This window comes from Lissotriton helveticus, unplaced genomic scaffold, assembly GCF_964261635.1.
Source record: "Lissotriton helveticus unplaced genomic scaffold, aLisHel1.1 SCAFFOLD_461, whole genome shotgun sequence".
Classification (NCBI taxonomy): Eukaryota; Metazoa; Chordata; class Amphibia; order Caudata; family Salamandridae; genus Lissotriton; species Lissotriton helveticus.
In genome coordinates this window covers 13,262-157,440 of record NW_027612057.1, presented here as the reverse complement: position 1 = coordinate 157,440, position 144,179 = coordinate 13,262, and the positions used below count along the sequence as shown (strand labels likewise).

General features: G+C 47.0%; 1 protein-coding gene across 2 annotated transcripts; it reads right to left on the bottom strand.

The window, feature by feature from the left end:
• Positions 1-46,212: 46,212 nt before the first annotated feature.
• On the bottom strand, positions 46,213-139,590 carry LOC144807621 (uncharacterized). Of its 2 annotated transcripts, XM_078673246.1 has the most exons (4): positions 139,461-139,590; positions 111,041-111,090; positions 108,203-108,321; positions 46,213-55,041 (listed from the first exon to the last, which is right to left on the bottom strand). In XM_078673246.1, the coding sequence occupies exon 4, from the start codon at positions 53,806-53,808 to the stop codon at positions 52,951-52,953; it is 858 nt and encodes a 285-aa protein (XP_078529372.1). In that variant the 5' UTR covers positions 53,809-55,041; positions 108,203-108,321; positions 111,041-111,090; positions 139,461-139,590; the 3' UTR covers positions 46,213-52,950. The 2 variants fall into 2 exon arrangements, with proteins under 2 accessions (XP_078529372.1, XP_078529373.1); XM_078673247.1 differs by lacking the exon at positions 111,041-111,090 and having other exon boundaries at positions 139,461-139,546.
• Positions 139,591-144,179: the final 4,589 nt, after the last annotated feature.

Here is a 144,179-nt window from a genome sequence, read left to right as displayed (position 1 = left end):
TGTAATCTTATTTCTTCCCCTAACTTTGGTTTTTTGATTAGCTTGACGTTTATTGTGGCGGTGATCCCGTCGTACGCCTGTATTATTAACTCGGGGTTAGTGCTCGGTTCTAAGCAGATGGCAAACTGTTTCGTTTCTTTCTGTACCAGGTCCTTCAGGAAATTTATGGGATCAATTTTTGCCCATTTAATGGCGTAGCCGTTTTTTCTGGCCAGCGCCACCGAGCGACCATGAAGTGTGCTCATTGTACTTGATTTTTGGATCCCCGGCTTCCCTAGACTAAAGGAAGTACTGATAGGAAAATGGTCGCTTATTGCTAGATCTTCCGTATCAAAACCCCCCACCCAGCCTTGATTCCTGTTGGAAACTAAAATAAAGTCGATTACAGTGCCTGCCCAACGGCCAAAGAAAGTTGTCTGAAAAGCTACAGGTGGCTCACAAAGTTCGTTGGCGAAGGCCAGGTCCCAGTCATGCATAAGTTGATTTAGCAAGTTGCCCCATATGGAATGTTCGAAGTGCGTGGTGGGATCCCCTCTTAAGTCGAGGATGCCACAGTTTTTTGTTTGACTATAGGGGCATAAGTGACAATTAAAGTCTCCTGCTATAAGGAAGCAGTCTGCCTCCTGCCCACCTCTCTTGAGCAATGCGTCCAACTCCGCTATTAAGGCTTTAACCTCAACTTTTGGCGCATTATTATAAATGTTAATCAGGAAAAAAGAGCGCCCGTTTAATTTAATGAACAGACCTTGTAATGAGCTCCCTACACCTGCCTTCGGTCCGCTCGCCTCAAATGTACTCTTTTCTATATTACAAAGATTAGAGGTGAAAATACACAGTCCCCCAGAGCCTCTGCCTCGGTTGCCCTGAATGGAGGGGATATAAAAAGTACTAAAACCCTCAATATGGGTCTCATCTAGGTCCCAGCACTCCTGAAGGCAGATTATGTCCTGCCTTCCCATAAAAGTTAGGAATAACTGGTCCCGCGCTTTTTTGGCCAGCCCTGCAATATTCCAGGATGTTATTTTTAACGAACTTTTTCCCTCGTTTCGTGGGCGGGATTCTTCCTGGCTAATTGATGGAACAATACCCACGGGCATGATTCCGATCTCATTTTGAATTTGAATCTTATCTGCTGTACTTAGGTGTGTATACATGCAGATAGTTTCAACTGGGGTCCCAAGTCCTCTCCCTTTTGAAAGCATGCTAGGTTGTTCTGCTAAATGCTGGCCTGACAATTCTACTTCTCCCGTAGCATAATCTAGTGTACTCTCTATAGACACGGGATTAGTGCTTTCTACCTGGGGAAGGACGTCATAGATCTTATTTGGGGGGACTAAGGTTACTGGTACCCCTGTAGTGACCTTTATTGGTCAATCGACCATATCTAAGCAATCGTATCTATTCCTTGTGGGAGCCCCCCTCCAATAGTCAGGGTTTGGGTTTTCTCTTCTATGGTACCAGGGGCGAGGGTCCCAACCTCTGGGCCAATAGTTATTGCTATTCCTGTTTCTACTTCTATTGGAGTGCCCCACCTGCGTCCAAGGCCAGTCTTGAGCTTCGTCCCAGCTAGTTACATCGCCATAGTTGGGGATGTTTAGTGGTGGATAGAAGAAGGAGAGACGCTGTACGTCAATCCCCCCCCTTTTTTCGAGCACTGGCCAAGAAGAAATATAGTCAACCATGGCAGGGTCGTCGCAGTTGACTATAACGCAGTCACCCTGTAGGCTTTTTTTCGTATCCCCAATCCAGAACACTCTTCTCACAGAATTTATTCTACTGTGGTGTGATGACTGTAGAGGTCTGTTTTGACTCAACCATTGCAAAACTTTGTTCCTCAGTGACCAGGGGGGCTCGTCCGAACCATCTGTCAATTCGGGCACCCCTGTAAGAATGACAGTGTAAGGGGTAGCCTCAGGTGGCAGATGAATCGGGCGCCTAAACCTAGTGCCCTTCCTCTCTTTTCCCTGGGATTGGGAAGACTGGGTTTTATGTGATGTATGTAAAGTCTCCTTCAGATTAGCTAGCTGGGTATTTAGGGCCACGAGGGCCGGGGTATGTTGCGCATTACCACTAGTGACATCTGGTTGGCCCATACCCTCTACAGTGGAGGGTTTAGGAGTATTTTGTGTGTTTAATCTGGCACTCTTATTGGTCTGGGGGTTTGCTGCTTTATCTTGTACGAGGGGCTTTGGGCACGCAGCTGGTAGAGAGAGCGGTTGTGCCGGTTTACTTGGCTCTTTGGATTTCCCCTCCCCCGTGTCTAGGGTGCCCAGTGACTTCTGTGTAAATACAGGAGTATTTAATTTCGCAAGTTGTTTTTCAATAATCCTTAGGCTTTTTTCCATGGGTTGCAGATGGTATTTTAACAATTCCCCCATGCTGTTTGTAAGAAAATCATGTAATGTCACACAGGTGGTACATGGTTTGTGTATACCACCCACAGCACCCATTGCTTCTAGATTCTCTGGTGGCTCAGTATTCTGTGGAGGCATGTTAAGAACCACTCTATTGGTGGTGGGGGGGGTTTGCTCTGCTACAATGATGTTACTATTCGTATTAGGGTTGCAAGGATTCACGGTGTTAGGTGCAGCAGATGTAATCTCCTGTATGATCAACCCTTTACTTGGCCTCTTAGGTATAGCACCCTCCCTTTCACCCGTGGAGTTAGGTTCTAATGCAGTATCTTGGTTGTGTAGGAGTTGTAAGTCCGGTGTTTTTTCCAAGTCCTCCGTAGAATCGGACCCTAATGACAATTCTGTTGCTGACAAATCCACAGTATTTGGAACTGTGTGAACTAGTACGCTTGCTTGATTCAACAAGGGAATGATCGGGCCCTTGTGAGTTGGAGTTTGTGCCGAGGCAAGGGGGCCCATCGAAGATCTTCTTCTAGCAACCTCCAATTCATGTGACACCCTTCGTTCTATCAAGTGTATGGTATTCTCGATAACTTCATTGGTCTTATTGAGAAATAAGTCAATGGGTCCAGTTATATCAGTAGCTTTAGCTGTCTTTTTCTTTCTAGTGGCTCTGTTCATGATCGCACGCTGGGCGGCTCAGGCTAAACAGTAATGGTGGAGCAGAAGATTAGACACACTATAAGACGTGAATATAGGTGTGAATCCCCGCAGATCTTAACAAGGAATAACAGATTAAAGCACTAAAGAAAAATAATAAAAAGCAAATACCGTGGCCCAGTCCAGTCTCGCACAGTCTTGAACGGGCTTAAACGGGCCCGCCCTTGGCCCGGGCTTCGCCCGGCGTCCCGCGAGACGGGGGTGACGCGCTATTTCTGCGCCTCCTGGCGCGCAGATGACGCGGCGTGCGCCGCTTGGACTGCTGGGGATTGTAGTTCAAGTTCCCCCCTCACACCGCTCTCCACTCAGCTGCGTGCTGCGTGACTCTAGGACTCAGAAGAGTCGGGCAGCGGGAGGCGGGAGGACAGACAGTCGAGGCGAGGCTTGAAGGGCTCTGGAAAAGATGGTCGGCAAAACGCTGGTAGTCCGCAGGGTCTTCCACTCAATCTGGAATGATTCCCCCCCTCGACCGGGGTGACGCGCTATTTCTGCACCTCCTGGCGCGCAGATGACGCGGCGTGCGCCGCTTGGACTGCTGGGGATTGTAGTTCAAGTTCCCCCCTCACACCGCGCTCCACTCAGCTGCGTGCTGCGTGACTCTAGGACTCAGAAGAGTCGGGCAGCGGGAGGCGGGAGGACAGACAGTCGAGGCGAGGCTTGAAGGGCTCTGGAAAAGATGGTCGGCAAAACGCTGGTAGTCCGCAGGGTCTTCCACTCAATCTGGAATGATTCCCCAAAACAGTTTTCTTTTTTTACCGTAGGGTTTTTCAGTTGTTCCTGGCATAAACTATCCGATTTATATCACAAGATTTCAGGTTGCTCTTTGGAATATAGTTCAGGTTCAGTGACTGGTGACATTTAGGTCCATGTCTACCCTTTACTTTAAAGACAGTGCAGAGGATTTAACATGTTGTTCTGTATGCCATTGGAGGCAAATGCAGTTATTCAGTAGCAAGGCTCTGGTCCTCTAAATTCGGTGAGAATTCTGTACTATCTGAAGTAATTTTTTTACACATTGAAGCATTGCAGTATCCAACACACAGTTGGATCATGCTCCAGGCGGAATTGTGTAAAGAAAAGAGATTATAATCCAATCAAACATCAAATCCAATTTATAGCCTTTTACCAGAAAACCAGACATCGCCATAAAGGAGAAACTTATAAACATAGATATAATTCTAGAGGTTTCAGTCATATTACCCTATAACATGCACACAAAGACGCAAGTGTTGTCATTTGGTGTTTGCTGGAGATGGAGCACCGTCGTTTTTCAGCAGTGCTCGCCTCACCAAACTAGCGGTTCTTTCACTCTGTTCAGAGTTGGAGAAATCACAGGCTGTACCTATAGGCGGAGCTTCTGCTGCACCACAGGCATAATCCTTTGACCTGCTGGTTCATGCTCAACAGGGCCATTGGGTGAAAATGGCATTCATCTTTCCCTCAGTAGGAAGTGATGACCTTCACTTTTTCTGCCTACCCAAGATCGCCTGGGGAGTTATGGTAGTCCAGTGTTGGTAAAACGCTGTGACCCCTACATCCGGGGCGAAAGCTCCTTCTGCATCAATTTGGCCATTATATATTTGTAATCGTTATGAAGGGATCTCAATTCTCGTGACTCTTTCATTCGGTATGCCCTTGCTAATTAACCCACATTTAAGTCACAGCCCAATATAGGATCTAGAATTCACATAATAATTTTTAATAATCGATTACTCTGCTCAAGCTCTGTCTTAGCACTTCCCCTAACCGAAGTAAACTCCTACGTAACTTCTGCGTGCGGCAGCATCATAACCCTTTCTAATGAACGTGGACTACATCCACATGATCCTTCACTAATGTCATGAGGCAGCACGCATGTTAAACACCAATTTGCATTGACACAATTACAGAATTACACTTGCCATCGCTGCCCGATTAAGGAATATACATTTTTATATCTGACAATTTGCCTATGTCTGCTCACCTGCTTAGACAAAGCACCTGAATCCGCACAAATTATTCCAACAAAAAAGGTATGTCACAACACGATTGTGGTAAGAGTTAGCACCAACGTATGAATTCATCATTGAAACCTCAATCTTTCATCTTCACCCAGACAGGGTATTTCTCCAGTTCCTTGAACTGGAAGATACTAGGTCCGTTTACACTTCATACATTGTCATCCTCACATTTATTCCGTCCTGTTTTTCACCTTACATATCCTCCCTATGATGACCTAGATTATTTCTTTTGAAAATACTACCCAACGGCCACAGTCCATGTCCTGAGGAGACCCATAAGGAACAGGGGTTGAAATCCACCAATAATATCTGCGAGAGGAGATGCCACCCAAGACACAACCAGTTAGGGGCATAAAAAAGGATTTTGCCACATCTATATATTGGCCTGGTTGGACTATCCGTCCAGTTCCCTTACCATACCTCTAACCTATGGGGAGCTCGCTGATTACAAAAACTACTTTGCCTTGCCTTTGGAAGTTCTATGGACTTGTGTTTCACAATATAATTGTTTCTACACATATGTCTCACATTTTAATCGCTCTGGTATTGTTTTATAGAATATGTACCGGTTTTTGTAGAATTGATATCCTTCTGTGCTTCTTACCAACATATGCCTTTAAGCAATATATTTGCACACATATATATACGTATAAATGTGTGTGTGTGTCGGTGTAAATATAAATAAATGGATAATATATTGGTTTGTTAGCAAATAGGTGCTTTTTTTGTTCTACTCTTGTAATTCAGTTTGAATTTTTTGGGAAGGTATTTTTGTATGTTTCCTTTATAAGAAATTCATTATTTGTGTGTTTGTTTTAACACATTCAGTGCTAAGGCAATTCCCCCTCTGTGCTGACTTTTAATTTACTCCATTTCTCATGACAAGCTCAGCTCGTCATGAGCACACGATCAGTGTACTGCATGACGAGCTGAGCTCGTCATGAGCATCGAAGGGGTTAAAGAAACTAAGTACTGCTCTGAGAATTTGTTACTTGCCAACCAAAAAGTTTGCAGAGCGGGTACTAAAAATGGGATGCCTACTTGGTGAAGGTCCAGTGCCTTCAGCAGAGGCGCTAGAATGGCAGCGCCACTGAAGGTACAGAGATCGCTGCTAGCCGTGGTAGAGCTCACAAAATTTGGTGAACGGTCCTAATGTAAGGGTAAAGGCCATAGCCTCTGCTGGTCCAGTGAGCTTCCCTCCATGGCCTATAAGACCCCGAAGATGTAAAAATGCCCACAGCTGCAACTGAATATAAAATATCAAACAAAACAGACACAGTTTATACGAGAACATGGACAAGCTGCCCATTGAGGTGTAAACGTGATTCGAAAGAACTGCAAACAGTCTTGGCATGTATGCCAAAGAAAATCAAACCTAGAAACGCTAATATAAAATAAATCCTTAAAAGTGCTGGAAATGCCAGAAACACTGAAGATAAAATAATCCACCTATTTCAAAAGAGAACTTTCACTCTAGAAAAACGTATCAGTGCTCAAATTCCAGAGCAGTGCCAATCGTGAAAAAGAGTTTGACTCTACATGAGAGAACCCACTTGGGGGAACAAATGGATCCAACCTAGCTCTGGTCCTATAGTTGGTCAAGGTTGTTTCAATAGTGTGCTAAAGAAATTCTCAGTAGTGAACACAGACTACCTCACTAAAGAGGAGAAGACCTGGGCAATGAGTGTGTAAGAAAGGGCACTGAGAGCGACTGATCCAAGTAAAAAAAAAAAAAAGGTGAATGAGTAGTTCTGTCCGAGGTTCCTTTTTAGGATCTCCTCAATGGGAAAGTCTGAGGTAAATGTGTTCAATTCAAAACTTGAAGTAAGAGAGCCCATGGCTGGAGCAGATGGAGTATGTTCCCTGGTATTGAAAGAGCAGCCAAAAGATGTCTTAGATCTGGTGGACAGCAAAGAAAGGTTACTGTGTGTTCGTTTACTTTAAGAAAGCCAAACTCTTCTGGCTGTGATACATTTTCGAACTATATGTATAAATTACATACAAAGCTGGTCCGTTCGCATAAAAGAGTGGACCCGCATGGTTTCGATTCACTGATAGTCTACACAATTGGCTTATATATCTAAGCAGATATGACTAACTGAACTCTTAATGTCACAAGGTTGAGTATGCAAGGTCTTACCACAATGTTGTAAGGTGAAATATATTACACTAAGGAGAGACATTTCCAATTGCCACAAAAATAAATGCAGATAAATACAGATAAAATGATAAAAAATAAATACGGATAAATACAGACTGATAAGTGAAAAAAATAAATACCATAAAACCGGGAGCCCTAACTATAAGTTCCATAGGCTGTATGCACTTGTGGTAGAATGAACAAGACCTCTGCCATGGTTGTGTCCCATCTGCCAGACTCAAAATCCGACAAATCCGGCCTCATTATACTGAATGAGTACAAAGCATATTCACCATTGCCACTTAACCCTTTCCCTGCTGATGACTAGCTGGACTCGTCATGGGACTCACCCAGAGGGAAACGCTGGTGCTCCCTCCATGGGTGTCCAATTTCGCCCCCACAAAGGGGGATGGCAGAAGAGTTTCCACGGCCACCCCTGACTCCCCATGGGAATCCCATTACGTCAGCGCGCACAGCGCATGCTGATGTCATCAGGAAGTCCCAGACGCTCGGGAAGCCATTTGCTTCCTGAGCGTCGTGGAAGGAGGTAGGATTGCACATTCCTGAGGGGGTTTAGGTAATGCATCGAGGCACCACTAGCACCAGGGGTTCTTTTTTGTGCAGTAGAAGCGACCCCTTGGGCAAGGGTCGCTTACTAGTGGGGGCATATATTTGTGATGTTTTTCTGCCCCCCCCGGGGGCAAGTTGGCCCATTCTTTTGGCTGTTTTTCCCCCAGAGGGGCAGAAAATGCCACTAGGCACCAGGGTTTCCATTTGGGGGCATTTAAATTTGGATGGGCGTGACCCTTGGGCAAGGGTCGCTTCCATAGGGAGCATTTTTTGTTAATGTTTGTCTACCCCCCCCCCGGGGGCAGATCTGCCCATTTGTTTTGGCTTTTATAGCCCACTAGGCCCTAGGGATTGTGTTTTGTAGTGTGTGGAAGCGACCCCTTGGGTAAGGTTCGGGTCCAAAGGTGGTTATATTTGTTGATTTTTTTTCTGCCCGCACCCCCTTGGTGGCAGTAGGTCTTTTTTTTTTTTTTGTCCTTACTGCCCCCGGGTGGTGGGGGGGGGGGCAAAAAACTCCAGTAAACACCAGAAATGTTCTTTTATAAGTAATGGAAGCGACCCCTAGGCCAAGGGTCGCTTCCAAGGGGGTTAAAATATGTTTGTGTTTTTTCTGCCCCTGACAGATCTGCCCCATTGTTTAGGTCTGTCTGCCCTAGGTGAGAGGGTAAGGCAGAAAATCCTAGTAGGTACCAGGGATCTATTTCTTTTTTCTCCAAGGGGCGACAAATATCTGTCTGTTTTCAGCCCCACCCGGGAGATAGAGTGGCTTGGTGTAAAACCTCACCTAATCTCCATTTTTCTCAGCCCTATTTGAAGGCCCATCTGGCTGAATGACCATTTGGGTTGCTACATTGTGTGTTATAATTTTAATTGTCATATTGTTTGTGAAATGTAATTGTAATTTTTTCTCTATTTTATACTAGTTCAAGGCTTTTGCAGTTTAGATTGCGGTATTGTTACTGCTGGTTTTGCAGCTTGTGTAGTTGCATGTGCTTGGTAAGCAAATGTATTTTGTACCGTTTACTCTAAATTAGTTTACTTTCCCTACATGAATGTGTTTTTTGCAAATAGTGTAGTAATAGCAGTATGTTTGGCTTCCGTGTTTTGCGTGTCAATATCTTTTTGCAATAGTGCTTGATGTGTGCTTTGTTGTCTTATGAGTAATTGGTTTTGTTTCTTCTTTCTAGTGGGATATTGTTGCTTTTTGCTGTGTCTCTGCAGAGTAGGTGCTAGTGAGTGTGGCTATCTTTGGTAAGAGTTATATTGTTTTTGAGTATATAGCTCTTTGTGCTAAAGCCACACTTTCTTTACTACTTACTTTGTACAGTGTTGGTTGTTGTTGGCTTGTTTGTGCAGTCTCTTTTCTTAGTAACGATAATTGCTAGCCGCAGGATTACTGCTCAGCAGGTTGTCGGTATGCTTTTTGAGTCTTCCTCTGAACTTGGTTCAGAGAGTAACTGATTCTGAGGCAAAGGTGGGAGGGGATGATTCAGGCAGTGAGTTTTCTCTTCACCTGGAATCATCGTATGATGAAGCTTCTCTCAGTGCGGATGAAGTACCTGTGTTAGAGGAGGACATTGATGTGCCTGTAGTGCGCCAAGAGGCATCTGGGCTGCAGCCAGTGGTTGACTTCACGTTGCTGTGGTGCGGCGGGAGGCATCTGGGGCTGCTAGGCTTCCCGTTGGTGTAGTGCGGCAAGAGGCTTCTGGCCTTCAGGCTGGGGCTGCACCACTTCCCGTTGATAGTGCGGACCTCTGGATTGCCCCTGTCATGGTGCAGCCGGCATGCTGCGCCAGACTTTACTGGGGTTCCAGGGTGTAGAGTAAATACTGAGAATTTTTTGCCAATACATTTTTTTATTTGTTTATGGACGATGTGTTTTTGGCAGAGATTGCTGAGCAGACAAATTTGTATGCTGAACAGCGTTTGAGGGACAACAGTGCCAGCCTAAAGCCCCATTCTAGAGCTAGCCGGTGGACTCCCACAAATCTTGAAGAGATGAAGAAGTTCTTGGGATTAACTTTTTTGATGGGCTTGCTAAGGAAGCCATCGATGACTTCATATTGGTCTACTACTACGTTTGATGGCAACGGCTATATTTCCGTCAGTCATGAGTCGTGATAGGTATTTTTCCCCAAAACGTTTTGGGTCCTTGCATGTCGCGGGTACTTGAGCCTCCCACACAAGCGAGGCACCATTTTTATCGGGAGACCTGGGGGTACGCTGGGTGGAAGGAAATTTGTGTGAGCCCGATAATGCCACAGTTTCCCAAACAAACATTTGTGAAAAGCTGATTTTCTCAGCTAAAATTGAGGTTTGCAAGGGATTCTGGGTAAGGAAACGTTGGGGGATCCATGCAAGCCATACCTCGTTGGAAGCCCCCGGGTGTCTAGTTTTCAGAAATGTGCGGGTTTTGTAGGTTTCCCTAGATGGCCGCCGAGAACGGGGCTGAAACCGCAGGTGAACCCCCTTGCAAAATCAGGTGATTTTGACATAGGCAATTTTGATGTCACCTCACTATGTTTTGGGCCCTTGCCTGTTGCGGGTACTTTGGCCTCCCACACAAGTGTGGCACCATTTTTATCGGGAGACCTGAGGAACGCTGGGTGGTAGGAAACTTGTGTGAGCCCGTTGATGCCACACTTTCCCACACAAACGTGTGAAAAAAGTGACTTTTTTCAGCTAAAATTGAGGTTTGCAAAGGATTCTGGGTCAGGAAACGTTGGTACAGCCAGCCCCTCCCAATCCCCTGCGTGTGGAAGTTCATGCAGGAAACCCAGAGGTGGCGCTGCAGAATATGTGATCTTAGTGTATATTTGTTGCAAACCCCTGCTCCAGTGGAGTCATCTAGGTTTGACCACCGTACTCGAAGGAGAACCCGAAGGAGCTCCCAGAGTGGGGGCACAAAGGCGCCGGGGGGTCATCTCTGATTACGTCTATCTGCAATTCCCTGGACCAGCCACTGTAGTTGGGCCGATATGTAATATTGCTAGAAATCAGAGTCTGCAAGGCCTCGTTTCACTGTCTGACGCTGCATGGTAGCCAGTGCCACCCTCCCATGCCCTAATACCCAAATAAACTCTGCTCAGGGTTTTCTGAACTGAGCCCCTGGTATCCACAGGAAAAGGGTAGTAAAAAAGTGGAGGAACCGGGGGAGAGCCACCGTCTTCAAAAGGGCTATCCTTCCCATCACTGAAAGCGGAAGTGCCCCCCAAAAGTTCATGAAGGACCTCGGGGATCCAATCACACATCCCACATTATCCTCAAGTAGATTAGCTCTGTTGCGGTAGATCTAGACCCCCAGGTATGTTAAGCACCGGGGTTCCCACTGCTCAATTGTAAGGTGTTCTCTCCGCGCCAGGGGGTAGAGCTTGGATTTCTGCCAGTTGACCCCCAGTCCAGACAGCCGGCCAAATTCCTCCAACAGGTCTCTTGCCCCCATCAAATTCTCTTCTGTGTCATGAAAAAAGATCAGCAAACCATCTGCATATAGTGCTACGCTGTGGCAGTTTCTCTCTATTGTGAAACCCCTAAGTGCCCTGCCAGTTCTCGCACATGGTGCCAGAGGTTCCATCGCAATAGCAAAGAGCAGTGGAGACAGGGGGCACGCCTGACTCATCGCTTTCTCCACTAAGTATCTCGCTGATATAGTTCGACCGGTACGTACTCTGGCTTTTGGTCTGGTATACTGCTATTACGTCCAGACCACAAGCTGCTCTCACAGTCCCATAAGCAGCATCGCCTCGTAGAGATAGTGCCATTCAAGGGTATCAAAATACTTTTCAATATGAACCGCAAATACCGTTGCGTTCTCCTGGTCATAGTGATCAGCCTCCATAATAGCCAGGACGCGTCGAATATATTGGTAGCTATAGTCTGCCCAGGGATAAACCCCATTTGAGCTGGGACTTTCGGCCGACAAACATGAAATTGATATGGAAGATAAGTCAGCACTCCGGCAGCACGTACCGCTGAAGAGAGGTGAAGCGTACTCCCGCTGTGTGCCTCCTCTCTCCAGCCCTCACCTGACACCACAGAGGCGGTAAGACAAACAGGGCTAAGCCCAATCAAAACTTTTGTGTGGTGCAGGCAAGCAGCGTACACCCCTGAAATTGGTTACTGCCTGGACCACCACTTCGGAGCACCAGCAAGGGGGCTGCTCACTTATATACCTTACGACGTATTGGTGCTCTCACTCTTAAAAAAGATGCAATCCCAGAGAGAACACGACTATACACCCTCATGTGCCTATGAGGAGGTTTGGCCCCTACAATGACACCTTCCTGCAGAGCTAAGTTATTTCCCCAGGCCATATCTCATAGCCATATCATAGAGCTTGCCCCTCTGCAGTAGAGTGTCGCCAAACTGTCAGCCTATGATTACAGAGGTATACATGGGGACGGGGGGGCTGGGCCTAGTGAGGTGACCTCAGTCCCCACACGCAAGGCCGGCAAGCGTAACAGGGGGTACCTGGAAGGCTTTAGCTGTTTGTTTAGCTGTTTGACTGAAGTCTTCCGCAAGAGTGCAGGAAAAAATACCAGGAGTAATGGGCGATGACGTCTCAATGGATTTCGATCCCAAAGAGGGGTTCCCCGATACGGGTGAGGGTGATGTTGAGGATGACGAAGCCTCGTACGATTAGGCACAAGACTTGGGCAGATTCTGGCACCCACATTCAACCTGTTCAGACTCTGCTGAAGGAGACAATGGGCCTAGTGACATGCCACGCTGCGCAGAAAGGGTCCCGGAGAAGAAAGTGGCGGTGTATGTGGCGAGCAAGAGCCGCCAGCTTCTCAGTAAAGAAGTTAGGGCAAGCCTAAGGGTGGAATGTCCCAGACCTTCCTTTCGTGAAATGGTGACAGCAACAGTAGAGATACATCCAAAAAGATGCACCTTTCTCGCTAAATACATGAGGGATCCTAAGAAAGGGGTAGACAGGTCATGGTGAGCCTGCCAGGACAAACTCCTGGACGTGGTGGGGCCTTTAACCAAGCTCATCAAACTAGCAGAACAGGCTAGACAGTCAGGGAATCCTCTTCCCACAGAGGACGTTGCATGTTGGGCGCAGAGAGCGATCTACCTCCTGGGCAATGCCAACTGCGCCCTCTCAGCAGAACAATGCTGCTCCCTTCTGATCAAAATCAACCCCAAGCTGGGAGAACCTCTAACCTCGGAGGCAGGCCTGATAGCACAGGTTACCGTGTTCGGCGACCCTTTTGTCAAAGAACCAGGAAAGTTCGTCACCATGTTCTCAGCCCTCGACAAAGCTCAGTCTTCAATAAAAAATATCTTCCTGGCGAGGGGTATTGGAGGGGCCAGAAGAGGCACGGGTTGCTCCTCCAGAAGCCAATCATACCAAGGCCCTAACAGTGCCCATGCGAAGAGATGGCTTGATGGCCGCCACAGAACCATCTTTCCCTCCCGTGGTGGTAGTCAAGGGAAACATAATCAACCTTGAGGGGGATCCAACAACAATGGATACACCAGTAAGCCCTGTTCTATCACCTCTCTCTTTGGGGGGGGGGGGGTATGCCTTTTCGTGCACAAATGGGCAGAGATAACGGCGGACTAGTGGGTACTGGAGACCGTCCAAGGGTACAATACAGAATTCTACGGACCTTCTGGCCAAGAGTGTGATATGCTTCTCCCAGCTTCATCCCAGTGGCTTCCTCAGCAACGTGTTTCTGGTAGAGAAGAGTGACGGGGGGTTCCGCCTGGCGATCAACCTCAGGTCTTTCAAGGAGTGGCTGGTCTATCGTCACTTCAAAATTGAGGGTATTCACCTCCTCAGGAACATGCTACTTCAAGATGCACACCTTCGCGGGATCATGCAGCCATCCATAATGGAGTAGATACAGAGAAGGGGCCGGGCACCCACACAAATTCAGACGCTCAAGTCTCCCAGCTGGTTGACTAGGCTGAGCCGAGGGCTGATAAGAACAGCAGCGGTCAGGTGCACGGCAGAGAACACACCCCCATTGGTGCGGTTCAACGTGCCATCTTCCTCCTCACGCCCACCATCTTCCACAACTACCAAACACTCTGGCAGCAGCTTCTAAAGTCCTTGCTTGCTTTAAGCTCATAATATGTAGCTACAACTTTTGTCAGAAGGAAGGAAATGTTGCATCCAACTATTTATATTCTGCTTCACAACTTTGACCTATCACTAAATGATTTAATAAACACAGGAGTCTGGTTTCCTACGTATATTGTTATTCATATGCAGAGGTTTACAGGAAAATAATTTATCAAGGCTGTCTTTGAAAGTTACATTGAAGGGAAGTCATCATGCAGTATGACCAATAGACTTTGAACACAACAAAAAAAATATTAAAATAATTCATTCGATATAGTGCCTATTTTGTTCCGTAAGTCTATGAATAACAACGGCTAGTTTTAGAGTGAATACTTTGTGTTGTGTTTTGAGTAAATACGGGGCACAACATATGTATATAGTTGAAGTTTTGACCCGTGCTAGTAGTGTTTTCTTAAAACATCAGATTGGGTTTTCCTCAGTTCTAAAAACAAGTGCAGCCTGTGCAATACAAAAGATACATATTTTAAGACCTGTGTTTGACATGATCGTAATTAAATATGTAGTGAATGAATCACAACTCATCTGTAGTCACAGGAAGCTTGCCTGTCCAATGTGAATTCTGGATCAAGGATCACAAGAAATGTGCATAGAAGTATAACAAGCATTTGCAATGCAATAGGTCTCGCATTTTTTTAGAGTTAGAGCTATTGGCGTTGAAAATGACAATGTCTTTTACCTATGTTTTTTGGTTTGGAGTGTAGCGGGTGTATTTAGAGAGACAGAGCTGCATCTCAGCCTAGAGGACTTAGAATGAGGAATTACAGACCGAACCAGACAAGCAGCTAACAGCACTGGCTAGAGAACAAAGAATGAGGAATTACCACTGTCACCAGAGAGACAGCTGCAGCACAGCCTAGAGGACTAAGAATGAGGAATTACCTGTGTGACCAAAGACACAGCTGCGCACTGTCTAGAGGACTTAGAATGGGGGAGTTACTGACAAGACCAGATAAGCAGCTGCAGCACTGCCTAGAGGATTAAGAATGAGGAATTATCTGTGTGACCAAAGACACAGCTGTAGCACTGCTTAGAGGACTTAGAATGAGGAATTACCTATGTGACTAAAGACACAGCTGCAGGACTGCATAGAGGACTAAGATTGAGGAATTACCTGTGTGACCAAAGACACAGCTGTAGCACTGCTTAGAGGACTTAGAATGAGGAATTACCCGTGTGACTAAAGACACAGCTGCAGGACTGCATAGAGGACTAAGATTGAGGAATCACCTGTTTGACCAACGACACAGCTGCAGCACTGTCTAGAGGACTTAGAATGGGGGAGTTACTGACAAGACCAGATATGCAGCTGCAGCACTGCCTTGAGGACTCCGAATGACAAATTACCTGTGTGACAAAAGACAGAGCTACAGCACTGTCTAGAGGACTTAGAATGGGGGAGTTACTGACACAGCACGCTGTAACTGTCTGTCCTGAAAATTATGGCGCTGCAAAGGATTTAACACAGAACAGATGGGTTGTGCAGAAAATATTGTGCAAGCACAGTCCTGTACACAGTTGCACGCCGGAGTAAATATTGCTGAGTCCTGCAGGATGGTAGGCTGATGCAACACACCAGACTGAGTGGCTTGAACAATAACTTATAGTCTGAAAGGCTACTTTGTGCTGTGATGTGCCAGGCTTTAAGTGTTGCCCAATCCCCCCTCCCCGCAGCATTCACATTGCAAGTTGTTGGACACTAGCCTTTAGATGACTGTTTTTAGTAACAGAAGATGGTTGCCACAGAAGCATCCCTTGCCCCTTCCCGCCTCCCACTGCTATTGGTGTGCGAGAGTTTTATAAACGTGATATTACACTCAGTGGCAGGCATGCAATATAAATGTTGTACTAGAAACACCTTAACCATATGGAATGCAAAAAAGTCCCTTTTAAAAATATGTCGTCCCTACATAAATAGTATTTTATAGGATAAGCAATCAATTCACATGTATATGCACGGTTTGTAAGGCACAGAAGAATGCACCAGATATTGTCACAGAAATTCGAAAGAAGAGGTCGGTCAGAACATAAGGAGGAACGCATGGAGTCCAAAGACAATCAACACGTTCAGAAAAACAAGAAACCTCAATTCACCAAAAAGAAGGTAGCATGCCGAGGATCTTTAGGACACAACTCATGAACGGGGAATGGGCTCAGACAATGTTGGACAGTGCAGCAGAAGTCACCAGAGCTCACAAGAACTTGAAGGATCATCTGGAGACAGTGGACTTGAATGAGTTCATCCAAGTTGAAACTGCAGATCTCAGGGTTAGTTCTCCACATAAGTTATATGAAGTAACACTCCACATGGAGGGAGACATACCAAGAAAAGTGAGAGCACTCTTTGGGGAGCGACTTTTTAAGGGTTATGACATTCTTCTTGCTGAACAAGACTGGCCACCAGAATTTGTCAGGAAGTGCCCACATGGCGAAGACATCATTATGCCAGCCTTCTCCAACCACATTTCAATTCACTTAAAATATACTTATGCCAGGAAATGAGCAGTTGCCCAAGCTCCTGCATTATACAAAAATCATGTAGGATGGGATGAGGATTCTCCTCACCATAAGATCCAGTTACAAAATCAACCAACTGCACAAAGGCAGTACCCAGTTAAGCAAGAAGCTACAAAACAGGTCAGGGAGATCTTAGATCAACTTGAATATCAGGGGGTGATTGAAACATGCACCTCGTCAATGAACAATCCTTTGTTTCCTGTCTCCAAACCAGACAATACATATCGTCTAGTTTTGGATTACAGACATCTAAACTCTTGTTGCAAAACATTTGCAGTACAAAAAGCACACAGTGCAGCATTATTGAATAACATTGTGCGTAAAAAATATAAAACCACATTATATATTTCTAACGGTTTCTTCTGTCAAAACATTGCACCAGAAAGTACGTATTTGACCGCTTTCTCAATCATGGGGACACAGGGTCACTTCTGTCGTCTCCCTCATGGATTCAAGAATAGTCCTGGGTTATTCTAAGCGAGGGTAACAGAGTTACTACAAACTTATGATGATGAAGCATTGTCATATGTCGATGACATCTATCTGACAGATGATGACTTGGATAGGCACTTGAACAGGGTGAACACCATTATATTGGGCTTCGCCTCTGAAGGGTATAAATTCAATTTTAAGAAATCAAATATTGCCCACCTTAATGTCCATTTTTTAGGATACGAACTTTCAAGTGAAGGCAAAAGACTGGCAGCAAACTTTCTAGAGAAATGAGCGCTGCTCCAACCTCCAAAAACGCTGAAAAACTTACAATCGATTAATCAAACCTGATTTTAAAACAGTTAATTGGACACAAAAACACACTGAAATTTTGCGTTCATGGCAAACAGAGATGTTAGTGACAAAACATTTGCAAACACTTGTAAACATACGCAACTTAGAGATCCGAATCATTCCAGGACAATGCGGATTCACGTACTTAACTTTTAACAAAGGTGAAAAAGTACCAATAGCTTACAAATCACATTTGTACACACAAGCAGAAATGAAATTCACTTCTACAGAAAAAATTCTGACAGCTGTTCAAACTGCTGTAACGAAAGAGAGAGCCCTCGCACAGGGTAAGCGCATTATGGTCGTTACACCTGTACCTGCCTTAGAGGTAGTGACAAAAGCGAGCATTCCTAATGCTAAAGCTTTACATCTGAGATGGATACAATGGGTTAATTCTCTTGCTGCAACAGACGTTGACTATATTTTTGAGCCTTATTTGAAAACACAAGCATTTTTACAATACGAACAAGAATGTCCTCTGCCTACTGAAATTCTGCCTCTAGAACAGTATGAATGTATCTTTTATAGTGACGGATCAGCTCAACCCGCTACGGAGGGTAAACAAGCCTGTAGTGCGGCCTGAGTGATCGTTAAAGGTTGTTGCCACGATGGTAAATTCCGACCAATGGTTACTAACACTCAATCTCTAGGAGATTGTACAGCTCAGCGAGCTGAACTACAAGCATTCAAGATGGCGCTTGAGAATACGGACCGCGAATTCCCCACACTCATAGTGTGCGATTCGCATTATTGTGTTCAATCTTACAATGAATACTTCCAAAACTGGATTCAAAACGGTTACAAAGATGCAAAGAGTGGCACAATTAAGCATAAGTTGCTTTGGGAACAAGTAGTTCAGTTACGACAAGAACTACAAAACACTCATGTGATACATAGGCTGAGTCATCAATCAATCAATCAGGTCATTTGTAGAGCGCACTACTCACCCGTAGGGTCTCAAGGCGCTGGGAGGGGGGGGGGGTGCCGCTACTGCTCGAACAGCCAGGTCTTGAGCTTCTTCCTGAAGGAGAGGTGGTCTTGGGTCAGGCGCAGATTGGTCGGAAGTGAGTTCCAGGTCTTGGCGGCCAGGTAGGAGAAGGATCTTCCTCCTGTTGTCGCTCTTCGGATGCGGGGGACGGCGGCGAGGGCGTGGTTGGTTGATCTGAGGAGGCGCTTGGGAGTGTAGAAGTTGATCCGGTTGTTGAGGTAGCTTGGGCCTTGGTCGTGTAGGGCTTTGTGCGCGTGGGTGAGGAGCCGGAAGGTGATTCTCTTGTTGACCGGGAGCCAGTGCAGATCTCTCAGGTGTCCGGAGATGTGGCTGCGACGGGGGATGTCGAGGATGAGTCTCGCCGAGGCGTTCTGGATCCGCTGGAGTCTCTTCTGGAGTTTGGCGGTGGTTCCGGCGTAGAGGGCGTTGCCGTAGTCCAGTCGGCTGGTGACGAGGGCCTGGGTGACCGTCTTCCTCGTCTCGGTGGGGATCCACCGGAAGATCTTACGTAGCATGCGCAGGATGTTGAAGCATGATGAGGAGACGGCGTTGACTTGTCTGGTCATGGAGAGGGAGGAGTCCAGTATGAAGCCCAGGTTGCGTGCGTGGTCCGTCGGTTTGGGTGCGGTGCCCAGGGCGGGGGGCCACCAGGAGTCGTCCCAGGCGGAGGGCGTGGAGCCCAGGATGAGGACCTCCGTCTTGTCTGAGTTCAGTTTCAGGCGGCTGGTCGTCATCCATTCGGCTACGTCTCTCATCCCTTCGTGCAGGTTGGCTCTGGCGGTGTCGGGGTCGTTGGTCAGGGAGAGGATCAGCTGGGTGTCGTCGGCGTAGGAGATGATGTTCAGGTTGTGTTTGCGTACGATGGCCGCGAGGGGGCTCATGTAGACGTTGAAGAGGGTGGGGCTCAGTGAGGATCCTTGAGGGACGCCGCAGATGACTTTGGTGGCCTCTGACTTGTACGGTGGTAGGCGGACTCTTTGTGTTCTTCCGTCGAGGAAGGAGGTGATCCATTCCAGTGCCTTCTCCTGGATTCCGATGTTGCTGAGGCGCTGTACTAGGGTGCGGTGGCAGACCGTGTCGAAAGCCGCGGAGAGGTCCAGGAGGATGAGGGCCGCTGTTTCTCCGTTGTCCATCAGAGTTCGAAGGTCGTCGGTGGCGGCGATGAGGGCGGTCTCGGTGCTGTGGTTCGCTCGGAAGCCGGACTGTGAGGGGTCGAGGGATCCATTCGTCTCGAGGAAGGCGGCCAGCTGTTTGTTGACGGTCTTCTCGATGACTTTGGCCGGGAACGGGAGGAGCGAGATGGGACGGTAGTTCTTGAGGTCGGTGGGGTTTGCTGTAGGTTTCTTGAGAAGAGCGCTGAGTTCGGCGTGCTTCCAGCTCTCAGGGAAGGTGGCGGAGTCGAAGGAGGTGTTGATGATGTCCCGCAGGTGGGGTGCGAGGACAGCGTCGGCCTTGTTGAAGATGTGGTGAGGGCAGGGGTCAGTCGGAGATCCGGAATGGATGGAGTTCATGGTGCGGATGGTGTCTTCGGTGCTGATCGGGGTCCAGGTGCGGAGGGTGGCGGTGGGTGGCGTCGTTGCGGTTGTGGCTTGCGTTGGTTGGTTGTTGAAGCTGTTGTGTATGTCCGTGATCTTGTTGTGGAAGTAGGACGCGAGGGAGTTGCAGAGGTCTTGCGATGGGGTGATGTCGTTGTTTCCGGCGCTGGGGTTGGAGAGCTCTTTCACGATGTTGAAGAGTTCCTTGCAGTTGTGTGCGTTGTTGTCCAGCCGGTCCTTGTATGCATTTTTCTTGGTGGCGCGGATCAGTTGGTGGTGTTTCCGGGTGGCGAGCTTGAGGGTGGTCATGTTGTCCGTGGTTGGCTCCCTTCTCCAGGCTTTCTCGAGGGCTCGACAGTTCTTCTTGGAGCTCTTGAGTTCGTCGGTGAACCATGGTGTTTTTCTGCTGCAGGATCTGCTGGGTGGGGTTCTCAGAGGGGCGAGTTCGTCCGCGCAGTCGTTGATCCATTTCGTGAGGTTGTCGGCGGCCTGGCTGGGGTTCGCTGAGTTGGCGGGAGGGTGCTGGCTCAGGGAGGCGGTGAGCTGGTCGGCTGTGATCTTGTTCCAGCTTCTTCGAGCAACCTGTTGCTGGAGGTGGTGGATCGTCGTTCTTCTGAAGGTGAAGTGGACGCAGCTGTGGTCCGTCCAGTGGAGTCCTGTTGCGTGGCTGAAGGTGACGTCTTTGCTGGATGAGAAGACGGCGTCGAGAGTGTGTCCGGCGAGGTGGGTGGGGGTGGTCACCAGTTGCTTGAGTCCGAGGTTGTCGAGGTTGTCGAGCAGGCTGATGGTGTTGCGGTCGTTGTTGTTCTCCAGGTGGAAGTTGAGGTCCCCCAGGAGGATGTAGTCGGCGGAGGGGAGAGCGTGCGGGCTGACGAAGTCGGCGATGTCCTCGCTGAATCGTGTGCGTGGTCCCGGCGGTCGGTAGATCAGGGTGCCTCTGAGGGTGGTCTTCGGGTTGGTGTGGATCTGGAAGTGCAGGTGTTCGGCGGTGGTGAGGGTGTCATCGGTGTTGGTAGTGATGCGGATGGTGTCTCTGTGGATGATGGCGATGCCTCCTCCGGTCTGGTTGTCTCGGTCCCTCCGGACGATCTTGTAGCCTTCTGGGATGGCGATGGCGATGTCTGGGGCTGAGGAGGCGTTCATCCAGGTCTCGGTGATGAAGGCAACGTCGGGGGCGGTGGTGTCGAGCAGGTTCCAGAGTTCTACGGCGTGTCTGTGGACGGAGCGGGTGTTGAGCAGGATACACTTGAGGTGGGTGCTGCTGGAGTTCGGCTTGGCGGGTGCAGGGAAGGTCCGGATGCAGGTGAACTTGCAGGCGTTGCAGCTGAAAGGTCCGTGGGTGTGCTTCGGGGCGGCTTGGTGACATCCTGGGATGTGGCCGGTGTTGAGTGCGATGAGGTCGGCGGCGCCGTAGGTTCGTCGGGTCGGCTTCCGTCGGTGGGGGCCAGGGGTCCTGGCGCTGGGCGCGGTCCAGGCGCGGACGGGCGCAGACGGGCTTACCTTTGGCGCGCCTTCGGCGCACAATCGGCGCTCCCGCTGCGCGTCAACGCTGCGCGTTCGCACGGTCGCCATTTAAGGCGAAGTGCGCGGGTGGGCGGAGCAGCTGGGAGGCGGGAGCGGGGAGGGAAACAGAAGAGAAAAGGGGCGGGGCTCAAGGCGGTGGCGGGAAGCGGGGGCAAAGCGCGACGATAAGCGGCAATTAACAAGCACAAATCTGAGTGAAGACAAGGAAAAAAGACAGCGACACACGATCTGGGGAAAACAAGCACAAATTCAGGCAAAAAGCGGGTGAAAACTACAGTGACACACGATCTGGGGAAAACAAGCACAAATTCAGGCAAAAAGCGGGTGAAAAATCCAGTGATACACGATATGGGGAAGAAATAAAAACAAGCACAAATTCAGGACAAAACAAGCACAATTACTGGCAAAAACGGGGGAAACACCACGGAGATCGCTCAGGGCGGCAGCGAGGCCGGCGCTGAGACAGAGGCAGGCACTGGGGGCACACGCAGCAGCTGGTGGCCGTGCGGCGCGGGGGTGTCCCACAAGTGGGTCACACTCACCTGTGTCGCACGGTCGCCATTTAAGGCCAAGTGCGCGGGTGGGCGGAGCAGCTGGGAGGCGGGAGCGGGGAGGGAAACAGAAGAGAAAAGGGGCGGGGCTCAAGGCGGTGGCGGGAAGCGGGGGCAAAGCGCGACGATAAGCGGCAATTAACAAGCACAAATCTGAGTGAAGACAAGGAAAAAAGACAGCGACACACGATCTGGGGAAAACAAGCACAAATTCAGGCAAAAAGCGGGTGAAAACTACAGTGACACACGATCTGGGGAAAACAAGCACAAATTCAGGCAAAAAGCGGGTGAAAAATCCAGTGATACACGATATGGGGAAGAAATAAAAACAAGCACAAATTCAGGACAAAACAAGCACAATTACTGGCAAAAACGGGGGAAACACCACGGAGATCGCTCAGGGCGGCAGCGAGGCCGGCGCTGAGACAGAGGCAGGCACTGGGGGCACACGCAGCAGCTGGTGGCCGTGCGGCGCGGGGGTGTCCCACAAGTGGGTCACACTCACCTGTGTCGCACGGTCGCCATTTAAGGCCAAGTGCGCGGGTGGGCGGAGCAGCTGGGAGGCGGGAGCGGGGAGGGAAACAGAAGAGAAAAGGGGCGGGGCTCAAGGCGGTGGCGGGAAGCGGGGGCAAAGCGCGACGATAAGCGGCAATTAACAAGCACAAATCTGAGTGAAGACAAGGAAAAAAGACAGCGACACACGATCTGGGGAAAACAAGCACAAATTCAGGCAAAAAGCGGGTGAAAACTACAGTGACACACGATCTGGGGAAAACAAGCACAAATTCAGGCAAAAAGCGGGTGAAAAATCCAGTGATACACGATATGGGGAAGAAATAAAAACAAGCACAAATTCAGGACAAAACAAGCACAATTACTGGCAAAAACGGGGGAAACACCACGGAGATCGCTCAGGGCGGCAGCGAGGCCGGCGCTGAGACAGAGGCAGGCACTGGGGGCACACGCAGCAGCTGGTGGCCGTGCGGCGCGGGGGTGTCCCACAAGTCATCAACATGAATGCGTTCACGTTGCAGGGAATTAATTGGCTGATGAAGCCACAAACGCAGCTGTACAAACGGCTTCCGTAGCTGCAATCACTCGTTCAAAAACTAAAATAAACGGCAAAATAATGTTGGCTGTCAATGCTTCAAGCAAAGACAGTGGTAAACATTACCAAAAGGGTTTCCACTCAAATATTCCTACATAACTGATGCGAACAATGTTCCGTTTGCTCAAATCCCTGGAGTGGGGGATAGAGTAATTTCAAACATGAAACATAGATTAGGACTAATCTTTAGCAGCACATGAAGGGCTCGCCTCTGCACATGCATGTGTTTCCGCCACAGTGTCATTATTAAAGCAGAGATACTGGTGGCCACGCATGAGGAAACAAACCAGAAGGAAAATGCTACTTACCAGTATGCATCTGTTCTTGGCATGTAGAGCTGCAGATTACTACACTATGCATTAGATCGCCACCTGGTGTTGGGCTCGGATGATTGCATGTTGTTGTCGTCTTGGAAGACAAGATAGGTGACTCCTCCCTTGGACGATAGTGCGCATGGGCATCGGCTCCATCCTTAGATTGTTTTTCGCCATGATGGGAAATTATGGAGTTAGTAGAAGTAAATAGAAAGATGTCCATGCATGTGCATCTAAGTAAGATGAAAACTGGAACAGATACAGTTCCCGGGGAGGCGGGAGGGCGTGTAGTAATCTGCATCTCTACATGCCAAGAACAGATGCATACTGGTAAGTAGCATTTTCCGTTCGAGGCATATGAGCTGCAGATACTACACTGTGCATCAATTGTGGTGCAGCACTGTGTCCCTAGCGGTGGTCGCCTGTATCTGTTGCAGTAGTTTGTCATTTTAATCCTTCCATAAATGCTTTAATAGCGGGTACTCTAAAAAGAGACTTATGTTGTCTGTTTTGTAAATATGCTGCAATTGCTGCAAGGTGCAGGCGTATGGATGAATATGCCAAGTTACATCTTTTTAAATGTAAAAGGTAGCAAATGATATTCTGGATAGAAGCATCCAGGGGATCTATTTGGTTATTGTTGCAATAAATGGCAAATCACTTCCATTTAGCAGCATAACAAGCTCTTATAGTAGGTCTCCTGGCCTCTTTAATAATGTTCATACAGTCTGGAGGTAGGTTAAGATAACCAAACTCTAAGACTTCAGGAGCCATATCGCCAGATTCAGTTGATTTGGGTCTGGATGTCTGATGTCTCTATGGTTCTGCGTTAGCAGAGATGGTGTTAGGCGTAACCTTTGGTGTGGAGCTAGAGAGAGTTCTAACAGTGAGGTGGAACCACGGTTGGCGTGCCCATGTGGGAGCCACCAGGATTAAGTTGAGAGACTGTTGTGTGAGCTTGCGTACTACTAGTGGTATTAGTGGTATTGGGGGAAAAGCGTATGCAAATCTGCCAGACCAGTTCATCCATATCGCATTGCCCTTGGACAGCGGGTGTGGAAACCTGGCGGCGAAGGTTGGGCATTTTGCGTTTTCATGTGTGGCGAACAGATCTATGTCTGGATGCCCTGACTTATGAAAGAATAGTTGAAGAAGTTGCGGATGTAGTTCCCATTCGTGAATTTGTTGTGTCTGACGACTCAACAGATCGGCTATCTGATTGTGAACTCCTGGAAGGTGCTCTGCAAAAAGATATATGTTTTGTGGAATGGTCCATCCCCAAATGTTCTGTGCGAGCTGGGACAGTTGTAGAGAGTGTGTCCCCCCCTGTTTTTGTATATAATACATGACTGTCATGTTGTCCGTCCGGATTAAGACAGCACTGTTTTGTACTTGAAGTTGGAATGTTTTGAGTGCTAGGAATATTGCTAACTGCTCTAGATGGTTGACATGGAGCAGTCTTTGTTGAGTGGTCCATTGCCCTTGAATTGTATGATGTAGGAGATGGGCTCCCCATCCTGTGAGAGATGCGTCTGCTGTGAGTACTATTTGTGGAGCTGGTTCGAGGAACGGTCGCCCCCTTGTCAAGTTTTTGGTGTTCTACCACTGCAGAGAGTGATGTGTGTGGCTGTCTACCAACACCAGGTCTGTTAGTTGCCCTTGAGCCTGGTTCCATTGTTGTGCTAGACATTCCTGTAACGGACGCATCTGCAGTCTTGCATATGGTACTATGAAAATGCAAGATGCCTTCATGCCTATCAGTCTCATGAACACTCTGGCTTGCAGAGATTGTTGATGTTGGAAGACTGTGACTAAGGACTGAATGCTCTGTATCGTTGCTGGACTGGGATACGCTAGAGCTGTTGACGTGTTTATTGTAGCCCCTAGATACTGATGTATATGAGAGGGTTTCAGGTGTGACTTGGTGTAGTTGATTGTGAACCCTAAGTCATGCAATGTTTGAATTGTTTGATGTGTATGTTGAACACACTGATTGAATGACTTGGGTTTTATGAGCCAATCGTCTAGATAAGGGAAGACATGTATTTGTTGTCTTCTTAGGTGTGCTGCTACCACTGCTAGGCATTTTGTAAATGCTCTTGGTGCTGATGTAACTCCGAATGGAAGGACTTTGAATTGATAATGTTGTCCTTCTAGTACAAACCTTAGATACTTCCTGTGAGCAGGATGCATAGGAATATGAAAGTAGGCCCCGTTTAGATCTAGTGTTGTAAGGAAATCGCCTTGTTGCAGCAGTGGGAGCACTTGTTGTAAAGTGATCATGTGAAAATGATCTGATTTTATGTAATGATTGAGGGGCCTCATGTCTAGAATTGGTCTTAGTGTCCCATCTTTCTTGGGTATTAGAAAATACAGCGAGTAAACCCCTGTTCCTTGGTGTTGTAAAGGAACTATTTCTATTGCGTCCTTTTGAAGAAGTGACAGGACTTCTTGTTTGAGCAGAGTAAAGTGTTCTGCCGACATTGGACACTGTCTGGGTGGTATGTGTGGAGGGGTTGCAGTAAGTTCCAGGCAGTAGCCAGACTGGATAATTTGTCTTACCCACTTGTCGGTTGTGATGGAATTCCAGACAGGTAGGAACTGTGTTAATCTGCCCCCCATAGGAGTGGAATGCTGTTGGGGGAGCAGAGGAAAGTCACTGTTTTGTGTTTGAGGAGGTTCAATTATTGTTGTTACCCCGACCTCTTCCTTTGTTGTTGTTTCCTCTAAAATATCCTTTGTTAGAGGATGTTTGTGTGTTTGATTTGAAGGATGTTGTATTGTCTGCTCCAGACTGTTTGGATAACGTAAGTGAAAAGAGAGGGGTCCCAGTAGCAATGGAACATATAAACACACGAATGAAAAATAATCAAAGAGACATGACTTGAGTCCACACTGTTTACTTCACAATGGGAATGCGTATTTAAATATGCTGTATTGGTATACACAATAATAAATCAGTAATTTACATGGTGCCCCAAAGACAGGAACAGTAGGGGGTTTAAGGTTGTGGTGGTTGTGGGGAGTTGGTGAGGGAAAAAGTGAAAATTCGAAAGAGACAGTAAAATCAGCAGTTGTCGATCATTTAACAATGTTACAGACTATGTACAGTGAATTGAGACCAAAATGTTCATTAGATTATTCAAAGACCGCCATACTCCAAGCAGTTCAATTAATGAAGATAGTAGGGAGTAGAGTTGACGATGGAAAGTAAACGTATGTCGACGTTTCGACCCTTAGAAGTGCAGATATCAGTGGTTATCTTGCTGTAGGGTCTTCATCAGGACTGGAGGGGCACACACCCTATTTGGTATATAAAAATATTTTGTGAGTACGGGAAACAAGTCCCTGTAGATAGTTGTACATAGACAATAAAGCACATCACCCCATAATGGGTAGGATTCAAGGCACTAGTTAAAGTCCCATACAGTATATTGGGACAGTGACATCTGTAAGAATATATTGAATTAGACTTGGGTCAAATAAATTGGAGGTTGACTAGTCATTGGCGCGTGGAGATAGGCCACAACGAACAAGGTGGGCGGTTGCACGCGACTGCTCAATATTGAGACCGCGTTAGCGAGAGGCCCAGGCAACATTGGGGCTAAGGATTATAAAGCGCCTACATATAGCACATTCTGAGAGTCGTTGTATGACTTACCACAAATGTGGTAGAAGCAGGACCGAGTCTGGTATGTACAACGTGTCCCGGGTGGATCTGTGGAGTAAGTATATCCCAAATATGAAGCGCTCAATGGCTACTGAGTAATAAGTGATCGAGGATAATGGTAAAGGCTAAACTCACCGTCGTTTGCAACAATAGTTGTAAGTACGTTGCTGGTATGGATCCGGGTTGCAATTACCCTCGAAGGTCGACTCTACAATATTAAAGCAGAGGTGCATTGTAGTAAACTAGAAAGAGTGGGAATTACACGGGCAAACCGGATGGACAGGAACTCACCCGGTTGCCGTCGTGTGGACACGTCCGGCTTGGAGATTGGTCCGTGTCAGTGTGGATCAGGGTAGAAAATACCCTCAATTGTAGATTCTGGAAAATTAAAGCGGAAGCAAAATCAAATAAACTAGAGGGACTGGTGGATTCAGACTGCGGCAGGCATGCAGGGTGGAAGGAAACTCACCCGAAAGCCGTCGTGTGAACACGTCCGGCTTGGAAATGGGTCCGTGTTGATCAGGCAAACCTTGCTCGTTCTGTGATCTGAGGAGCATAGAGTACTAGGATTACTCGTGAGCCAAAAACCAAGTGGATTGCATACAGATGTAGGGATTAAAAGAACGCCAAATGGCGGCTTACCGGTCTCGGACTGAATCCGTGATAGATCGCGGCAGGCTGTCACAGTGGCGGCGCCCGGTTCCGGGTATGATAATATCGCCGTGGTAACCAAGTCACGTGACAGTGTTGGGCGGGGATCAGGAAAGGCATGAGGTCGCTTAGCAACATGGAAGTAGTCAACATACTGCGTTAGAGATAGGATAGCTGCTGTCACAGTGGCGGCGCCCGGTTCCGGGTATGATAATATCGCCGTGGTAACCAAGTCACGTGACAGTGTAAGAAAAGGCATGAGGTCGCTTAGCAACATGGAAGCTATGGAAATAGTCAACATACTGCGTTAGAGATAGGATAGCTGCAGGCGGATGGAGACTAGAGTGGTTAAACATGGTCCCAGTGAATGAAAGGAATCAGCATTCACAAGAGAAAAAAATCTGTTTGGAGCCTCCTCTGTAGAAGGAGCGACGAAAGGAACTTTTAGCTTGTGTGGACTGTAAAGCTCCCATAGATTTGGCAGTATATGTTTCCTTCTTCATCTTTTCAAGTGCTGTGTCTACCTCTGGTCCGAACAATTGTTTTTGATTAAATGGTTGATTTAAAATGGTAGTTGGAACTTCCTGTTTAAATCTTGAAATGCGTAGCCACGCATGTCTTCTAAGTATGACACTAGTGTTGACAGCTCTGGATGCAGTGTCTGCCACATTAAGTGCACACTTGATTGAGGCATTGGAAATTAGCTTGCCTTCTTGTATAAGGTCGTTTGCCTGCGCCTTATATTGGTCAGGTAGATGTTCCAGTAGTTTCTCTAACTGATCATAATGAGTCCTATCATATCTTGAAAGGAGGGCTTGTGTGTTAGCTATATGCCATATGTTACAAGCTTGTGCAGCTATTCTTTTACCTGAAGCATCTATTACTTTAGATTCTTTGTCAGGCGGTGGTGTCTCACCTGACGTTTGTGAATTTGCCCTTTTCCTAGTATTTGATACAACTAGTGAATCTAATGGTAGTTGTCCTTTAATGTAGGCTGGATCTGCAGGTGCAGGCCTATACTTTTTCTCAATTCTAAGGTTTAGGATCCTAGTACGTACAGGGTCTTTAAATATCTTTGGAGCGTGTTTGATGACCCCTTTAATCATAGGATGAATTTGAACAGACCTTTGCGATTGTTCAAATGTGTCTAAACGAAAATCTTCCTCTGCCTCATCAGAGTGCATAGTGACTCCATGGTAAATGGCAGCTCTGTTCAGCAGGTGTCCAAAACTAATATTATATTCTGGGGAGAGAAGGTTTTGATGGGTATGACTGTGGGTCAGGAATATCTGGTGCATCCTGTGGGTTCGGGTACTCCCAGTCTGTATCATCTATAGGGTATGGGAAAGGCTTATCTGGGTCTATCCCTCTTCCTAAACTATACTCATCATCATTTTGAGGTAAGTGTGAAGACAGAAGAGGAGAATGTGGAGGGGAAATCTGTGGTGAATTGTTAAGAGGAACAGGGGATGAAGGAGAAGGAAGTATAGTAGAAGAAGGGTGCATAGGAGATGTGGCAGAGTCCTTCTTCTTGGCAGGTACTACAGTGGGTGTTGTATCTGCCTTCCTCTTCTTGTGTGGTATGGTGGATACAGCACCTTTCTTTGGGTCAATGTAGATCTTCTTTTGCAGAGGATCAGGTTGGAAAAGTTCTTCTCCTTGTGTAACCTTTGTCGGCGCCGATTTTTTCAGATCCGAACGAGTTTGCTGCTTGTCTTTAGCCTTAGGAGGCGTTACAGTGTCCTTTGGCGTAGTTTTCGGCACCGAAGGTGTTGTTTTCGGTGTGGTAGGCTGTTTCGAGCGCTTGGGTGCATCGGAATCAGGCCTTGTCAGTTTCGATACCGAAGGTGATGGCTTCAGAGTGGAAGCTGGTCTCGTCGGCTTCGAGGTGTCGGACGTTGGCTTCGCACCTTTGTCTTTAGAAGTCGACGGAGCCTCGACTTCTTTCGGTTTCGGTGCCGATGGAGCTGGTGGGATCGACACGTGCGGCTTGCTCGGTAAGGAGCTGCCAGAAGGCTTACTTATTTTCTTCGGAGCCGGGCTCGATGGCGGGGCGTTCAAAGTGATTTTTCGGTCTCGACTGGGACCAGGAGGCGGAGTGTTGACCTTTGCCTTCAGTTTGGGTGCTGTGTTTGATGCAGGGGCAGTAGTACTCACGCACTGACCCAATGGTATGGAGTCGTCTGCCTCTGATATGACGATTTGGAGATCATCGGAATCCTCATCGGGAACGAGCGGAACCTCCTCGTCGAAGATATCCACCGGTTCTGGAGCTGATCTCTGCATGTCGTGTCGACGGGCCCTCCGATCTCGGATGGTTTTCTTGGATCGAAAGGACGCGCAGGCTGTACAGCTGGATTTGTCGTGTTCTGGCGATAAGCACAGGTTACAGACCTCGTGGTGGTCACTGCATGGAAACTGTGCTCCACACAAGGGGCATTTCTTGAATGGCGTCCTTTCCATAAGGTGTAGGCCTCACGGCGTGGATAGGCCCAAAGGCCCGCGTCGATGACCGGAATCGAGCTGATGGAGTCAAAAACAATGTTAGTCGATATCGAAGGTAGTTAGGTGAAGTTTTAATACGTTTTTGCGCTTCGAAGTACTTGAAAAGTAGATGTCGAGCCGGAGCGGAAAAAGTTCATCCAAACCCAGTGGCGGAAAAAAACAATCTAAGGATGGAGCCGATGCCCTTGCGCACTATCGTCCAAGGGAGGAGTCACCTATCTCGTGACTACAAAAGACTTCTTTCAAGACGACAACAACATGCAATAATCCAAGGCCAACACCAGCTGGCGATCTAATGCAAAGTGTAGTATCTGCAGCTCATATGCCTCGAACACTATGTTTTGGAATGTGAAATAGGCCAAAGGATGAAAGTCTCTACTGTGAAACGTCCTGCGCAGACGCCCCTGTTGATTTCAGATAAACCATTAGCTTGAGTTTACCTGGACCACTGCGGTCCCATACAGAGTGCTGGCAACTATAAATATATCATGATCGCAGTGGATTCGTGATCAAGATTCATTTGGATGTGGCCTCAGCGCTCGGCTGACACTCAAACTGTTATTAAAGATTTGCGAGTCTTTATCGGCACGCTACATTCTGACCAGGGTCCTGCGTTTAGCTTTCGAGCTTACCAGGAGGCCATGGCCAATCTGGGCGTTGCATTGCGGTACTCTAGTCCATTCAATCCTGAGGGAAATTCGGTAGTGGAGAGAAAAAAATGAGACATAAAGCAATCTATAACAGCTAGGGTATTAGGTTCGGGTGACGGGTAGGTCAAACATCAAATAAGTGTCCAACGTAGTCTTAACAATCTGCCAAGAAGTTCTCTAGGGGGTATCACTCCATAGGAAGTCCTTTTTGGGACCAGAATGTTAATAGCGGACCTCGATTGGTAGACCACAAACTCTTTGATATCAAAGATCGTTTCGCTGTCTTACAGGACTTAAATGAAATAAGAACGAAACAAAGTAATGTGTTCCTGAAGCCAACCACCACTGAAGAGAAACCGACCGTCCCAGCAAGGCCTGTCTGGATCCAAAAGCTTGGTGATCTGGTCAGAGAAAAGATCGCGGACAAGAAGGAATTTGGTCCTTCTTACTCACAACCAGTACCTGTCCTAGCAATTCACGGATCAAGAACAGTATTACTGCCGCCCCTTGCTGGAAAAAAGGAGAACAGGTTTGTGTCTATCAACCTGGTCAAACCACCTCATGTGGCCGATCATAAGCAGTAGGCCAGGGGGACTCCGCCAATGTAGCAGAGGCCCAGCTCTGGCTACTATCCAAGAGGTTCAAACTGAGAGACTCATCACCTTTGAAGAATCTGCAGTGCGAAATGAAGGACTAAGCAACAAAGCTATGGAACTTGTACCTCTTGAAACCCAAATAACAGTTTGTCAAGAAACGCCTGTCTACAATGAAGTAGCATCTGACTACACAAATGTTACAATTAATCCTGAGGTTCCAGCGATTTCATCGAATCCATATGCAATCCCAACAATTGACAGTACTGCCTCTAGCTATTTCATTAACTTTGATACATTTTCCGAGGATCCAAGCGAACCTAAAACTGCGGCAGTAAAAAGAACTTTGAAATAAGTATGGGCGAAATTTGCGAATTCGCGTTCCGCGAATTAGCGCGACATTGAATTCGCAATCCGCAAAATCCGCGAATTCGTGCAAATTTGCGGATTTTTGTTTTTTTGCGTGTTTGCGGGTTTTTTGCGTGTTCGTGGGGCTTTTTGCATGTTCGCGGGCCGCTTGCATGGCGAAGTTACACATGTGGTCGAGTATGGGCACAGCACCCTCTGGTTCACCACTGCCACCCTCTGGTTCATCACTGCCACCCTCTGGTTCACCACTGCCACCCTCTGGTTCATCCCTGCCACCCTCTGGTTCATCCCTGCCACCCTCTGGTTCACCACTGCCACCCTCTGGTTCACGACTGCCACCCTCTGGTTCATCACAGCACCTCTGGTGCACCACTGCCACCCTCTGGTTAACCACTGTCACCCTCTGGTTCAGCACTGCCACCCTCTGGTTCACCACTGCCACCCTCTGGTTCACCCCTGCCACCTTCTGGTTCACCACAGCCACCCTCTGGTTCATCACAGCACCCTCTGGTTCACCCCTGCCACCTTCTGGTTCAGCACTGTCACCCTCTGGTTCACCACTGCTGCCCTCTGGTTCACGACTGCCACCCTCTGGTTCATCACAGCACCTCTGGTTCACCACTGCCACCCTCTGGTTAACCACTGTCACTCTCTGGTTCAGCACTGCCACCCTCTGGCACTCTCTGGTTCACCACTGCCACCCTCTGGTTCATCCATGCCACCCTCTGGTTCACCACTGCCACCCTCTGGTTCACCCCTGCCACCATCTGGTTCATCACTGCCACCCTCTGGTTCACCCCTGCCACCCTCTGATTCACCCCTGCCACCCTCTGGTTCAGCACTGCCACCCTCTGGTTCAGCACTGTCACCCTCTGGTTCACCCCTGCCACCCTATGGTTCATCACTGTCACCCTCTGGTTCATCACTGCCACCCTCTGGTTCACCACTGCCACCCTCTACTGAGACCTATTGTGACGCAGCGGCAGCAAAAAAGATGCGTCATGGTGCTGGGTATTAACAACGTGACGATTCTGAGAGATGCATCACGTTGTAAAGCCCTGCGCCATCAGGAGGCATTCTGGCGCAGGGGAGGGCGTTCCTGCGCAGGAACACCTCCTAAAAATGTCTGAGTGAAATCTACAAGATTTCACTCAGTCACTTTTAGGCCAATGCTGTGCCAAAACCCTGCGCCTGCTTGAAGCAGGCGCAAGGCTTGATGCAGCATTGGGGAGATAGGGCCCCCCAGAGCATTGCTGGAGATGCGTCGCAAGCGCGACGCAGCTCCAGCAATGCGCTGCTTTTACGGCACAGATGCGTGACGCATCTGTGCCATTTTTGCCACATGGTGCGCCGCGTTGTAAATGCGGCGCACCATGGATGGCGGAGCTGCGGCGCACAATAACTGCCGCATCCATGGGGATGCACCAGTTATTGTAAATCTGCCCCTATACATTTAGCCAACGAGGGACTACTTACTGATTAGACAGTAGAAAGTACTCCAGTTGAGTAGAGGTATTGCACAAAAAGGTGGCATCTTCGTGGACAAACACGCGGGCGGGATTCATTCTGCCCCCTGTTAGACTCGTTTTTTGTGCCCTTCTGCCCTCTGTTAGACTCGTTTTTCCCTTGTTTTTCTGCCCTTCTGCCCTCTGTTAGACTCGTTTTTCCCTTGTTTTTCTGCCCCTCTGCCCCCCGTTAGACTCGTTTTTTGTGCCCTTCTGCCCTCTGTTAGATTCGTTTTCCCCTTGTTTTTCTGCCCTTCTGCCCTTTGTTAGACTGCTTTTTGTGCCTTTCTGCCCTCTGCATCACCACATCATCACTCAGCGCTACCCCAGCATCACTCAGCACCACCACATTATCACTCAGCACCACCACATTATCACTCATCACCACCACAGCAACACTCAGCACCACCACAGCATCACTCAGCACCACCACAGCATCACTCAGAACCACCACAGCAGCACTACCACAGCACCACTCAGCACCACCACAGCACCACTCAGTGCAACCACAGCATCACTCAGCACCACCAGAGCATCACTCAGCACTGCCACATTATCACTCAGCACCACCACAGCACCACTTAGCACCGCCACAGCATCACTCAGCACCACCACAGCACCACTCAGCACCACCACTGCATCACTCAGCACCACCACAGCACCACTCAGCGCCACCACAGCACCACTCAGCGCCACCACAGCACCACTCAGCGCCACCACAGCATCACTCAGCGCCACCACATTATCACTCAGCACCACCACAGCACCACTCAGCACCACCACAGCATCACTCAGCACCATCCCACTATCACTCAGCACCACCACAGCACCACTCAGCGCCACCCCAGCATCAATCTGCACAACCATTCAAGAACAACTGGTTCAAATATGTTCTCTCAATGTTTCAAACTTTATTACAAATGTCACAAAAAGATGTTAATATTTCACTTCTGTTCTTGGATTTTCGTCACAATAAAATACACTGAACATAATCTTCACAAAAGTTATTTACAAAAGTTTAAGCTATTGCCATTATAAATTAAAATCACTTTTATTTAAGTATTCATTATTTAAAACAATTAAAAGCCATTGTAATTTGTAATATCAATACAGCTAAGTCACGTAAATACAAAACATGTTGCATTACAAATGCTATAGGTGTCACATTTGCGAAAGTTATAACTATTGGCATTGTAAATGACAAAGCGATTAATTTAGCTATTTTCAAAACCAACACATAAATTTAAAAAATTGTCATTTACAAGACCAATAGCTCAAACTTTCCTAATGCGAGACCTATTGCATTGCAAATGCTTGTTTTTATATCTGTCAGTGCTTCCTGTTGAGGTTTAATTTTCGTGACAGGCGCCTCATTGCCTACTTGTAACTATTCTCTGACCCTGCTTCAAGGATCAGAGCAGGGTCAGAGAATAGTTGCAAGTAGGCAACGAGGCGCCAGGAAGCACTTACAGGCTTACAGCAGCAGGTGCACAAGTTGAAGTTAATTTCTTTGTAACCCTTTTGTAAAAGGTTACAAAAAATTAGCCTCCACTTTTGCACCTGCTGCTGTAACCCTGTAAGTGTTTGGCTGAAAATTCGTCCCCGCTGATTCGCGGATTTTACCGCGATTTCACGAGATTCGCGGATCGCGAAATCGCGGAAAATCCGCACATTCCGCGAGCGGAACGAATTTTCAGCCCATGCTTACTTTGAAAGAACAGGCAACAGACCTTTTTCATCACCTGGAAAAGACCATTTTGGTTTCACCATGGATTGAACTTTGGATTGTGTTGGGTGTGCTTTTTCTTCTACTTTGGTTGAATTTGGTAATAACTTTGGGAATGCTGATAAATGGAAGATATGTCAAAATGGACACAGCAAGTAAGAACATCAACTTAATTCTCAAGCCACACAAATCATCCCATCGTGAACAAAGAGACTTGTCATCAGTGAACATCACAGCCGTTCCTATACCAGGGAGTATAGCTTGGGACAGAACTAATTATGACATTTTTGGCCCGTCAGAGCTGTTGAAGATTCCACACCAGTTCAAGATTTCCTTGAATGACTTTGTTTCATCTAGTACTAGATACTTCCCTCCGGAGGCGGAAAGCAGGCAGAGGAAGAGAACTCTTTTAAAACCTTATTGTCACAGAATATTGTTTGTTCGTAATTTGCTTTGTTTTAACTTGTAATTACCTCTCCCTGCATTTGCCGGAGAGCTGGTGCGTCTTTCGAATTGCTGGTCCCCCCTGCAGCCGATTCAGCTGCTGTGACGGGGCTCTGCTCTTACAAGAGCCGCCATACTGGGGGATTCGGAAGGGTAGCGTTACAGCTACCTGCTCCCTCCCGCCCTCGGACGCGCCTATAAGAGCGGAATCTTTTCGTGCCACAAATAGCTAGATACTTCCCTCCTGAGGCGGAAAGCCGGGAGAGGAAGAGAACTCTTTTAAAACCTTATTGTCACGGAATATTGTTTGTTCGTAATTTGCTTTGTTTTAACTTGTAATCACCTCTCCCTGCATTCGCTGGAGAGCTGGTGCGTCTTTCGAATTGCTGGCCGCCCCGCAGCCGATTCAGGTGCTGTGACGGGGCTCTGATCTCTAAGCATGGGCGGAAAATCCGTTCCGCTCGCGGATTGTGCGGATTTTCGGTAAATTCGCAATCCGCGAGATTCGTGAATTTCCCGCAAAATCCGCGAGCGGAACGGATTGGGTCAAAAGTTCAAGCTGACTTTTGTAACTCTTTTAGAATGGCGTGGGCAAGCTGCCAGAGCCATTCTAAAATAGTTACAAAAGTCAGCTTCAACAGGAAGCTCTGATAGATAAAGTAAAGCAGGTGCTGCTCAAATTCAGTTACACAATCATTAATCACCCCAAACTTGGGGTGATTAATGATTGTGTAACTGAATTTGACCTTCAACTCGAGCACCTGCTTTACTTTATCTATTAGTGCTTCCTGTTGAAGATAATTTTAGCTATTTTAGAATGGCGCTGGCATCTTGCCAGCGCCATTCTAAGTGGGGCTGAGGGCAGAAGGGCACAAAAGTGGGACAGAGGGGAGAAGGGGACAAAAAATGAGTGGGGCAGAAGGGCACAGAAACGAGTGGTACAGAGGGCAGATGGGCATAAAAAACGAGAGGGTGGCAGTGATTAACCAGACAAAAAAAACAAAAATCCGCGAAAACGCTTGCGCCTTGCGAACACCCGCGAACACGCAAAGTGCCCCACGAACAAACTCGCAAAAATAAAAAATCCGCAAATTTGCACGAATTCGTGAATTTTGCGGATTGCGAATTTGCAAATCCGCAAATTCGCGGATTGCGAATTCGCAAAATTCGCCTATGCTTACTGATCTCACAAGAGCCGCCATATTGGGGGAATCGGAAGGGTAGCGGTACAGCTGCCTGCTCCCTCCCGCCCTCGGACACGCCTATAAGAGCGTCATCTTTTCATGCCACAAATAGCTAGATACTTCCCTCTTGAGGCGGAAAGCTGGGAGAGGAAGAGAACTCTTTTAAAACCTTATTGTCACAGAATATTGTTTGTTCGTAATTTGCTTTGTTTTAACTTGTAATTACCTCTCCCTGCATTCCCCGGAGAGCTGGTGCGTCTTTCGAATTGCTGGTCCCCCCGCAGCCGATTCAGGTGCTGTGACGGGACTCTGATCTCACAAGAGCCGCCATATTGGGGGAATCGGAAGGGTAGCGGTAGCGCTGCCTGCTCCCTCCCGCCTTCGGATGCGCCTATAAGAGCATAATCTTTTCGTGCCACATATAGCTAGATACTTCCCTCCTTTCACGGTTGGGTGTTCCCTCTGGGGGAGCCGGCTGAGATTCATTTAATCGATAACTGGTACCATTTCCAAAACAGCACATTCCTCGGAGTGTGCTTAAAACAGGCATGTCAAAATATCAGGAAAACGCGATATTACATAAAATGGCACTTAATATGTTTTACATATGGTGTGCCGTTCAAACAAATATAAAATCAGAGAAATATCGCTACATACCTGCCTATGTGAGGTGCACTCCACATATAACTCAAATCATAGGTCCAAATGTTAGCTAACTCAAACAAATCCAAAAAGCCACAGTAAGTGTCAATAGACTACCTTACCAATCACAAGCTTACCAAATATTCTCAAACGTCCAGGTTCCAACTGCCAAGTTCTTTAATCGAATCAGCCAAACGGGCACTGCACGACAACCCAACCGATCAGGATCTCAGTCGAGGACCGGCGCCACCTGGAAGGTCAGATCAGAAGGAAAGGAAAAAACACCGTGGGTGCCGGGACTCGGGTCACTCAGTGGCAGTGTACTCGTCCATGGCGAGTTTCCAATCCTTCGTCACGACCACTCCTTCGGGCATCCGAGTCGCCGATGAGTCCCTTCGTGGTCGCCAATTTGTGGTATTCGATTTCAACAGATCTACATACTCTGCAAAGAAACACTCACGAACACCATAGAATAGAAGTTGGCACGGAAACTGGAAATGCAAAAAGACAAGTTTATTAGGACCCCATGGGGTGGTGGTACAATCCTACAGCACCCTTCGGTAATGCAAGAAGTATCACACCGAACATTGGTGCGTGACCTCTTTTATACGATTTAGACAGCAATAAAAAAGGTAGGCGGTATACTTTTACACAGTTTAGGTACATATAAGGACATTTTTGGAACACATACAACATGTGGGAGGAGCCTAGTACCGTTGGTCAGTTTATGGAGAACATTCCTGAGAGGTGACCGTTAACTAGTCTAAATGTTCGAGTACGCATGCGTGAGCTTGACCAGTGCTAAAAATAGCCCGTTGCTGGGCAGTTTGAGTGGTCATTGGAACAGAGAAAGGACAAAAGGGCATGCTGACCACGAGGTATCATGTTCATTGTAAATGGAAGTCAGGAAATACAAAATGGCTTCCGCGAATATGGTCAAGTTAACAGTGGAAGTTCGTGTAGCTTAGCTAAATGCTAATCTAATTGCTGCCAAATTACGACACAGGATATATTCTTTAGATAGCATAGTGTCTTCTGCCATAGACATCATGGAACAGGACTTGGTCATGTTGCAACATGGTCAGTCGCAAGTACGTTCTATCATGCTATTAGGCTGGACGTTGCAAAACCTTCATTCAGGCTATACTACGTCACTGTTTTCAGAATTTAATCTCACTGATAAACAGATCAAATTGGCACAAAGGGGAGCAGACAATACGGTGCTGAGCATTGAAAAACTGGAAAGATTGCCATTTACTGTCGCTGAAAACCCAGTTATGGAATGGATTATACATTGGAACATTCACTCAGTCTGTTACAATTTTCCATTTTCAATATTGCCTACAACTTATACCAGCAGGCACATATAAAAGGTTGGGTAAAGAATACATCAAGACATCCTGGGAATTGCTGTACAAATACAGATGTTGGAGTGGGGGTGGAGAAGTATTTTTTAGCGGGGAAAATTGTGAAAATGCAATCCAATTTTTGGACAATTCTCGAATGGGAGTTACCTTACGTTGAATGATCGCAGCTGCTGTGGCATGTTGCCAGGAATACCATATCTAGTAACTGTGTCAGCCAGGGTCACTTGCTGTATGCAAGTATTGTTTCCTAAAACCAAGACAGCCGGGAGTCGCCACTTTGGCCTTCACTGAACATCTCTTCTATACAAATTGATACTTTAAGCAGAATGAAAGCCATTCTTTTGCAAAAAACACTGCCACTGACCTCGGCCAAAGAAACCTATGATCTGCAAATCGCAAGGACTTCTGCAGAGTTACATGCCCTCTTAACTACACATTGCCCTATACATTTCTCAGACATGTTAAGTCGTATCTTAAACATGTCTGATACGAGTGGTTTGTACATGTATTTAAGACCGTATTTTCTGGACTGTTAGCACCTTTTGAAGCAGTCTTGGTAATATTTCCAAACTTTGTGCACTCTGTGTTTGGCGGATTGCCTATCATTTTGGGACTCGCTGCAGGAATACTATTTTTGCTTCTATTGCTGCGATATGGCAAGTCATTTCACAAACGACACCTAGTTCTCTATGGAGACAACTCTACTGGCGATGAAGTGTCGTGAGCGCATCGTCCAAATTTTGGGACTACCTCGTCTAAGAGAACTAAATACCACATGGTTTCTGTCATTCAGACCAATTTGGCAAGATTGCATCCTACCTGTTCTACGCTGCCTGCTATGCTGAGAAGAATGTGTGTTAGACACATGTCTCACACTCCCATCAGTCATGCCAACGGATGTTGATACTTTGCTTGAACCAGTAACAGCCCATGCACTGTGTTGTCCCCAGCGGCTACCGATTCTGATGACGGCATTCATTGAGATCTCACAGACGCAAAAAGCTACTGCTGTAATTCATGAATTTTTATCTTGTGTTCTGATTAACTTGGACATATTATATTTGTCAATCTGTAACTTGGAAGATGTTTTTCTTTTGTAAAACCGAATAAAGTTTGTTGATAATAATCACTAGGGTATTCATCTACAGGGTAGCATGGTATCCCTCACAATAACTCCAGGAGTCACAGTCCACACAATGGACATGCTTTGTTCCCCCTACTTCCAACCTTACATGTATCCCTAATCACCTGCCCAAACCTCTCCCTGCTGATGCCAATGTGGTCCTCCGTCATCCCACAGACCATATTTTTGGCCGCTTTGAAACTGCCCATACAATAAAAATGCTGCAGTTGTAAATACATATCAACTACCATTTGTTGTTTTTGAAACATTTTATTGAATAATAAAAGCTAATAAACGTAAGCTGATTATTAAAGCAAAACAAAACATCAGTTGCCATACACATAAGAGACAAAAGTAGTACATAAAAATCAACATACTGTAAAACAGCAAAGTTATGTAGAGCACAATTCCTAATTTTGGGCAATCTTTAAAGTTCCCGCAATTTGAAAGATATCTTGCTTCATACAAGACCATCGCCCACGACTTTACAAAATCAGACTAACCTGTGGAACCTTCCACCTATCACCGGACACTTTCCATGCAGATCGTGTTCAGTCTGTCAACTAACAAAACCGACCAAAGAAATACAACTCTTACCACACCTAAAATGGACCATGAGGAGCCATACAAACTGTAATACGAGCCATGTAATATACATGATTACCTGTCCGTGCAACATGAATTACATAGATTGACATGCAGGAAGACAAAACAAAGAATCTGCGAACATCGGAGTAACGTGAAATGTAAAACAAACTACGACCAAAATGGCGAGTCATTTTTTGGAGAAAGGCCATACAGTGAATGACCTTAAATGGATAATCCTGGAAACCTTAACTGTCAAGGATCACAATGCAGAACGCATCCTGTTCGAGAAAGAACAGAGGTGGGTACACAGACTGGGGACAGACCAAATGGGCCTGAACGATAATATCCCATGGGTGAGCCTGAACAGGTAGATGACCTGAAACATCTTCCACCAGAAACTAAAAGACCCACATGCCACCAGAAAAGATCCCAGTTAGAACAATCACAATACTTGCGATCTGGCATGTGAGTACCACCAAGATTCCCTGGTGTATTTATAGGTACCACTTGAAACTACTGCAACCAGACGAGTCTTTACCACATTAGCCAAGGTGCATAATATGTATCCCGACGTGTCACCCAAAAATACTGAGCTAATTACGTCACTACTGCAACCATTACCAACCTCAAATTTGGGGCACCAAGTTTTCGCAATTGGAAATTAATGTTGAAATTACTACTGTAATTATTACTATAATTATGAACCTATTCATTATTATGTGACTATTGTAATTATAGCCAATCTCCAGTTGAGAGCACTGTTCAGTCGTAAGTGCAAAACAATTCCCAGAAAAACAACACTGTCAATTCTACGTAGTGGAGAGATGCATGTAGTCTCTTTTCAGTATCTACAGATCGCGAACGTATTAGAGCAAGCCCCAGATATGAACTCATCTTCCGGGACCAGGAAAGGCAGAGTCAGCACAAGCAGTGTGGGAGGCCATGAGCGACAGGTAGCTGTGAGAGCGGGTTTGACGCCGGAATGGAGATGGATAAGTATTACAATCTTTTACTAATTGTAGAATATTTATCCTTAGAAGGCGCCCCCTCCCCGACTCCCTGGCACCTGTAGACGTGCAGCAAGGAGCGCGCAGAGGTACATGAAACCCCGAAAAGAATGGCGCTCATGGCGAATGGAGAAAACTTAAGACTTTGTGTATACCGCTAGCAAGTAATAGAATAATAATAATTGGGGACATGCACAGATGCTCTAGGGACAGAGGCGGTTGGTAAAATGAGCAATGAATACGAACGTATTAAACCATATCAGGTCGGGTTAGTCCATAACACTACATCTAGTGACCTGCCCTCTTAAACGTGATAATGGCCAAAATGTACATACAACAGGAACTACTGTGCGTTCCTGACAGCACAAAATAAGCATGAACTTCGAGAGTTCTTGAGGTTTATCAATCAGCTACACTAGCGTACTTATTAACAAACAGCTAGTCAAAAAGAGAGGCAGCACTATCGCTTCTTTATATGAGAACCAGTTCTTGTGGTTTATCAATCAGCTACACTAGCGTGCTTATTAACAAACTGCGAGTCAAAAATAGAGGCAGCACGATCGCTTCTCTATATGAGAACCACATATAACTCCACACAACACCTGTAACACATGGACAAAAATATTGTGGACCACTTGGTTGTAAATAGTTAATGAGTAGGGAAATCTTGCCAGTAAACTTACAAGACATGATAAGGACAATCACATTACTTGAGCGTGAAGACCGGTGTGTGAGTCTGTGGTGGATGACCGCAGAGCGAGTGATCGATAAAGTATTGCCATTCTTAAAGTTGCATTTACAGTTTGAAATGTTTTATTCACTATGTCCCACTACCCCTCCCTTGGTTATCTACACTTTTTTATCCACAGGCACAAATTGACCTCCATGAAGTAGAGGACTAATACGTCACTTTACTACACACATACCACATGGTCCTGATGAAAGCCCGACCGACCTACCTAGGCAACAGAGGGCTGAAACATGTCGACCTTTTAGAACACGAAAATTGATTGCGTAAGAATCCTAATCATTCTCCCTACGCATATCTACAATATTTTCACTCCTAACTCGAATCCAGGACAATAAATTGAACTATCTGGCTGTACGAGTTATTTTAAACCTCACATTCACCACTTATCACTGGTCACTACTGCTTTTAACCTAGGGCAAACACCTCCTGGTGGAGGTTGCATATCGACTAACCCCAATGATTATGCAGTCACGTGAATAAAGGAGCGGAGAACCAAGAAATACCGCTAATACGAACAACTTTACACGTGCATGAGGGTTTTTTACCATGGGACATACAATTCACCTGTATACCCAGGTTATGCAGGACAAGTGACCCCCCCAATTGATTTATGAAATCTTTAAAGTTCAACAATAGAAACATTCATAAAGAACAGGAAAGGAAACAAAGAAGGTTGGATACAGTGATTTCATTAATGTAATGCTTCCTACATATAGAAAAACAAATACTAATTATTTTGCTTAAGCAATAAAGTCCTCACATTAAAATACTAAGAGAAATATATTGAACAATGAACATTTCATATGTAATTAGAATTCAATTTGAATATTTTAACCTCCTAGGATTATTTGACTCATGATTACAACCTGAATGCTTTTTGGAAAGGAACCACCTCATGGAGTTCAAAATCACATCTTTTCCAACAATAGGATTCAAATGATAAACTTGAATTTCAATTCAATTTATTTATTTAGGCCACTTTGGAGGTCAACAATTTGAAATATATACAAAATCCATACACTTTAAAAAAAATTGTCTCCTAAACTTGAATTCCATCCACTTTTTGATTAAACACTTCCCATTCCAGCAAGCATCACAAGACCACTTGTTATTATCTTCCCAAGTAGTGATAATTTTTCGGCTGGCAATAACAATAAATATGTTTAGAATTTTACCTCCGAAAGCAAAAATATACCATTTCTGAATCATGGTGCACAATAAAATGTAAGAACAGAAGGGCATCTTTTGGTGTAGCATTCATTAAGGTTTGACCAAGCTTGAAACTAGAATTCCTGATTTTTGGGACATTTAAATGTCATATTTTTGAAAGAGTTCTAACAGACCCAGCATGAGCTCCGCGAAAAATAGAAGATGACTGGATTGTACTTAGAGAAAATGTGCTGATAAGTAATCTATTGATGTCAAATACAGTGGTCAGGCAATGCTTGAGGATCTAATCTATTCAGATTTTAACTCCATAGTTTGTTCAATAAATTGACTGAGCATAATACTTGAAGGTCCATCTCTCAGATCAGTTCTATTACAGTTTTAGTTGCGATAACACTAATACAGATCATTGATCAATAGATTTTAAAAGCCATGGGTGGAATTGATCCTTGGTCTAAATCTAGATGAAAGTCTGCAATGGAAACCAGTACAAACAGATCAAATCTAAAATCATTGAATATGTTTATTATAGTGGTTTAGAGTAAACCCAGAAGACACACATTGTTCCTGAAACTCAGAAAATGTATCTAAAGATTATGATTACATCTATTTTATATCCAGAGACTGCTTTAGCTGCTTTCCTGTTTAAGTGACAACATTTGCAAATATATTTAACAAAACATTAACGCTGGATGTCAGAAATTCTGTCTTTAAGTATTGTGTAAGAGTTATGTGTGATGGTTTTTATTTGATCTGAAGCAACACTAACACTAAATAGGTACGTGCACCGGTTATCATTCAACTAACAATATTAGCAAACTTAATTTGGAAGGAATTGAGAAAAATTGCCTCATGTTTTATTGTTAAAAAAATCTACTGGTTCAGTAATTCACAGAGTTTGCAAATGCTAAACCCCTTTTTGAAATGTACTAAGCCCATTTAACAATTCAGAATTTGGAAGGGGAATGTTAATAGTTTCCCTTCTGAATATTAATACATTGTCAAGGTATGTATTGAGCTTTGAAACCATATGTGGACTGAAAAACAGTAACTGGAGGTAGTAACCCAAGTGGACATTTGTGAATCTGAAAGTAAAATGGGGTGCATTAAAAATGCCTTTATTTAAAAGCTATCACAGACAAAGTAGTGTGCTGACTCTACAAGCAACCACTTTTTACCAAATGGATTATTAGTACATGAACCTATCGTGTAAATATTTGTTCCTGTTAGTTCAGAATTTCAATATTGTCATGAAATTTACCTATTCTTTTTGTCAAACATATTGAAATATCTTTATCACAATTTTTGGGGCATTCTAAAAAGTGTTTTCACTCTCTAATTTGAAGCTTCCTAAGAAAAATACTGACGCCAGTTCCTGGTTTCTCCTAGATCATTTAGCTTTCTCACTAAAACAAGCGCAATATATTAATTTGAGAGAGGTGATTATTGTAGTCATATGCACTGGGGTTAGTTCACAAAAGACCAATTCCTTAATCTTTCAAAATAATACTTGGAAAAGTTTATGTTCAATAATTTCAGATAACTTACTGATAAAGATATCAGATAAAGATCCCCAAATTTCTTATACCTTGTGGTATCAAAAATATGCTAGAATTAGCATTCTAGGTTATATTTGCGATGATCAACTTTCTGTTATTTTAACACATTTTGTCAGTGCACAGAGTATTTTCCCTACATAGATCACATTTCATGCAATGGTCTGTGCTTGAACGTACAATGAAGGGGTAAAAATGCATTTCTACCACAATCAAGAAACCCTTTGGTCTCTGAGGATTACTGTTGCAAATGAAGACCTAGCTAAGATGAAATATCCCTTTAAAAGGACAATTTCCCTCACCCACCATAGTTGGCATGCTTCCTTATTGGGAATCTCCTTGCACCATGAAACAACCCCCTCACTGAGAGGGAGGAGTTCAGGCATATTTTGTTATAGAGAATGGTATACTAAATACCACAATAATGAGCTCAGGGTAGTGGGGGCAGCAGAGTGAAAGTTACAACTTGCTAAAGGGTATGTGGTTTCCATTATTTGTACACCCCTCGGCCAGGATTAAAAATAGGACACTGTGGGAGAAATATATATGCACTGTTAGAGTCAATAAGAGATCAACATGTTTCAGCCTATTAACCCTCCAAATAGGTGTTTGCGGCATTCTTCAGGACTTAATCAAAAGTTCTGCCGCTCAATGTACTCAATCAATAACAATAAAGTTGTGTTTGCAGAACACTGCAAGTACATCCCCACTTGAGGCACTCCGTTATGGGTCACAAAAAATGTGATTCAATGTTCGATTGCGAATATCATTTATTGGGTTCAGTCAATTTTTCTCATGTTATTCCTTCTAGAATTTTTAAACTGATATTGACAACATATCAGAAGACAACGTTAACGTATGAACTTTAAGCTCCAATGCATTTCGGGCATGGGTGCCCTTGGTCACGGAGAGCTGAGGAGGAAGAAAACAAAAACGGATGTGAGGGACTCGATGGTGTGGACGGGTGGGGGAATATACGAGTGCTATGGGTGCATGGGTTCGGTTGACACTAATGTGAGGCTAAAGGGTGTGTGAGATAAAAGTTACCGCCAGTGAAGATTAAATCACGAAAAAGTTAAACACAAGTTACCGGTTACTTGATATAATACCGAACTCTTACTTCATAGTTACTCGTAGCGCGCAACGACGCTGTCTGCCGGTGGTCCGCTCACTGTCTCGATTGCTAGTGCAAACAACTGTTACTTATGTCAACCGAACCCATGCACCCATAGCACTCGTATATTCCCCCACCCGTCCACACCATCGAGTCCCTCACATCCGTTTTTGTTTTCTTCCTCCTCAGCTCTCCGTGACCAAGGGCACCCATGCCCGAAATGCATTGGAGCTTAAAGTTCATACGTTAACGTTGTCTTCTGATATGTTGTCAATATCAGTTTAAAAATTCTAGAAGGAATAACATGAGAAAAATTGACTGAACCCAATAAATGATATTCGCAATCGAACATTGAATCACATTTTTTGTGACCCATAACGGAGTGCCTCAAGTGGGGATGTACTTGCAGTGTTCTGCAAACACAACTTTATTGATATCTACTGGTGTTTAGACGGACAACACCACCCTTTGGGGAGCACCCAGAACTTTGTAGTTTCTTCCCTGAACTAATCTATCAAAGGCTGTGCACCCTCCCACCTTCACTGTTTCTCAATCAATAACAAGCATTGTCATAGCCAATAGGTCTCGCCTTTGGGACCTTATAAGTGTTTAGCCATGCATATTCAGTAACAATGTGAAATAATTACTATTAAAAAAAAGAAGACTGTAAAGTAACTAAGCTAGACGTGACTTAATAACTGGTTAATCAAACGTTTCTGGTAAGAGTACACAACGTCAAAAAATTCAATACTGCTTTTATATTAATATACCTTTGAAAGCTTGAAGTGAAAGACAATTCTAAGTGGCATTTGGTTATGAGTAGGCGCTAATGACTATTTCCGGATGGCAATGTAATTAGCATTTTTTGTATAAGATGTGTTAAAAGTATGGGTAGGGAAAATGGCTATTTTGGCCAAATGCTGCCCTTTCTATATGCATGCTAGTTTTAATTTGTAAATCACAATTTGTTATGTGGGACACTGTAATGTTAGATGAATCTGATTTACCCTTCTGATAAGCAAGGGATGACGATGAACCGTTTTTTCGTCCCTGGTTTTAAACGGATTCAGGTTGGAACAGAAGAGGTGTTTGTTGACTTTACCTCAGAAAATGGTTGTTTCCCGCATGCTGCTTTCATGCGACTTAATTCCCTTCAGAGGAAGAGGCGGCTGCATGCCTGCATATATGGCCAGATCAGTACTTGGCTGTTTCGGTTCTCCAGTGGTGCTAGAATAGAAGCTGTTAAGGACAGGTGCTTAGCTTCCCATTGGTGCAGCAGGTGCAGTGGCACCAGGTCCCAGATGCCTTAAAGGCCCACTGAACCCTGATAACTGCTGTTTGTCACAGTTCAAACAGAGGCCTGAGGGGCCCACAGAACAATGATTATTGCTGTTTTCCACAGTCCAAATAAACGGCAGAGGTCACATTTCCTTTCTTGCCTCGGGCCCAAGGCACACTGGCTAGGCCACTGGTTAAGGATGCAGTGGGGAGACAGGTGGATTATCTAAACAGCTCGACGATTACTTCATGCCTGGGTATTAAAGTATTCATTACAATTAAAGACTTAAGCAGGAATAGATATCATAATATAGGAAGGCCTATGTACAAATGCAGCTCGATTAGCGGCTGCCTTTAACTTCTCACTTATCACCTCTCCTAATTTACAGTTTTATATTAGTTGCAGACATAAATCGTGACCTATGAATATGTTTATCTATCTTTAGGTTCAAATGACCCATCTTTTCCATATGCAAGTATCAGACAGGTCGGGAATGCCTAATGGCTTTAAACTTGATAAAGCCACATTAATCACTGGGCTTGAAATACAAATGGCAGCATTAGGCACGCAGAGGTGTATTCTCCGTAATCTCATTATGTTCAGGGTACGGGAGAGTATTTAGGGCATAAAGCACTTTGACAAAAACATTTCTGCCACCATAGAAATTCAATCTTCCTTGTCCTACCCTTGTATACAAGTAGTACCACATTCTTTGTATACCTGAATTAAATAGGCACACAAAATAGTACCGTATTTAAAGGCCCAGTTCAGAATTACATGGAAGGGGCACTGTCCCAGACTACACAACGGTGCAGTTTTCAGTGGGTGCTATCATCCCACACAGGGGGGAGCACACCAGATTATGCTGGAAAAAACATGTGGTGCCCCAACGTACGCGCAGTTGTAAACCACCAGTCTGCTTACATAGTAAAGCATCTGGCAGCTATGGGCCCACTGCCTACCCCCGTGCCAGTTGTTCGTAACCTCGGCTTTCTAATCGACGAGAAACTCTCGATGCGTCAACAGGCAACTAAGGTCGCTGCAATCTGCTTTAATACTCTACGCTGGTTGCAGAAGATCCTATGGATGCTGCCTGAGTCTACTCGTCGAACTGTTGTCCAGGCTCTTGTAATGTCCCGTATCGACTACGGCAATGTGCTCTATCTGGGAGCTGATAGAGCTACAATGAATATTCTCCAAGTTGTGCAGAACTCAGCTGCCCGCCTTCTGTGCAATGTTCCTCGCAGAATGTCTGCAACACAAGCCCTATGTGACCTTCATTGGTTAAAAATTGCTGACCGTGTAGCTTTTAAAACTTTGTGCCTTATGTTTAAGATCCATCAGGGTTTTGCTCCTGCATATTTGCACAATCTTGTCCGACCATACCAGCCAAACCGTTCCCTTAGGTCATCAAATCAAGCAAATTTTGTAATTCCTAGAATTCGCTTGACAAAAATGGGAGGTCGCTCTTTTGCCCATTTGGGGCCGAAGATGTGGAATGCTCTTCCATTGACGCTCAAAACGGAGACCAATCTTTTGGCTTTTCGCAAAAAGCTAAAAACGTTTCTGTTTTAGTTGATCAAATGTTTTCTGCTTTTCCTGCTTCAGCAAATACCTATCTCTCTTCTCTAGGCTGTCCCTGGCGCCGGGAAACCCTTTATGGGTAGCTGAGCGCAATATAAATTCAATAAAATAAATAAATAAAAATAAGTGAGGTGGCACGTTTCCCCTGCAGGTGGTTGGGGTCTGTCACCATCCTGTCAGGTGGGGGGTATACAATCAGTGCGCCTCCTGACTGCTTGTTTGCCTTTTCGCCCGTGTCAATAATACGGTGCAGTCCTTGGAGTAGTCAGTTTGTATTCATGAAAGACACTTGTGTTTCTCGGATGTGTAATCCCCAGATGATGCCTGAACTGTTCCCCAATGGGCTATTTGTATATCGTATTGAATTGTATGTTCTTATGAGGACTGTTAATAATATTAAAAAAGATTTAGTGAGTGTTTATTGCCCTCTATGTCACTCTACTTCTAAGCACCTAATACAGCTTGTACAGTGCTTACTGTCATCTGCTCACTTACATTATGCTTATTATGCTTAATATAAATAGTGCACAATTTAGGCGTTTGTGTCTGCCTACAACGTGGACATGATACAAATAGCAGTACCTACAAGGTGGATGGTACAATTCAACAAGAGTCTAAGATACTCCAGCACAGATGACTTTGCATCAACATTACGGGGCATCAATCTTGATGGCAAGCCAACTTAAAACTTATCAGTATTGTATACATTATTATCAGAGACTATACTTGCCTCTTGGATACAACTTTACAATGGAATTTTATTAATTTGTGTACAGTTGTGTGTATACAATAAAACAGCCTCCCCACCATAATTGATCTGTCTATTCATCTTGTTGGGATCTGGAGTAGCATGCTACTCGCCGAAAAGCACTTCAACACTTCATCAGGGGTAGCAAGCGCTATATTAATGCAAAACCTTCCCTCTTCTATCCGTCCACTATCTTTTTTAACCCAACTAACAGACCAACATGTCCAGCTCTCATATACATTTTATATTTCCCTATACTAATTCACCACTAATCATTTTTGGATCCTGGAGTAGTGTGCTACTCGTCGAAAAAGCTCTTCAAAGTACGTATGGGGTAGTAAGTTTTATGTAAATCTAAATACATTACAATTACTGTTTACATCGGGCTGCACTAACACGAGGATAGAAGTAGAGTGCGGATTAGAGTTTATCTGCCCAGAACAAAGCATACTACAGAAAGTGTGTGAACAGTCTATATGTTGTGCACCTGGCAGAGAAAAACACACCAGAGGTGGGAAGAAGGTAGGTAATCTGATGGTCAGACCTATGTGGAAAGAGGCTATCACTTTGGGCAGAAAAGAGGGCTTACACTTTGTTTGGATGGACAGCAAGAAAGGGAGGTCTGGAAGATAAGCCTGAAGCTCACTCATCCTGCAAGCAGAGGTGATGGCAAGCAAAAAACTAGTCTTCTAAGGAGGCGAAGAGGACAATTATGTAGGCGCTCAAAGGGAGCACACATAAGATAAGTGAGGTCAACTCCCACTAGGGTATTACGAAAGGAGAAGGAGGAAAGAGATGAGTAATGCACTTCAGAAATCTGTTAACAATAGGATCGAAGGCCATGCTCAAGAGCTCGGGGTACCAGACTTGGGACTGATCGCGTTTGATCTTCTTCAGCAATCTTGGCAGAAGTGGTACAGGAGGCCGCAACTCCACTCGCAACGAAAAGGGTCGCCGAGCGAGAGCCGCTTTGGAAACTCTAACACGCAGAACTGCTGACATTGAGCGTTCTCTTCAGTGGCGAATAGATCTAACCAAGGCTCTCCCCACTACTGAAAGAGACCTAGCACGACCTTCGAGTGAAGATGCCATTTTGATCCATTATACACTGGCGGCTGAGTTTGTCCGTCCTTGCGTTCAGTGAACCTGTTAAGTGTTGAACTAACAGAGATATGCCCTGATGTTCCAGCCATGTCCAAAGGCGAAGAGCCTCTTGACATACGGTCCACGACCCCACCCTGCCCTGTTTGTTGCAGTACCACATGGCGGTGGTGTTGTCCGTGAACACCTGCACCACTCTTCCTTTGACAGAAAGAAGGAATGCCTTCAGTTGAAGATGAATCGCCCGGAGCTCCAGAGGGTTGATGTGGTGCCTGGACTCTGCCAGAGACCAGAGGTCTTTGATCTCCACCATTCCCATATGGCTGCCCCAACCCAGGAGTGACGCATTCGTCACTACTGTGAACTCAGGTTGGGGAAGGTAGAGGGATCTGCTGTTGACCCAATCCTGGTTCGTGAACCACCACTGCAACTGACTTGCAGTCACCTCCGAAATCTGAACGTCATCGGAAAGATTCCCCTGGTGCTGCACCCACTGAAACTTCAGGTCCCACTGCAGAGCACGTATATGCCATCTGGCATGATGCACCAGCAGGATGCAGGAGGCACGAACACCGGGATGGAGGCTGAAACATCGGTATCATAGCCCCAATATCCTGGACTTGCTGCTAGGGAGGATAGACCCAAAACTGTGCTGTGTCCAGAACCGATCCGATGAAAAGGAGCTTATCGGATGGAATCAGGTGCGACTTCAGCACGTTAACTGAGAACCCCAGCAAATGCAGGAAGCCCGTCGTAGTCTGGAGGTGGGGGCCTTCAACAGCCAGTCGTCAAGATAGGGGAAGACTGGAACCCCCTGATCTGCGCAGATGAGCTGCGACCACCACCATCACTTTCGTGAACACCCGGGGGAGGGGGGGGGCTGGTAAGGTCAAAGGGGAGCGTGGTAAACTGAAAATGCATGTGGCCTACCGTGAACCGTAGGTAATGCCGGTGGGCAGGCAAGACGGGGATGTGAAAGTAAGTGTCCTGCAAGTCCAACGCTACCATCAAATCTCCAGGTTCGAAGGCAGACAAGACCTGAGCCAAGGTTAACAACTTGAACTTCTCCTTTCGGAGAAAGCGGTTGATGTCCCTGAGGACTAAGCTAGGATGCAGGCCTTTGTCCTTCTTGGGTACCAAGAAGTAGTGGGAGTAGCAACCCCGACCTACTTCTGGCACAAGGACGCGTTTGACAAAGAGATCCATAGCTTCCTGGAAGAGAAGGGCCAAATGATCCTCCGACATGGGATGAAATCACCACAAACTGCATGACCCTTACGCACTCCGCTGCTTGCGGAACTCCGCGTTGACCGCCAGAGTTTTTTAGTCACTTTGCGGAGTTCCTCACTGAGGAACTCCGCATAGGCTGAATCTTATCATGAAAAAATAGATATCAGTCATATGTTAAGAAACAAGGGTGTGTAGAAACCTTTTGGGTGGAGTAAAATTTAAGACATTATTATTGTGATTTTTTTGGGCAATTAGTTGATTTTTGCAAGCACTAACACTTCTCTGTGTAAAGTAAAGACCTTGAGAGTTTTGTAACTTTCAGATACTCAAATTGTGGATTCTGTTGCAATTAAAAATATTTCCAGGCCTGAAATTTCTTTGGAGGTTGCATGCGGGCAGCCTAAGTTATCCTGCAAGAGTTTCTTGATGAATTCTATTGCAACTACAATATGTGCTCTCTCATGTAAAGTCAGGTTGTGAGAAGCTTTTCTGCAACTCAAGCTACGCCTTACTTTTCACCTGGTGTGGATGTATTTCTCATATTTAGTGATATCTCCTTTCTGAGTATAACGGTTCTGGCTTTCCCCTCCTGTATATGGCTTTAGTCCAGTGTGAATTCCCTCATGTGAAATGACATTGTATTCAAGACTAAACCTTATCTGACATTTGAGCATTTTTAAATATTTTTTATTTATATTTTTTTACATTCAGAACACACATAAGGCTTTTTTCCCCCGTGTGAGTTCGCTCATGTCAAGTGAGAAGTAATTTGTACCCAAAACTTTGCTTGCATTTCGAGCACTCATAAGGTTTTTCCCAGAGTGGGATCTCTCATGAAGCATAACACTGTCTTTCAGATTCAACCTTTTTTGGCATAAGGATTTTCTCTAGTGTGGAGTTTCTCATGGTGAGATAGCGTTTTTTTCTGCAGCTTTTCTGCCATTCAGAGCACTCATCAGTATGGAGTCGCTTATGGTTAGTGAGGCTGTGCCTATCAAATAGGAATTTCTGGCATTCACAGAAATTGGTAATGTTTTCCCCCTGTGTGCGTCTGCTCATGTAGAGTGAGATTGAGTTTAAAATGTATGCTTTTCTGGCATTCGGAGAACTGATTATTTTGATGGTGTGTTTTCTTATGGCACTTGTAACCATCTCTACCTCTGAATCTTTTCTGACATTTAGAGCACTGATCATTTTATTCACCAGTGTGGATTCTCATATGTTCAGTGAGATGAGATTTTTGTCTGAAACATTTTTGGCATTCGGAGCACTGATAAGGTTTTTCCCCAGTGTGGGTTCTTATATGCTTAGTGAGACGGCTTTTTACACTAAAACATACCTGGCATTCGGAGCACTGATAAGGTTTTTCCCCAGTGTGGATTCTTATATGCTCAGTGAGACTGCTTTTTTGACTGAAACATATCTGGCATTCAGGGCACTGATAAGGTTTTACCCCAGTGTGGATTCTTATATGCTGAGTGAGATGGCTTATTTGACTGAAACATATCTGGCATTCAGGGCACTGATAAGGTTTTTCCCCAGTGTGGATTCTTATATGCTGAGTGAGATGGCTTTTTTCACTGAAACATTTGTCGCATTCAGTGCACCGATAACGTTTTACCCAAGTGTGGGTCCGTGTATGTTTAGTGAGTCTCATTTTGTCACTGAAACATCTCTGGCATTCAGAGCACTGATAAGGTTTTTCCCCAGTGTGGAATCTCACATGTGCAGTTAGAAGTGATTTAAGTTTGAAATGTTTTGGGCATTCAGAGCACTGGTAAGGTTTTTCCCCAGAGTGGATTCTCATATGTTCAGCGAGATGAGATTTTTGGTTGAAATTTTTTGGGCATTCAGAGCACTGATAACGTTTTTCCCCAGAGTGGGTTAATTCATGTCGATATAGACTCAGTTTGATACTAAACCTTTTCTGACATTCAGAGCACTGATAAGGTTTTTCCCCAGTGTGGATTCTCATATGCTCAGTGAGATAAGATTTACGGCTGAAACTTTTTTGGCATACTTTGCACTGAGAGTGGTTTTCCCCTGTGTGCATTCTGACAAATTCGGTGAGATAAGATTTATGGCTGTATCTTGGTAACTTTTTTCCCTAACTTCGGTTATTTTGCCTCGATTTTAGAGTCGGGCTTGTTTAGATAATGTTCAGCACTTATCTCTAAAAGAAATTGTGTGTAATCTTCTCAACACTTGAATTGAGCAAAAAATGTCGTGAAGCAGTCCTGTAACACCTGTTGAAATTTTTCTAACAGATAATAGTCTTTAAGTAATAGCCTCTCCGGCAGCAACTTAATTTGTGACTGACGTTTTTCTCAAATCTATTTGTATAGGTTCTTAGCAATGCAGTAATAAGGTGTTAGTCTGATATTTAATGATTAAACTGATAAGTACCTTTTTGCACTGGTATAATGGCAGTAACTGAGGGCGTTAGAGCGTGCAGAGTACTATTGTGGATGATTAGTCGCAGAACATCAGTTCCTTCTATCCTTTCTATGTTTGGGGTAAGGTTAAGGTTTGTAGTTCTGAGGATGAGTATTTATTTACATTAGATATAGCGCAACGGTGCTCCTTTAATCCATTTTTATATTTAACAGTTTTACATATCATTCCTGCACAACAGATAATGTTGAGGCGATTTACATAGAATTACAGAACAGTACACAATAAAAAGGAAACAATCTGAGATGGTCATTAACACAATAAAGTGGTGAATTCTTAAGGTTTTCGCCAGAGTGAGCAGAGTGGGTCGAGGTCCAGAGGCAGATAGTCTCAAACTTGCGTAACTGGTTAAAAACGGTTGTTGAACAAAGGTGTTTTTCCAATCTTTTGGTTGTTAACGTGTCAGCTTCGGAGTCTTCTTTCAGCGTCTTTTCTTTGATGGTATCCAGAAGAAACCTTTTATTGTAACTTTCTTTTATGCAGTGTGTGCTTCCTCTCTAGAATTACAAGATGCTTTAGATGAACGTTATTCTGTCATGCTGAGGCAATTTGTCTTTCTGATAATATTTCAGATAAGGATGCTGAAGCGGTCTTTCTACATTATTTCTGATGCTGTGTTCACAGATATGACTTTGCTCTGGGTTAATGAAATGCAAAACTAGAGACTTCACTTACAGGTATAGTACTTTCCTCGCCACACTTAGATTTTTGGAAATTGTTTAAACGTAGAATGCTGGATGTCCTTCAGTTTTTCAAAATAATCCTTCTTATGCCACTGACATTCAGTTGCTTAGTGCTAAATCTTGCTTTCTTCGTCCGTAATTTCAATCACCTATAGTATTAAAATTAAATAGTTAATACATGTACATTTCCAAAAATATAATTTACAAGCCAAATCAATGCAGAATTTTGAAAATGTTGAGCTGTTTTTCAGACAGTGCAGAGTGTAGAATGGTAGCATGAGAGTACTTGGATGTTGGAGTGAGGTTTTGTAGAATTTTCAACATTTTATTAAGCTCACAAAGGATACATGTACCCTATGGAGTTGCAACATAGAATCCCAAAGGCAGATATGAAAGTCATATGGACTGGCACCAAACAGATATTAAAAACATATACACTATTAATTAATTTGTAATGCAGATTTCTGGGAAGGGAATGACTCCTCCACGGGCAACAGGCGTTTTCCCCTGCCCTGAGTTACCACCTACTTGTATCTGGTTTCCTGACTTTTGAGTTTTGGCCTCTGCCTCAAGCAAATCTATTGGGCGTTGTGAGGATTATGCCTAGACCTATCCCTCAACTATGGTCCAGAGTGTGAATCAAGGGCAATGAAATTAAGGCGTACTTTCATGTGTTCATTTTATTCCACCTGATCATTAGTTGTTAGGTTTTTCTGCACCTGGATTTACTGGGTGCAGAAAACCAGGACACAATCTTTTTCCAGACAGAAACCTTAGACTGAAAAGACGCATAAGACTCTGGGTGCAGCAGAAGCAGCCAAGACATATGCTGTTTTTTTTTCACTAACTGGGGGAAACATACAATTCTTCCCTCTGTTGGTGTTCAGAGTTGTTGTCGGCCTGTGATTCGGTGTTGAGTGCAGAGCGTATCGATTAGAGCCGAGGAGGATTTGACGAGCAAGCGGATCGGAGTCTGGGACAACTGCCAGGGTTTGTTTTGTGACCGGTTCCCGCTTCACCCGTGTCTTGTTATACGGGCGCTTTAAGTTCTACGGATCTGCAATGGAGGCAGGAACGGCCGCTGCCAGCACCGTGGTGCTAAGGCGCTGCTAGTGCTGCTCGTGCGGCGGCTGCTGCAGAGCACAGAGGAGCCTTGGCCTGCCACCTGATATATGTCAAAAATGTGTTGATTATTTGTTTTTTTTCCACAGTCCACAGGCAAAAATTACATCATCACTTGGTCCCATGCAGGGGATCAGAAAGCCTCAACAGAATTATAACAGGTGGACAAAGTGCATTGATCAATGTAAATCAGCTCCTCCTCTTATTAGATAAGCCAAATGAAAGATACAGCTTCTAAGTGCCCCGGAGCTTAGAGAGAGAGATAAAGAAAAAAAAGAAGATGATGCAACTTTGCTAAGCCAGCAGATAGGTCTAAAGAAAACTCAACGGCCTTCTGTAACGGTAATTTCTCCAGGTTGCTCCACCAAGGTGTTGTATGCGGAATAGCCAAAAAGCGTGGACAAACTCATCCTAATTTGGGATAAGTAATTATGAATCTAACAAGGAACAAAGAAAAAAAACTAATAAAAAACCACTTCCCGGCGTGGCTACCGGCCGAGAAAGATAGCCGCGTTCTAGCATAGCTCTGTGACTGCAGGGCACCTTCCCCGACAATCCGCACAATAATCCTGACTTCAGCAGGCGCTGCTACGGCTGTATAAAAACGGGAGATCTTCTGGTTCCCGGTGAAGCAATCCGCTACTCCAGACTCCTAAAACTCAAGCGGCTACGAGACAGTGCAACCAGGGCCTAACAGCACTACGGAAGCCGGGGACTAAAGTTTCACGGCGGCCCGGCATACAGATGACCCGACAAGAACTGCTCCTAGACACAGAATAAAGGCGGCGAAAACCAAAACGGACGCGGCTGCGCGCACAGGACATCCTCGGACTACAAGGTACTGGTGACTGCTGGAGGAGGCAGAGAGGGGGCTCTGAGTGAAAACCCGACGTTACCGGGCAGGGACTGTGGACTGGGGACGCCGCAGTACGGCGGCACATCAATAAATGGGGGAAATGTCTGACCACATTTGCCTGTCGTATTGGCCTAGAATAGCAAGAGAATTAGCCGCCCGGAAAGTAGTTGCCGCCATGGTGGAAAACTTCTTTCCAATGGAATCAAGGTGTCTGCCATCTTGATCAGGAGGAGCAGATAATGGAGACGAGGGATTCCTGGCATGACGTTGTGCTGCCTGGGAGATAACCAAATCTGGCTTTGGTTGACCAATAAGACAGACTGGGAATCATCCGGGGCCTTGTACTTCATATCCAGGCGTAGCAGGACTGCAGGAATGGAAGCAGGGTTTTCATGACCTTCAAACCGTCCTGCCAGATTAAGTCAATGATCGGGATAGCCCAAACCTGTTTCCGTGGCTGATCTTTGGAATCATACAAGAAACAGTCGTATTCCTTGGTGACTCTAGGAAGTTGGAATCTCTTGGACTCCCTGTCCATTAACATGAAACCCACCTATGTCAGCTGACGGAGAGTCAACAGGAATTGGAGTGGTAGGTGACTGAGTCTGAATTTGATAATTGTCCCACTCAGTAAGGAGGGCTCTATCATCCAACTCCCCATTTTATCTGTCATCATCAGTGGTGTGTGCGTCCTCCGGGTGATGAGACATTGATGCCACCGGAGAAACCAGAGGTGGCGGCTCGATGATCAATGAAGGCAGAGGAAGATGCGTCTGTAGGACAGATCAGGCCGACTCCGAGGGAGGAAATCAGCGGGAGTAGTCATCAAGCATATGTTGCAAATTAGAGATGAGAGACATGGGCATCTGCACTGTTGGATTCTCAAGTGGTGGTTGAGTATTAGGCTCAAGGTAATAATCATATCCTTGGTCATCATCAATATCTTGGCATTTGATAAGAAGCTCCAAAGGAGTACGAGCAGCACGGAACCTGTCATCCTCTTCCGAATCCTCCTTATCAACCCCATAGTCAAAAAGCTCCACAGGAAGATTTGGAGATGGTTGAATTGGCAATAGATCCAAAGAAGAATTCCTACGTTGAAGTAGGGAAACATCCGTCGTTCCTGAAGGCGGCAAAAGTGTTGCTGAAGAGTTCAAGGGGATTAGAGACATCAAAGCTGAAGGTGGAACCAAGGATGCCGCTGACAACTCAGCGGTCGACGACGAAGTAACGTAAGGGAAGGCTTCTGTGCTGTCATTGAGGCAACCGTCGACGAGGCATCTGTTGACGAAGCAGGTAGAGCCTTGAGAGCCATCGACCGTCTCGTCGGCGAGGAGGCATCCGTCGGCGACTTACTGGAGACATACCTCTTTTTCGTCGACAACGAAGTGAGGGAGGTGGCAGACGGGCGAGGCTTCACTGACACCATGACAAACATCAACTGAGAGGACGCCGACAGCATAATCATTGTAGGTTGAGGAGAAGAGAAGGTAGAAGTCGTTGTCGTAGCAGTGGCAACGGAAGTCTTCATCGACTACGAGAGACCCATTTTTTTTAGGCAAATGTGTCTCAGGAAGAGACTTAGATGCCTGAGTTCTCTTCCAGGGGTTATCTTCTAGGGGTATCCTGATCAAAGTCATAAGCAATGAATATTCCCGCCCACGTGCGGGGACCCTGGAAATAATATAAAAATATATATGTAAATCCCATATAACTAGCTCCTCATATATGTATGCACATATATCATTTTTTCTCACACCAATGCAGCCCCAAAACTGAGGCTAAACAATGTAATTACTCATACATGTACTGAATTAGCAAGGAAATAAAAAACACATTAGGTCAAATGGCCCTTGAACTCTGTGGTTTAATGAGCAAAATACTCATAAATCATGAAAATTGCTAATAAATAGACATTGTTAGCCCATAGGCTGCATTGTAAAGCAAAAGCATAGAAAATTAAACCATTTTCAACAAATAAAACTGGCACCGTGCCTTTAAGGCAGCCATGACCCCTGGCTTCCCATCATGCCTCAGGGGTGACAGTGAGGTCAGTTGTTCTTTGCATAACCCAGACGACAGGGCTCAACAATGAATTAGAAACACATAGTCATATCTCATTTGCCTGGGGAGGCGGCTGGGTTGCTTATGACTTTGATGAGGATACCCCTGGAAGAGAACTAGGATTACAGGGAAGTAACTTATCCTTCTCTTCCAGGGGATCCTCATCAATAGTCATAAGCACTGACTAGAATAGCAAGCCCAACCAACCACCAGCAGGCAAATGAGAAGAAACATGACCCAACCAAAACAATTGTAACAGCCAAGCTGGCTGTTAAACAGATTCCGCAAGGCCTACTTGGGTACCTGCTCTAGCGTCTGAATCTAGACAATAATGCCTGGTAAATGTATGGACGGACCTTCAGGTGGAGAAGTGTGGCTCAATGGTTAGAGCAGGCAGACCTCGATGCAGAGCTCTGGCCAGGGACCAGGGTTCGATTCCTGCCTCGGCGGGTCTCGGGCTCATTAATTCCCCTGACCGGATATTCTCGCCTCAGTGCCTATTCTGATCATGGGTCCCAGGGTGCAACTCTGGGCAATAGCTTGCTTAGTCTCCACAACGGCCCCCACAACGCAAGGGATGCCTGGTCTGCAACATGGGGGTGCCCAGGAGTGGACACTTCACAGGGAAAGCCAGGAAGGGTTCCCTTGCGGTATTCGTACAAGCGCCGGGAAACCCACAGCATGTAGCTGTGCACTATACAAGCACAAAAACATTTACATTTACATATACATTTCAGGTCGCTGCCTTACAAATCTCAGACATAGGCAAATTATTAAGAAAAGCCGCAGTAGCCGCTTTCCCTCTGGTAGAATGCGCCTTGGGAGAAAAACACCCAGGGTCTTCTCCGCCAACTGATAAGCCAGCTTAATACAAGAAACTATCCACCTTGAGATAGAACGTTTCGAGGCTGCATAACCTGGTCTGATCGACCCATAGTTGACAAATAACTAATCAGACTTACGTATAGTTTTGGACTTATCAAGGTCAAATTTCAGAACTCTTTTCAGGTCCAAAGAATGCAATGCCCTCTCAGCTGGTGTGGAGGGATTGGGAAAAAAGGTGGGTAGAGAGATGGTCTGGTTTACATGAAAATTTTACACCACCTTAGGTAGAAAAGAAGGATGTGTTCTCAACACTACCCTATTCAGACGGAGCACTGTGTAAGGCTCTTTGGCACAGAGACCTTGAATTTCGCTCACCCTGCGAGCCGACGTGATTGCTACAAAAAAAGCAGCCTTCCACGAAATATGCTGCAAAGTTGCTTTATAAATGGGTTCAAAAGGTGGACCCAACAATTTTGATAGCACCAGGTTCACCTCCCTGGGGGGTGACGGAGGTTGCACTGGGGGATAAACCTTTTCGAACTCCTGCAGAAAATCCTTCACAGCTTGCAACTGGAAGAAAAGAAGGTTGGGAAGGTGATCGCCTATAAGCTGTTATCGCAGCCAAATGCACTTTAATAGAATTAAACTTCAACCCAGCTTTAGCCAGATACAATAAGTCGTTCTGCATACACCACATATAGAAGCGCTTCCACTTGCATGCATAAGAATGTCTTGTGGAAGGACGCCGTGCCTCTTTTAATATGGACATGCAGTCTTGCAGAAGTCCTAGGTGGCCGTATTGTATGACCTCAGGAGCCATGCTGCCAAGCTCAGTGACGGAAGGTTGGGATGATGAATCCTCCCTTTCATCTTGGATAGCAGGTCGGGCCTGCATGGCAGCTTCCTTTGCGGGCTCACTGACAGAGGGAGAAAGTCCGTGTACCACCATTGTCTCGGCCAATCGGGGCGATGAGGCTCATCGCTGTGTACGAGTTCGTCAGCTTGCTCCCCACCTTCGGGATCAGCGGAAGGAGTGGAAAGACGTACACAAATTCACCTGATCAGTTTATCAAAAGGGCATTCCCTTTCGACCCTGGGCGGTAGAATCTTGAGGTGAAGTCTCGGCATTTGGTGTTTTCGTCGTCCGCGAAACGATCTATGGTGGGACGACCCCAAGACTGGAAGATGTCTTCGACAACCTTGTCGTTAAGAACCCAGTCTTCTCTGTCTTCGAAATGCCGGCTTAGAGCGTTCGCCGTCACATTCTGTTCTCCTGGGAGGTGGACTGCTGTGATTGATAGATTGCGAGCCAGGAGCCAATGCCAAATGTTTTGGGCCTCCAGCTAAAGAGCCCGTGAGCGTGTACCTCCCTGCTTGTTCAGGTAGTACATTGTGATGGTGGGGTCCGTCTGTACTAACACGGACGAGTCCTGAATCGAGGGAAGGAACGCTTTGAGGGCGAAGTGGACTGCCCTCAACTCCAGCATGTTGATGTGGTAAGTACGCTCTTTGAGGGACCACAGACCTTGCATTTGGAGATGACCCATGTGTGCTCCCCATCCTTGCAAAGATGCATCTGTGATTAACGTCTGGGCAGGAGGAGTTTGATGGAACAGAATTCCGACCTGCATATTTTTCTTCTTTGCCCACCAAGGAATGGATGCCCGCGCTGCGTCTGACAGTGTGATTTTGTCATCCCAGCATGCTGACTGTTGGTCCCACTTGTCCTCCAGATCCTGCTGAAGAGGACGTATTCGTAGTCTGGCATTCGGGACCAGGAAAATGCAGGATGCCATCGACCCTAGCAGGGAGGCAATCCTTCGCACCTTTAGGTCCTTGCTGCGAAGCACCAGTTGACACTTCTGAACTATGGAACACTGTCTCTTCTCCGAAGGAAACACTTTTCCTACCTCGGAGTCTAGCAGAGCTCCTAGGAAATGTATCTTCTGAGTAGGCTGTGAGATTGGCTTGTTGAAGTTCACATGCAGAGCCAACGGTGGCAGAGGTCGATGCAGCTCAGAAATTGATTTCTTACACTGTCTGGGGAAGGACCTTTCAACGGCCAGTCATCCAGGTATGGGTACACGAAGACATCCCTGCGGCGTAGAGCGGCCTCTACCACTGCGACACACTTCGTGAACACTCGAGGTGCTGACTTCAACCCGAACGGGATGACTTTGAACTGGAAGTGAGAGGTCCCCAACCGGAACCGAAGCAATCTTCTGTGATTGTGAGCGATCGGCACATGAAAATATGCATCTTGTAGGTCCAGCGAACACATCCAATCTCCTCTCGTGAGATGCGGATATATTTGATGAAGCGCCAACATGCAAAACCTCTCTTTCTTGACATACAGATTGAGTGTTCTCAAGTCTAGAATGGGTCTGTATTCTGCTTTCTGGCCCTTTTTCCTGACTAGAAAATATCAAGAATACACTCCTTTCCCCCTTTGAGAGATTGGCACCCTCTCGATATCCGACTTTTCGAGAAGGATAGCCACTTCTTTTTTCAGAAGTTTCAGCTGATGACTTGATGTTGGCATTGGAGGAACGGGTGTAGGCCGTTGTTGGAAATTAAGACAGTATCCATTCTGAAGTGTAGCTAACACCCAGCGATCTTTTGCAATGGTATGCCACTCTTCCATATGATGCGCGATGCTTCCCCTCACTGGTGGAGTTCTGGACTTTTTGGTTCCGTCCAGAGGTGTCAGGGATAACACCCGAAGACCCCGGAGTTCCACCTGTCTCGGTGCACAAACAAACAGAAACACGGGCTTCTCGATGGTGGCGTCAAAGACCAAAGGTTTATTACTGCAGGGACACAGAAGTCACAGAAACTACACATGGGCAGTATCTAGGAGCCTGTTCAATTTGTACAAAGAGGGTTGTTCCTTATATACTAAATATTGGGCTTCAGGCAAATTCTTTACATGTTACCACAGTTCTAAACATTCGTGTCTTAAACAATAAATATTTGGCGTTGCACAGGAATCGTCAACAGTATCTGATGTCAAAACATTACGAATGAGGGGTTTCCACTAGTCCATCATAATCCCATGTCAATTCTTCATTCAAGACCCGGACCGCCTCATCGTAAATTTCGTTACCTCCCCCTAATAAAGGCCCAGAAGGAAAGGAGCAGAGCCAGGTGCAGAAGATAGAACAGTAGGATAAGAAATGTTTGTGGGTCGTAAATGGGCACGGTTACCAGCTTCGGCCGCCTAATCATGATCAAGCCAACGAACACAAGAACCAGTATAGCAGGACTGGCCTCAGGCTGGGGAGGCAGTTCTTGCCGAGTCATGCTGCTACAGCGTTGCTGGCCTAAGGTGCACGTGTCACTAGCAAGGTGAATCGCCGGTTAAGGCCTACGTGTCCTTAAATAAAAAGAGATCATTGCGTGTCCATTGACTATGTGAGGGCAAGGAATACAAAATGGCTTCCGTGTTCCAAGATGGATGTCATGGGTAAATCACAAATGTGTTGGTAACAGGAGTGCTCTTGTTCGTAGCATAGCGAAAACACCAGGATATACTAAATGGATCATTTGCGGTCTACTGATACCAAAATTACGTATTTACGACAATGTTATAAACACGAGTAAAATCGTCACGGAACCTCAGACCCTCCTTTTGCCCTTACATAGGCAATTACTTAGTCTATATCAGAGTCAGAGTCTAATTCTATGCCCATTAGGTCAGTGACATGTTGTTGTATCATCATCCTGTCTCGTGCCTTTTCTCCTAATGCAGGTGGTTTTCTGAAACAGGTTGCAGCACAGAGACTACACAGAGCGGGACCACATTGGATAATAAGACAGCACGAGAACAGAAATACTAGGATGACACCAATGACCATCAGAACCTTCCATCCCCACGCTGATATCAGAGTCCAAAACCACTCCATGAAGGACCAGTTTCCCTTATCTACGTGTATAGAGTCGGAAATCTTGTGTAGCTTAGAGATTGCTTCATAGACTGTTGGAGCATTATTTGGAATAAAGACACAGCAGCTCGATTGGATCATTCTGCATACCCCACCTCGATCTGCAAGTATTACGTCTAGAACCATACGGTTCTGCAACGTCATGAGACGATCCGCCTGAAGCTCAGCTGTTAAGTTACTAAGGGCACCTGCAGTTTCTGTAATAGTAGATTCAACTACCCGTGTTAGTTGACGAAGATTTCTACTATTGGCCATAGGCCCCCAAAACGGAAGGAAACCTTTGAAAAAGTCTCCAGCTTCTTGGCCAGCGGTATCTTCCTTGCTGAAGACACCTCTTGCTACTCTGGTTTTGTGATAATCTGAAGAAGCAGTGTATGTCGGGGGTAACAATCGAGCAATATAACATGAACCTGAAAAGTCAGCAGGCAGCCATGTATATGCTCTGTCCTGACAGATGAAGTAGGTACCCCTAGCAGTCAGAAAGGCAGGGGAGGAGTTAGACGGAAATACGTAAGTCTCAACGCACTCACTCCTCCCTAGCTGAGCTCTCAGATTTCTCCCATTTCCTTGCAAACAGACCTGACCTCGGTGAGGCACGACCCAAACTGAAGTGGAGCTTTTACGCTTGCTTTCTCCCAAACTAAGGCGATACTCTGTAGAGTTCCAACTCAAATACACCCGTAATTCATCTCTAGGATAAGATGGAGTATTATCGACGTCTTTAATCATGTCAATAATTCCCTGGACTAAAGCTTTGTTGGCTGAGTTGTATTCAGCGGACCGTGGTGGACGCGGAGGATAGGTCTCAAGGGCATATGAAAAAATGGTCTGAAAGGCCTGAAATGATCCATTGTAGCTAAAAGGCAAGACTAGATAGGGAATGCCTTTATCCATAGTGTGAGGTATCAAGCCACACACCCAGCAGTCTGTAGTATTAACTATCAGTTGGTGTTGATGCAAGAGCTGTACAAATGTATTGTTAATAAATTCTGAGCGTCGAGCTTGTTCGTGTTCAGGAAATGAGTGAAAAGAATGCATAGAAGAAACCGTAGAAGTAGTAGGATCAAGGGGAGGTACTGTAGTTACTGGCATAAAAATCAAATGTACACCAAAGATGATTCCACCCACCAACGTTATCAAAACAATTAAAAATGTAACTGCACATTGCATTAGAAAGCATTTGCTGTGAAGTATTCTGTACAGTCTATTTCTGCGAACATAAATTACATTTTCTCGTTGTAGCTCAGGAAGCTCCATCTTCTACGACCGTTCGCGACCACTGATGATGTGTACGTAGATGAAAATGCCTCTATCAGCCCTGGGAGTTCCCAGAACTAACAGAAAGATCGACCTTGTGTCTGACCCCCGCAGATTCAACTAGGCACACAGCCACGACCCTACGGCTACCCAGACGGCAAGGCAATTTTAAAATAAAAAGAAACAATACAAAGTATTAGCAAACTTCCTGGCTGGAGGCAATGTATAGCAAATTCAAATCTGAAAATAGGCAGTTTCCTGCTTTATTTGTCCATATTGCGAGAACGTAAGTTGTATCTCAGTTTTGCAGGAGCTGTCTGATCTGGAAACAATGTATTTTCAGCTGACGTTGCAATGTTCACGTTCGCAGATGGCAAATGTTCTTTTGGTGCAGATGGCAAATGTTCATTGGGTGTGGATGACAAATGTTCAGGGTTCAAAAGAGCAGTTTCAGGAGGAGAGTCAGAATTTGGTGAATCCGCGATCAGTTCTGCATCGCTGAAAGGTATGAACCTGGGGATTTGTTCCGTTTCAGAGGTACCGATTCCTTTCTTTACCCAGTTGTCGTAAGGAAGTGGCAGAGGCACACGTTTAGCATGTGTCGTATGGATCCAATTTTTCCTTCCGGCCACACGAATAGCAGTTCTCGTTGCTAGCAGGACTTGGAAAGGGCCAATGAATCTGGGCTGAAGATTTTTTGTTCTTGCAAAATTTTTGATGACCACCTGATCACCCGGTTTCAGCTGATGGCCTGGACTCTCCGGTGGCTTTGGCAATGCATCGAAAACCTGTTGGTGAATAAGACTCAATTTAGCAGTCAAGTCGAAAAGGTAATCAATTAACATTGGGTATTCCAGCTGCTTAAATTCTCTCGGTCTAGGTACCCCCCAAACATTTGCCGGACGGCCAAAAACTATTTCATAAGGACTAAGCCCTACTCTAGAATGTACGGTTGCTCTTGTTGATAGCAAAGCCAAAGGCAATGCGTCTGGCCAGGACAAACCCGTGGATGCTTGTATCTTAGCAAGTTTCAGTTTGAGGGTGCCATTGTAACCCTCGACTAAACCCGCGGACTGGGGATGATTCGCACTATGAAATTTCTGTCTAATCCCCAGGCCGGCACACACACTCTGCATAACTTTCCCTACGAACTCACTTCCGTTATCTGACCATACAATCCGTGGCATTCCGTATCTGGGGAAGTATTCTTTAAGAAGAATTTTGGCAGTGGATAAGGCAGTATTGTCCTTCAGTGGGTATGCTTCGATCCATCTGGAGAAAGCACAAACTACCACTAGGACGTATTTCAGATTATTGCAACGATCCATGTGAATGAAGTCTAGCTGGATCACTTCAAAGGGGCAGGAAGGAGGAGCGAAGTGACCTGCAGGTGTGGGGATTCCCTTGCCAGGATTATGCATCAAGCATACCATACAATTTCTCACCACTCTCTCTGCACACTTACTAATCCCGTCATTCTTCCAGACCGGAGCCAACATCTTACAAATCCCTTTTGAACTGATGTGCGCTGTTCCATGTGCCATCGTTACTACTGCAAGCACATACGCATCAGGCAACATCCAACGCTGTTGTTCCGACAAATCAATCCAACACCCACTCGAGTCCAATTTACCCGTGCTCTCTCTCCATGCAAGTTTTTCCTCCTCAGTCGCCTCTTTCTGAATTTCCTTCACGCTTTCCACTGTGTCCTCACACATTCCAGACTCAGAAATCCATCTTGCAGACGTTGCAACATACATTCTACTCATCATATTTCTAGCTGTCTGTTTTGCAATCTCATCAGCAAAAGCATTCCCACGACCAACATCATCCGTGATTGCTTTATGAGCACTGCATTTCACAATCGCAACTTCAGTCGGCCAGGTTAGAGATTCCAACAAGTCATTAACTAGCTGACCATGTTGAATCTTAGTCCCATGGGACGTAATGAAACCTCTTTCTTTCCACAAACGGCCAAAACTATGGGCCACGCCGAACGCGTACTGACTATCTGTGAACACGTTCACTCTCTTTCCCTTAGCTAAAACGCACGCTCTTGTTAGCGCGATCAATTCTGCAGCCTGGGCAGAATTCTGACTCACTCTTGCAGTCTCCACAATCGTACTCAAGGTCGTTACTGCATAAGCAGCAGTCACATCACCATTCTCCAATTTGAAGCAAGACCCATCAACATACAACGTGCCATCTGGATCTGACAACGGAGTGTTTTTTAGATCAATTCATCCTTTTGTTTCTTCCTCAGTTCTGAAACAACAGTCGTGTGGTTCGGAATCACTCGACTCTTGGCTAGTCGGCAACAATGTTGCTGGATTCAATACATTGCATCTTTTGATCTGAATATGACTAGCTAACAGTGTCAGTTCATAACCTGATAATCTAGCACTGGTAAGGTGTTGCGTCTTGGTTCGGTTCATGAGTGTATCCACAGCATGAGGAACCATAACTACTAGCATGTTGTTCATTACTAAACCAGCAGATTGTCGAATGGAAGCTGCAGCTGCGGCTGTAGCTCTCAAGCAACTAGGCAACGCTCTGGCTACCGGATCTAACGTTGATGAGAAATACGCACAAGGGCGTTGTTTATCACCAAATTTCTGCGTCAAAACACTCAATGCACAACCTTCTCTCTCGTGGACATAGAGCGTGAATGGCTTACTGTAGTCGGGTGTACCCAATACAGGTGCTGAACACAGTGCATTTCGTAACTCAGAAAAACTCTGCTGACATTCAGCAGACCATGGTACCGGACTCGGAACACCTTTCCCAGTCAAGGCTACCAATGGTTTTGCTAAAAGAGAAAAATTTGGGATCCATTGCCTACAATATGAGGTAATACCTAAAAAGGCACGTACTTCTCTCTGCGTGCTAGGAACATTCATCTGTGTAATTGCTTTTATTCTCTCTGGGGTCAACTTTCTTCCCTCCTTTGACAAGAGATGACCTAGGTAGGTCACTTCTTGGCAGCAGTATTGCATTTTTGAAGGTGACACCTTGTGATTCAAATCTGACAAGTGATGCAATAAAGAAATCGTAGCTGTTTTGCAAGTTTCCTTGTCATCGGCAGCCACTAGAAGATCATCGACATACTGTACTAAAGCAGAACCACGAGGAAGTACGAAGGAATCTAACTGGCTTTTTAATGCTTGACTGTAAATGGATGGGCTTTCACAATAGCCTTGTGGAGCGCGTTTAAACCTAAAGCTTCGTCCTCCTAGAGAGAAACCGAAGATATCTCTGCTTTCCTCGGCTATCGGAATGCTGAAAAAGGCATTTTTCAAGTCGACAACCGAAAACCATGCTGCTGTAGCAGGAATCAACGTTAACAATGCAGTAATGTCTGGTACCACAGGAAACTGTGGGATCACAATTTTATTAACCTCTCTAAGATCAATTACGAACCTATATACTGGAGGCTTTGTAGGGTCAGTTCGTTTCAAAATAGGCAGTACAGGACTATTACAGACATTACCTCTAGTTTCTTCTATAACGTCTTTCTTGATCAGGTCTTGTACTATCAGTAGGAGCGCACGCTCACCTTCACTAGAGATTCTGTATTGTGGAATTCGTGGAAGTTTGACATTTGCTTTCAAAGTTACTACATAGGGTGGAATTTCCAATAGACCTACATCATTAGGACCAGTCGCCCAAAGAGTATCAGGGAGTGAACGCAGCTCTGGTGGGAGCGCATCCATCGACAAGTACATCGGAGAGATTATTCTTTTACCCAACGTAAGTTGTACTCCTGCTGGAGAACAGTACAATGTCGCGTACAGGCGTTTTAACAAGTCTAAACCAAGCAGATTTTCGTTATAACCTGTCGTCAAAATCAGGGGTGCTTTCAATTGACGGGGTCCAACAGAAATAGACAAAGGACCAGAAACAGGGTTGTGAACAGGGGCGCCCGAAAAACCTACTGAAACGTTTGTTGAGCCAGACAAAGGTGCGCCAGGGAGTTTCGCATGTATGATAGAACTTTTTGCTGCACCAGTATCCAACAGAAACGGTTCGACTATACCTGATGTTGCTACTGCGACATAAGGCCCACTCTGATCTACTGGAACTGATACTACTCCCTCTCTTTGTCCATGGCTGTCCTAGTACTCGCTTTGCTGACCTTCCTCACTAGCTTCATAATAGTCTTCCACATGATATTGTGGAGACCTATTCTGTTGGGCAGATTGTCCATTTCGCTGGTCGAAATAATTAGAGGGGCGATCACTTGTCTGTGGAGGCATAGCACCTCGTCCTCGACCTCTAGAGTTTTGCATAGAACTACCACGACCTCTCTGAGCTGCCGCAGCATTATTTTGTGCCCGAACTGGACACTCATTTTTGTAATGACCTTCCACTTTGCAATAAGCACATTGATTCCATTGGTATTGTGGTCTTTGAAAATTATATTCCGTTCTTTGATATGACCCTTGCTGCATATTTGTCTGATTCGTGCGAGGCGGATAAGCTTGCTGTAAAAGTACTTTAGTTTTTAAATCTTTCGTCTTTTTATCTGATTTTTCCTTTTCTTCTTTATCCCTATTTTCATAGTACTGGGCAGTCGCAAGTATTTGCGCAGTCGTAGAGACAGCCCACGCACTTTCAGAATTCTTTAATTTACTACTAAGTTCTGGCAACAGATTGTGCACAAATTTATCAACAAATAATCTCTGACCTCCTTCTGTGCTCATATCCTGACCACTATGATCCACGAAAGTCTCTTCGAATCTTGTGAAAAAGTCGGAGACGCTTTCGTCTTTCTTTTGTTTGCACGCGGACAATTTGTCCCAGTTAACGCGCAATGCTGGCATCAAGGTTTTCATTAAATCGATTATTCTACCAGGCAAATTAGCAATTAGGGGTTCTGGTTTGGAACCACCTATTTGTTGACCATCCGCTGCAATTATAGCTGCCCAGTCATCACCTAGGGCAACTGGATGATTCTCTTTACGAATTTTAGCCCAAATTGGTTGCAGTACTACATTACCAAATAGCAGATCTATGTCAGCAAGATTCAATACACAAGCATCAACTGTTTGAGCCAACTCTTTGTAGTACCCTGCAGGATTTTTACGCGGATCTGGCAAGGCCTGTTTTACTGCTAACACTTCAGCTCGCTTCCATGGAATATGTATCCAGACTCTCTGGAATTAGGCCGGAGCGGCTGCAATACCAAGGTTTGCGTTAGCCTGCACAGCTTCACGCCAAATTGGTGGAACCTCTCTCATTGGATATTGACGATTTTGTTTCGTACTACGTTTCTCTAATTCTCTTGGTGAACGAAGGGATGAGTCATTCCTATAACTTAAAATCAGTTCCATCGCTTCTTTTATATTTTGTCCAACTATCATACCTGCAGCAAACTCTTTCTGAACATTAATTAATTCTCCTAGATTTGATTCAGGGTCATCCTCTTCCAATTCCTCACGTAGAAGGAAACACATCTCATCGAACACATATCGTTGTGTCGGTTCGTTCCATTGCATAAATGTATCTAATACATCTTGTACATTATATCTTCCAACTTTCGAAACCCATCTAAGAGCAGTGGAATCTAATATTCCTCTTTCTTCAGTACTGGGAAGCTGACTACGCCTCTGCACAGAGTCAGAGGTAGGAGTCTTAATCAGAGTTTTATAGAAGGGAGATAGAATATTAGAGACAGAATCAGTGATTCTTCGACGAACAGAAAGCGGAGTCATAATATTAACAGAGGCAGTAAATAGAGTAGCAGTTGGAACAGATAGATTAGGAACAGTAGGAGTAGCAGGAAAAATAGCTTGTGAAGTAGCAGGTGTGAGCGACACAGGCATAGGTAAAGAAGCCGGCAACCCTAGAAGAGGGGTTGTCGAAGGAACATTAATATTGACCACAGGAGGTACAGGAACTTGATTCAGGGGAGCGGGAACAGGGACACCAGGTTGTCCAGCAACCGGTAATTGAACATTCGGTATAGGTGGAGCCGTAGCACCCTGTGCATACGGTGGGGGTGATCGTAACAAGTAAGACAACAGGGGATCCTTTTCAGGGTCCTCTACTATCTTAGCCGTACTCGATGGCAAAGCAGGATAGCACTTGTCTATCGCTAAATTACGCTCTCTATCGGCCACCTCCATCGCTTTCTCAGACTCGTTGAGTTGCAGCTGCCTAGCAGACTGTTCTAAAGTCAACTCTTGCTCTTTCTGTTCTTTCTTCAACTTTTTAATTTCTCTCTGTTTAGATTCTTTTTGCCAATAACGGAAAGAATCAAACATTGCCGGCCGGGCTTTCTTCTTAAACAACCTTCTTTCTAGATTATCGAGAACTTCAGGTTCAAAACTACCATGTAGTGGCCAACTAAGGACACCATCTTTCTCTGTGAAGCGGATCCATACCTCATTATAAGAGATAGGGCCCACACCAAATTTGCAATATAGATCATAAAGGGGAGTTCCAATCGGAGGAACCAAACACGAGTCCTCTAACTGGGAATCACTGTTGCAACTAAAACAAGACAACATACAATTTTTCCGACTTACCATTTTATAATCCGGAACATAAAACAAACAAGACACAAACAGAAAAGATGCGCACTCGAACCAAGAACTTAGGCCTACCAGAACTGACAAGTGTATCGATACCTGAACTGAACAGAATGATTATCGTAACCAGAATAACCAGTGATAATCTTACAGAACTGAACTGAACTGAGAACTAAAAGGATTATCCAAATAGGAGCAACCCTCACAAAATACTTAACTGAGGTACTGAAGACGTCACCAAGGAGAAACCCGTCACGTTTCGCCGTACTAAGGACTGCACCTCGGGTCCAAGACAGGGCGACGGTCAAGGCAACGGACCACTTCAGCCGTCTGAACGGGAACCCTCGTGGAAGAGAACGTCGGGGCCACTTTTGCGATATGCCGGGATCGATGAAGTGGGGCGCCTCCCTCTGAAATCTTCACACGAAGCTCCTCGAACTCTTCAGGCTTTTGGACCGGTACCGAATGACGTCGCCCCACGTTGGGCGCCAATTGGAGTTCTGGACTTTTTGGTTCCGTCCAGAGGTGTCAGGGATAACACCCGAAGACCCCGGAGTTCCACCTGTCTCGGTGCACAAACAAACAGAAACACGGGCTTCTCGATGGTGGCGTCAAAGACCAAAGGTTTATTACTGCAGGGACACAGAAGTCACAGAAACTACACATGGGCAGTATCTAGGAGCCTGTTCAATTTGTACAAAGAGGGTTGTTCCTTATATACTAAATATTGGGCTTCAGGCAAATTCTTTACATGTTACCACAGTTCTAAACATTCGTGTCTTAAACAATAAATATTTGGCGTTGCACAGGAATCGTCAACAGTATCTGATGTCAAAACATTACGAATGAGGGGTTCCCACTAGTCCATCATAATCCCATGTCAATTCTTCATTCAAGACCCGGACCGCCTCATCGTAAATTTCGTTACCTCCCCCTAATAAAGGCCCAGAAGGAAAGGAGCAGAGCCAGGTGCAGAAGATAGAACAGTAGGATAAGAAATGTTTGTGGGTCGTAAATGGGCACGGTTACCAGCTTCGGCCGCCTAATCATGATCAAGCCAACGAACACAAGAACCAGTATAGCAGGACTGGCCTCAGGCTGGGGAGGCAGTTCTTGCCGAGTCATGCTGCTACAGCGTTGCTGGCCTAAGGTGCACGTGTCACTAGCAAGGTGAATCGCCGGTTAAGGCCTACGTGTCCTTAAATAAAAAGAGATCATTGCGTGTCCATTGACTATGTGAGGGCAAGGAATACAAAATGGCTTCCGTGTTCCAAGATGGATGTCATGGGTAAATCACAAATGTGTTGGTAACAGGAGTGCTCTTGTTCGTAGCATAGCGAAAACACCAGGATATACTAAATGGATCATTTGCGGTCTACTGATACCAAAATTATGTATTTACGACAATGTTATAAACACGAGTAAAATCGTCACGGAACCTCACTGGAGTGGTTAACGGCGCTGGGGGAAGGAAGGACTAATGGCTTGGATTGGGCTTTGTTGGAATTGTTGCCCTGGCGCTGATTTCCACCACCTCTGGAATTACGCCTGCCTCTATATTGAGACTTCTGCTGCCCCTGTTGGTCCTGACCCTTCTGCCACTGAGGGGTTTGAACCCTCTGCTTGGAAGAGACTTTACTGTAGGGACGAAACCTCCTCTGAAACTCTTTTTTCTTTTCAATCCCCACAGCTTTAAGAGGGTCTAATTATGCTTTTATCCGCTGCATCTCTTCATCGGTACCTGCCCCAAACAACGATGTTCCTGAAAAAGGCAAGTTCAAGATCCGGGATTGAGCTTCTGGTTTCAATGCAGTAAGACGTAGCCAGGAAGACTTTCTTGCACACACTCCGAGGGCATAGCCATGCGCTGAGAGGGTCGCACCTTCCGCTGCAGCGCTGATGATTTGGTTGGAGACTTGGCTGCCCTCCAAGAGAATCTCCTCAAAGTCCTTTCGTCCTCTTGCGGAAGTTTCTCGATGAACCGCTGCAGAGAATCCCACAGGGACCTATCATAGCGGCCGAAAAGCGCTATCGCATTGGATACTTTCAGGAGTGAGGCTGAGGTGTTGCAGACTCTTCTTCCACATGAATCCTGCGACTTGCTCTCCCCTAACATTAGGTACTGTGGAGGAGGAAGCTACAGCATGAGATTTTTTCACCACTGCGATGATGACCGAGTCTGGTGGCCGAACGCCTCTGAGGAAGAGTGGATCCTCCTCTGGCAAGCGATATTTCTTGAGAATCCTCACTGGAGCGGCCTTTATTGTCGCTGGCGTGAGGAACACCACCATAACCGGTTCTATAATCCCCGGAACCAAGGGTAGCAGAGGTTTGGGCGCAGACCTATGATGCAAAGTCTCAAAAATAACTGAGGTTTTGGTCTGGTGCGTTGTCATGGGAACACACAGCTTAAGAGCCCCTCTGCCCAAGATGTCTTGAAAGGTAAAGATGTCATCCACGGGATATATTCTGGATGGAGGACTGTCCGTCAAGGTCTGAGAATAATCCCTATGAGATCGAGTAGGGGAAGAGGAAGAAGTGGGAGATCTGCGTTCCCTTCTTCTGCTCCTAGACCTGGACCTCCGTCTGCTGGAGCACACCGGGGTGCGCGATTGTTCTCTGGGCCTGGACACTGGTTTGTCTCGAGCTGCTGCCAGCCTGGCTGCTGTTTCCTTGTCTGGCGCCCTGTGATGGAGAGGCCTGTACCATCTTGGCGACAACCTGATGGAGGGCGAATTCTGAGTATCTCTCCTCACAGGCAAACTTGTTGGTGGGGGTGATCTCCTCTGTCCATGCAGCGAACCATCAGGAGAATGCCTGGACCTCTCACTGTTGGAGGAACATATCACTACATCTGGAGATCTATTCCGGTGAGAAGAGTGAGAGCCTGAAGAAGATGATGAAAGGCTCACTGGAGGCAAATTCTCTCTGGAAAGGCTTCTAGACCGGGATCTTGAGCGACTCCGTGATGCCTCATCCGCTGGACCCGTCTTCCTTTTAGCAGGAAGACTCCTGCTCCCAGGAGAATGCTCAGTAGACCTAGAGTGTCTCCCTGAGGTCGTCTCTCCCTCTGCCGCCAACGCCGACTGTGGAGATCTCTGCTGCGACGGCTGTCTGTGACCTGGCGACGGAGATGGTAAACTTGACATCGTAGCTTTCTGGGTCGACGTGGACCTGGGCAGGACCGGCCTCGACACCGATGATGGAAGCTGCTCCGAGGCTAGTTGAACCTCTCCTTGCGGAGATCTATGGCTCGACGTCGAACACCTCTGGGATTCAGATGGAGAGACTTGCCTCGACGTCAGACTTCGGTGTTGAGAAGTCGAAGACATACGACTCGACGTCGAGAGTCGATGCTTTGACGACGACGGAGGATGCTGCGACGTCGAGCGCCGGTGGTGCGGCATCGACGGAGACTGCCTCGAAGTCGAGTGCCGGTGAAGATCCGTCGACCAAGTGTGTCTCGACATTGAGCGTCGGTGGTGAGGTGACGACGGAGTGTGTCTCGATGTCAAGCACCGGTGGTGAGACGCCAGAGTGTGCCTCGACGTCGAACACTTATGACTAGGCGTCAACGGAGAAAGCTTCGCCGTCGAAGGCCTATGATGCTGCGTCGACGGTTGACGTCAGCGGAGGTACCTTGGATCTCGACGCTGAAGTCTTCATCGTTGAAGGAAGATGACTCGTCTTCGACGTCGTCTTCGTCGCCGCTGGAAGCTTCGACACTGATCCTGACGCCGAAAGTGAACAAGTCGGGACTTCTCTCGACGTTGATTGCGTCCTTCATTTTTTCCGTCTCTCAGGAGGCCTACCTCTTTCAGAGAGGCCATAGATCCTTATCCTCTCTCTATCCTTGAGGGTTCTCCTAGAAAGATTCTTGCAGTGTTCACAAGGGTCTGCAGAGTGTGTCTCACAGAGACAGAGGATACACACAGATCCTGGCCTTCTTCTTCCCACAGGAAGGGCAGGTGTCAAGAATAGAAGGCATTTTGACAAAAATATTCTTTTTTTGAAAGTCAAAAAAGGCAGCACAAACACTCTAAGCTTAAAAGACGTCAAGTGAAAGTAAAAATTGAGGAAAATCCCTAGTATTTTTTGACAGAAAGTCAAAAAAGGGAGGAGCTGTTAAACCAGGGTCCTGACTGAAGGAGCTGGAAAGAACAACTGTCCTAACTGTCACCCCTGAGGCACGATGGGAAGCCAGGGGTCATAGCTGCATTAACGGCACGGTGCCAGTTTTATTTGTTGAAAATGGTTTCATTTTCTATGCTTTTGCTTTAACAATGCAGCCTATGGGCTAACAATGTCTATTTATTAGCAATTTTCATGATTTATGAGTATTTTGCTACTTAAAACACAGAGTTCAAGGGCCATTTGACCTAATATGTTTTTATTTGCTTGATAATTTAGTACATGTATGAGTAATTACATTGTTTAACCTCAGTTTTGGGGCTGCATTGGTGTGAGAAAAAATTATATATGTGCATACATATATGTCGAGCTAGTTATATGTGATTTACATATATATTTATATAATATTTCCGGGGTCCCCGCATGTGGGCGGGAATATTCAGTGCTTATGACTATTGATGAGGATCCCCTGGAAGAGAACTTGGGTTGTATGGGTTGAACCTGGCCTCTACTCACAAGGTGACCCAAGTATGCAACCTTTCCCTGCCCTATCTTGCACTTGCATGCCTTGATAACGAGGCCTGCACCTCTCAGAGCCTCCAGTACTGTCCTAAGGTGGATCAGGTGATCCTGCCAGGTAGAGCTAAAAACAGCAATATTGTGTAGATATGCTGCACTCAAGGATTCCAATTCAGCAAGGGCTTAGTTCACCAACCTTTGAAAAGTGGCAGGTGCATTTTTCAAACCAAAGGGCATTACAGTGAACTGATAATACCCATCTAGGGTTGAAAATGCAGATATTTATTTTGCTCCTGGAGTCAGACCTATATGCCAGTACTCTGAAGTGAGATCAAACGTACTCAAATACTTGGCTGCTCCCAACCTGTCAATAAGTTAATCTGATGCGTAATCAAGAGAGAGAGGTAGGACCAGAAAGCTAGTCCATGTCCCCGGTTAATATATGAATAAATCAAAAAGAGACTAGCTCTAGTTACTTTAGGGGAGGGGGAAGACTCTGGTATGTTTTGTCACGGATTGTGAACACCCAGCAGGTGTGTTCTAAAAGCCCTCACCCACCAACCTAGTTGGTGGCATGCTTCATCATCGGGCCCACCCAGTGGCACCTAGCGTGCCCCGGGTGTGCTTCAACGCCTGACTACAGCGGAGCTGGTATATTACTGAGTGTGCGGTGAAGATAGTTAAGGAAGTGATGTTAAAACGGCTGAACGGTGGTCCCAGTACCCGAAGGTAAAATTAGACTTTAATACCTGGGCCTCCGTCAGCGGTTAAAAATAAGGCAAGGGGATGTAAGGGGCGAGTTACGACCTCTCACATCCAATGGGTCAACATGTTTCAGCCAGTGCCTTATGACTAGACTGGCTTTCTTCAGGACCTAAAATAAGTGAGTGCAAATTACCTAGTGGGGGTGTAGGGGAGACTATGTGTCTACACGCCCTAAAGTGTATCTACGTGTGAGAGGGGGATTCCCTTCTCAAGACCACCTGTACACATAACATGAAAGGACAAAACAAAACACACAGGGAGAAGGTAGAGTCATTAGGATGTACAGTTTTACGCACATCTGATGCCGTCACTATAGCGAGTGCTGGTGGGCTATAGGCGGCTATGGTGTGATGGTATTGGTGGTACCATCACAGTGGGAATCGCACTGATAACTCGAGAGTGAGGTGATTTAAGAGACGGAGAAAAACAGGGTGCATTAGTGAAATGCGGCGTAAGGAGGGATTCTTACGCAAGTTTTTGCTCAGTCTGACCTCAAGGTTGGGAGGTGGCAAAAGGCTTGACCCTGGGGGGACAAACATTTACCATGCTGATTAGGGAGACCTGTTAGGAAAGAAAAATAGCGCTTACCAGGAGTCGTGGTGGTGGTTTCTCATACTCACAGTACTTCTGGGTTGAGCCTGCTCTGGACCTGTAGTGCCTCCTTCGCATACCGGTGGGGAATGAGTGTTTTCCCAGGTCTTAAGTAGTCTTGTTAATTGGTCTAATTAAGTGCACCTGTGATGTGGAGGGCAATGGTGAAAAGACTCACAAGCCTGAGTCATGCTGCCTGGAGTAAGTATGGGCGCCTTAGGTGCGCGCGCGCTCTAGCGCCCTGTCACGCTGGGAGGCATCGTTATGGGCCACTGGGGAGCCACCCAGGCGCTCGCGTCTATAGTTTAGCGCATGCGCAATAGGTCCGAGTGCATGCTCCTCCGGGGAAAGCCTGGAGGGTAGTGTGAGTTGTTCGCGCATGCGCATTGTGACCGGGCTGGTCTGCGCATGTGCGGCGTATGACGGGTGATCGCCCGCGCATGCGCGGTGTGTTGTACATCGGGCACACTCGATTTTGTCCATTGAGTGGACCTGAGGCATGCAAATTATTGCGTTTCGTCCATTGAGTGGACGTGGGGCATATAAAAAATATTTAAACGAATGCATTATGAATCAATGGGGGACAATCTTTGGCAATTTCAAGAAATAGACTGCTTAGAGGACGTAGTCGTTCCAGTGATACTGCGCCCAAACATATATAGTTTGATGATGGGGGTAGGGTGATCACTGGCGGGTCAGGGAATTCCACGGGATGGCATCATTCAATCCCTGGGTGGATGTGGAAAGGCGGTAGATCCACCGTTGTTCTGCCTGCAGTAGTTTTTGGTCATTGTCCACAGCGCCTGAGGTGATCTGCTCTATCACCGTCCATGATAGGTCATTTGGTGTGTGGCCTTCGGTGATGAAATGGTTGGTCATCTTGCTTATGTTCTTTTTGCATCTAATGGTGCTGCGGTGTTCGGTTATGCGGGTTTTTATTTTTCGTGTGGTCATCCCAATATACCAGAGTCCACATCTACATGTAATTAAGTAGATGACATTGCGGGAGTTGCAGTTAGTGTGGCTACGCTGGGTCCACACCTTATTTGGTTCCAAATCCAAGGTTTTGGTGTGAGAGGTGAGGTGGCACACGCTGCAGTCATTACACGGATAGTGCCCACTGACATTGGGGAGGCCCCATATGTTGCGGAGGGTGTTGGTGGCAGGTGGGGGTGGTGGTCTGGGACGCGTATTGACAAGGCGGTCTTTTAGATTGGAGTTTCGCTTGTATGCGAATCTTGGAAGGTCCCATTTCCTCTGTCCTGAAGTGATGATTTTCCAATGTTTTTTTATAATTTTCGACACCTCATTCGATGCTGTGTTATAGGTCGTAACGCAGGTGATGGGTGGGTTGTCTTGGACTTTGGTGACAGTCTCGAGGAGGGCCTCCCGATTTTGGTTTCTTGCTCTTTTCTGTGTTTTGTTGATGATTGGTCTTGGATAGCCCCGTTGTGACAGCTTGTTGGTCAATTCCATAGCCTGTTTTTTATAGTCAGAGATGTTCGTGCAGTTCCTGCGTATACGCAAGAACTGTCCATAGGGCAGGTTCTCTCTGAGGGGGCGTGGGTGGAAACTGGTAAAGTCAAGCAATGAGTTCCTTGCTGTCGGTTTATAGTACGTGGTAGTGGTCAGAGTGCCATCTTTGGCTCTGATATCCAAATCTAGAAAGGGGAGATGGCTGTTGCTGGCCGTGCTGGTGAACTTGAGGTAGGGGTCCCTGTTGTTAAGCCATGTCATGAATTTGTCCAGGTCGGAGTGGGAACCTTGCCAGACCACCAGAATATCGTCTATATACCTGCGCCAACTCAGGATGTGGTTGATGTAGGGGTTGGTGTCTGTAGTTATATGGCACTCTTCAAAGTGGTGGACGTATAGTCCCGCCACGCTTGGAGCGAAGACACTGCCCATCGATGTCCCGTTGGTCTGTAAGTAGAGAGTGCCGTCGTACTCAAAGAAGTTTTCTTTGAGTGCCAAGGTTGCGCATGACAGTATAAAGGCTCTTGGCGTGTGGTGTTCCCAGTTAGTAGCCATAAGGATGTCATGGAGTACTTGGAGAGTGGCATCTTGTGGGAGGCTGGTGTAGAGGCTCTCCACGTCTAGACCCACCAGCAGTTGCGTGGTAGGGTTGAATTCTTTGTTGTTGAGGACTTGTAAGAGATGCTTGGTGTCCTTGATGTATGTCGGGGTCGACTGTACCAGGGGGTTTAAGAAAAAGTCGCAGTAGCGTGACAGTGGTTCCAATAGGGAGTTGATCCCTGATACTATGGGTCTTCCAGGAGGGGGAGTGACCCCCTTGTGAACTTTAGGCACAGTATAGAAATATGGGGTTCTGGTGTTCTGTGGGCATAGGTAATCTGCTTCCTGTTTGGATATGTGCTCAGCATCCGCTGCCCTTTTGACCAGTGCGTGGATCGTGGTCCTCAGTTCATTAGTGGGGTCTTGTTCCAGTCGGCGATAGTTCCTGTTGTCGCTCAGTAATCTACGGCACTCAGTGTCATAGTCCTGCTTGTTTTGGAGGACAATGCCTCCTCCTTTGTCCGCCGGTTTGATAACGATCAGGGGGTTGTCTTGCAACCGTTGTAGAACCCTCCTATCCTCCCAAGATAGGTTGTTAAAATGGTTGGTAGGTTTTAATCTCTCAATATCGTTGTACACGGCCTGTTCAAATGTCGTGATTTCGGGGGGAATGGCAGAGGGAGGTGGTACAAACGTGGATTTTGGTCGCAGACCAGTGATATTGGGATTGTCGTGGGCTGGTTCTATTTCTGGGATTGGTTTCTCGAAGAACGACTTCAGTTTCAGTTTCCGGAAGAATTGCGCCAGTTCCACATGTAATTTAAACTTGTCGAGTCTTGTTGTCGGAACAAATGATAAGCCCTTCTCAAGTACCGACTGTTCTTTGGGGGTCAGGGGTGTGCTAGACAAGTTGAAAACCAATGAGTCTTGTTGTTCTTGAGGAATCATTGTTTGCTGGTTCCCGCTGTGCCCTCTTTCGCCTTCTGGCGTGTATTCGCGCTGACTGGGTTCTCCTCTCCGCCCCAGTGTACTTGTGGTTGTTGTGGGTTTGCTCTTCTTCTTCCCCGTGTTCTTCTGCCCTGTCCTAAAAAAGGAATGTGTTGTCCCTGGTGGCCTGTAAATAAGGGCATTGGTCCAGGAGGGTACATGGGCGGGAAGCCAAAGTAGGGGTTTTGCATCGGGCCGTAGTTGGGTGGGAAACCGTGGAATTGTCCAGGTTGACCTCCTTGCCAGTTGTTCTGCCAACGCTGTCCACGTCTGCCGCGTCCTCCTCGTCTCGCCGAGCCAGTGCTGGAATCACTGGACACGGAGCTGTCATCTCCGGAGGTGTTTGACATACTGGTGTTTTTGTTCTGAGGGGTGTAGTCATCCTCTGAGTATGGGTAGACTTTGGCGTAACTGAATTTCTTCAAATCCTTGTCGAATTTCTTTATTTTAGCCTGAGTCAGGTATTCTTTATATTCGTTTATGTCTTTATTCTGGTCCTCCAATTTCTTCTTGTAGGCGGTTATTGTGGCTTTAAAGTGACTTTCTGTTGCTTGGATTTCTATCAGAAAGGCTTCTGAAAGGCGTTTTGCAGTCTTGATGATAAGGATCATCCAGTCCCTGGTGCAGTGCCAGGCGATCTGGGCCCAGTCCTTCCTAAAGGTAGCGTCATCTAGGAAGATCCTGGGGGCATTGGTTACTAGGAGTCCTCTTGGTGCAGTGTTAGTTCTGAGGTATTGTGTTAAGATTGTCCCGTGAAGGATAGTGCGTATCCTGTTGCGCTTCTTTTCCGTAAGGCTGTCCCAATCAGTGGTTTGTGCGATGGTGCTGGAGATGTTAAAGTCAGCTTGGAACGATGGGTCGGATAGTATGTCAGCCACATCGCTTTCATGGTATGTCAATCCATGGTTTTCTGCCATGGTGTAGGGGTGACTCTCGCAGCTGCGCGCTGCCGTGTGATGCGTAATCAAGAGAGAGAGGTAGGACCAGAAAGCTAGTCCATGTCCCCGGTTAATATATGAATAAATCAAAAAGAGACTAGCTCTAGTTACTTTAGGGGAGGGGGAAGACTCTGGTATGTTTTGTCACGGATTGTGAACACCCAGCAGGTGTGTTCTAAAAGCCCTCACCCACCAACCTAGTTGGTGGCATGCTTCATCATCGGGCCCACCCAGTGGCACCTAGCGTGCCCCGGGTGTGCTTCAACGCCTGACTACAGCGGAGCTGGTATATTACTGAGTGTGCGGTGAAGATAGTTAAGGAAGTGATGTTAAAACGGCTGAACGGTGGTCCCAGTACCCGAAGGTAAAATTAGACTTTAATACCTGGGCCTCCGTCAGCGGTTAAAAATAAGGCAAGGGGATGTAAGGGGCGAGTTACGACCTCTCACATCCAATGGGTCAACATGTTTCAGCCAGTGCCTTATGACTAGACTGGCTTTCTTCAGGACCTAAAATAAGTGAGTGCAAATTACCTAGTGGGGGTGTAGGGGAGACTATGTGTCTACACGCCCTAAAGTGTATCTACGTGTGAGAGGGGGATTCCCTTCTCAAGACCACCTGTACACATAACATGAAAGGACAAAACAAAACACACAGGGAGAAGGTAGAGTCATTAGGATGTACAGTTTTACGCACATCTGATGCCGTCACTATAGCGAGTGCTGGTGGGCTATAGGCGGCTATGGTGTGATGGTATTGGTGGTACCATCACAGTGGGAATCGCACTGATAACTCGAGAGTGAGGTGATTTAAGAGACGGAGAAAAACAGGGTGCATTAGTGAAATGCGGCGTAAGGAGGGATTCTTACGCAAGTTTTTGCTCAGTCTGACCTCAAGGTTGGGAGGTGGCAAAAGGCTTGACCCTGGGGGGACAAACATTTACCATGCTGATTAGGGAGACCTGTTAGGAAAGAAAAATAGCGCTTACCAGGAGTCGTGGTGGTGGTTTCTCATACTCACAGTACTTCTGGGTTGAGCCTGCTCTGGACCTGTAGTGCCTACTTCGCATACCGGTGGGGAATGAGTGTTTTCCCAGGTCTTAAGTAGTCTTGTTAATTGGTCTAATTAAGTGCACCTGTGATGTGGAGGGCAATGGTGAAAAGACTCACAAGCCTGAGTCATGCTGCCTGGAGTAAGTATGGGCGCCTTAGGTGCGCGCGCGCTCTAGCGCCCTGTCACGCTGGGAGGCATCGTTATGGGCCACTGGGGAGCCACCCAGGCGCTCGTGTCTATAGTTTAGCGCATGCGCAATAGGTCCGAGTGCATGCTCCTCCGGGGAAAGCCTGGAGGGTAGTGTGAGTTGTTCGCGCATGCGCATTGTGACCGGGCTGGTCTGCGCATGTGCGGCGTATGACGGGTGATCGCCCGCGCATGCGCGGTGTGTTGTACATCGGGCACACTCGATTTTGTCCATTGAGTGGACCTGAGGCATGCAAATTATTGCGTTTCGTCCATTGAGTGGACGTGGGGCATATAAAAAATATTTAAACGAATGCATTATGAATCAATGGGGGACAATCTTTGGCAATTTCAAGAAATAGACTGCTTAGAGGACGTAGTCGTTCCAGTGATACTGCGCCCAAACATATATAGTTTGATGATGGGGGTAGGGTGATCACTGGCGGGTCAGGGAATTCCACGGGATGGCATCATTCAATCCCTGGGTGGATGTGGAAAGGCGGTAGATCCACCGTTGTTCTGCCTGCAGTAGTTTTTGGTCATTGTCCACAGCGCCTGAGGTGATCTGCTCTATCACCGTCCATGATAGGTCATTTGGTGTGTGGCCTTCGGTGATGAAATGGTTGGTCATCTTGCTTATGTTCTTTTTGCATCTAATGGTGCTGCGGTGTTCGGTTATGCGGGTTTTTATTTTTCGTGTGGTCATCCCAATATACCAGAGTCCACATCTACATGTAATTAAGTAGATGACATTGCGGGAGTTGCAGTTAGTGTGGCTACGCTGGGTCCACACCTTATTTGGTTCCAAATCCAAGGTTTTGGTGTGAGAGGTGAGGTGGCACACGCTGCAGTCATTACACGGATAGTGCCCACTGACATTGGGGAGGCCCCATATGTTGCGGAGGGTGTTGGTGGCAGGTGGGGGTGGTGGTCTGGGACGCGTATTGACAAGGCGGTCTTTTAGATTGGAGTTTCGCTTGTATGCGAATCTTGGAAGGTCCCATTTCCTCTGTCCTGAAGTGATGATTTTCCAATGTTTTTTTATAATTTTCGACACCTCATTCGATGCTGTGTTATAGGTCGTAACGCAGGTGATGGGTGGGTTGTCTTGGACTTTGGTGACAGTCTCGAGGAGGGCCTCCCGATTTTGGTTTCTTGCTCTTTTCTGTGTTTTGTTGATGATTGGTCTTGGATAGCCCCGTTGTGACAGCTTGTTGGTCCATTCCATAGCCTGTTTTTTATAGTCAGAGATGTTCGTGCAGTTCCTGCGTATACGCAAGAACTGTCCATAGGGCAGGTTCTCTCTGAGGGGGCGTGGGTGGAAACTGGTAAAGTCAAGCAATGAGTTCCTTGCTGTCGGTTTATAGTACGTGGTAGTGGTCAGAGTGCCATCTTTGGCTCTGATATCCAAATCTAGAAAGGGGAGATGGCTGTTGCTGGCCGTGCTGGTGAACTTGAGGTAGGGGTCCCTGTTGTTAAGCCATGTCATGAATTTGTCCAGGTCGGAGTGGGAACCTTGCCAGACCACCAGAATATCGTCTATATACCTGCGCCAACTCAGGATGTGGTTGATGTAGGGGTTGGTGTCTGTAGTTATATGGCACTCTTCAAAGTGGTGGACGTATAGTCCCGCCACGCTTGGAGCGAAGACACTGCCCATCGATGTCCCGTTGGTCTGTAAGTAGAGAGTGCCGTCGTACTCAAAGAAGTTTTCTTTGAGTGCCAAGGTTGCGCATGACAGTATAAAGGCTCTTGGCGTGTGGTGTTCCCAGTTAGTAGCCATAAGGATGTCATGGAGTACTTGGAGAGTGGCATCTTGTGGGAGGCTGGTGTAGAGGCTCTCCACGTCTAGACCCACCAGCAGTTGCGTGGTAGGGTTGAATTCTTTGTTGTTGAGGACTTGTAAGAGATGCTTGGTGTCCTTGATGTATGTCGGGGTCGACTGTACCAGGGGGTTTAAGAAAAAGTCGCAGTAGCGTGACAGTGGTTCCAATAGGGAGTTGATCCCTGATACTATGGGTCTTCCAGGAGGGGGAGTGACCCCCTTGTGAACTTTAGGCACAGTATAGAAATATGGGGTTCTGGTGTTCTGTGGGCATAGGTAATCTGCTTCCTGTTTGGATATGTGCTCAGCATCCGCTGCCCTTTTGACCAGTGCGTGGATCGTGGTCCTCAGTTCATTAGTGGGGTCTTGTTCCAGTCGGCGATAGTTCCTGTTGTCGCTCAGTAATCTACGGCACTCAGTGTCATAGTCCTGCTTGTTTTGGAGGACAATGCCTCCTCCTTTGTCCGCCGGTTTGATAACGATCAGGGGGTTGTCTTGCAACCGTTGTAGAACCCTCCTATCCTCCCAAGATAGGTTGTTAAAATGGTTGGTAGGTTTTAATCTCTCAATATCGTTGTACACGGCCTGTTCAAATGTCGTGATTTCGGGGGGAATGGCAGAGGGAGGTGGTACAAACGTGGATTTTGGTCGCAGACCAGTGATATTGGGATTGTCGTGGACTGGTTCTATTTCTGGGATTGGTTTCTCGAAGAACGACTTCAGTTTCAGTTTCCGGAAGAATTGCGCCAGTTCCACATGTAATTTAAACTTGTCGAGTCTTGTTGTCGGAACAAATGATAAGCCCTTCTCAAGTACCGACTGTTCTTTGGGGGTCAGGGGTGTGCTAGACAAGTTGAAAACCAATGAGTCTTGTTGTTCTTGAGGAATCATTGTTTGCTGGTTCCCGCTGTGCCCTCTTTCGCCTTCTGGCGTGTATTCGCGCTGACTGGGTTCTCCTCTCCGCCCCAGTGTACTTGTGGTTGTTGTGGGTTTGCTCTTCTTCTTCCCCGTGTTCTTCTGCCCTGTCCTAAAAAAGGAATGTGTTGTCCCTGGTGGCCTGTAAATAAGGGCATTGGTCCAGGAGGGTACATGGGCGGGAAGCCAAAGTAGGGGTTTTGCATCGGGCCGTAGTTGGGTGGGAAACCGTGGAATTGTCCAGGTTGACCTCCTTGCCAGTTGTTCTGCCAACGCTGTCCACGTCTGCCGCGTCCTCCTCGTCTCGCCGAGCCAGTGCTGGAATCACTGGACACGGAGCTGTCATCTCCGGAGGTGTTTGACATACTGGTGTTTTTGTTCTGAGGGGTGTAGTCATCCTCTGAGTATGGGTAGACTTTGGCGTAACTGAATTTCTTCAAATCCTTGTCGAATTTCTTTATTTTAGCCTGAGTCAGGTATTCTTTATATTCGTTTATGTCTTTATTCTGGTCCTCCAATTTCTTCTTGTAGGCGGTTATTGTGGCTTTAAAGTGACTTTCTGTTGCTTGGATTTCTATCAGAAAGGCTTCTGAAAGGCGTTTTGCAGTCTTGATGATAAGGATCATCCAGTCCCTGGTGCAGTGCCAGGCGATCTGGGCCCAGTCCTTCCTAAAGGTAGCGTCATCTAGGAAGATCCTGGGGGCATTGGTTACTAGGAGTCCTCTTGGTGCAGTGTTAGTTCTGAGGTATTGTGTTAAGATTGTCCCGTGAAGGATAGTGCGTATCCTGTTGCGCTTCTTTTCCGTAAGGCTGTCCCAATCAGTGGTTTGTGCGATGGTGCTGGAGATGTTAAAGTCAGCTTGGAACGATGGGTCGGATAGTATGTCAGCCACATCGCTTTCATGGTATGTCAATCCATGGTTTTCTGCCATGGTGTAGGGGTGACTCTCGCAGCTGCGCGCTGCCGTGTGATGCGTAATCAAGAGAGAGAGGTAGGACCAGAAAGCTAGTCCATGTCCCCGGTTAATATATGAATAAATCAAAAAGAGACTAGCTCTAGTTACTTTAGGGGAGGGGGAAGACTCTGGTATGTTTTGTCACGGATTGTGAACACCCAGCAGGTGTGTTCTAAAAGCCCTCACCCACCAACCTAGTTGGTGGCATGCTTCATCATCGGGCCCACCCAGTGGCACCTAGCGTGCCCCGGGTGTGCTTCAACGCCTGACTACAGCGGAGCTGGTATATTACTGAGTGTGCGGTGAAGATAGTTAAGGAAGTGATGTTAAAACGGCTGAACGGTGGTCCCAGTACCCGAAGGTAAAATTAGACTTTAATACCTGGGCCTCCGTCAGCGGTTAAAAATAAGGCAAGGGGATGTAAGGGGCGAGTTACGACCTCTCACATCCAATGGGTCAACATGTTTCAGCCAGTGCCTTATGACTAGACTGGCTTTCTTCAGGACCTAAAATAAGTGAGTGCAAATTACCTAGTGGGGGTGTAGGGGAGACTATGTGTCTACACGCCCTAAAGTGTATCTACGTGTGAGAGGGGGATTCCCTTCTCAAGACCACCTGTACACATAACATGAAAGGACAAAACAAAACACACAGGGAGAAGGTAGAGTCATTAGGATGTACAGTTTTACGCACATCTGATGCCGTCACTATAGCGAGTGCTGGTGGGCTATAGGCGGCTATGGTGTGATGGTATTGGTGGTACCATCACAGTGGGAATCGCACTGATAACTCGAGAGTGAGGTGATTTAAGAGACGGAGAAAAACAGGGTGCATTAGTGAAATGCGGCGTAAGGAGGGATTCTTACGCAAGTTTTTGCTCAGTCTGACCTCAAGGTTGGGAGGTGGCAAAAGGCTTGACCCTGGGGGGACAAACATTTACCATGCTGATTAGGGAGACCTGTTAGGAAAGAAAAATAGCGCTTACCAGGAGTCGTGGTGGTGGTTTCTCATACTCACAGTACTTCTGGGTTGAGCCTGCTCTGGACCTGTAGTGCCTCCTTCGCATACCGGTGGGGAATGAGTGTTTTCCCAGGTCTTAAGTAGTCTTGTTAATTGGTCTAATTAAGTGCACCTGTGATGTGGAGGGCAATGGTGAAAAGACTCACAAGCCTGAGTCATGCTGCCTGGAGTAAGTATGGGCGCCTTAGGTGCGCGCGCGCTCTAGCGCCCTGTCGCGCTGGGAGGCATCGTTATGGGCCACTGGGGAGCCACCCAGGCGCTCGCGTCTATAGTTTAGCGCATGCGCAATAGGTCCGAGTGCATGCTCCTCCGGGGAAAGCCTGGAGGGTAGTGTGAGTTGTTCGCGCATGCGCATTGTGACCGGGCTGGTCTGCGCATGTGCGGCGTATGACGGGTGATCGCCCGCGCATGCGCGGTGTGTTGTACATCGGGCACACTCGATTTTGTCCATTGAGTGGACCTGAGGCATGCAAATTATTGCGTTTCGTCCATTGAGTGGACGTGGGGCATATAAAAAATATTTAAACGAATGCATTATGAATCAATGGGGGACAATCTTTGGCAATTTCAAGAAATAGACTGCTTAGAGGACGTAGTCGTTCCAGTGATACTGCGCCCAAACATATATAGTTTGATGATGGGGGTAGGGTGATCACTGGCGGGTCAGGGAATTCCACGGGATGGCATCATTCAATCCCTGGGTGGATGTGGAAAGGCGGTAGATCCACCGTTGTTCTGCCTGCAGTAGTTTTTGGTCATTGTCCACAGCGCCTGAGGTGATCTGCTCTATCACCGTCCATGATAGGTCATTTGGTGTGTGGCCTTCGGTGATGAAATGGTTGGTCATCTTGCTTATGTTCTTTTTGCATCTAATGGTGCTGCGGTGTTCGGTTATGCGGGTTTTTATTTTTCGTGTGGTCATCCCAATGTACCGGAGTCCACATCTACATGTAATTAAGTAGATGACATTGCGGGAGTTGCAGTTAGTGTGGCTACGCTGGGTCCACACCTTGTTTGGTTCCAAATCCAAGGTTTTGGTGTGAGAGGTGAGGTGGCACACGCTGCAGTCATTACACGGATAGTGCCCACTGACATTGGGGAGGCCCCATATGTTGCGGAGGGTGTTGGTGGCAGGTGGGGGTGGTGGTCTGGGACGCGTATTGACAAGGCGGTCTTTTAGATTGGAGTTTCGCTTGTATGCGAATCTTGGAAGGTCCCATTTCCTCTGTCCTGAAGTGATGATTTTCCAATGTTTTTTTATAATTTTCGACACCTCATTCGATGCTGTGTTATAGGTCGTAACGCAGGTGATGGGTGGGTTGTCTTGGACTTTGGTGACAGTCTCGAGGAGGGCCTCCCGATTTTGGTTTCTTGCTCTTTTCTGTGTTTTGTTGATGATTGGTCTTGGATAGCCCCGTTGTGACAGCTTGTTGGTCAATTCCATAGCCTGTTTTTTATAGTCAGAGATGTTCGTGCAGTTCCTGCGTATACGCAAGAACTGTCCATAGGGCAGGTTCTCTCTGAGGGGGCGTGGGTGGAAACTGGTAAAGTCAAGCAATGAGTTCCTTGCTGTCGGTTTATAGTACGTGGTAGTGGTCAGAGTGCCATCTTTGGCTCTGATATCCAAATCTAGAAAGGGGAGATGGCTGTTGCTGGCCGTGCTGGTGAACTTGAGGTAGGGGTCCCTGTTGTTAAGCCATGTCATGAATTTGTCCAGGTCGGAGTGGGAACCTTGCCAGACCACCAGAATATCGTCTATATACCTGTGCCAACTCAGGATGTGGTTGATGTAGGGGTTGGTGTCTGTAGTTATATGGCACTCTTCAAAGTGGTGGACGTATAGTCCCGCCACGCTTGGAGCGAAGACACTGCCCATCGATGTCCCGTTGGTCTGTAAGTAGAGAGTGCCGTCGTACTCAAAGAAGTTTTCTTTGAGTGCCAAGGTTGCGCATGACAGTATAAAGGCTCTTGGCGTGTGGTGTTCCCAGTTAGTAGCCATAAGGATGTCATGGAGTACTTGGAGAGTGGCATCTTGTGGGAGGCTGGTGTAGAGGCTCTCCACGTCTAGACCCACCAGCAGTTGCGTGGTAGGGTTGAATTCTTTGTTGTTGAGGACTTGTAAGAGATGCTTGGTGTCCTTGATGTATGTCGGGGTCGACTGTACCAGGGGGTTTAAGAAAAAGTCGCAGTAGCGTGACAGTGGTTCCAATAGGGAGTTGATCCCTGATACTATGGGTCTTCCAGGAGGGGGAGTGACCCCCTTGTGAACTTTAGGCACAGTATAGAAATATGGGGTTCTGGTGTTCTGTGGGCATAGGTAATCTGCTTCCTGTTTGGATATGTGCTCAGCATCCGCTGCCCTTTTGACCAGTGCGTGGATCGTGGTCCTCAGTTCATTAGTGGGGTCTTGTTCCAGTCGGCGATAGTTCCTGTTGTCGCTCAGTAATCTACGGCACTCAGTGTCATAGTCCTGCTTGTTTTGGAGGACAATGCCTCCTCCTTTGTCCGCCGGTTTGATAACGATCAGGGGGTTGTCTTGCAACCGTTGTAGAACCCTCCTATCCTCCCAAGATAGGTTGTTAAAATGGTTGGTAGGTTTTAATCTCTCAATATCGTTGTACACGGCCTGTTCAAATGTCGTGATTTCGGGGGGAATGGCAGAGGGAGGTGGTACAAACGTGGATTTTGGTCGCAGACCAGTGATATTGGGATTGTCGTGGACTGGTTCTATTTCTGGGATTGGTTTCTCGAAGAACGACTTCAGTTTCAGTTTCCGGAAGAATTGCGCCAGTTCCACATGTAATTTAAACTTGTCGAGTCTTGTTGTCGGAACAAATGATAAGCCCTTCTCAAGTACCGACTGTTCTTTGGGGGTCAGGGGTGTGCTAGACAAGTTGAAAACCAATGAGTCTTGTTGTTCTTGAGGAATCATTGTTTGCTGGTTCCCGCTGTGCCCTCTTTCGCCTTCTGGCGTGTATTCGCGCTGACTGGGTTCTCCTCTCCGCCCCAGTGTACTTGTGGTTGTTGTGGGTTTGCTCTTCTTCTTCCCCGTGTTCTTCTGCCCTGTCCTAAAAAAGGAATGTGTTGTCCCTGGTGGCCTGTAAATAAGGGCATTGGTCCAGGAGGGTACATGGGCGGGAAGCCAAAGTAGGGGTTTTGCATCGGGCCGTAGTTGGGTGGGAAACCGTGGAATTGTCCAGGTTGACCTCCTTGCCAGTTGTTCTGCCAACGCTGTCCACGTCTGCCGCGTCCTCCTCGTCTCGCCGAGCCAGTGCTGGAATCACTGGACACGGAGCTGTCATCTCCGGAGGTGTTTGACATACTGGTGTTTTTGTTCTGAGGGGTGTAGTCATCCTCTGAGTATGGGTACTCAGTGATTCCAGCACTGGCTCGGCGAGACGAGGAGGACGCGGCAGACGTGGACAGCGTTGGCAGAACAACTGGCAAGGAGGTCAACCTGGACAATTCCACGGTTTCCCACCCAACTACGGCCCGATGCAAAACCCCTACTTTGGCTTCCCGCCCATGTACCCTCCTGGACCAATGCCCTTATTTACAGGCCACCAGGGACAACACATTCCTTTTTTAGGACAGGGCAGAAGAACACGGGGAAGAAGAAGAGCAAACCCACAACAACCACAAGTACACTGGGGCGGAGAGGAGAACCCAGTCAGCGCGAATACACGCCAGAAGGCGAAAGAGGGCACAGCGGGAACCAGCAAACAATGATTCCTCAAGAACAACAAGACTCATTGGTTTTCAACTTGTCTAGCACACCCCTGACCCCCAAAGAACAGTCGGTTCTTGAGAAGGGCTTATCATTTGTTCCGACAACAAGACTCGACAAGTTTAAATTACATGTGGAACTGGCGCAATTCTTCCGGAAACTGAAACTGAAGTCGTTCTTCGAGAAACCAATCCCAGAAATAGAACCAGTCCACGACAATCCCAATATCACTGGTCTGCGACCAAAATCCACGTTTGTACCACCTCCCTCTGCCATTCCCCCCGAAATCACGACATTTGAACAGGCCGTGTACAACGATATTGAGAGATTAAAACCTACCAACCATTTTAACAACCTATCTTGGGAGGATAGGAGGGTTCTACAACGGTTGCAAGACAACCCCCTGATCGTTATCAAACCGGCGGACAAAGGAGGAGGCATTGTCCTCCAAAACAAGCAGGACTATGACACTGAGTGCCGTAGATTACTGAGCGACAACAGGAACTATCGCCGACTGGAACAAGACCCCACTAATGAACTGAGGACCACGATCCACGCACTGGTCAAAAGGGCAGCGGATGCTGAGCACATATCCAAACAGGAAGCAGATTACCTATGCCCACAGAACACCAGAACCCCATATTTCTATACTGTGCCTAAAGTTCACAAGGGGGTCACTCCCCCTCCTGGAAGACCCATAGTATCAGGGATCAACTCCCTATTGGAACCACTGTCACGCTACTGCGACTTTTTCTTAAACCCCCTGGTACAGTCGACCCCGACATACATCAAGGACACCAAGCATCTCTTACAAGTCCTCAACAACAAAGAATTCAACCCTACCACGCAACTGCTGGTGGGTCTAGACGTGGAGAGCCTCTACACCAGCCTCCCACAAGATGCCACTCTCCAAGTACTCCATGACATCCTTATGGCTACTAACTGGGAACACCACACGCCAAGAGCCTTTATACTGTCATGCGCAACCTTGGCACTCAAAGAAAACTTCTTTGAGTACGACGGCACTCTCTACTTACAGACCAACGGGACATCGATGGGCAGTGTCTTCGCTCCAAGCGTGGCGGGACTATACGTCCACCACTTTGAAGAGTGCCATATAACTACAGACACCAACCCCTACATCAACCACATCCTGAGTTGGCGCAGGTATATAGACGATATTCTGGTGGTCTGGCAAGGTTCCCACTCCGACCTGGACAAATTCATGACATGGCTTAACAACAGGGACCCCTACCTCAAGTTCACCAGCACGGCCAGCAACAGCCATCTCCCCTTTCTAGATTTGGATATCAGAGCCAAAGATGGCACTCTGACCACTACCACGTACTATAAACCGACAGCAAGGAACTCATTGCTTGACTTTACCAGTTTCCACCCACGCCCCCTCAGAGAGAACCTGCCCTATGGACAGTTCTTGCGTATACGCAGGAACTGCACGAACATCTCTGACTATAAAAAACAGGCTATGGAATTGACCAACAAGCTGTCACAACGGGGCTATCCAAGACCAATCATCAACAAAACACAGAAAAGAGCAAGAAACCAAAATCGGGAGGCCCTCCTCGAGACTGTCACCAAAGTCCAAGACAACCCACCCATCACCTGCGTTACGACCTATAACACAGCATCGAATGAGGTGTCGAAAATTATAAAAAAACATTGGAAAATCATCACTTCAGGACAGAGGAAATGGGACCTTCCAAGATTCGCATACAAGCGAAACTCCAATCTAAAAGACCGCCTTGTCAATACGCGTCCCAGACCACCACCCCCACCTGCCACCAACACCCTCCGCAACATATGGGGCCTCCCCAATGTCAGTGGGCACTATCCGTGTAATGACTGCAGCGTGTGCCACCTCACCTCTCACACCAAAACCTTGGATTTGGAACCAAACAAGGTGTGGACCCAGCGTAGCCACACTAACTGCAACTCCCGCAATGTCATCTACTTAATTACATGTAGATGTGGACTCCGGTACATTGGGATGACCACACGAAAAATAAAAACCCGCATAACCGAACACCGCAGCACCATTAGATGCAAAAAGAACATAAGCAAGATGACCAACCATTTCATCACCGAAGGCCACACACCAAATGACCTATCATGGACGGTGATAGAGCAGATCACCTCAGGCGCTGTGGACAATGACCAAAAACTACTGCAGGCAGAACAACGGTGGATCTACCGCCTTTCCACATCCACCCAGGGATTGAATGATGCCATCCCGTGGAATTCCCTGACCCGCCAGTGATCACCCTACCCCCATCATCAAACTATATATGTTTGGGCGCAGTATCACTGGAACGACTACGTCCTCTAAGCAGTCTATTTCTTGAAATTGCCAAAGATTGTCCCCCATTGATTCATAATGCATTCGTTTAAATATTTTTTATATGCCCCACGTCCACTCAATGGACGAAACGCAATAATTTGCATGCCTCAGGTCCACTCAATGGACAAAATCGAGTGTGCCCGATGTACAACACACCGCGCATGCGCGGGCGATCACCCGTCATACGCCGCACATGCGCAGACCAGCCCGGTCACAATGCGCATGCGCGAACAACTCACACTACCCTCCAGGCTTTCCCCGGAGGAGCATGCACTCGGACCTATTGCGCATGCGCTAAACTATAGACGCGAGCGCCTGGGTGGCTCCCCAGTGGCCCATAACGATGCCTCCCAGCGCGACAGGGCGCTAGAGCGCGCGCGCACCTAAGGCGCCCATACTTACTCCAGGCAGCATGACTCAGGCTTGTGAGTCTTTTCACCATTGCCCTCCACATCACAGGTGCACTTAATTAGACCAATTAACAAGACTACTTAAGACCTGGGAAAACACTCATTCCCCACCGGTATGCGAAGGAGGCACTACAGGTCCAGAGCAGGCTCAACCCAGAAGTACTGTGAGTATGAGAAACCACCACCACGACTCCTGGTAAGCGCTATTTTTCTTTCCTAACAGGTCTCCCTAATCAGCATGGTAAATGTTTGTCCCCCCAGGGTCAAGCCTTTTGCCACCTCCCAACCTTGAGGTCAGACTGAGCAAAAACTTGCGTAAGAATCCCTCCTTACGCCGCATTTCACTAATGCACCCTGTTTTTCTCCGTCTCTTAAATCACCTCACTCTCGAGTTATCAGTGCGATTCCCACTGTGATGGTACCACCAATACCATCACACCATAGCCGCCTATAGCCCACCAGCACTCGCTATAGTGACGGCATCAGATGTGCGTAAAACTGTACATCCTAATGACTCTACCTTCTCCCTGTGTGTTTTGTTTTGTCCTTTCATGTTATGTGTACAGGTGGTCTTGAGAAGGGAATCCCCCTCTCACACGTAGATACACTTTAGGGCGTGTAGACACATAGTCTCCCCTACACCCCCACTAGGTAATTTGCACTCACTTATTTTAGGTCCTGAAGAAAGCCAGTCTAGTCATAAGGCACTGGCTGAAACATGTTGACCCATTGGATGTGAGAGGTCGTAACTCGCCCCTTACATCCCCTTGCCTTATTTTTAACCGCTGACGGAGGCCCAGGTATTAAAGTCTAATTTTACCTTCGGGTACTGGGACCACCGTTCAGCCGTTTTAACATCACTTATCTTCACCGCACACTCAGTAATATACCAGCTCCGCTGTAGTCAGGCGTTGAAGCACACCCGGGGCACGCTAGGTGCCACTGGGTGGGCCCGATGATGAAGCATGCCACCAACTAGGTTGGTGGGTGAGGGCTTTTAGAACACACCTGCTGGGTGTTCACAATCCGTGACAAAACATACCAGAGTCTTCCCCCTCCCCTAAAGTAACTAGAGCTAGTCTCTTTTTGATTTATTCATATATTAACCGGGGACATGGACTAGCTTTCTGGTCCTACCTCTCTCTCTTGATTACGCATCACACGGCAGCGCGCAGCTGCGAGAGTCACCCCTACACCATGGCAGAAAACCATGGATTGACATACCATGAAAGCGATGTGGCTGACATACTATCCGACCCATCGTTCCAAGCTGACTTTAACATCTCCAGCACCATCGCACAAACCACTGATTGGGACAGCCTTACGGAAAAGAAGCGCAACAGGATACGCACTATCCTTCACGGGACAATCTTAACACAATACCTCAGAACTAACACTGCACCAAGAGGACTCCTAGTAACCAATGCCCCCAGGATCTTCCTAGATGACGCTACCTTTAGGAAGGACTGGGCCCAGATCGCCTGGCACTGCACCAGGGACTGGATGATCCTTATCATCAAGACTGCAAAACGCCTTTCAGAAGCCTTTCTGATAGAAATCCAAGCAACAGAAAGTCACTTTAAAGCCACAATAACCGCCTACAAGAAGAAATTGGAGGACCAGAATAAAGACATAAACGAATATAAAGAATACCTGACTCAGGCTAAAATAAAGAAATTCGACAAGGATTTGAAGAAATTCAGTTACGCCAAAGTCTACCCATACTCAGAGGATGACTACACCCCTCAGAACAAAAACACCAGTATGTCAAACACCTCCGGAGATGACAGCTCCGTGTCCAGTGATTCCAGCACTGGCTCGGCGAGACGAGGAGGACGCGGCAGACGTGGACAGCGTTGGCAGAACAACTGGCAAGGAGGTCAACCTGGACAATTCCACGGTTTCCCACCCAACTACGGCCCGATGCAAAACCCCTACTTTGGCTTCCCGCCCATGTACCCTCCTGGACCAATGCCCTTATTTACAGGCCACCAGGGACAACACATTCCTTTTTTAGGACAGGGCAGAAGAACACGGGGAAGAAGAAGAGCAAACCCACAACAACCACAAGTACACTGGGGCGGAGAGGAGAACCCAGTCAGCGCGAATACACGCCAGAAGGCGAAAGAGGGCACAGCGGGAACCAGCAAACAATGATTCCTCAAGAACAACAAGACTCATTGGTTTTCAACTTGTCTAGCACACCCCTGACCCCCAAAGAACAGTCGGTACTTGAGAAGGGCTTATCATTTGTTCCGACAACAAGACTCGACAAGTTTAAATTACATGTGGAACTGGCGCAATTCTTCCGGAAACTGAAACTGAAGTCGTTCTTCGAGAAACCAATCCCAGAAATAGAACCAGTCCAAGACAATCCCAATATCACTGGTCTGCGACCAAAATCCACGTTTGTACCACCTCCCTCTGCCATTCCCCCCGAAATCACGACATTTGAACAGGCCGTGTACAACGATATTGAGAGATTAAAACCTACCAACCATTTTAACAACCTATCTTGGGAGGATAGGAGGGTTCTACAACGGTTGCAAGACAACCCCCTGATCGTTATCAAACCGGCGGACAAAGGAGGAGGCATTGTCCTCCAAAACAAGCAGGACTATGACACTGAGTGCCGTAGATTACTGAGCGACAACAGGAACTATCGCCGACTGGAACAAGACCCCACTAATGAACTGAGGACCACGATCCACGCACTGGTCAAAAGGGCAGCGGATGCTGAGCACATATCCAAACAGGAAGCAGATTACCTATGCCCACAGAACACCAGAACCCGATATTTCTATACTGTGCCTAAAGTTCACAAGGGGGTCACTCCCCCTCCTGGAAGACCCATAGTATCAGGGATCAACTCCCTATTGGAACCACTGTCACGCTACTGCGACTTTTTCTTAAACCCCCTGGTACAGTCGACCCCGACATACATCAAGGACACCAAGCATCTCTTACAAGTCCTCAACAACAAAGAATTCAACCCTACCACGCAACTGCTGGTGGGTCTAGACGTGGAGAGCCTCTACACCAGCCTCCCACAAGATGCCACTCTCCAAGTACTCCATGACATCCTTATGGCTACTAACTGGGAACACCACACGCCAAGAGCCTTTATACTGTCATGCGCAACCTTGGCACTCAAAGAAAACTTCTTTGAGTACGACGGCACTCTCTACTTACAGACCAACGGGACATCGATGGGCAGTGTCTTCGCTCCAAGCGTGGCGGGACTATACGTCCACCACTTTGAAGAGTGCCATATAACTACAGACACCAACCCCTACATCAACCACATCCTGAGTTGGCGCAGGTATATAGACGATATTCTGGTGGTCTGGCAAGGTTCCCACTCCGACCTGGACAAATTCATGACATGGCTTAACAACAGGGACCCCTACCTCAAGTTCACCAGCACGGCCAGCAACAGCCATCTCCCCTTTCTAGATTTGGATATCAGAGCCAAAGATGGCACTCTGACCACTACCACGTACTATAAACCGACAGCAAGGAACTCATTGCTTGACTTTACCAGTTTCCACCCACGCCCCCTCAGAGAGAACCTGCCCTATGGACAGTTCTTGCGTATACGCAGGAACTGCACGAACATCTCTGACTATAAAAAACAGGCTATGGAATTGACCAACAAGCTGTCACAACGGGGCTATCCAAGACCAATCATCAACAAAACACAGAAAAGAGCAAGAAACCAAAATCGGGAGGCCCTCCTCGAGACTGTCACCAAAGTCCAAGACAACCCACCCATCACCTGCGTTACGACCTATAACACAGCATCGAATGAGGTGTCGAAAATTATAAAAAAACATTGGAAAATCATCACTTCAGGACAGAGGAAATGGGACCTTCCAAGATTCGCATACAAGCGAAACTCCAATCTAAAAGACCGCCTTGTCAATACGCGTCCCAGACCACCACCCCCACCTGCCACCAACACCCTCCGCAACATATGGGGCCTCCCCAATGTCAGTGGGCACTAACCGTGTAATGACTGCAGCGTGTGCCACCTCACCTCTCACACCAAAACCTTGGATTTGGAACCAAACAAGGTGTGGACCCAGCGTAGCCACACTAACTGCAACTCCCGCAATGTCATCTACTTAATTACATGTAGATGTGGACTCCGGTACATTGGGATGACCACACGAAAAATAAAAACCCGCATAACCGAACACCGCAGCACCATTAGATGCAAAAAGAACATAAGCAAGATGACCAACCATTTCATCACCGAAGGCCACACACCAAATGACCTATCATGGACGGTGATAGAGCAGATCACCTCAGGCGCTGTGGACAATGACCAAAAACTACTGCAGGCAGAACAACGGTGGATCTACCGCCTTTCCACATCCACCCAGGGATTGAATGATGCCATCCCGTGGAATTCCCTGACCCGCCAGTGATCACCCTACCCCCATCATCAAACTATATATGTTTGGGCGCAGTATCACTGGAACGACTACGTCCTCTAAGCAGTCTATTTCTTGAAATTGCCAAAGATTGTCCCCCATTGATTCATAATGCATTCGTTTAAATATTTTTTATATGCCCCACGTCCACTCAATGGACGAAACGCAATAATTTGCATGCCTCAGGTCCACTCAATGGACAAAATCGAGTGTGCCCGATGTACAACACACCGCGCATGCGCGGGCGATCACCCGTCATACGCCGCACATGCGCAGACCAGCCCGGTCACAATGCGCATGCGCGAACAACTCACACTACCCTCCAGGCTTTCCCCGGAGGAGCATGCACTCGGACCTATTGCGCATGCGCTAAACTATAGACGCGAGCGCCTGGGTGGCTCCCCAGTGGCCCATAACGATGCCTCCCAGCGCGACAGGGCGCTAGAGCGCGCGCGCACCTAAGGCGCCCATACTTACTCCAGGCAGCATGACTCAGGCTTGTGAGTCTTTTCACCATTGCCCTCCACATCACAGGTGCACTTAATTAGACCAATTAACAAGACTACTTAAGACCTGGGAAAACACTCATTCCCCACCGGTATGCGAAGGAGGCACTACAGGTCCAGAGCAGGCTCAACCCAGAAGTACTGTGAGTATGAGAAACCACCACCACGACTCCTGGTAAGCGCTATTTTTCTTTCCTAACAGGTCTCCCTAATCAGCATGGTAAATGTTTGTCCCCCCAGGGTCAAGCCTTTTGCCACCTCCCAACCTTGAGGTCAGACTGAGCAAAAACTTGCGTAAGAATCCCTCCTTACGCCGCATTTCACTAATGCACCCTGTTTTTCTCCGTCTCTTAAATCACCTCACTCTCGAGTTATCAGTGCGATTCCCACTGTGATGGTACCACCAATACCATCACACCATAGCCGCCTATAGCCCACCAGCACTCGCTATAGTGACGGCATCAGATGTGCGTAAAACTGTACATCCTAATGACTCTACCTTCTCCCTGTGTGTTTTGTTTTGTCCTTTCATGTTATGTGTACAGGTGGTCTTGAGAAGGGAATCCCCCTCTCACACGTAGATACACTTTAGGGCGTGTAGACACATAGTCTCCCCTACACCCCCACTAGGTAATTTGCACTCACTTATTTTAGGTCCTGAAGAAAGCCAGTCTAGTCATAAGGCACTGGCTGAAACATGTTGACCCATTGGATGTGAGAGGTCGTAACTCGCCCCTTACATCCCCTTGCCTTATTTTTAACCGCTGACGGAGGCCCAGGTATTAAAGTCTAATTTTACCTTCGGGTACTGGGACCACCGTTCAGCCGTTTTAACATCACTTCCTTAACTATCTTCACCGCACACTCAGTAATATACCAGCTCCGCTGTAGTCAGGCGTTGAAGCACACCCGGGGCACGCTAGGTGCCACTGGGTGGGCCCGATGATGAAGCATGCCACCAACTAGGTTGGTGGGTGAGGGCTTTTAGAACACACCTGCTGGGTGTTCACAATCCGTGACAAAACATACCAGAGTCTTCCCCCTCCCCTAAAGTAACTAGAGCTAGTCTCTTTTTGATTTATTCATTCAATAAGTTAATCTGCCCATGGAATTTGGTATGCATTGCTTTTGGTCACAGCATTCACGCCCCAATAGTCCACACAAAACCTCATTTCTTTCTTACCATCCTGGTTATGAGGCTTGGGGATTAAGACAACTCGGCAGGTCCAGGGGCTCTCAGAAGGCTTTAGAACTCCCAATTCCAGCATCATGCTTACTTCAGCTTTGATGCTCTCATTCACATGTTCAGTCTGCCTGTATATTTTATTCTCGACAGGTAGGCTTTCATCAGCGTCTACATCATGGGTACACCAGCGAGTCTGGCGGGAGGTCAAAAAGAAGAGCCCAGCAAACTGATTTAGGACTTGTCTGCAATCAGTCTCCTGATGGGCTGGTAGGGTGTCTGACAAGACTGCACCTTCCACTGACCCATCTTTTGGATTGCTGTACAGGTCAGGGACAGGTTCACTCTTTGCTTCCTGATCCTCATCTGTAACCACGAGCATGGTCACATCTGCCATGTCATAGTAGGGTGTGAGTCGGTTGACATGAATGACACTATCGGGGTTCCTGTCAGAGCCAGGGTCTACCAGGTAGGTGACCGCCCCTTTTCGTTCTAGGGTAGGGTAGGGTCCACTCCACTTACCTTGCAGAGTCCTAGGAGCCACAGCCCCAAAACCCACAGCATCTGCCCTGGCTGGAACTCAACCATAGCAGCCTTTTAGCATGTCCAGAGCTTCTGGAGCTCTAGGCTGTCCTCAATGTTTTTGCTTGCTTTTTCCACGTACTCATACATCCTGGAGCAAAAGCCAAGCACAGAGTCCACTATATCTGCTAAGGTTCAACAAGAGGTTTCTCCAATCCCTCCTTCACAAGGCACAGTGGTCCCGACAGGAAACCCAAACAGAAGCTAAAATAAGGAGGATCCCACTCCCTTCTAAGGCCCTTCCCAATAGGCAAAAAGCAGGATTGGAAGTAAGACATCCAATCTTATTTTGAGTTTTTCAGGAAGTCCACCAATCATGCCCTTAATGGTCTTGTTAAATCTTTCAACAAGGCCATTACACATAGCAGAGTGGCTTTGGCCACACTGACCCGGACTTATGCAGCGGGGGATTGGAGGTCCCACATTTCGACCCCTAATATTATGCCGTTCAATTGCAACACGCAGCTCGATCGCTCCCTAGTTGGGAAATGTGGCTCTTGGCGGGAATGGTGGACGCAGGTTGTCTTCCAGAGCTGTTAATAGAGGAATCAGGTACACCGAGAGATACTCCATATACTGTGCGACAGGCGGCCAGAGTATGGCAATGGTTTGTAGTGAGAGTACTTAAGCGTGCACCATTCCATAGGGAGCTCCCAATCTGGATATTAAAACCAATCAGGCAGATAGCACTCAGTATGTCCTTCTAGGCATGGAGGGAGGGAGATGCGAGCAATAGGGTGAATTGTACCCAGATGAGACTTATCGCCTTAAACATGCCCGCAAAGAGTTTTGTCTAAGCCAGGGGCAATTTTTACAACATGTGATGCTTGGCAGACGTAACTAAGCACACCTGGCCATGCTTTGCGACCGCTCCGCTGCATACTCAAACCCTGGAGACACTGCTAACCTATGGTGCGTGTAGACACCTAATTATGCATCTTTACAGTACAATGCGATCAGATACAGTAGGCACTACACACGGGTCCGAGAGGCCTGGAATTTAGACTTTGACATTCCAATGGAAGATCAAGACTGGTAGCGGGCCTGTGAACTGACACGCATGGTTTCCAGTAATGCACATTTTCGACTGATACATTATAATTTTCTGCAAAGAACCTACTTAACGTCACAAGGCCTTCATCGAATGGTCGGGTCTTGCCCAGATATATGCTTGCGCTGCAACACTGTGGGGGCTGATTTCTTACATTAACCATGGTCCTGCGATGCAATACACTCCTTCTGGCAACTAGATGTAAAAGAATTGGTGCATGTCACACAACTAAGTATTGAGCTGACACCCAAATGCTGTTTATTAGGCCACTTTAGTTGTCAGAAAGGGCGCATGATAACCTATACATTTGGTCAGTCGCCTATGGTACTGGCATGACATAAAATTGCAATCACATGGCTGCCCCAGCATGCCCCAACGATTGCGCTCTGGCACAGAGATGGGCCTCTTCTTCTACGGCAGACGCTTCTATCTTGTCTTGGTCAGATTCTTCCCCCGAAAGTATGTCCCGAAGGCACATCTTGGGACTCCAGATAGATTTCGAGCTCGGAATCGGACTCTGGAATCGAGAAAGCCTCTTCTTCTACGGAGGACGCTTCTATCTCTTCTTGGTCAGATTCTTCTGCAAAGATATCCAAGAGTGTGTTAAATACTTTGACGCTTCCTCTCTCGTCATCGTGTCTGATGATCGGGTAGAGTCCTCTTGGACCGAAACGACTTACAAGCTTCGCAGTCTTCCTCCTTGTGCTCTGGAGAGAGGCATAAGTTACAAACTTGATGTAGGTCATGCGAGGGTACTTGGCGTGGCACCCAGGACAGAAATGGAATGGAGTCCGTTCCATTTGCAGATGGCTGGCCGTATGTAGCAAGGCCCAACGATTGCCCACAAGGTTTTCTATCCAAAATGGAGAGTTTGTCGATCGATTTGAAACGCAGAGAACAGGGAAACGCGTACCTAATCAATATCGTTGAGGGTAGAGTGGACTGCGCACTGAGAGGAACCAGAGTAGCGGTTTCGGAGCGCAGCAATACACATACAAACCAGTTTGGGGTAAAAAACAACAATGGAGTCAATGCCCATGCCCACTATAACCGAAAGGAGGAGTCACCTTAGCTCGTGACTGGAAAGACTTCTTCGAAGAAAAACAACTTGCAAACATCCGGACCCAACACAAGATGGCACCAAATCAACGCAGTCTCCTCAACCTGCTTCTACACCCTCCGCATGATCTATAGATGGATCCCTACAGACACACGGAAAACCGTCACCCACGCCCTCATCAGCAGCAGACTCGACTACGGAAACGACCTCTACGCCGGAGCCCCGTCCAAGCTCATCAGCAGACTTCAAAGAATACAGAACGCCTCGGCACGCCTAGTCCTCGACGTTCCCCGCCGAGACCACATCACCCCCCACCTGAGAGACTTGCACTGGCTCCCTGTCAACAAAAGAATTACCTTCAAACTCCTGACCCTCGCACACAAAGCACTCCACAACACCGGACCAGAATACCTCAACAGACGACTGTCATTCTACACACCCAACAGAGAACTCTCACTGGCCACCGTCCCACGCATCCACAGAACCACCTTCGGGGGAAGATCCTTCTCCCACCTAGCCACCAAGACATGGAACGCCCTCCCTCTACCCCTACACCAGACAGAAGACCCACAGACCTTCAGGAGTCTACTCAAGACCTGGCTCTTCGACCGCTAGCTGCAGCCAACCTCCCCCAGCGCCTTGAGACCCTCGCGGGTGTGTAGTGCGCTCTAGAAATTTTCTGATGATTGATTGAAGATGGCAGGAGTATGCAAAGCATGTGCATCTACAGCACACATGCCTCGAACAGAGGATTAATGGCCCCAAATCTCTGCCGTGGTATCTGTTCATGTTGTTGCTGAGTGTGCCATGTGATGTGACAGGCTATAGTGCTTGGTGTGATTTGGTCATTTTTGACAAGGTGGAGTGCTGAATGGTTAGGCAATTTTTGATTTTATTTGTTTTTGGGATCGTGTGACATAGTGCGATACCTACCTTATGATGTAAGTAAATAAATGACATTGCTTATATACCATAAGGATGTGGGGTGAGTGTTACTAGGGCCGAAGCCTTGCTGATTATATGCAGAATAACAAGTCTGGGAGGTCACTACCGACTAGGGCAGGTTAGCAGCTGCACAGGCCTTGGGCATTGATCCTATTGAGGATAATATGTGACCGGCCACTGGTGGCTGGAGCTGGCTAGCAACAACGCTAGCCTCTGGTATTCATTACAGGCAGGGTAACAATGCATGTCAATATTGACTGGACCTGCTTGGCAAAGGAGATGACCTCTGGTTTTGAATATTTGCAGGATCTAAGGAACAGGGGTCACTACTGACTGGAGTTACCTAGCTAGATAATAGCTCTCAGGGGGGCAATACTGACTGAAGCTGGTTAGTATGATCACTAGTCCCAAGGTGCTACTAATGACTCAAGTTGGCTAGAATGATATCAGGTCCCAGGGGCCAGTACTAACAGGAGCTGGCTAGTAGGCTTACATACAGGTCCAAGGGGCCACTACTTACTGGAGCTGGCTAGAAGAATAACAGGCCCAAGGGTGGTGGGGTGCGAGTGGCACCAGTGACCGGAGTTGGCTAGAAGCATTGACGACCTTTGGTATTGATTAAATGCAGGATTCCAGGTCACAGGAGGCACTGCTGAATACAGCTGGATAGCAGCAGTGGTGGCCTCTAGGAAGAATGAATTGAGAAAGCATAACCGGATATGCTGGTTTCTTTAATACCGATAATTGGTTACACATGAATGCCACAACGTGCATTGATATATTACATTATCAAATTACAATATTCTTGTATTAATTTGATGTGACTGTTCGCCTTAATATGCCTGCAAAGTTACATGATTCTATTAGGGCTCAGAACCATTTTATTTAGTGATGTCCATCTGCACACTTTCCTGCATCTTGTAGTAAATTGAATATGTACGGCTATGGGAAATTCGGCCGCTCCTTGCTACGCTAACATCTACATGAAAGTATTTGAAGAGTCACATATACTGAGCCAAAGCAACTGGATACAACATGGCAAACTGTACCTACGGTACATTGATGACGTCTTTTTATTATGGGAAGGTTCCACTGAAACTCTGGTCAACTTTCTGGAATCATGGAACAATGTCAATGAACGTATTCAGTTTACCTGGGAGTACAGTGATAAATGTGTCCACTACTTGGATGTGGAAATACATCGAGACCCTAATGACTGGTCAACAACCATATATCGAAAACCCACGGACAGGAACTCCATACTACATTACAGTAGTTTTCATCGACTTAGCCTCAGGAACAACCTACCCTTTGCTCAGCTTTTAAGAGTAAAACGTAAAGTTTCCAAAGATCACGAATGTAAACAGGCCCTTAAAAACACCCTGGAGAGACTTAAAGCACGTGGGTACCCCACACCCATCTTGGATCTAGCCATGGAGAGAACTGATAAATGTGTGAGATCTCAACTACTAAAACCCAAACCAAAAAAAACCACTGATCGCATGGTTGTAGTTTCAAAACACTCAAAGTTGTCGAATCAGTTTCAACACATCATTCGGAAACACTGGCCCATACTTACAATGGAACCTGATTTCAACGGTATATTTAACCAATCTCCAATGTTTGCATTCACCAGAGGCCGTAATGTCAAAGAACTATTGAATAAACCCATGTCTATCACCACCCCTTTGGTTTATAATGGCTTCAAACCTTGTTATAATTGCAGTAATTGTGGGACTGCATCCTGGCAACAGAACTACTCACCCCATGAAAGGACATGTCATAAAACTGAAAGTGAACGCTACATGCAACACCAGCAATGTCATCTATATGTTGAAGTGCCCTTGTGGCAAGTGTTATATTGGGCACGCATTTTGGAACATAAAAGCAATATACGGACATTCAACTCGAAATCCAGTGTGGCTACTCACTTTATGGAACAGAGACACAGTGTTGCCCAATTGAAATTTCAAGTACTCGAACAAGTCAAGATAACCATGAACAACAAGAACACGTTGTTAAAAAGAGAAAACTTTTGGATCCGCTTGATGTCCACCATGGCACCGCATGGTCTTAATGACCGGATGGAATTTTTGTGCTATCTGTAACTTACTTATGTACTCTAATTTGGTTCATGAACTTGTGTTTCAGCACATGTAGGTTTTGTTACCTTAATGTCACAACGTTTCTCATATTGCATGTTATTTTGACTTTCTTTGGCTTTATTCACCGTTCCAATATGGCCCCCACCTTGGCTATCACCCTTCCTTAGGCTACACCTGAGTTGTAGTCCCTCGTTCATTTCCGGTTTAATCGCGGGTCACCTCTGGGTTTTGTTTGCGCTCACATCGGCTTTCCTGACAGTTCACCGACTTGACGGCTCTTGGCGGAGCTTGTTCAACGTTTGCATGAAGTAAGTACCTGAGTTGGGACATATTAGGCGGCATGTTATTTTGGTTTATTTCGATTTCAGAGCACGGTGTTTTTAACATTCACTGACCCTGAGTTTCCATCACGCACTTTGGTTCTTCTCCGACTTTTTACCGCAGCGGGTTACACGAGGTTTTGTTACAACCGTTTCTACTCACCGGGTGATATAACAGTGTCGATAGTCTGAAGCCATGACTGCTTGCACCGTTACTAAGCATTATTCTTATTATCTTTATTCACTTGGACACACTACCTTTTTGATGTATAAGTTCGTGTTGCATGATATTTCACGTTTTTTCACAGTGTGCACGACGCATGTAATTGAGTATAACTCATTTTTACACCAAACTGAATCGTTTTTATTTGGATTGTTTTCATAGAGTATTCCCTGAAGAAGGGCTTGGCCCGAAATGCATCGGGATACGTGATTATGTGTTTGGAACATACTTACTGTTGGAATGATATTCGTTTGGATTACTACCTTGATTCTCACTTTCAAAATCATGAATAAAATGTGAAAGCTGATGAATACCTCACATTGAATCAACGCTCTTAAATTTTTGTTTAAAAAGAACTAGACCTTTTTGGTCTCTACCGTTGTGCGCAGAGGTGCTCTCTCAACTGAGTGAGCTTTGTATGAGTACCTTGGTTTTCACACTGCCGGCGCAGACAGTGTTTCCTCTGCTGCACACTCATTGTCTAAAAGACACTACCCTAATCACCCTCAGCTGTGCGAGCTCCTGTTCAATTTAGTAAATTGAATATGGACAAACAGAAGTGTTATTTCCAGAAACAGTGACTTCTGCAGCTTGTCTGTGTATCTTTGATCTGCACCTCATGGACTCCTCACATTCCTCTCGAGAGAAGATCCTACCTCCTACTCATTAGTGTTTTTTTTAGTAGCTGCTTCTATCACGTGTTCATGTTTAATTGACTTGTATTAGGAGAAAAGTGTATAAAAATACATGGGGAGCATTAGCATTATATACTCCAACTTGCTTTAGGGTGGATGCTCTCGTCCATTGCAAAGACAATTGTCACTTGTTAGTTTGCTTGGCCTTTTGCTATTTTTGCATTAAATGTATGATAGATTTGTTGGCCTCCCGGAGTGTTGTGTTTTATTTTACATAGCACAAGAGATGCTGAGGAAAATGACAGTCCAGTATACACATTCTTCATATAAATCAACTCTCAGTATACTGTTTTGGAGGTTCAGTCCTAAAGACATTATCTCTAACTGAACGCAGGAACCCTAGGAAGCATGTGCTTTTCAAACCAGTTGCCCTCTGATGCGGCGTCCTCGTTATTGGATAAGTCAGTATGTCCTGAATTTTAGGAGGGTTACCGTATCTAGTGCACCCTGTTAGACAGCGCTCACCTGTGGCAGTAAGATGTTAATAGGCACCTTATCACCTATGCACGGTGCAGGGCTTTGAGTTACAGAGCTCCTCACCCTGTGGAGAAGATTAGGTCACATTTACCCATTTTCCCATATTTGGTCCTCATGAAATGCCAACAGATTGCTCCATGACTACACACGGCATGAAAAACGTTGACCTGAAGTATAGACTCCAGCTTACCAGCAGGACCATAGGTGATCGACACTTTCACACAGTGATAGGGGCCATTAGTTCCTCAATTTCTCTGCCACTGCTTTTAATCTCAACATGGACGAGGAAGATCACATTAACTATATTGTGGCAACTGGTCGATAGTTGATCTTATATTCAGGCTTTCACCAATCTCACATCTTATGACACAACATCCTCTGTCCTACTATGCTCATCCGGCATACTTAATAAAAGATCTCCGACAAAGTGCCCTCTGGTGGTGCCCACCAGGCATTGTAGCGCCGCATGTCACCATCAGGTGAGTGAACTAAACTTGTCTTAAAAGCACCTGCTTCCTAGGGTGTCTGCATTCAGTTACAGATAATGACTCTGGGACTGAACCTCCGGAACAGTATACTGTGATTTGTTTGTGTTTTATTTTAACAAATGTACATAGCAGATATTGGCGCTTGCTTGTTTCACAAAAATTATTGGATACCTGCCTCAGAGTGCACTTCTTACAGACGAGTATGAGGTTATCATGTTGCTGCTACAAGCTCCTTACCTGTGCGAGTTATCGGGAACGATGCAGGGGCAGACCCAAACCAGCCACACGTGGAGATCAATGACAAATACTGAAGAATTAACAGAGCTTCCAAGCTGGTGACCATTACTTAATTGACCCTGAAAATAAAAGAAGTTTTTAGTATTCTGGTGACTCATGACCATAAAAACAAAGGTTATAAATTCAATATTATGTCAAATACTTAAAAAATGGAACTGGATGTGCTGAATCGATGTTGCCCCAGGTCATGCGTGACACCTTACACCACTATTGCTTATGGGACTTGTAGTTTTGTTTTTCTCATTAAAAGGATGGGCTCTAAAGTCCCAGTGTTCTAAGCGATGTTAGTTAAAATCAGAGGTCTGAGTGAGGGTGAAGCAGGACACTGCTCTGCTTAGCAGTGAGATGAATGACAATTCCTCAGCCATTCCATTTTTTGACAGACAGAGGCTCGTTGGCCGTTCGTATTTTCTTGCAACGAGAAAGAAACCTGTTTTGCAGCTTGTGTCAACTGAAGAGATAAAACGCTTGGGTGTGTTTCATTAACTACTGACAAACATGAACAATCAAGAACATGAGTTTATGGAAAACTATCAAGCACCCAATCAGAATCAGCCGCCCTTCACACCCGGGAATTCTTGAGGCTTTGGAGAGAATGAATTGCACGGGGTATAAGAGGAACACTACATCGACTCAAAGCTCACTTCTCAGGGATGTACTGAAATGCCAGCCTCATGGCACACTTAGCCAGCTCTTCACCTCCTCCTCCTCAAACGGTTGACCAGCTATCAGGGCAAATGAGCCTGCAGCAAAGCCTCGCTGGCTTGGTTCCACACCGGACCAGGCAATACTCCTCCAAGTCAGCAAGCACTTTGGTCGAGCCAGTCCTAACCCCACATGAATGTTCCCCTTCACAACTATTTTAATGGTACTAAGTTATGTTTCTGCTAAATGTAGGAGTCAAAAAGTGAAAGATTTTAGTAGGAAGTACTGAAAGATAAATCATGAAGTTTTTCAATATTTCTGAGTCTGCCACAGTACACAGGAGCATTATTTCTCTACAGCAGCAAATCATGTATGTGCCCTGTAGAAAGCTTGTTGGAATGAAACATGGAATTTATTGCAGCCTACAATTCATGCAACAACATAGAGTGCAAGATAACTTGTGTTATTATTCCAGCAGAACGAAATGCCATTCCTAATGTGTACGTCATTTTAAAGACAAACCCAGAAAAATGTGTGGTCAGTGTTGTTCTTCTGTCTGTTAAAAGACAATCTCCATTAATGTGTTAGGATATAAAATACTATGAGAAATCCTACTCTATGGCAGGGTGCTGCCTGCCACTATATTGCAGGTTACTTCAAACATAATCTGATTTATACATACATACTCCAGGGTGCTGCCAGCTATCGGGTCTGCACACAGCAGTCTGGAGCCACTCAGGAAGGATATAAGCTCTTCATTTCATCTTAAGCCCTTATGTTACATGCACAGCCTGATGGGTCCGGAGAACTTTATCCTCGCTCTAACTGCACCGAGAAGATAGACGTAGCCCAACATAGTCTGTGTTGTGTGCTGGGTGATGCCTGGCATCTTATTATTCGTTGGCGGATGGATGAAGCTCTGATAAGAGCTACTACAAGAAGAGCAGAGAAACAGGACCACAGATCGCCACAGAGTGATAACTGCCCAGAAGCTGAAGAAATAACTGAAACAGCAAACCTCCTACACCCTGGAGATTCTCCAGAGTAAGCAAATGATAGTAATGAAATGCAAACTGCAGCATTAAGGTCACTGTAACACTGGGCAGGGGACGGGAGGAAAAGAACCGGATAATGTTGAGTGGTGGCGTAGTGAACTAACGTCCTCCCCCTCTCTGCCTCATTATCAGCATGACTCGAACAGGGGAGAAGCCTGTTCCTGGGAACTAGCCGACGAATTAGATGATGCCCCCTTTAACTGGAAGACACACAAGTACGCAGCTCCTTCCCCTGATGACGACGCGGGATTCCTAGTGGGTAAAAACACAGAAGAAGTTGTCGTGGCATGTGAATTCACCGACCGAGGATCGAGAGTGGGAGAGCGGCCCGGAGGAGCAGAGAACGGAGCTTTTGAAGGCGAACCCGAGGACGACAGGAGTAAGCCAGGAGGCCACTGGATCCGTGAATCGCCGTGCCACACTCCCGAGGGAGGAGTGTGGCTACAACAGGTACGGCAGCGTTTTGCAGGCTGGGTAGGAAGACGGGGTTCTTCTAAACGGTAGCCGCGTGTGTGCCAGAATATCTGCCCAACCTTTCTTTGTCCTCACCGTGTAAATATACCCCTCCTCACCAGTAATCAAGCCTCTGCACCCTCACACGTTTAATAAAGTGTTTAGCACCTTAGCACGGGTGTCTCCTGCACTTGCCCGGTTCCCTGTGGGAGAGTCCAGATAGAGTACATATCCTGACGATCTGTACCTGTTTCTTTTCCCTGGCGGAGTCCAACGAGGAGTTAGGAAGAACGGAACATCCCCTGAAGTCTGCTTCTTAACCATCTGGAAACAAGACCATAACCAGACACCATCACGGACCCCAGAGCTTTTCAGAGAGACACCCTGACAACCCGCCATAAAAAACCATTTTCCAAAATAAAACCTTACCTACCCCGAACTGGTGTTAGGTCTCTTCTTGATCCCACGCCACAGTCACACACTACAACATCTTTCCCTTTAAACCGAAGATAACAGCCTACAATAAAAAACTAACCAAAAAGCAACAAAACTAGAAAATGCATTTCCAAAAGCTGCAAAAGAGAAGCTGTTAATATAAATGAACAATATTAAACGTTGTTGGTACCTTAGTAATGTGCTTGCTTCTGGCTTCACTCCATCTGCAGCAATAACGCTCTGAAAGGAGAAATTACTGCTGTGAGTCTCAGAGTCTTCAGTATTACTGGTCTCAGTCACGAAGACTGTGGTGTCGGAAGATAACTTTCTCTTATTTGGCTTCATAGATCCACCAGTCATGCCATCGCTATTAGCAGACAGGCCACTGTCAGCAGCATCATAACTTCAGGCAGACCAGCAAAGCGGATCTCACCACTCACATTGGGTGAACAGACTCATCTCTGCTACATACATCCACTCTGTTCTCAAATTTGCTTGGGGCTGCCAAAATGCAAAGAGCTGCAATATATTCGCCAAACTTTCCTGACTACCTTGTTTTAAAAAGTTGTGACATTCAAGCGTGATTCTTGGTTCATCTCCAAGCTGAATTTTTTAGAGGTTCTATTGCCACACAATACTATTCCCATATTCCAGTTTGTCCACAGGGTGGTTCAAGCCTGGTAGGTTATCACCTGTCTGTTTTGCAGATAATTTCAGATAGTTTCTGTAAGAAACTGAATTAATATTTACGGTAGATGAGGAACAATCACAACCGTTGTCAGAATGAAAGCCATTCAATTAACCTAGGATCAACCCCTGATACCTAAGCACGGAACAGGCAGGCTTAACTTAAGGTAATATGTCAAATATTTATGCAGAAACCAAAAAAGTAAAAATCAAAATGCAAAACAATAAAAAACCCAAACCAAAATAGAAAAAAAAGTAAAATGTATTGAACTAAATGACACTAAAATGACAAAATCCAATAAGGGGAATGAGATATGAACTGTAACGCTGTAAGAATCACAAGGTGCCAATGGATGAGGGGCCCGGGCATGGATTAGTCTCTCTGGAGCTGACTGCAAAGTCTGAGTGAACTTGTTTTCCCTGTTCAGCAGGAAGTCACTATACCGGAGGAAGGGCTTTAAGTGGAATGAAAAACCTTGTGATGGCTCCCAGAGGGACGTGGTCGACGTAATGAAGGGTGTGGCTTAAAAACCCAAACTGAAAATCCATGCTCTGCATAGTGTGTCACCCCACTGGTATTTTGCTGCTTCGCCATTCCATCCATATACAACAAGTAACATTACATCTACTACAAGCCAGGACTATTGGCTTTGTCAATGGTTATTAGTTGCGTAAGATAAATACGCAATAGCGATGGCTTCAAAGCTTGAGGGGGGCTGCTAAGGGTGAGAGTGGGCTGCGAGAGGTGAGAGAACTGTAGCTGGTGTGAGAGCAGCGCTGCAAGGGTGTAATGGGTGACCGTCCTGACTCGTTCAGAAGCGGTCGCTCCCACACACTCCCTGGCCACTTGAGTATCTTAGCGATATATTGCTCACTGCTGCATTGCTTTTCATAGCTTTTGTGCCTGATTATCATAGCAGCGCTGTACTCGCATTGCCTTAAAAGCTGTTGTGCTTGGAGGAGCTACGCTAGCAACCAAGATGGCCGCATAAGCTCCCGGCTCCGTCGACCTCCGTCGCTGGCGGACATATCCTGAACTTAATCCTGACCTCCCGCCAGACTCCCGTGTGTCTGAATCGTCTCTGAGTCCAGGAGCGCAATCCCGGAGTCTTTATCACCTTTTTTGACGAAGTTACACCGTCTGCCATTTTCGGGCCTCCTCCAGTCTGTGAGCCGGGGCCTCGAGTACTGACCCAGCCGGGTTTCAGTTGAACAACATCAGCCGCGGATACCTGGCAGGGTCCGGTCTCATTGGAGTGACACGAATTCTCGATCCCGGTGGTGGTCTCGAGTCCCTGCGTATACTGGCCAGACGGCGACGAGACGTGGATGCCGCAGTGAGTGGGGGTCCGGTTCCTGGGACCCTGCTGCAGCCCTCGGGGTCCGCGGGGGGGCCCCCGCTCTCGGCAGCGGGGTAAAGAGCGCACAGTCTGAAAGTCGCCAGTCGCCTTCGCCCACCTCACTCCAGTTGGTTTCCCCGGAGTAGCCGGCCTCTGGGGTTGATGACCTGCTTTGTCATCGATTAAGCGGAGATGGATCGGACGACGTGTGGACCAACACTGGGGACCGTAATGGCCGCCATCGGGGCTCTTCACTGGCAAATGGAGGCTGCTCTCCACAACCTAACCGTACGCATCGAGACTATTTGTTCGAGACCGGACCCTAGCCCAGAGTCAGACCCGCAACATATGGTGACCCCCCGCGAAGTTTGATTTTATCCGGGAGGAGAACCCCGAGCATCGTTCTAATCTGACGCCTATTGTATCTACGCAACTACAGCGACCCGCGACTGGAGCCCCTGACCAGCCAGCGAGCTCGACAAAGTCATCGCCCTCACAGGACTTATTTCTTTCTTCGTTTCTGGAGACCTCCATCGATATTCTTTGGATTGACTTTCGTATTCCTGATAGACTTCGAGACTTGACTCTTCTGACACTTTCATGCTATATTGATCTTCTCCCCTTTCTACAACGTTTTGACTCTTTTGCTATTGTGTTGGTCCTATCGGAGAGGGTTTGTGTGATGGATCGTAGAGGCCAGGGTTGAACTTGACTGCTTTAATTCTGTACAGAGACTTCCTTTGACACTGCTGGGTGGTATCGGTGGGAGTGAGGGCCATATGGGATTCTGCTTTTCTGGCTTTGGTGTACTGACTGTGTTCGACAATGGGATTTGCTGCCTCTGTGATATCTGGGGCTGGGCGGGATGGTCTTTTCTCTCTTGGTGATTTCCCTATCAGTTTGCTTATAAGCCTGCTTTACCTCTCTTAGTACCATGGTGGGGAACATCTGCTCGCGGTGGGGGGGAGGGGAGTCCGGGAGCCCGCATTATGTCGTAATATATTCCTCCTCCGTCTTTTCCCTTCCTTGGGGTGTAGTTTAGGGGGCGACAGGCACACTGCTAGTGGGGTTAGGTCGTAGCCATCTGCAGGGGTGCAGGGTGGGGGGTTGTGGGGGGGGGTTTATTTTTCCTTTCTTTTGTTCTATGACCTATCTTTTTCCCTTTTCCCTTCTCCACAAGAGATGTGGCATATTCTCCTGAGCCTGTTGTTATGCATATTCGGGTGTCGAGTGTCTATTTTTATATCCTGTATCCTTGGTGGGCAGGTTCTGATAATGTTTGCTTATGATTATTTGTCTTGTATTGTTTTGACCCAGCTCCGGCTGGTATTGATACTTTCCAGATGCCTACAATTGTATTGTATTTCTTCATTTCATCTGCCCGTTCGCCACTGTAATATGTTATACCAACGATACCCGAAATGTACATTTCTACTCTTGTGTTATAATTAATAAAAATATATAAAAAAAAAAAAAGCTGTTGTGCTTGACTTTGTGCCTGATTATCATCGTAACGCTGTGCTCGCATTACCTTTAAAAACTGTTGTGCCTGACTATTATCATAGCGCGGTGCTCGCATTGCCGTAAAAGTTGTTGTGCTTGACTAATACCATAGCGCTGTGCTCGCACTGCCTTTATAAATTGTTGTGCCTGACTATCATCGTAGCGCTCTGTTGCCCATTACAACCATTGCATTGCTCGCATTAATTGGTAAATTAATTAGTTACTGATTGTGCCAGTGCCACTGCCCATAGCTATACTCCTCATTGTGCCCCAATCTCGTCCTCTTTTGCTTTTGTTTTCTGCTGCCATTTTGTTGTTGTTGTGCCTCCTAGCCCGTCTCTCCCCCCCCGCTCCCGCCTCCCAGCTGCTCCTCCCTCCCTCTGGTAGTTCAGGATCGTCCCGTCTGCTGAAGCGCTGTGACCGTCCTGACTCGTTCAGAAGCGGTCGCTCCCACACGCTCCCTGGCCACTTGAGTATCTTAGCGATATATTGCTCACTGCTGCATTGCTTTTCATAGCTTTTGTGCCCGATTATCATATTAGCGCTGTACTCGCATTGCCTTAAAAGCTGTTGTGCTTGACTTTTTGCCTGATTATCATCGTAACGCTGTGCTCGCATTACCTTTAAAAACTGTTGTGCCTGACTATTATCATAGCGCGGTGCTCGCATTGCCTAAAAAGTTGTTGTGCTTGACTAATATCATAGCGCTGTGCTCGCACTGCCTTTATAAATTGTTGTGCCTGACTATCATCGTAGCGCTCTATTGCCCATTACTACCATTACATTGCTCGCATTAATTGGTAAATTAATTAGTGACTGATTGTGCCAGTGCCACTGCCCATAGCTATACTCCTCATTGTGCCCCAATCTCGTCCTGTTTCGCTTTTGTTTTCTGCTGCCATTTTGTTGTTGTTGTGCCTCCTAGCCCGTCTCTCCCCCCCCCGCTCCCGCCTCCCAGCTGCTCCTCCCTCCCTCTGGTAGTTCAGGATCGTCCCGTCTGCTGAAGCGCTGTGACCGTCCTGACTCGTTCAGAAGCGGTCGCTCCCACACGCTCCCTGGCCACTTGAGTATCTTAGCGATATATTGCTCACTGCTGCATTGCTTTTCATAGCGTTTGTGCCTGATTATCATATTAGCGCTGTACTCGCATTGCCTTAAAAGCTGTTGTGCTTGACTTTTTGCCTGATTATCATCGTAACGCTGTGCTCGCATTACCTTTTAAAACTGTTGTGCCTGACTATTATCATAGCACGGTGCTCGCATTGCCTTAAAAGTTGTTGTGCTTGACTAATATCATAGCGCTGTGCTCGCACTGCCTTTATAAATTGTTGTGCCTGACTATCATCGTAGCGCTCTATTGCCCATTACTACCATTACATTGCTCGCATTAATTGGTAAATTAATTAGTGACTGATTGTGCCAGTGCCACTGCCCATAGCTATACTCCTCATTGTGCCCCAATCTCGTCCTGTTTCGCTTTTGTTTTCTGCTGCCATTTTGTTGTTGTTGTGCCTCCTAGCCCGTCTCTCCACCCCGCTCCCGCCTCCCAGCGGCTCCTCCCTCGCTCCGCCCCCCTTCACTATCCACTTATGACAGATGCACTTTCGCGCAGCGGACACGCCCTATGCGCGCTGAAGGTGCGCCAAAGGTAAGCCCGTCTATGCCCGTCCGCGCCTGGACCACGCCCAGCGCCAAACCCCCTGGCCCTCGCAAAATACACTCCACCCGCATTACGTACGACACCGCTACCCTCTCAGCACTTAACCCTGGCCGACTCCCAAACTGCTACCAAGCCGCCCCAGGACACACCCATGGACCCTTCACCTGCCACTCCTACAGGTTCGACAACACCAGAACCCACACCAAATCCACAAACTCCAAACAGAGCTCCGACACTAACCACCTGAAGTGCATCCTGCTCAACACCCGCTCGGTCCACAGACACGCCATTGAACTTTGGAACCTACTAGACACCACATCGCCAGACGTCGCCTTTCTTACAGAAACCTGGATGAACGCCTCATCAACGCCCGACATCGCCATAGCCATCCCGGACGGCTACAAGATCATCCGAAAGGACCGCATCAATCAAACAGGAGGAGGCATCGCCATCTTCCATAAGAACACCATCCGCATCACGACCAGCTCCGACGATACCCTCGCAGCCGCCGAACACCTTCACTTCCAGATCCACACCGACCCCAAGACCACACTCAGAGGCACCCTCATCTACAGACCACCAGGACCCCGCAAACAATTCAGCAAAGACATCACTGACTTCATCAGCCCACACGCCCTCCCCTCCGAGGACTACATTCTACTGGGAGACCTCAACTTCCACCTGGAAAAGAACAACAACAGCAACACCACCACCCTTCTGGACAACCTCGCCAATCTCGGACTCAAACAACTTGTTGACACCCCCACCCACTATGCCGGGCACACGCTCGACCCAATCTTCACCTCCAGCAAGCACATCTCCTTCAATCACACCACAACTCTCCATTGGACTGACCACAGCTGCGTTCACTTCAACTACAAAAAGACTACGACCCACAACCACCCACAACCAATTCCCCGCAGAAACTGGAACAAAATTACCACCGACCAGCTCATCACATCGCTTCACCAAAACCCTCCTGCCAAATCATCGGACCCAAACCAAGCAGCCACCAACCTCACACAATGGATCACCCACAGCGCTGACGAATTAGCACCCTTGAAAAACCATCAAATCAAGCAAGGCAGCAAAAAAGCCCCCTGGTTCAATGATGACCTTAAGAAATCCAAGAAGATATGTCGCACCCTCGAGAAAGCCTGGCGAAAATACCCAACCACTGACAACCTGGCCACCTTCAAGAACGCCACCCGCAAACACCACCAACTGATCCGATCCACCAAGAAATCAGCATTCAAGGATCGACTCGACAACAACGCCCGCAACAGCAAAGAACTATTCAACATCGTCAAAGAGTTAACCAACCGCACCGCCGGCACCAACGACATAACTCCCTCCCAAGACCTCTGCGACTCTCTAGCCTCGTTCTTCCACAACAAAATCGCTGACATACATAACAGCTTTGGAGACCAGTCCACCCCACCCACCTCCGAACTAAAACCCCCCTCCAACAACCTTTGCGCCTGGAAACCAATCACCACTGAAGGCACCATCCGCCTGATGAACTCCATCCACTCAGGATCGCCAACTGACCCATGTCCCCACCACATTTTCAACAAAGCAGACTCCATTATCGCACCCCATCTCCGAGACGTCATCAACTGCTCCCTCAACTCCGCTACCTTCCCGGAAATCTGGAAACATGCCGAACTCAGCGCCCTCCTGAAGAAACCCACAGCAGAACCCACTGAACTTAAGAACTACCGCCCCATTTCGCTCCTCCCATTCCCTGCCAAAGTCATCGTGAAAGCCGTCAACAGTCAGCTCGCCGCCTTCCTTGAATCCAACAAATCCCTCGACCCTTCACAGTCAGCCTTTCGAGCCAAACACAGCACCGAGACCGCCCTCATCGCAGCAACAGACGACATTCGAACTCTACTGGACAACGGAGAAATAGCTGCCCTCATCCTACTTGACCTCTCCGCAGCCTTCGACACAGTCTGTCATAGCACCCTTATACAACACCTCAGCAACGTCGGAATACAAGGAAAAGCATTGGACTGGATCATCTCGTTCCTAGCCGGAAGAACCCAGAGAGTCCGCCTCCACCCTTTTAGATCAGAGGCCACCGAAGTCATCTGATGCGTACCACAAGGATCATCACTCAGTCCCACTCTCTTCAACGTATACATGAGTCCCCTCGCAACCATCGCGCACCAACACAACCTCAACATCATCTCCTACGCAGACGACACCCAACTGATCCTTTCCCTCACCAAAGACCCAAACACCGCCAAAACCAACCTACACGAAGGGATGAAAGAAGTAGCCGAGTGGATGAAGAACAGCCGTTTAAAACTGCTCATCTTAGGATCATCCCCCTCCGCCTGGGATGACTCATGGTGGCCACCGGCTCTGGGAAACGCACCCATACCAACGGACCACGCACGCAACCTGGGCTTCATCCTGGACTCCTCCCTCTCGATGACCAGACAAATCAACGCCGTCTCATCATCATGCTTCAACATCCTACGTATGCTCAAAAAAATCTTCCGTTGGATCCCCACCGAAACAAGAAAGACGGTCACCCATGCACTGGTCACAAGCCGACTGGACTACGGAAACACCCTTTACGCCGGAACCACAGCCAAACTACAGAAAAAACTCCAACGCATCCAAAACGCCTCAGCCAGACTCATCCTAGACATTCCCCGCCAAGCTCACATCTCCGGGCACCTGAGAGACCTTCACTGGCTCCCCGTCAACAAGAGAATAACGTTCTGTCTCCTCACCCACGCACACAAAGCCCTCTACGAACTAGGATCCAAATACCTCAACACGCGCCTGTCCTTTTACACCCCCACCCGCCAAATGCGTTCGACCAATCAAACCCTCGCCGCAATTCCACGCATCAAAAGATCCACCATGGGGGGGAAGATCCTTCTCCTACTTAGCGGCCAAGACCTGGAATTCTCTCCCCACCTACCTCCGCCTTACACAGAACCACCTCTCCTTCAGAAAACAACTAAAAACTTGGATATTCGATAAGTAAAGTACCCCCCCTCCCTCAAGCGCCTTGAGACCCTCTGGGTGAGTAGTGCGCTATACAAATTTTAAACTTGAACTTATGGGTGCTGCGAGGGTGTGATGGGCGCTGCGAGGGTGTGATGGGCGCTGCAAGGGTGTGATGGGCGCTGCGAGGATATGAGAGGCGCTGCGAGGATATGAGAGGCGCTGTGGGGTGGTGAGAGGACGCTGTGAGGGGTGCTGCTGGGGATGAGAGTGGCGCTACTAAGGGTGAGAGGGGCTCTGCTAGAGGTGAGAAAGAACTCCAGGTGGTATGAAAGCTGCACTGCTTGAGCGAGAGAGGGCCTGGTGGGGGTAACAGATGGGCTGGGCGCGTGTCTTCAGAGAAATGTGTGCACCGGGAACCATTGGGCAGACGTTATATCAGAGGGAGTGTGTCAGTGAAATTGTGCATAGAGAGGCTTCTTGCAGAAAGTCACTACAACAAAATGTGTGCAGGGGGAGTGCGTGTATGGGGGTCACCAGCTAGGAAGTCACCACAGCCGATTAGGAAGTCACTGCAAGAAAAGTGTGTGCAAAGGGGGTCACCAGCTAGGTAGCCACTAGCCACTGCAGGGAGAGTGCGTGCAGGGTGAGTGAGTGCATGGTGAATACCAGCTAGGAAGTCACCGCAAGGAAAGTGTGTGCAAGGTAAGTGCGTGCATGGGGGTCACTGGCTAGGAAGTTATTGCGACAAAAGTGTGTGCAGGGTGAAGGCATGCATGGGGGTCACCAGCTAGGAAGTCGCTTTAAGGAAAGTGTGTGCTGAATGAGTGCATGTATGGGGATATTACTGGCTTGAAAGTTATGTGGCCTACACTGTCATCCACTCGAAAGGGTGTTCTGTTCTGTATTATTATATGTGTGGTATACGAGGCTCCGAGTAGGATTGCATGCCATGAGTCAGCAGGGGGCAGTTATTCCGCAGCTGTTTACTCCTGCCGCTCATGAGTATTCTAAGGTATGGGTAATCCACACGCACAGGGGTGTAATCACTCAGAAAAACACAGCAGGCCGTACACGATGAATACCACTTTAATTTGACAAGTCCCAAAGACAGCTCTGTGATCAACAACAGAGAATGGTGCATGTGTGCGTGCTTACGTGCGTGTGTGGGGATTGCCCTAGAGTAAAATGTCAAAGTCTTTGTTCCCTCACAGATTTTCTGTAATTTTCGCCAAACTGCGCTTAAGTGGACAATACTGCGTCCATCACCACCATGTCCACCACATTCACCACCACCACATCCACCACCTCCACCACAATCACTACGTCCACAACCCCCACCATGTCCATCACCACCACATCCATCACCACGTCCACCCCCACCATGTCTACCACCACCACATCCACCACCACCACCCTCCACCTCCACCACCACCATGTCCACCACCACCACACCCACCACCACTACCACCACCACCACGTCCACCATCACCATGTCCAACACGTCCACCACCATCACCATGTCCACCATCACCATGTCCACCATCACCATGTCCACCAACACCACGTCCACCATGTCCACCACCAATACCACCACATCCACCACCACATCCACCACCACATCCACCACCACCATGTCCACCACATCCACCACAACCACCACGTCACCACCACCACGTCCACCACCACTACGTCCACCACCATCATGTCCACCACCACTACGTCCACCACTATGTCCACCACCACCAAGTCCACCACCACACCCACCTCCACCAGCACCACGTCCGCCATCACCACACCCACCACCACCACGTCCACCACCACTACCACCACCATCACATCCACCACCACCATCACCACATCTACCACCACCATGTCCACCACCACGTCCATCACCACCACGTCCATCACCACTATGTCCAAAACCACCATGTCCACGTCCACCACCACACCCACCACCACCACGTCCACCACCACATCCACCACCACATCCACCACCACCACCACATCCACCACCACTACGTCTACCACCATGTTCACCACCACCACCACCACCACATCCACCTCCACCACGTTCACCACCACCACCACCACATCCACCACCACTACGTCCACCACCACTACGTCCACCACCACCATGTCCACCACATCTACCACCACCACCACGGCCACCACCACTACATCCATGTCCTCAACCACCACATCCACCACTACCATGTCCACCACCAACACCACCACATCCACCACCACCATGTCCAACACCACGTCCACCACCACCACGTCCACCACCACTATGTCCACCACCATCATGTCCACCACCATGTCCACCACCACCACCACCACGTCCACCACCACACCAACTTCCACCACCACCACATCCACCATCACCACACCCACCACCACCACATCAACCACCACATCCATCACCATCACATCCATGTCCTCCACCACCACATTCACCACTACCATGTCCACCACCAACACCACCACATCCACCACCGAAACCACCACCACATCCACCACTACGTCCACCACCATGTCCACCACCATGTCCACCACCACCACCACCACGTCCACCACCACACCAACTTCCACCACATCCACCATCACCACATCCACCACCACCACATCAACCACCACATCCATCACCATCACATCCATGTCCTCCACCACCACATCCACCACTACCATGTCCACCACCAACACCACCACATCCACCACCGAAACCACCACCACATCCACCACTACGTCCACCACCATGTCCACCACCACCACGTCCGCCACCACACCAACCTCCATCACCACCACGTCCACCATCACCATACCCACCACCACCACGTCCAGCACCACTACCACCACCACCACCACATCCACCACCACCACATCCATCACCACCACGTCCATCACCACCATGTCCAAAACCACCATGTCCATGTCCACCACCACCACACCCACCACCATAACGTCCACCACCACCACATCCACCACCACTACGTCCACCACCACCACATCCACCACCACCACATCCACCACCACCATGTCTACCACGTACACCACATCTACCACCATCACCACCACCACATCCATGTCCTCCACCACCACATCCACCTCTACCACGTCCACCACCACCACCACATCCACCACCACATCCACCACCACCTCCACCACCACCTCCACCACCATCATGTCCACCACCACTACGTCCACCACCACGTCCACCACCACCCCCACCTCCACCATCACCACACCTACCACCACCACATCCCCACCACCATCACCACATCCACCACCCCGTCCACCACCACCATGTCCACCACCACCACGTCCATCACCACCATGTCCACCACCACCACGTCCATCACCACCACCACATCCACCACCAAAATGTCCACCACCACCTCGTACACCACCACCTCGTACACCATCTTCTCGTGTAAGAGAGGAGGAGATTTTGACGGGGAGAGTATCCGGGATTGCCTTGGGGCTGTTTTCCAATGGTTCCAACTGAACAGCCTCAAGTGCAATTCCGATAAGTCCGAGGTACTCTTCTTTGGGTGTGATACAGAGCCAGACTGGCAGGCTTGGTGGCCCATTAATATGTTCCCTCCGTCTTGTTCTTCCAAAATTGCTAAGAACTTGGGGGTCAAGATGGATAAGGGGCTAACTCTGAAATCCCAGATCCTCGGGGTGTCGGGCTCCTGCTTTGGCCTCCTCAGGATGCTGCGGAGGTTCCTTCCCCTGTTGTCTGAGGAGCACAGGAAGCTGACGGTGCAGGCTCTAATCGGGTCCAGGTTAGATTACGTGAACATTATTTACCTGGGCCTGCCAGAGTATCTGCTGCAGCGGCTCCAAGTGGTGCAGAACGCTGCCGCGAGAGCTATCTTTGGTTTAAATAGACGGGCCAGTGCAGCGGGTCTGTTGAAGACCTTGCACTGGCTTCCAATCCGGAAACGGATTGCCTTTAACCCCTTCGACGCTCATGACGAGCTGGGCTCGTCATGAGGTAGCCTCCTCGCACGCTCATGACGAGCCCAGCTCGTCATGTAAAGTGCGGTTTTAAAAAACTCAGCACAGGAGCAGAATTCCGCTAGCGCGCATGCGGTTAAGGCTTTGACTCTGGCCTATAAGGCCCTCCATGCGGTGGGAGCAAAGTATCTCCAAAAGAGACTGGCCTTTTATCATCCGACTCGCTCTTTGAGGTCGGAATCCCTGCTCCTGGCGGCTGTCCCGCGAGTGAAGAGAGCTCGCCTGGGAGGCCGCTCTTTTGGACTACTAGCGCCACAGTTGTGGAACTCTCTGCCGTTCACTCTGCGGGGAGCCACCAGCCTACTTGCCTTTAGAAAAGGCCTTAAAACCTGGCTGTTTACCCAGTAGCCCGCTTTTTGTGTGCCCGCTCGGCCTTCTGTCCTTTTTCCTTTTTAACTGTGTTATGTTATTATGATGCAGCCCTCCTTACTAAAAGCGCCGGGACACTCTTTTTGAGTAGCCGTGCGCTATACAAAAGATAAAATAACATAACATAACATAACACCACCACGTTCACCACCACCATGTCCACCACCACCAGCATGACACCCACTTCCACCACCACCAAGTCCACCAGCACCACACCCACCACCACCACGTCCACCACCACTACCACCACCACCACATCCACCACCACGTCCACCACCATCACTACCACCACCTCCACTACCACCAGCACGTCCACCACTACCACATCCACCACCACAACGTCCACTACTACCACATCCACCACCACGTCCACCACCATCACGTCCACCACCACGTCCACCACTACCATGTCCACCACCACCACCACGTCCACCATCACTACGTCCACCACCACCACCACTCCACCACCACCACATCTGCCACCACCACCATGTCCACCACATCCACCACCAAGTCCACCACAATGTCCACCACCATAACATCCACCACCACCACATCCACCACCACGTCCACAACCACCACATCCACCACCACGTCCACAACTACCACCACCACGTCCACAACCACCACATCCACCACCACCTCCACCACCACCACCACCATGTCCACCACCACCACGTTCACAACGAGGCCACCACCAAGTCTACCACCACCACGTCCACCACCAACACATCCACCACCATGTCCACCACCACGTCCACCATCACGTCCACAACCACATCTACCACCACCGCGTCCACCACCACTGTGTCCAACACCACCGCGTCCATCACCACCTCGTCAATTACCACCACGTCCACCACCACCACGTCTACCACCACCATGTCCACCACAATATCCACCACCACCCCCACCACCAGCATATCCACCACCACGTCCACCACCACCAAGTCTACCACCACCACCATGTCCACCACCACCACCACCACGTCCACCACCACCACCAAGTCCACCACCACCGCATCCACCACCACCATGTCCACCACCTTAATTTCCTATGCAATGAATAACGTTAACAGATTTTTCAGTGGCGCATCTGCAGAAAAGTCCTTTTCGTGTTGGAAATTAAGAGAAACTTAACCCCTCACCCAAACAATACATTTACGAATAAAAATGGACTGAATGAGAACCGTGGCCTGCGGCCTTGGTGCTACAGTAATATTACACCTGGCGGCCAAGAAACCAAGCGCGTAGGAGCCCTGAGAGCACGGCCGCCGCGCCGCAGATGCACGCAACGCGGCGGCCATCTGTGGGTTCTGCCCCGGTAGCTCGCGTGGTTTAATGTAACAGGCCATTGGCTTTGAATAGATCCCACTGGCTTCCCTGGGGCGGGATACACTTACAGGGGCAGATTTAATCTTCCATGAAAAATCTGTGGGATGCCAGTGGAGCATGGGACAAAGAGGCGTGAGTGGGTTATAGCCGCTGCCAAAAGGACCACTGGACATAACTTCTCCAAACAGTATATGTCCATCTTCACCATTGACCTAGTAATGCACACCAGAACCTCAAGGACAACTGTGGCAATCAAACCACACACACAGGTATCTAGGTAATCCATAGGATTGCTTCTGTTGTGGGGTGGGAAGGGGGAATTCCATAAATCTAATGCCATTTGAATTAATTAAATTGGGGACTTTACTATAAGGACAATAGTACTTCAAGGAAGAAAGCGGCCACTGAGGCATTTATGCCACACACATGTTTATTTGTTGACAGGAAAATACACTATGCAAAATGTTTCAGTAACTGACAGCTGTTGGTTAAACCTGGGCAGAATCATTCAAATTCAAACTTTGTTGACAACGAATTAGAAATGTATGGTTGTGTGTACAGCACCCTAGGCCATAAGGGCCCACACAAAAGCTTCAAATTTAAGTTTTCTAATGTTACTAAAAAGACCATGAGACTGAAGATAACAAGCATTTGCAATGCAACAGGTAGCGCATTTACACGAGTTTAAGCTATTAGGATTGTAAATGACAAAACATTTTATATATGTTTTGAAACCCAAAACATAAATAAAAGGCATTGTCATTTACAATGCCAATAGCTCAAACTTGCGTAAATGTGAGACCAATTGCATTGCAAATGCTTGTTCCAGTTTGTTGTGTGTCCAAACACCCATTTGGTAGCAAGTAGTAGGTATACCCCAACTGCCTGGTTTTTAGTAAACATCAAATGAATCGCTAGTGGGCTGCCAACTATCAGGTTCGCACTGAGATAGAGAATATTTACGGGCACCAAAATAAAAATGCTCACCATTAGTGAATAGCTGAAGAAGTGGCATCTATAAGCTAACTGTAATGCACAGCTATCATGCAAAAGGAAATTAATAATAGACTACTGCATAGAATATCTGTGCAATGCAGTAAAAAAAAGTACATAGATATGCAAGTCAGATTCAGAGAGGACTATATTCATTCTGTGCATAAACAAAAGGAATCCTACCAGGAGAGAAGTGCGGCCCATATAGGGTATGGGAGCACTCAGTGTTTGGTAAAATACCCCTCACACACCAAAAGGCCCCTTGGTGTCATGCTTCATCATCGGGGTCTTCGCACCCCTCTAACGGAATGCGGCGTGCTGCGACCTACGACTACGCGGGAGCACTGGTAAATGACTATGTGTGGTGTGTGTGGTGCAAGTGATAGGGATGATAATGTGAGTGGTGGTAGGTAGTGAAGAGTTAAAAAGTACCTGGCTCGTAGGTGAACATTTTTTTTTATTCAAGACCTCGGGCTGGCACTGTTAAAAGAAGTGAAGTGCGAGGTAAAGTCTGTTGTGATTATGAACAGTACCTCATGTGTGCGTCGACATGTTTCGGAGCTTGCGCTCCTTCTTCAGGACGGGAGCACAACTTCCCCACCTTACTCACGTATTACTAGTTCGTAACTCAAAAATATTGGTTAGTTAACAAAAAGTGACAAATTATTTTAAGTGATAAAAAGGCTACAATGTGCCTACAGCGGATTTTTGGCTCAGGATACATGCAGTTGCATGACTTAATAGATAAAAGTTGCTTGCTTCATGAGCTCATACAAGCGTCTGGGGGTTGATTGCTATTTTGTGCAATAAGCTGGGGACGAATTATCCACTGTCTGACCCCACACGTAAAAGTTAATGTTAACATGTTCCCCCACGTTTCATTAAAACTCCCCCACATTGTTGTACCAAAATACATTTAAGCTTTCTTTATTCATGTACATGAGGGTATACGCTGCTCATGTGTGTGCTTATATTACGTGAATCACGGTTCATTACCATTACAGAGAGGCATAATAGATTTGCTATGTCCCTCTCTGTGACATTACTGCACACTGCCTATTCTAATTTGCAAACCCTGCCCCTCTAAAACCTATTTTTTGTTTTGTTTAGGGCTCGTGCCCCCTGTGCTTTTCATGTTTGTACTTGCGGTTTGCTGTTTTCAGTATCTGTATGGACTTAAATATACAAAAGTGATGTTATTACAATCCTTAAAATAGCAAATGTGTCACAAATTGTGGCTTTCGTAAGGACGGAGGGACAGGAGACTGATTAGTTAAGTGGTGAATAAATACACCAGCCTCGTCACACTCACACTTCCTTGAAGACTTGACAAGCCTGTCTGCTCAACTGCGACCCCTTTTTGAAGAACATGGAAATACACATGTAGCTGGGGTGGTCGCCGGGAGGATCTAGATCAGTGATCGGGAGGATCTAGATCAGTGATACCCAAAGTACGGCCCAGGGGCCGCATAAAGCCCTTCAGGTCTTTACTTGCAGACCCCTGGGCAGCAGCAGCACTGGCCTGCTGTTTACTCGAGTCAGAACTAACATGAACAAGAAACGTACATATACAGCAAACACTTATTTTAAAGGTTAATTGCAGTTAGGAAAATGAAGTAACAAGGCCTTTATCTTTAGGAACACCTTCATTCTTAAAGGCAGCCACTAGATATACATGCTTTGTTTCCCTACCCCGACTTTACACCCCCTGCTGGCATCAGGGCGGCCCTCGGTCACACCATAGACCAAACTTTGTGGCCCCCGAGAAAATGTTTGTGAGTACCTGTGGAAAAGTAAATTTTGTCATGTTCTGTGTCCCTACGCCTCATCCATCATATGTTATGTGTGCATGACCAATATGCATATGTTATTCCCCATGTCCGATTAATGACGCAATTACAGTTGTGTCCACCTCTAGTATGCCAGTTTCCAGTCCTCGTGAATACTACGAATACCAGGCCTATGTAAAGCTATGTTGCCACGTTTCTCAGTGTGCACGTTATTCCATTATAAAGTCCTCGTTTCTAGGCCTCAAAAGAGCCTGGACATCAGATTCAGCTCCTGTCTCCTGAAGCCTCGCTGAGGAGCGATACAGCCCCCACCTGTATCCTCGACCTTTCACTTACTTCCTGCCTCGCAGTGCCCGGTGCAGCTTGGCTCTGCCTCTGAGTCTGCCAAAAGTATGTTATAGTTCCAGTTATCAGTTCAGTCCTCCTTCTCTGCATTCCTAAGCTACTGAACTGCATCAATAGTTTCCGTCATTGTCTAGCCTTCCCGTCTCCATGTTAAGAGAAATACTGCATTTACTGGTCATTTAATATTCTTCATCACGCACTACATGTAGAATAATGCATGGTCCAGTCTTAAAGTCAAGTTAGCCTTTCCCCTCCTGACTTCTAGTTTATATCAACATGTTCCCTAAACATCAGATACTAGATAGAGTTTAGGTACATGTCGCTCCGACCCTCCAGACTTTAGTCTCTGCTCCTAGCACAGAGTTCATAGCCCCCAGCTTCTCCTAGTAACACGTCATTGCCAGTTTGCGCGCACCACCAGGTTAGAGGTCCCGGCTCCTTAGGTAGCCCCCTCCTATGTTTCCGCCCATTCATGACATATTCTGTTACGTCTGCACCACATGTCTATGTATACGCCCAGTTACACCTACCTTTACTCTTATCTTCCGCGACTGCTACGCGTCACGTCTTCTGCTCCACCCACTGCTACGCCTACTGCAATGTAATGCTATGTGTTTGCGTTATGTATATATGCTCGTGTATTGTTATCAAAAGTTAGCGCGCTCATCCCAGACCCAGCCCCAGCAGCTGCTGGGCCCTGTCATCCTATTCCCGTGCAGGTTGTCCTGTTCCTGTCCTTATGCTGTATTAAACCTGCAAAACTCCTACTACCTCGAATCTTGACTCTTATTTATTGAGCTATCTGTTATGATATATGTCTAGTCAAAAATAGGGTATTATTTATTTATTTACCACATAATGGCGCCCGAACAGGGACTTGCCCTTTCCCCACGCGTCGGTGAAGCCACGCCGACCCCCTGACCCTCTGCAGTCGTGACGGAACCATACCGTGCACCGGCAGATATTTCTGCTTCAAGTATCCCTCAGGCCCACGGAGGAGACGGAGGAGGCGGTCCAGCATCCAGACGAGACGGTGGAGGAACGCGGCGAGTCCCGACCAGAGCCCAAGCCAAGAGTCCAAGGTCCGAGGTATCCGGAGGCCCACCCGTAACTGAAGTCCGAAGTTCGTCGTCCGTCGTCGTAGCAGTCCAGTCCAGTCCGAGGCCTTTCCGTTCTTGCTGCCCGGTGAGTACCATTACTGGGGTAGTATCTAGACAGGGTCAGTCTAAATTGACTCCTGGTCCGTGGGTTGGTGGTACCCAGGCCCACAAACGAAGTGTTCACCTAGGTGGATACGGGTCTTGATGCGTCCCTTTATGGGACCGGTATGTTCCGTACTGTTACAGCAGTGCATCCAGTAACTCTAGTCTGTTCTGTTCTCGAGAAATTCTTGTGTTTCTGTTCTCAGTATTCCAGGTAATATTCTGTCCAAACTGTAATGTTATGATGTTGTTCAATGTATTTCCAATGTCGTGGTATGCCTGAATTGTTCTCCCAATTGTTATTGTTTTTCGTTTATTGTATTGTGTTCCGATTCAAGTTTACAATGTCTCTCTTTTCGAGATTACGTCAGTTAAAAACTAGAAAGGGTTTGTTAGAGGAAGCAGTTCCTGTCCCGCCCAGGGACAGTCCAGGTCATTTTATGTATCAAAAGCATGGCATAAGCGCCATATTGTATCTAGATTTATGGGTAGATTATACCAAACAGTTAGAAGAAAAGTATAGATGGCCCGTATCGGGTACATGGGATGCCGAATGCATCATGCGAGTAGAAGAAGCATTATGGAAAAAGAAAGCCAGACAGTCACAGAAAGATGCCATCGAGTTATGGCGCAAAGAAGCTCATAAAAGAACCGAAAAAGAAATCAGAAAGTCAGAAGTAAGTAGAGAATCCCAAGAACGAGCCCAAGAAAAAGAATTAATCGAGATAGGTGAACGAGTCAAAGCTGAACAGTCAGACAGACAGAGGCATGCCCTCATTAAGGGTATGTATCCTCTTCTTGCTGAGGGCTTGCCAAAAGCGACCCCGGAGGCATCCAGTAATTTCCCGCCACCGTTAGTTCCGACCAAGCTACGTCACAAACCGACCGCAGCTGATATTTTTATTTCGTCCTATCTGGACGACACAGTCCCCGAATATGCAAATCCTGTTCGCGCTCCGCCAGTCCTTGTAAACCAGGTAATTCCTGCTCCTCCAGACACCGGGGTACCCTTAACAGCTCCCCCGGGTCAGCCCGCCATACAAGTCCAGCCCACGTTACAATTACCGACCCTGCCAGGACGAAAAGCATCAGTTGATGATTCTAGTTTAGGGGCCGCAGGAGGAGGTCTTCCTCAAACCCCGCCGCCACACAAGCGTTTATCAGCCCTCGAATTACATGCTCAAGCATCACAGCGTACTCCTAAAAGTAAGAAGTCTGTTGCAGAAATCAGGCAAACCCTTGGCGAATGTGTCTATGACCCAGTTCCAGGCGAGTTTAATATGGTTTTATATTCCGTACGCGTAAGGAGAGTGACCGAGTATCTAGTCACCTTGCCGAATATGAAAGAAGATCTAGACAGAATATATCGTTTCATCCGTACAGGGGATGATCCAGAAAGTATTAGTGATGCCATGTCTCAAAGGAAAGCCGAGATTCAGCGCATGATATTAAAGTTTTTAATTAATTGTCTAATAAGAGAACAAGATTACCCGTCTAAAGATCCAGCCGAAATGAAACTCCTGACAAAGTGGAGTGATAATATAGCCGAAGGAAAGCACAATACCATTAGTGCCATGGAAAGTATGTACAAGAAAATCCGTAGAGAGATAATAAAGATACATGAACAGCGTAAAGCAGCACAAGTAAGCGAGAAAGAAAGTACCTCTGATCCTGAAGAGGAAGACGACGAGAATACTGCCAGAATAGCATATGTAGGAAAATCTAGATTTCCAGATCGCCATTTACGTCTAGAACCCAAGTCTACTTTCCATCATCCAGCACCAGAACAAGGTTCTCTAGAACAAGTATTTCAAGCTACCGATCACATTCTGAAATCACGAATCGGTTATAGTGAGTTAAGTACTATGCATGAACAGGAACTAGTCCGATCAGCAGTCAGATGGATTACTGATTCTACCACTTTTCCAGACGAAATAGTGGCACAAATGTTCCTGAAAATGCCCCCAGCCGAGCAGCGACTGGTGGGTATGTATATGATTCAGCACCTCATTACTTTGTATGAGGGTCAACACTCTGATCCAGGTCCGTTACATGATATCCTGAACGAGTTACTCCAGTACAGATGGAGAGGTCTAGGTACCGATTTAATTAGTGTCATTCTAGAACAGCGCCACAAATATGGAACATTCTTGAACCCGCATTTTGTTCATGTCTCACCCCCAGAAAGTAAATCATTCTACATAGACAGACAGAATCCGTTACGAGAAGTCCACCCAGTTAAAGGAACGGGTGGCGAAATGCAACGAGTATTTGTTTACACCCCAATAACAAAGATGGAACTCCTCGAGATGAAGAAATTAATTCCCTGTCATGACAAAGATCCAGCGGGGTTCCATAGAGAATTAAAAGACATGCTCCGTATGGGAGAATACACTTACCCAGATATCATTAAAATGTTAAAGGTCCTGTTGCCCGCAGGGGTGTATGAAAAGCTAAAGGAAAAAGAATGGGAGGTGGGAGAGAAAAAGATCGATTGGGCAGTTCTAGAAGCTGAAGACAAGGCACGAGTACCAGGTACCGGTCTTGGAGATAAATGTAAGGAATTACCAGAATTATTGATTCAAGTTTTACCCAGATTATTGACAACTAGAAAAGAAGACTGGGATGCAATCTCAGCCTGTAAACAGAAGCAAGATGAAGATATTAGTGATTTTTATTCTAGATTTGAAAAATGTTTTAGTATCAACAGTGGCCTCAAGACAAGTAGTGAGTCATACCCTCACCTTTTTGTTACTAAATTAGTCGAGAATTCAAGTCCACAAATTAAAAATCGAGTTTTGAAAGTCGAAAGCACCTGGCAAGCTAATACTCCGTCCCAGATGCTCCAGATGCTCCAGTACCACCAGAATAGAATCAGGGAAGAGCAAGAACACGAAAGAAAACGTATGAAAGACACGAAAATGAAAGTACTAGTTGCACAATCTGTTCCTCAAGACAGTCAGAAGAGGGGTCCGAATCAAGCCAGTCATTCTGCAGCTCCCGTTAAAGGGAACTGCAATTATTGTAAACAGCCAGGTCATTTTATAAATGAGTGTGCAGTTCTGAAACACAACATAGCTACTGGTAAGACTAAAGAAAGACCACGTCCGCCTAGACAAGAACAAGTTTCACAGACTCCTCAGTCACAGAATACACCACAGACAGTTACAGCACCGCAGCCTATTGCTGCAACACAGCATGTCACATCGCAGATGTACCAGTATGCACAGTCTGAGTATCCAGAGTACCAGCCATATTCATGAAACAGCCTAGAGAGGGAGGTAGGCTTGCCTCTCATCGAGATACCTGTAGATCAAGAAGGTCCCTATGTTCACAGTCAAGTATTAGGGAAAGACAGAAAGTTTTTGATTGATACAGGGGCAAGTAGGACCACAATTAGTCATGCCGAAGTTCCAGGGGCTCCGCTCTCAGGCTCAAGAAATGTTTCCCTTGGATTTTCAGGAAAACCTATCGTTAACGAGATATCAAAGCCAGTTACCCTAGAAGTAGGTCCATTGTCCCGTACTACTGATCTGTTACTTACTAAGTCATGTCCAGAAAATCTATTAGGCATTAAAACACTGAAAGAATTAGGTGCCGTTATATGTTGTTCCCCAGAGGGAATACGTCTGTTCCTACGTGACTTTAAGGGTCACTATGTATTACGAGATTTTGATTCCAGACTGTCTAAAGTTCCGCAGCATTTATGGGCGCAAGGTCCAACTGATGTAGGTTATATGCAAATCACACCCTATCGTGTGACTCTCAAACCTGGTGTAGTGTTACCACGAATCAGACAGTACAGATTGCCACCTGAGGCTGTAGCAGCCTTATCCAAAATTATAGACGAGCTCATGGCTCAAGGAGTAGTTGTAGAAACTGACTCCAATGTATGTAACTCTCCGATCATTCCAGTCATGAAACGTACTGATCCAAATGCACCTCCAGTATATCGATTAGTGATTGACTTACGAGAGCTTAATAAATGTATTATTCCTCAGTACCCAGTTGTCCCAGACATCTCTTCCCTATTAACAGCCATTGATTCCGAAGCTACGTTCTTCACAGTAATCGACCTCAAGAACGCATTTTTTAGTGTTCCCATTCATCCAGACAGCCAGTTTCTTTTCGGATTTTGTTTAAATGGAAGGAGCTATATGTTCACACGCGCTCCTCAAGGTTTCACAGAAAGCCCTAGTATTTACAGTCAAGCACTCAAGAGACAACTAGACAACATTCACATGCCAACTGACACTGCCCTGCTCCAGTATGTCGATGATCTCCTGATCACAGCCCGTTCTGAACGTGCTTGCGAGCAAGCCTCACTTACAGTCTTGTATTTCCTTGCCGAGATGGGGCACAAGGTGTCCCCTTCGAAGCTTCAATTCTGTGTCCAGCAAGTGATCTACTTAGGCCACTTACTGTCCAAGTGGGGTAGGCAGTTGACACCAGACCGTATCCAGTTGATAGCGAGTCTTCCCCAGCCCAGAACCCAGAAGGAGGTACGTGTTTTTATCGGCCTTACTTCTTATTGTAGACAATGGATTCCCCAGTATGCATTTCTAGCTAAGCCACTGATACAGTTAACGACACAGGAGGCAGCCGCATCGACTGTCCTCCCTTGGACATCTGAACATACACTTAGTTTCAACGAGTTAAAGAAAGCCCTATGCCAAGCTCCAGTTCTAGCTACACCGAACTACAGTAAGCCTTTTACACTTTTCGTTACTGAACGTGAAGGTACAGCATTATCTGTTCTCACACAAGATCAAGCAGGACAATACAAGCCCTGTGCTTATTTTTCGAGCACACTAGATCCAGTCGCCCAGGCGTTGCCTGCATGCCTCAAGTCAGTTGCAGCCACAGCACTCGCTATCAGACAAAGTGATTCCATAGTTTTAGGACATTCCCTGACAGTACAAGTCCCACACTCCGTGGAAGTTCTTTTAAACCGAACACAAACACAGCACTTGACAATTGCACGTTTAACAGGTTATGAATTGACACTGTTTCAGCCACACATAGAAATCAGACGCTGCAACGTCCTGAATCCTGCTACACTGTTACCATCAGTTAGTTCAAATCCAGCCACACACGACTGTGTGGAAGTAGTCAACATTACGACAAAGCCAAGACAAGACCTGACAGACATTCCGTTACCAGATCCTGACCTGACACTTTATGTGGATGGTTCATGTATGAGAACTAGTACAGGAGAACTAGTCGCCGCGTATGCAGTGACTACTGACATCGAAGTTAATGAAACACACCGCATTGATACCCTGTCCGCTCAAGCAGCAGAGCTAGTTGCTCTGACACAAGCCTGCATACACGCCAAGAACCTGAAAGTTAATGTTTACACAGATTCACGTTACGCATTTGGAGTTGTACACGACTTCGGAGTGCTCTGGCAGGAGAGAGGGTTCATGACTTCTCATGGAACCAAGATTCAGCATGGTCTCCTTATTCAAGCTCTGTTAGATGCCATACATTTACCGACATCCATTGCTATCATGAAATGTAAAGCACATACGAAAGTCACTGACATTATTTCTCAAGGTAATGATCTAGCAGATCGCACAGCCAAGCTTACAGCACAGACTCTAGACATTCCAGTTAACATGACACACACTCCAGATCCGATTACATGTATGACAGTTAAGGACCCTACTCAAGATGTCATAGATATCCAGTTACATGCTACTCCCGATGAAATCAAGAAATGGTCTGAACAAGGAGGGGTCCAGACAGATCAAGGATGGTTAACAAAGGGTAGAGCCACATGGTTTCTCCCCGACTCTATGGTTCAAGTTATCATTAATACCGCACATAGTCCAGCACATTTAGGAGAAAAAGCTATGTTAGACAGTATCCAGAACATTTGGTTCAACAAGCATTTACGAGCTGCAGCCAAGCAGAAAGTCCGTACCTGTATGATATGTTGTCAGTTTAATCCAGGTAAAAGTGTCCCGGTGGAACAAGGTGGTTTCCAGCCTCCTGACCACCCTTTTGAAGTCCTCCAGATGGATTATATTCAGATGGAGCGATGTCGAGGTTTCAAGTATGTCCTTGTAGTTGTATGCGCTTTGTCCAGATGGACAGAAGCATATCCAGTCCCAGATTACACAGCCGCGACCACTGCCAAGCAGTTGGTTCGTGAATTCTTCCCTCGATATGGACTCCCTAGAGTCGTATATTCTGATAACGGTCAGCCATTCTCATCTGAGTTGATGAAGCACGTTTCCCTGTTGTTAGGGTACCAGTGGAAGTTTCATTGTGTACGCCATCCTGAAGCAGCTGGTCTAGTCGAGAGACATAATCAGACTCTGAAAATTCGAATTGCAAAAATATGTAAAGATAAGGGTGTGGACTGGCTAGTAGCTCTGCCAGTCGCTTTGTTTTATATGCGCATGGTCGCACATTCCAGATCAGGTCTGTCCCCGTATGAGGTCGTATTCGGCCGCCCCCCTAACATGTGGGGTACTCCTAGACCCCGAAGTATTACTGATGTTTCATGTAATATGCTGACAGATTACCTAGCTTCCTTGATGTCTGCCCTCAACTCATGTCGTTCACAGGTTGCTGCCGCATTTCCAGACAATACCGAGGTGGCACCGCATGAAATCGTTCCAGGTTCCATGGTGATGGTCCGAAACTTTGACAGATCAAGTCCGCTGGAGCCCCGTTGGAAGGAGCCGAAACTCGTCCTCTTGACCACCCGTACTGCCGTCAAGCTGGAAGGCAGGAAGGGGTGGGTCCACCTGTCTCATGTTAAAACATTTCACGGACTAAAACCTAAAAACATTTCCAAGAACATTTCCCAGGATTCGAAGGATTGCCAAAATATTGTTTTAAAGGACTGTCCCGCAAAAGACATTGCTACAACCCCTCCCTTGTTAGAGAAAACTCCGCAGCAGGAGTATAAGTTAAAATTACGGTCTAGTAAAATAAGTCAGTCAGTTTGATTGTATAAGTCCTCCCCTAGGTGAAACGGTTAGACTGTTTCTGATATGTATAAAATAGACCCCCATAGCGAGAGAGTTAGTAACAACTCAAACCAATGTATCGTTTTTCTAAGTTTCATATTATTTATCAGCATTTTGATTTCCTGCACCAGTTATGCATTTTTCCTGTATTTTCCAGTTCCTCATGTAAATAAGTCTGCTAATGCTACAGCAGAGCACACGTTTAGTGATCTGCCTCCTCACGAATATTCCTACCGCCTCGCTATGCGTAACAATTCATTTATCCGTATGTTACATTACTCACACCAGACCAGCAATGCCACAAATTGTTGGGTGTGTGGTCGACTCCCCCCTTTCCAGACACCAAAGGGAGTTCTGCCACTCTTTCCTTATCCATTCTCACATAATGGTTCGTGTGGAGCATGGTCCACGTTAACGTCATCCTCAACAGATATGTCTTTTCTTAACAGTACATGTTTCCCAGACAAGCAAGGTTTCCCCCACAGAACAGGGTTAGATCTAGAAAATGAAGTGTATAATTTAGGTAATTATTCGTCGAATTTTATGGTCCTGAATGTTCAGTCTGATACTACTCCAGACTTACCTGCTATTTCAGTACTACCAGTCAAAGGCGAATTATGTGTCCGAAATAAGGGTTCCGTACATGTAGGACATAGTGAATGTACTACTGTTGTCAAGTATAGTGACAGTGGGAAATCTATTTTTAAAGCTTCACGTCATTCTTATTTTGTTTGTGGTCAGACCGCATATGTTCGTCTGCCCCTCGATTGGGAGGGAACCTGTTACATTGCTTTCCTACTGCCACCTGTTTTTCTAGCCCCACCTGACTACCATAGGAATTCCTTCCTAGTACATACTAGACACAAGAGAAATCTCCCGATTGTCGATTATACTGAAACTGCTGCAGAACAATTCATTGATATTGATAAAGGTGTGTTCCCTTATTTAGGTACAGTTGTAAACAGTAAGCTAATCCGTAGGTTAACAAGAACCCTTGAAGCTGTAGTAGATGAGACTGCCTCCGCTCTAGGTAACTTAACCGAAGAGCAATCCTTTATGAGAATTGTCGTTTTACAGAATCGTCTCGTCCTTGACGTCATACTGGCCGATAGGGGCGGGGCCTGTAGAGTCCTCGGATCCAGTTGTTGCGTTTTCATTCCAAATAACGCGCCGTCTGTTTATTCAGCTATAACCAGACTCCATAAAATTGCCCATCTGTTACACCAAGATCCAGGCACCTGGACATGGTCCGGTTGGTTCTGGAATATAATTTCCGCCTGGGGATGGAAAGTCCTGTCCTTTCTAGGTATTGCAGTAGCGATCATATTTAGCTGCTGTCTCTGTATACAATGTGGCCCTGCGATTTGCGGCATGTGTGCTACCTCTTGTATTCCTAGTCCCAAGCCCCGTTCTAAATCCCGTTCCAGGATAATTCGAGACGAACAAATGATACTGTATGAAATGATAGATGGTATCATGAATATTGATGTTTCCTGATGGAAACGTAGTGACAAGGAGGGAATGTGGAAAAGTAAATTTTGTCATGTTCTGTGTCCCTACGCCTCATCCATCATATGTTATGTGTGCATGACCAATATGCATATGTTATTCCCCATGTCCGATTAATGACGCAATTACAGTTGTGTCCACCTCTAGTATGCCAGTTTCCAGTCCTCGTGAATACTACGAATACCAGGCCTATGTAAAGCTATGTTGCCACGTTTCTCAGTGTGCACGTTATTCCATTATAAAGTCCTCGTTTCTAGGCCTCAAAAGAGCCTGGACATCAGATTCAGCTCCTGTCTCCTGAAGCCTCGCTGAGGAGCGATACAGCCCCCACCTGTATCCTCGACCTTTCACTTACTTCCTGCCTCGCAGTGCCCGGTGCAGCTTGGCTCTGCCTCTGAGTCTGCCAAAAGTATGTTATAGTTCCAGTTATCAGTTCAGTCCTCCTTCTCTGCATTCCTAAGCTACTGAACTGCATCAATAGTTTCCGTCATTGTCTAGCCTTCCCGTCTCCATGTTAAGAGAAATACTGCATTTACTGGTCATTTAATATTCTTCATCACGCACTACATGTAGAATAATGCATGGTCCAGTCTTAAAGTCAAGTTAGCCTTTCCCCTCCTGACTTCTAGTTTATATCAACATGTTCCCTAAACATCAGATACTAGATAGAGTTTAGGTACATGTCGCTCCGACCCTCCAGACTTTAGTCTCTGCTCCTAGCACAGAGTTCATAGCCCCCAGCTTCTCCTAGTAACACGTCATTGCCAGTTTGCGCGCACCACCAGGTTAGAGGTCCCGGCTCCTTAGGTAGCCCCCTCCTATGTTTCCGCCCATTCATGACATATTCTGTTACGTCTGCACCACATGTCTATGTATACGCCCAGTTACACCTACCTTTACTCTTATCTTCCGCGACTGCTACGCGTCACGTCTTCTGCTCCACCCACTGCTACGCCTACTGCAATGTAATGCTATGTGTTTGCGTTATGTATATATGCTCGTGTATTGTTATCAAAAGTTAGCGCGCTCATCCCAGACCCAGCCCCAGCAGCTGCTGGGCCCTGTCATCCTATTCCCGTGCAGGTTGTCCTGTTCCTGTCCTTATGCTGTATTAAACCTGCAAAACTCCTACTACCTCGAATCTTGACTCTTATTTATTGAGCTATCTGTTATGATATATGTCTAGTCAAAAATAGGGTATTATTTATTTACCCATGACCTAGATCAACAAAAGGCGGAAGCAGTTAGACACGAGGACGAAACAGAAGCATGCATCTCTAAAAGGCACGAACAGGAACCAATGAAAACAAGCATTGGCATAGCCAATAGGTCGCGCCTTTGGGATGTTATACGTGTTTAGCCATGCAACAGTTGATGTTGTTGCACCAAGGATATTGTGCTGGATAACAAAACACTTATAAGGTCCCAGAGGCGAGACCTACTGGCGATGCCAATGCTTGTTTACCTGATGGGCATCGGCTGACCGCAGCCTGGTTACTGAGGCCCTAGTGAGGTGGAGACATATTTGGGGGAGTTTTAGCCTCATCAGATGAAGCTGTGCAGGCCCAGGTCCAGGTGCAATGAGGCGCAGTCGGTGCTGCCTGGGAGTGGGTTCTTTCACTTTCGATTCACGGGGCGGCCCCCCTTCACTCTGGGGAGAGCCACAAACGGAATTCAAGTCGATCTTCTCATCACACAGACTTTTCAGGTGAAACAAATGTCACCGTTTGCTGAGGCCTTGAAAAGAGCGACCCAACTCCAGCAGAGAGGGCCAATGAGCATTGATACAAAATAATCATGTCTAAGGATCGATGCAACAACAACAACAAATGAACCCCGGAGAGCAGGCTCGAGACCCTCCAGCACCAGACACTCTTTGTACCTTATGGCCTCACCTGGGGTTCAATGTGGTGCTCTGGTCCCTCCTGGGGTCGGGCCTCACCTGGGCTCCCTGCTGTGGGTCCTGGGCTCCCTGCTGTGGGTCCTGGGCTCCCTGCTGTGGGGCCTGGGCTCCCTGCTGTGGGGGTCTGGCTCCCTGCTGTGGGGCCTGGGCTCCCTGCTGTGGGGCCTGGGCTCCCTGCTGTGGGTCCTGGGCTCCCTGCTGTGGGGGTCTGGCTCCCTGCTGTGGGTCCTGGGCTCCCTGCTGTGGGGCCTGGGCTCCCTGCTGTGGGGCCTGGGCTCCCTGCTGTGGGTCCTGGGCTCCCTGCTGTGGGTCGTGTTGAGCTTTGTAAGGTCTTTGTGTAACGCCCGGCCTGAACTATGAGCGCGGGGAGACGAGGCTGTTCGTTGACAACTGCGCATGCGCTGGGGATAGACACTGCTTTCCATAGCGTGGATTAAAGAGGCCTTGGGTTAACTGCGCGTGCGCCGAGGACAGACGCCGCTGTTAGGGCAATCCAACTCCAGAAGTCGTTGCAAGAGAGATTCACAGCACGGAGCGCAGCGCAGGCCCCGACAGCACGGAGCGCAGGGAAGGGCCACACCTCTGAGCCAGCACCGGTGGGACGGGGTCCGAGCAGGGACACAAAGAAGCCCAACAATGACGGTGTCCGCGCGGGGACACAACGAGTGAGAAGCAACAGCTGCCTCCCGCCGCGGAGCACGAGGCGCCTCGAGCCACAGCACAGGGTGAGAGGTATGTCAGGGCAGAGCTTCTCTTTGGAGCGGGCGTGTCTTTGCTCTGCGCATGCGCAGTGAGGCTGGGCGTCCTCTATCTACGGCAGGTCATAGGCTGCGCTCCGTGCAAGGTCCTCACTCGGTGATGGGAAGTAGGGTCTTCGCCCCGCACGTGCGCAGCTGTAACGCGCGGTCCTGCGCGTGCGCAGCCGTGAGACGCCATGTTTTGTTCTCGCGCGCGATGGTGGCTCGTGCAGCGGCGTGAGCGCGCGCGTCACTCTTGGGGGAATAACACACCGGGCCCCACTCCTCACAGGCGGCCGGTGCCCCCGGGGAGCCCCCGCAGCCCCCACTGACCGGAGCACGAGCAGAGGGGAGGGAGGCCTCTGACCCCGCTGGTCCACACGTTTAATGAAGAGCAGGAGGGACTGGGATCTGAGGGGTTCTGTTTTCAGTCCCTTATCGGAGATGCTTCTACCTGTACACACTTGACAGTCAGTCCACAGGTGATGACCTTTTATCCCTATATTCTCTGTCTGCAGTACACTGCACATTACAAAAATAAATCAAGGGGTATCTATGTCGTTGACCGAAAAGCATGGTGTACTCAATATTGATATCTAGGAGCTTTACCTGTGTCCGCTTAAAAATCAGTCCCTTATCGGAGATGCTTCTACAGTAGATGGATGGCTGTTGTCCCTTGTTATGATATCATGGACCACTACAATATAAACAAAATGCGAGACCACTCTTTGCGCATCCTCAGCCTCCACCTTCTTGATACAAAGTGACCCACTGATCTGTGACTACCCAAAGATATCACACTGTAGTCGATGGTAATAAACTATGTGTTTGTGTTTCTTAGTTTGGCCTGTGTATATCATACAGCCATTACCAATATCGAGAAAACAATCGAAGTGTCCCTATCAACGCTGAACTAGAGGGAAAAAGGAACTTGAATATCCCTCGTAACCGAGAGAGCCTCTATATCTATATGTTATTTTGCGGCTTAATTAGATTCAACCCTTGGACCAATATTGCTTAGAGGACATACTAGAAATTAGTATAGGCAATTGTTAATGCCCGAAATGCTACGGTTTGGCCCGAGTGGCCAAGGGACCAATGTGGGTGAGAAAAGACTGAATACAGTCTTTACCAAACACAAAGGTTACCGGCTGCCAGTCTAAACATGTTTAAATTGTCGCTTGGATATTGTATCTTCGAACGTTAACTCTCATTACGGTAAAATCATACCATTGAAATAAAACAGGTCTCCCTATCGTGATGCCGAGTTTTAAACTTACCCGCGCAAGCGACGTCTACACGTGTCTCCAACCTGGTATGCCGCGTGTTGTGGATTGGCCCGAGTGTGCAAGGGACCAATGTGGGTGAGAAAAGACTGTATACAGTCTTTGCCAAACACAAAAGCTGCCGGCTGCCAACCTAGATATATTTATATGGTCGTTTAAATATGGTATCTACGGACGTTAAGCAAAGGGTATGACAACACCCTCCCTACCCACAGAGTAGATGGGGCCCTTGGGCCCCATCCCTGAAAGTGGCACCGTAGCAAATGTATACATTTGGGATGGTGTCTGCTGCGTTAAATGTATGCATGTGGGATGGTGTCTGCTGTGTCAAATGTATGCATGTGGGATGGTGTCTGCTGTGTTAAATGTATGTATTTGGGATGGTGTCTGCTGTGTCAAATGTATGCATGTGGGATGGTGTCTGCTGTGGGATGGTGTCTGCTGTGTCAAATGTATGCATGTGGGATGGTGTCTGCTGCGTTAAATGTATGCATGTGGGATGGTGTCTGCTGTGTCAAATGTATGCATGTGGGATGGTGTCTGCTGTGTTAAATGTATGCATGTGGGATGGTGTCTGCTGTGTCAAATGTATGCATGTGGGATGGTGTCTGCTGTGTTAAATGTATGCATGTGGGATGGTGTCTGCTGTGTTAAATGTATGCATGTGGGATGGTGTCTGCTGTGTCAAATGTATGCATGTGGGATGGTGTCTGCTGTGTTAAATGTATGCATGAGGGATGGTGTCTGCTGTGTTAAATGTATGCATGAGGGATGGTGTCTGCTGTGTCGAATGTATGCATGTGGGATGGTGTCTGCTGTGTCAAATGTATGCATGTGGGATGGTGTCTGCTGTGTCAAATGTATGCATGTGGGATGGTGTCTGCTGTGTTAAATGTATGCATGTGGGATGGTGTCCGCTGTGTTAAATGTATGCATGAGGGATGGTGTCTGCTGTGTTAAATGTATGCATGTGGGATGGTGTCTGCTGTGTTAAATGTATGCATGAGGGATGGTGTCTGCTGTGTTAAATGTATGCATGAGGGATGGTGTCTGCTGTGTCGAATGTATGCATGAGGGATGGTGTCTGCTGTGTCGAATGTATGCATGTGGGATGGTGTCTGCTGTGTCAAATGTATGCATGTGGGATGGTGTCTGCTGTGTTAAATGTATGCATGAGGGATGGTGTCTGCTGTGTTAAATGTATGCATTTGGGGTGGTGTCTGCTGTGTCAAATGTATGCATGTGGGATGGTGTCTGCTGTGTCAAATGTATGCATGTGGGATGGTATCTGCTGTGTCAAATGTATGCATGTGGGATGGTGTCTGCTGTGTCAAATGTATGCATGTGGGATGGTGTCTGCTGTGTTAAATGTATGCATGTGGGATGGTGTCTGCTGTGTTAAATGTATGCGTGTGGGATGGTGTCTGCTGTGTTAAATGTATGCATGAGGGATGGTGTCTGCTGTGTTAAATGTATGCATGTGGGATGGTGTCTGCTGTGTTAAATGTATGCATGAGGGATGGTGTCTGCTGTGTTAAATGTATGCATGAGGGATGGTGTCTGCTGTGTCGAATGTATGCATGTGGGATGGTGTCTGCTGTGTCGAATGTATGCATGAGGGATGGTGTCTGCTGTGTCGAATGTATGCATGTGGGATGGTGTCTGCTGTGTTAAATGTATGCATGTGGGATGGTGTCTGCTGTGTCAAATGTATGCATGTGGGATGGTGTCTGCTGTGTTAAATGTATGCATGTGGGATGGTGTCTGCTGTGTTAAATGTATGCATGAGGGATGGTGTCTGCTGTGTTAAATGTATGCATGTGGGATGGTGTCTGCTGTGTTAAATGTATGCATGTGGGATGGTGTCTGCTGTGTCAAATGTATGCATGTGGGATGGTGTCTGCTGTGTCAAATGTATGCATGTGGGATGGTGTCTGCTGTGTCAAATGTATGCATGTGGGATGGTGTCTGCTGTGTTAAATGTATGCATGAGGGATGGTGTCTGCTGTGTTAAATGTATGCATTTGGGGTGGTGTCTGCTGTGTCAAATGTATGCATGTGGGATGGTGTCTGCTGTGTCAAATGTATGCATGTGGGATGGTATCTGCTGTGTCAAATGTATGCATGTGGGATGGTGTCTGCTGTGTCAAATGTATGCATGTGGGATGGTGTCTGCTGTGTCAAATGTATGCATGTGGGATGGTGTCTGCTGTGTCAAATGTATGCATGTGGGATGGTGTCTGCTGTGTCAAATGTATGCATATGGGATGGTGTCTGCTGTGTCAAATGTATGCATGTGGGATGGTGTCTGCTGTGTCAAATGTATGCATGTGGGATGGTGTCTGATGTGTCAAATGTATGCATGTGGGATGGTGTCTGCTGTGTCAAATGTATGCATGTGGGATGGTATCTGCTGTGTCAAATGTATGCATGTGGGATGGTGTCTGCTGTGTCAAATGTATGCATGTGGGATGGTGTCTGCCGCGTTAAATGTATGCATTGGGATGGTGTCTGCTGCGTTAAATGTATGCATTGGGATGGTGTCTGCTGCGTTAAATGTATGCATGTGGGATGGTGTCTGCTGCGTTAAATGTATGCATGTGGGATGGTGTCTGCTGTGTTAAATGTATGCATGTGTCAAATGTATGCATGTGGGATGGTGTCTGTTGTGTCAAATGTATGCATGTG

What these genes read in the sequence shown, in the direction of transcription:
- LOC144807621 (XM_078673246.1), bottom strand. Translation starts at nt 53,808, where the DNA reads ATGCACACAGGGGAAAACCACTCTCAGTGCAAAGTATGCCAAAAAAGT.